Source organism: Salvelinus namaycush, chromosome 35 (assembly GCF_016432855.1).
Source record: "Salvelinus namaycush isolate Seneca chromosome 35, SaNama_1.0, whole genome shotgun sequence".
Classification (NCBI taxonomy): domain Eukaryota; kingdom Metazoa; phylum Chordata; class Actinopteri; order Salmoniformes; family Salmonidae; genus Salvelinus; species Salvelinus namaycush.
This window is the reverse complement of record NC_052341.1, coordinates 11,422,615-11,566,793: the sequence shown is the minus strand read 5'-3', so window position 1 is coordinate 11,566,793 and position 144,179 is coordinate 11,422,615.

Genomic DNA, 144,179 nt, shown 5'->3' with positions numbered 1-144,179 from the left:
ACCAAGGACAAATTATTTTTTACGCACTTCAGCTCTCGGCGGTCCCATTCTGTGAGCTTGTGTGGCCTACGACTTCACGGCTGAGCTGTTGTTGCTCCTAGACGTTTCCACTTCACAATAACAGCACTTACAGTTGACCGCCGCAGCTCTAGCAGGGCAGAAATTTGACGAACTCACTACTTTTACAATGTAAGTAATTTAACTTGACAACAGCCAGTGAAAGTGCAGGGCGCCAAATTCAAACAACAGAAATCTCAAAATTATAATTCCTCAAACATACAAGTATCTTATACCATTTTAAAGGTAATCTTGTTGTTAATCCCACCACAGTGTCCGATTTCAAAAAGGCTTTACAGCGAAAGCACCACAAACGATTATGTTAGGTCACCGCCAAGTCACAGAAAAACAGCCATTTTTCCAGCCAAAGACAGAAGTCACAAAAAGCAGAAATAGAGATAAAATTAATCACTAACCTTTGATGATCTTCATCAGATGACACTCATAGGACTTCATGTTACACAATACATATATGTTTTGTTCGGTAAAGTTCATTTATATCAAAAAACCACAGTATACATTGGCGCGTTATGTTCAGTAGTTCCAAAAACATCCGGTGATTTTGCAGAGAGCCACATCAATTTCCAGAAATACTCATAATAATCGTTGATCAAAGATACAAGTGTTATACATGGAATTTTAGATCCACTTCTCCTTAATGCAACCGCTGTGTCAGATTTCAAAAAAGCTTTACGGAAAAAGCAAACCATGCAATAATCTGAGGTCGGCACTCAGAGCCCAATCAAGACAAAAAGATATCCGCCATATTGTGCAGTCAACAGAAGTCAGAAATAACATTATAAATATTCACTTACCTTTGATGATCTTCATCAGAATGCACTCCCAGGAATCCCAGATCCACAATAATGTTTGATTTGTTCGATAATGTCCATCATTTATGTCCAAATATCTACTTTTGTTAGCGCGTTTGGTAAACAAATCAAAACTCACGAAGCGCGTTCACTAGTTGCAGACGAAATGTCAAAAAGTTCCGTTACAGTCCGTAGAAACATGTCAAACGATGTATAGAATCAATCTTTAGGATGTTTTTAACATAAATCTTCAATAATGTTCCTACCGGAGAATTCCTTTGTCTTCAGAAAAAGCAAATGGAACGGGAGCTACCTCTCATGTGAATGCGCATGACCAGGTCCTGGCACTCCGCCAGACTTCTGACTCAATCCCCTCTCATTCAGCCACCCTTTGCAGTAGAAGCCTCAAACAAGTTTCTAAAGACGGTTGACATCTAGTGGAAGCCTTGGGACGTGCAACATGACCAATATGCCACTGTATCTTCAATAGGGGCTGAGTTGAACATCGACCAACCTCAGATTTCCCACTTCCTGGTTGGATTTTTTCTCAGGTTTTTTCCTGCCATATGAGTTCTGTTATACTCACAGACATCATTCAAACAGTTTTAGAAACTTTAGAGTGTTTTTTATCCAAATATACTAATAATATGCATATATTAGCAACTGGGACTGAGGAGCTGGCAGTTTACTCTGGGAACCTTATTCATCCAAGCTACTCAATACTGCCCCCAGCCATAAGAAGTTAAAATAGTCTACTGAATTTAATTGAATTGAGAGAGAGACACAGAGAGAGTGTAACGGCAGCCTTCCCTCTCTTCACTATAAGAGAGGGTGAAACAGGGATCGGACCAACACGCAGCGTAGCCAGTGCTCAACATGTTTAATTAAACAAAAACAGTGAACACTTACAACGAACAAAATAACAAAATGTGGCAAACCGAAACAGTCCTATCTGGTGCAGAATACAAACACAGAGACAGGAAACAACCACCCACAATCCCCAACACAAAACAAGCCACCTATATATGATTCTCAATCAGGGACAACGATTGACAGCTGTCTCTGATTGAGAACCATATTAGGCTGGACACAGAAACAGACTAACTAGACACACAACATAGAATTCCCACCCAGCTCACGTCCTGACCAACACTAAACAAGCAAAACACATAAGAACTCTGGTCAGGACGTTACAGTACCCCCCTCCTGAGGTGCGGACTCCGAACGCACCCCTAAAACTCAAGAGGAGGGTCTGGGTGGGCATCTGTCCGCGGTGGCGGCTCCGGCGCAGGACGAGGACACCACTCCACCACTGTCTTTGTCCCCCTCCTTAGCGTCCTTTGAGTGGCGACCCTCGCCCACGACCTTGGCCTAAGAATCCTCCCCAAGGCCCCCACATGATTTAGGAGGTAGCTCAGGACAGAGAGGTAGCTCAGGACAGAGAGGTAGCTCAGGACAGAGAGGTAGCTCCGGACAGAGGGGCAACTCCGGACAGAGGGGCAACTCCGGACAGAGGGGCAACTCCGGACGAATGGCAGCTCCGGACTGAATGGCAGCTCCGGACTGAATGGCAGCTCCGGACTGAGTGGCAGCTCCGGACTGAGTGGCAGCTCCGGACTGAGTGGCAGCTCCGGACTGAGTGGCAGCTCCGGACTGTAGGGCAGCTCCGGACTGTAGGGCAGCTCATGACTGTAGGGCAGCTCATGACTGTAGGGCAGCTCACGACTGTAGGGCAGCTCACGACTGTAGGGCAGCTCACGACTGTAGGGCAGCTCACGACTGGAAGGCAGCTCACGACTGGAGGGCAGCTCACGACTGGAGGGCAGCTCACGACTGGAAGGCAGCTCACGACTGGAGGGCAGCTCACGACTGTAGGGCAGCTCACGACTGTAGGGCAGCTCACGACTGTAGGGCAGCTCACGACTGTAGGGCATCTCACGACTGGAAGGCATCTCATGACTGGAAGGCAGCTCATGACTGGAAGGCAGCTCATGACTGGAAGGCAGCTCATGACTGGAGGGCAGCTCTGGCAGCTCCTGACTGGCTGGCGGCTCTGGCAGCTCCTGACTGGCTGGCGGCTCTGGCAGCTCCTGACTGGCTGGCGGCTCTGGCAGCTCCTGACTGGCTGGCGGCTCTGGCAGCTCCTGACTGGCTGACGGCTCTGGCAGCTCCTGACTGGCTGGCGGCTCTGGCAGCTCCTGACTGGCTGGCGGCTCTGGCAGCTCCTGACTGACGGACGGCTCTAGCGGCTCCTGACTGACGGACGGCTCTAATGGCTCGGGACAGACGGGCGGCTCTGAAGGCTCGTGGCAGACGGATGGCTCAGATGGCGCTGGGCAGACGGATGGCTCAGATGGCGCTGGGCAGACGGATGGCTCAGATGGCGCTGGGCAGACGGATGGCTCAGATGGCGCTGGGCAGACAGATGGCTCAGATGGCGCTGGGCAGACGGATGGCTCAGATGGTGCTGGGCAGGCAGGCAGCTCAGACGGCGCTGGGCAGACGAGCAGTGCAGGCAGCTCAGACGGCGCTGGACAGACGAGCAGTGCAGGCGGCGTTGAGCAGGCAGGCAGTAGAGACGGTGCTGGGCAGACGAGCAGTGCAGGCGGCGTTAGGCAGACGGCCGACTCTGACCTGCTGAGGCGCACAGTAGGCCTGGTGCGTGGTGCCGGAACTGGTGGTACCGGACTGGAGACACGCACCTCAAGGCTAGTGCGGGGAACAGGAACAGGGCACACAGGACTCTCGAGGCGCACTATAGGCCTGGTGCGTGATACCGGAACTGGAGGTACTGGGCTGGAGACACGCACCATAGGGAGAGTGCGTGGAGGAGGAACAGGCCTCTGGAGACGCACTGGAAGCCTGGTGCGTGGTGTAGGCACTGGTGGTACTGGGCTGGGGCCACGCACCATAAGGCGAGTGCGGGGTGCTGGAACTGGAGGTACTGGGCTGGGGCAGGAAGGTGGCTCCGGATATACCGGACCGTGCAGGCGTACTGGCTCCCTTGAGCACCGAGCCTGCCCAACCTTACCTGGTTGAATGCTCCCCGTAGCCCGTCCAGTGCGGGGAGGTGGAATAACCCGCACTGGGCTGTGTTGGCGAACCGGGGACACCATGCGTAAGGTTGGTGCCATGTACACCGGCCCGAGGAGACGTACTGGAGGCCAGATATGTAGAGCCGGCTTCATGGCACTTGGCTCAATGCTCAATCTAGCCCGGCCAGTGCGGGGAGGTGGAATAACCCGCACCGGGCTATGCACACGTACAGGAGACACCGTGCGCTCTTCCGCATAACACGGTGTCTGCCCGTACTCCCGCTCTCCACGGTAAGCATGGGAAGTGGGCGCAGGTCTCCTACCTGACTTCGCCACACTATCCTTTAGCCCCCCCCCCCCCCCCCCCCAATACATTTTTGGGGTTTCTTCACGGGCTTCTTACCGCGTCGTCGTGCTAACCTCATTCGCCGGTATCCCTCTGCACATTGCTCCATCGAATCCCAGGCGGGCTCCGGCACTCTCCCTGGGTCAACCGACCACCTGTCTATTTCCTCCCAAGTGGTGTAACCCAGATCCGGCTCCTGCTGCCGAGCTAGCTCCTCGAAACGCCGCCTCTCTGCTTTTGCTGCCTCCAGCTCTGCTTTGGGGCGGCGAGACTCCTCTGGCTCTGCCCCGGGTCCTTTTCCGTCCAGCTCGTCCTCCCATGTCCATTTCTCCCTGTCCCGCTGCTGCTGCTGCTGCCGCTGCTGCCCGTTGCTACGCTGCTTGGTCCGAGTTTGGTGGGTGGTTCTGTAACGGCAGCCTTCCCTCTCTTCACTATAAGAGAGGGTGAAACAGGGATCGGACCAACACGCAGCGTAGCCAGTGCTCAACATGTTTAATTAAACAAAAACAGTGAACACTTACAACGAACAAAATAACAAAATGTGGCAAACCGAAACAGTCCTATCTGGTGCAGAATACAAACACAGAGACAGGAAACAACCACCCACAATCCCCAACACAAAACAAGCCACCTATATATGATTCTCAATCAGGGACAACGATTGACAGCTGTCTCTGATTGAGAACCATATTAGGCTGGACACAGAAACAGACTAACTAGACACACAACATAGAATTCCCACCCAGCTCACGTCCTGACCAACACTAAACAAGCAAAACACATAAGAACTCTGGTCAGGACGTTACAGTACCCCCCTCCTGAGGTGCGGACTCCGAACGCACCCCTAAAACTCAAGAGGAGGGTCTGGGTGGGCATCTGTCCGCGGTGGCGGCTCCGGCGCAGGACGAGGACACCACTCCACCACTGTCTTTGTCCCCCTCCTTAGCGTCCTTTGAGTGGCGACCCTCGCCCACGACCTTGGCCTAAGAATCCTCCCCAAGGCCCCCACATGATTTAGGAGGTAGCTCAGGACAGAGAGGTAGCTCAGGACAGAGAGGTAGCTCAGGACAGAGGGGCAACTCCGGACAGAGGGGCAACTCCGGACAGAGGGGCAACTCAGGACGAATGGCAGCTCCGGACTGAATGGCAGCTCCGGACTGAGTGGCAGCTCCGGACTGAGTGGCAGCTCCGGACTGAGTGGCAGCTCCGGACTGAGTGGCAGCTCCGGACTGAGTGGCAGCTCCGGACTGAGTGGCAGCTCATGACTGTAGGGCAGCTCATGACTGTAGGGCAGCTCACGACTGTAGGGCAGCTCACGACTGTAGGGCAGCTCACGACTGTAGGGCAGCTCACGACTGGAAGGCAGCTCACGACTGGAAGGCAGCTCACGACTGGAGGGCAGCTCACGACTGGAAGGCAGCTCACGACTGGAGGGCAGCTCACGACTGGAGGGCAGCTCACGACTGGAGGGCAGCTCACGACTGGAGGGCAGCTCACGACTGGAGGGCAGCTCACGACTGTAGGGCAGCTCACGACTGGAAGGCAGCTCATGACTGGAAGGCAGCTCATGACTGGAAGGCAGCTCATGACTGGAAGGCAGCTCATGACTGGAGGGCAGCTCATGACTGAAGGACAGCTCATGACTGGAGGGCAGCTCATGACTGAAGGACAGCTCATGACTGGAGGGCAGCTCCTGACTGGCTGGCGGCTCTGGCAGCTCCTGACTGGCTGGCGGCTCTGGCAGCTCCTGACTGGCTGGCGGCTCTGGCAGCTCCTGACTGGCTGGCGGCTCTGGCAGCTCCTGACTGGCTGCCGGCTCTGGCAGCTCCTGACTGGCTGGCGGCTCTGGCAGCTCCTGACTGACGGACGGCTCTAGCGGCTCCTGACTGACGGACGGCTCTAATGGCTCGGGACAGAAGGGCGGCTCTGAAGGCTCGTGGCAGACGGATGGCTCAGATGGCGCTGGGCAGACGGATGGCTCAGATGGCGCTTGGCAGACGGATGGCTCAGATGGCGCTGGGCAGACGGATGGCTCAGATGGCGCTGGGCAGACAGATGGCTCAGATGGCGCTGGGCAGACGGATGGCTCAGATGGTGCTGGGCAGGCAGGCAGCTCAGACGGCGCTGGGCAGACGAGCAGTGCAGGCAGCTCAGGCGGCGCTGGACAGACGAGCAGTGCAGGCGGCGTTGAGCAGGCAGGCAGTAGAGACGGTGCTGGGCAGACGAGCAGTGCAGGCGGCGTTAGGCAGACGGCCGACTCTGACCTGCTGAGGCGCACAGTAGGCCTGGTGCGTGGTGCCGGAACTGGTGGTACCGGACTGGAGACACGCACCTCAAGGCTAGTGCGGGGAACAGGAACAGGGCACACAGGACTCTCGAGGCGCACTATAGGCCTGGTGCGTGGTACCGGAACTGGAGGTACTGGGCTGGAGACACGCACCATAGGGAGAGTGCGTGGAGGAGGAACAGGCCTCTGGAGACGCACTGGAAGCCTGGTGCGTGGTGTAGGCACTGGTGATACTGGGCTGGGGCCATGCACCATAAGGCGAGTGCGGGGTGCTGGAACTGGAGGTACTGGGCTGGGGCAGGAAGGTGGCGCCGGATATACCGGACCGTGCAGGCGTACTGGCTCCCTTGAGCACCGAGCCTGCCCAACCTTACCTGGTTGAATGCTCCCCGTAGCCCGTCCAGTGCGGGGAGGTGGAATAACCCGCACTGGGCTGTGTTGGCGAACCGGGGACACCATGCGTAAGGTTGGTGCCATGTACACCGGCCCGAGGAGACGTACTGGAGGCCAGATATGTAGAGCCGGCTTCATGGCACTTGGCTCAATGCTCAATCTAGCCCGGCCAGTGCGGGGAGGTGGAATAACCCGCACCGGGCTATGCACACGTACAGGAGACACCGTGCGCTCTTCCGCATAACACGGTGTCTGCCCGTACTCCCGCTCTCCACGGTAAGCATGGGAAGTGGGCGCAGGTCTCCTACCTGACTTCGCCACACTATCCTTTAGCCCCCCCCCCCCCCCAATACATTTTTGGGGTTTCTTCACGGGCTTCTTACCGCGTCGTCGTGCTAACCTCATTCGCCGGTATCCCTCTGCACATTGCTCCATCGAATCCCAGGCGGGCTCCGGCACTCTCCCTGGGTCAACCGACCACCTGTCTATTTCCTCCCAAGTGGTGTAACCCAGATCCGGCTCCTGCTGCCGAGCTAGCTCCTCGAAACGCCGCCTCTCTGCTTTTGCTGCCTCCAGCTCTGCTTTGGGGCGGCGAGACTCCTCTGGCTCTGCCCCGGGTCCTTTTCCGTCCAGCTCGTCCTCCCATGTCCATTTCTCCCTGTCCCGCTGCTGCTGCTGCTGCCGCTGCTGCCCGTTGCTACGCTGCTTGGTCCGAGTTTGGTGGGTGGTTCTGTAACGGCAGCCTTCCCTCTCTTCACTATAAGAGAGGGTGAAACAGGGATCGGACCAACACGCAGCATAGCCAGTGCTCAACATGTTTAATTAAACAAAAACAGTGAACACTTACAACGAACAAAATAACAAAATGTGGCAAACCGAAACAGTCCTATCTGGTGCAGAATACAAACACAGAGACAGGAAACAACCACCCACAATCCCCAACACAAAACAAGCCACCTATATATGATTCTCAATCAGGGACAACGATTGACAGCTGTCTCTGATTGAGAACCATATTAGGCTGGACACAGAAACAGACTAACTAGACACACAACATAGAATTCCCACCCAGCTCACGTCCTGACCAACACTAAACAAGCAAAACACATAAGAACTCTGGTCAGGACGTTACAGAGAGAGACACACGGAGAGAGAGAGAAACCAACCTCATTCCCATTACAATGATAACACCTGCCATGCTGCACAGTTGGTATCAGCTTAATCTCTGTCGAGAGTTTAAGATGGTCCGCATCCCCTTTAATATAGCAGAGGCCGTTCTAATGGGATTGTTGGTGCTGATTAAAAGATGAGAGAGATGGGAAGAGAGTGAGGGGATAAATGAAGGGGAGATAGTGAAAGAGAGATGGGAGAGGGGCTGAGAGCAAGAGGGAGTGAAAGGCGAAGGAGAGAGAGAGAAAGAGAGGGAGAGGGAGCGAGGGGAAGTAGGAGAACGGAAAAGAGCAAGTTGTGTGGAACATCTGATCTAATTTACCTGAAAACGTCTGACAGCAAACATGGGGAGCAGGAGTCTCAGACTGAGAGCTCCCGGTTATGAGGGGAATAGAAAATCAGTTACAACGTGGCTAAGTGGCACAGCAGCACATTGGTAGTACACACACCTCAACCACTACATTTGACGCTGGAACACAGGCTTTTAAACCAAAGAAAATCCCTGTTGTTTTTCCTCGCTCCATCTCTTTACCTTTCTCTCTCCACTGGCATTCTATTTATTTTTTATACTTCCCCAGTGGCGAGGTGAAAACATGCATGTAAGCGTATGCGCACAGACACACACACAAATGCACACACACACGTTCTGTACTGTATGCTCACACAATCACACACACACACACACACACACACACACACACACACACACACACACACACACACACACACACACACACACACACACCTACTTTATTGGTTGGATGCACATCGTATACTGCAGGATCTGATACCAACCCCTGACCTAACCCTATGGCTACCAAGCTATACTGTACATTGTGTGAGTAAACTGATGGGAAATGTGTTGTCGTTTAATGCCATTCATCATACCATAGCAAAGGAATGGTGGGTAACACTACGGATTGAAGGACTGCACCATCAAACTGAAATTATTAATTACAGTTAATTAATTAAGAAAAAAGATGTAGTCGGTTTTATGATATGGCAAACTCCCTTTGCTTGCTCACACTAATACACACTAATACCTAATACCTACTAATACATGACTACCTCTCACTCCCATAATGATACATAATACCTCAACTAATATGGATTCCTGTGTACCCCATACAGTATATATCAGGAATTCTGCAAAACATTCAAAGTACACATTACATCACCCTGTTATCGATTGTGCTCTGCTAGCTGGCTGACTATTAGTCACCTTAAGCCTTGTAGCCTCCTAGCCTCAGACCTGTAGCCAACTCTCTTCTCCCCAGTCATCTATAGCTTGGATTGGGTTGTGATACCTGACTATTAGCTGTTAGCCTTGTAGCTAGACTCAGACCTAAAGCTAGACCCAGAAGTGCAGCCAACAGCCAACTCCATTCTCTCCAACTGTCCGTTGCTTGTATTGGCCTGTCAGGAGGATGTGAAAGAGTACTGCAGGGCCAGAGCAGCAATTATCCAACTGGCAGCTACTGATAGCAGCCAGCCACCAGACAAAACAGGGCCATATGATATTACCTTCCTGTGTAATCTATCATTCTCCTTTTACAGCCCCATGCTCCTTGCACCTTGTTGTCGTGTACTTGACATGTCCAATAGTGTTCAACTTCTAGTAAATGTTCCTAATATAATTACTATAATGTTACTATTACCTTCATGTGTGCTCCATGCTTCTCCCTGTAGAGCCTTATGCTCATTTCACCTTTTCTATCACATTGGGCACTATAGTCTTCAACTAGTTGTGCAAATAAATTTGCTTGTGAATGTTTGGTCACCATAATAGCTGTTAGGATTATCCTTCCGGGTAATCTATCCTTTTCCTTTTGCAGTTCTTTTCCCTTTGCGCGTATGTTAATAGAAGACGTGTCCAATTGTGGTCAACGAGTAACTTGTTCTTCAAATTACCCAGAATATGTTTGAATAACTCAATAGTTGTTACTAACAGCTGTTATGCCTACTAACGTCCCTAACTATTACTTTACATATGCCCCAACACATACACTTAAACAAGGACCTATATATGGCAGAAAACACACTGTATAGGACAATCATTGTCAAGCCATGCATATTTTTGAGTTTGGGACTATGAGGCTCTATCTGCATTTTTGTCAAAATGTTGTTATTGACGTAGCCTTGTTCTGTTCAATGTTCTCTACCTAGAAAGTAGTCCAAATTCCCCCAATTCATGTTGTTAAGTTCAAAATAATACACGATTAAAGTTGTTTTCACCATTCAAATCAATGAGGGTTTAGAAGTTTAAAGCCAATTATCTCAGAATCATTTTTTGCGAAAAGAACCCTATAGTCCAAAGCTCTCGAATTGTCTATCAAAATGGCAGTTTTTCAATTGTTATTTAGGATAATGTCCTGATACCCGTCAAGTCAATTTACATTTTGAGTGAAGTCTGAAACTCTGCCAATCAGAATGGTTGCTTCTCTCAGTGAAAGCAGAATAAGATAATTCTGCTATGGCTCACAGCTCTGTATCTGATTAGCGTGATGTGATCTAGCACTAACTTCCTTCCAGCTGCTCTCGAAAGTCCTTAATATTGATGTTATTAAATGATCAATGGCATGTCAAAATGACTAACAGAATTAGGCCAAGAAGTATAATATGCTAATTCCCATCAAAATGCCACTTTTGATTACTTTGCAAATACGCTGCTGGCTCTGTGCTAGGAAGGCAATCTCATTATAAGAATGTATCTCTAGCCTACACCTTGATATACTGTAGGTTTGTCTGTTGAATGTTAATGCCGTCGTCTGGGTATATATGATCTAATCTATGGAGATAGAAGTTATCTTTTCCATCAGTACTCTATCCTTCCTTCTGACTAACACTCGCGTCTTAGTTTCAACACAATAATGTATTTACCGGTATTAGACATGCATGTAACTCTTTCACCATAACTTGGAGTTATATATTTTGTAATAGATTACAGAATAAGTCAGTTCTGATTTATTTCTCTTTCTTTTGTGTACGCAACCAATAAACTTTGATTTGATATGTATTGCTCCATCTCACTTGTTTTGTCATCTGTCAAACAGTAGCTCACTTACCAACTGAAATTATATGATTCATTTAGGTCTCTTCTACTCCCAGCCCTGGGGTAGAAAGGGCAAATGTTATGACCGCTAGACCAGGGGTTCTCAAACTTTTTGGCGCCGGGGACCCCACTAATGTTTGAGTAAATGCATACAGTCATATTATAGAGATGTATAGTACCAGTCAAAAGTTTGGACACCTACTCATTCAAGGGTTTTTCTTCATTTTTTACCTTTTTCAACATTGTATAATAATAATGAAGACTTCAAAACTATGAAATAACACATATGGAATCATGTAGTAACCAAAAAAGTGTTAATAAACAAATCAAAATATATTTTATATTTGAGATTCTCCAAAGTAGCCTCCCTTTGCCTTGATGACAGCTTTACACACTCTTGGCATTCTCTCAACCAGCTTCATGCGGTAGTCACCTGGAATGCATTTCAATGAACAGGTGTGCCTTGTTAAAAGTTAATTTGTGGAATTTTTTCCTTCTTAATGCGTTTGAGCCAATCAGTTGTTTGTGACAAGGTAGGGGTGGTATACAGAAGATAGCCATATTTGGTAAAAGACCAAGTCCGGATCATGGCAAGAACAGCTCAAATAAGCAAAGAGAAATGACAGTCCATTATTATGGTACTTTAAGACATGAAGGTCAGTCAATCTGAAGCTCAACATCAAATGATAAGAGGAGACTCAGGCCTTCATGGTCAAATTACTGCAAAGAAACCACTACTAAAGGACACCAATAAGAAAATGAGACTTGCTTGGGCCAAGAAACACGACAATGGACATTAGACCGGTGGAAATCTGTTCTTTGGTCCAAATTTGAGATTTTTGCTTCCAACCGCTGTGTCTTTGGGAAACGCAGAGTAGACGAACGGATGATCTCCGCATGTGTGGTTCCCACCGTGAAGCATGGAGGAGGAGGTTTGATGTGTGGGGATGATTTGCTGGTGACACTGTCTGTGATTTATTTAGAATTCAAGGCACACTTAACCAGCATGGCTACCGCAGCATTCTGTAGCGATACGCCATCTCATCTTGTTTGCGCTTAGTGGGACTATCATTTGTTTATAAAACAGGACAATGACCCAACACACCTACAGGCTGTGTAAGGGCTATTTGACCAAGAAGGAGAGTGATGGAGTGCTGCATTAGATGACCTGGCCTCCATAATCACCCGACCTCAACCCAATTGCTCAGCTTATGTATGAACTCCTTGAAGACTGTTGGAAAAGCATTCCAGATGAAGCTGGTTGAGAGAATGCCAAGAGTGTGCAAAACTGTCATCAAGGCAAAGGGTGATTACTTTGAAGAATCTCAAAAAGAAAATATTTTTTGATTTGTTTAACACTTTTTTGGTTAGAAAAACCGTTGAATGAGTAGGCGTGTCCAAACGTTTGACTGGTACTGTATGTATGTACATGTGCAAGGCAAGGCCGTTTAATATACTATAATATATGCAATATATTTGATATAATACTATACTATACTCTGGACACAACTACAAATCACTTGAACACGCTTCTTCTCAATGGGAGAGACATGAATCATTGAGTGATTAGCTTAGATCGTATAGATTCCTGTTTATATGTTTATACTCTACCACAATATGTTTCACTGTATTCTACATACAACTTAGTGCCTTGAAAAGATTGATAATATCTTAGCCAAATACTCTTGTCAGTCAGCACAGTGTGCTTTCATTGTGGTTCCCTAGACTACAGTAAAAGTTATCACCTTTAAGAGTAAGCCTGTACTAACACCAGGCACCTTGATTAGCTGTTCCCTCTCTGCCTCAGGGCAATAAAAAAACAACATAAATGTTCCTGATCCACAGAGCCATTAGAATAGGTTTGATTACACCACAACCACCATTTTCCTCCCTGCTACACCATTTTTCCAGCCAGCACTACAAGGTGATGAAATATTCGATAAAGGAGAGAGGGAGAGATGGATTGAGGGAGAGAGGGAGCCAATTATATCTGGAGTGCTGGGGATGGGAGGGGGGAGTGAGGGAAGAAAGGAGGGGGAATATTCAAATGCACTGGTCTTCTCTCCTCTCTCCTTCCAGGAGTCAGGAATTATCAGCATTAGGTTAATATAGAGCCTTTGGGGAAGGATACAGGGCTTCGGCTAGTGCACAGGGATCTACGTCTGAACCCCTTAAATATCCCTCCTCTGGCATGAATATAACCCATACTTCTTCCATGGAGATAAATACCCTACATTTCCTCTGGTTGGAATATGAATACTAATGCCCAAAGGGATTGGGCAGCAGAGCAGTAGGTAAATTATAGTGCTAATAGTGTTGAATAGTCTAATAATGTGATATGAAGTGGACAATAGCCCAGGGCTTGTATTCACAAAGCATCTCAGAGTAGGAGTGCTGATCTAGGATCAGGTTCCATCTCTCGATGTAAGAAAAACGGACCCTACATGAGCTCCTGCTCTGAGACTCTTAAGGATATGCACCCAGGGTTGTTTGACTATGGGAAGACAATGTTCTAATATTGTATTGATTTGAATGAATCCCTATGGTTTAACTCCACAAGGCTCCCAGGTGTTCTAATAATGTATGCATTCCGATTTAGCTACTGATAGAAGAGACACAGATGTACCAATCTTCTCCTCAGCTGAAAAAAGTAATTGAAAACCAAAACACCACTTTTAAACATTGATTACATTTGCATTATATATTTCAGCAAGCAAACACTGTTTCTCATCTTGAAAACAAACAGTAATTTGCACCCACCATTTTCGTATTAGATGGAAAAGTGTCATGATAGTCTTGATATTGATAATTAGAATGTGAGGTGATGTTACAATAACTAAGATCTTTGCTGGCTAATATAGCAATCAATGTACGTATATGAGTCTAAGTAAGAATTTTTACCACTTTAATCTCATATTTTTACCACTTTAATCTCATACCTCTGTGCAGACAATTCTAAAATGACACTTGACTAACACATTGAGAGAAAATTATTGTAAATTTGCTAGTTTGTTTGGTAGTCTCAAGTATGAAACATTATACAGAATAGTAGCGTGGAGACGATACCAGTATTGCGATACTCGTTAGTATCGTGGCAAGGAAACAAAACACAAAGCGGATTTATCTTCTTTAGGGAAACAGACCTAATGTTGGAAACAAACATAATTTTGTTTTATCTAGAGTCACATTTATTTATTTTCCAAGCTATAGCACACAATATTTTACATACAGTAGTTTGTAAAGAACCAAAAAAGTTTGGTCTGCTTCTTGTTATAATTGTTGCTATGGAAAAAATATTACGATACCGGTATTGTCACAGCTCTGCAGAATGGAGTTTAAATTCAGCTAGTTAGCAACACAATTTACCTCAGTCAGTAGCCACTAACTATCTAGCATCATAATGTTCTCATTGGTGACCCTGGAGAGCAGCTTTTAGTCAACAGATATCCTCTGATGCCACCCTACATCATTATACTGTGTGTATTGTTTCGTGTGTGTGTGTGTGTGTGTGTGTGTGTGTGTGTGTGTGTGAGAGAGAGAGTGTATTGTGCTATGTTTATTTCCAGTTATGCTGATCCCTCAGCCATGTCAGCAATTTGACACTCTCACAGGAGGTGCATTCCAATGGTTACGACAGTTCCGCATCTGCTTATGTACTGTGTGTGTGTGTGTGTGTGTGTGTGTGTGTGTGTGTGTGTGTGTGTGTGTGTGTGTGTGTGTGTGTGTGTGTGTGTGTGTGTGTGTGCGTGCATGACTGTGCATGTGCATACGTGAGTACATTTGTGTGTGTGTGTGTGTGTGTGTGCGTTTACGCCTGTGGGTAGGTGTGTATTGGAGTTGGAGGCACAAAAATGAGAATCTAACAAACAACAAAAGCTGATAATGAGGCTCAGTATTGTCATTATTCACCCCCCTCCCCCCCACCGTACAGAATAAAGAGAATGTTAAAAAAGGAAGAAAAACCCTATTCTCTCTTTCCACAAGCTAAGAGCTCTGTTAATTCACACTCCCAGGATGAGAAATGGAGAGGAGAGGAGAGGAGAGGAGAGGAGAGGATGTTTAGAGAATCAGAGCACTAGCATGGTGTTGCAAAGTGTCAGACATTTTCAAAACCATTCACCACACGGCCTTTACCCCCCCCCCCCCCCCCCCCCCCACCCCCCCCCCCCCCACTCACCACACTGCTTTCATCCCCCCATCCCCACAGAAAATGAAAGCCTGCCAGGTGGACAGATGTAGCCCAGATTATACCTCTTCAAGAGTTGGCAGTCATCAATGAGCTCTTCAATCACCAGAGATCCTTGAGCTTCTCAGCCGCACAAGAGGGGAAGTATTGTGTCCACATAGTTTGGTGGTAGAGGGAAACTGTGGCTGCCCAAGCCCAGCTCTGAGGAACGGAACTGGGCAGCAGAGTGGGGAAGGTGTGGGATAGGTGGAGGATGTGGGGCCAAAGCCATGTGGCTAGCTAACAGATGGAGCTGTGTATACAGTCAGGTTCATAATTATTGTCACTCTTGATAAAGATGAGCAAATAATAATGTGTACAAAAAAATAATACCAATATTGAGCTATAATGTAAACTCAAAACATTTTGGGAAATGATATTATTTTATACTAATATAATTGCTCAGAGAAAGAGATTTTGTTTAACTAGTAATAAAAACATCTAAAAAAGATAGGGCATCCTGTTTTCACTGAGCCTTTTTCTATGAGATTGGAGAACACGTTGGGAGGGATCTTACACCAACCCTTCAGATCCTTGATATCCTTCGTCGTCTCTTATGGACTGCCCTCTTCATATCAAACCACAGGTTCAAGTCTGGAGACTGAGATGGCCATTGAAAAATGTTGATTTTGTGGTCAATTAAGCATTTCTTTGTGGGTTTTGATTAGTTCTTAGTGTTATTGTCTTGCTGGAACATCAACTTGTGGTCAAGTGTCAGCCACCTGGCAGAGGCCACCAGGTTTTTGGCAAAAATATCCTGCTACTGGGTAAAGTTCATGACACCTTTGACCTTAACAAGGGACCAAGAACCAGGGGAAGCAAAATAGCCCCAAAACATCAAAGATCCACCACCCTTTTCTATATATGCTCTGTTTTTCAATGCTAAACCCACTACTGGTGTGTGTGGTCAAAAAGCTTTATTTTTATGTCGCCTGACCGAGCACCGCCGGGAGTTTGGATTGGCAGGATTGGCACTTGGATTGGAATCGGTAGATTGAAACCGGTGCTATTGTAAGATAACAAGAAAATAGAGATCTTTGGCCAATCACACCAATTACAAAGAAGCTGGTTAAGATGGCGCCGATGGAGGGCGCCTCGTCTCGAGCTCCTACAAGACATTGCAGGTTTATACTTTTTCCAGTGTTTTTTTCTAGTGTTTAAAGAAAACGTCTTACTCAGTTTGCTTATTTCATTGCTTCATACACCCGGCAACTCCATTGCCTTAGACCGCATGGCGCTACATAGGGTGGTACGCTCAGCCGAACGCACCATTGGGTGCACACTGCCTGCCCTCCAGGGCCAAGAAGATAATCAGGGACCTCAGCCACCCGAGTCATGGCCTGTTCTCCCTGCTTCCCTGCTTCCCTGCTTCCATCTACCCCCAGACCATCAGGCTGCTGAAAATCCACCACTAGTCAGCTGCCTGCTCCCCCCCGGACAGTGTAATGAAACATTATGAATAAATTATAATGTTTCAAGAGGAAAAACAGCCATTTCAAGGGTTTAAACTGTATCTAGGAAATACTCAATGACACCATGGCAATAAGTGTAACATTTAAAAGAGGTGAATCAATGGCTTGATTTAATTAGCTATTTGGCATCAATCAGCCAGCTCTCATTAAACAGCCAACAAGGCAGGTTAAATCAATTTGTGAATGTCATAATGATTGGTAATGCCATTGAAGCCTGATGACTCAGGGGTAAAATGCAGCTAATCCCTATTTTCCCTTTAATTTTTCTCTGGAAAAAGGAATGCATCTATTTGTTTCTCCTACATAGAACTACACACACACACACACACACACACACACACACACACACACACACACACTAATGCCCCCCCCGCCCCCCCCCCCCCCCCCACAGCCCCCTACCCCCCCACACACACATTATATAGATTTGCTTTGCTATAGTGAGGCTAAGATGGATCCTGCCTGCTGTGCCTGTCTGCCTCATCCCGGGGTTACAACACATCCCATTTCATTTTCATTATTTCCTCATATATCCAGGTCCCATGGGGCATCACCCAGCATATCGCAGGGAGAGCTTAGGAGTTGGTTTTTATGGGTAATTAAGACAGCAATTCCAGCACACGGTGTCTTTTCACAAACAAACTAGAGAGATTAACTTCACTTTAACTTGCATCTTCTCTCTACCATTCAGGCTTTCTTCCCCTGTACAGGAACTGCTCATATAGTAGGCAATTGATTTCAAAGGGACACCAGGGAGAGAATGTATAGAACATAGGCACCTATACTGTTGGTACACTGCAATATGCATCTTCTTGCACCAGACGCTGCTATAGTTAAAAGCAATTTTCAAAGATATTGAATGTGCTATTCCAATGCTTAATGTCACAGCAGAATATTCTGTAATGTACACATTTAGAATTAGGCTTGTGCACCGACACAACTGTTAGATTTGTTTAATTACAACAATGGGAATTTCTTATTGGTCTGGAGAGGAGATGGAGATTCTGAATCATTACATCTCTCATACAACTCTCCAGGTGTTGAGCATCAATGCCAATCACATCATTATCCTACAGCTAGAAGTCAGAGTTGCCACTTAAATAGGCACCCAAACATAAGTGGAAGAGCAAATTCTGGTTTTACGCTCCTGTGTCTCTCTGCTGTGTATACGTTTGTGTTAGTGTTCACTACCACATAAACAAACCCATTCCTCTCACTTCTCTAAAGATACACAGCTTTTATATTTCATATATTTAGATTTGCCCTCAGGAGTCAAAGCGAAGGGAGAACAACATCTCCTTAGCTCTGCTCTGCACTCCTATAGCTCATAGCTTACAGCCTTATTTATCACTTTTGTAAATGTTAATTACCAATAAACATTAGGAAAATTTAAAAAAATCGCTCTCTTTCTCTCTCTCTCTATCTATCTCTCAGAGGGTCTAGCAGCCAATTAACCCATTCCCCTCAACATAGGAACGTTCATTACAAAGTGAGTTGCCTGATTTTCAACACAAGTGGCTATGTCATATTCAACATATTCCAAAGTGTCTCTCTCCTGTTCCCATCTGCCTCTGAGATGAGGCCATTACTGTTGTTATTATGGTAATGATGGCTGGCTTGGCTGTGTGTCTGTGCGTGTCTGTATGTGTGAGTGTGTGTGGGGGTGGGGGTGTTTTTTGTGTGTGTGTGTCTAATGGCTGCAGAGAACCCCAGGCCCAGTGAGAGTATACCTGTGGAGAGATATGGACATAATTGATGCTCTGTCATGATGAAATTGATCTGTTTACATTCTGTTCCCTTGATCAATATGCAGGAACAAAAAATATTTTGTTGGGTTTTTCCTCAAATTGGATACGTATGGATCGCACACAAAAACCAATATGCAGGGAAATACCTTTTGGGCCCTTGTGATTCAAAGTTTAGAAGGGTGTTGTGTGACTGCTCTGGTGGTATGCAATATACTGTATGTGCTGTTTTTACAGTGGCTTGCGAAAGTATTCACCCCCTTGACATTTTTCCTATTTTGTTTCCTTACAACCTGAAATTAAAATAGATTTTTGGGGGGTTTGTATCATTTGATTTACACAACATGCCTATCTCTATAAGCTTGGCACATCTAGCAAATTGGGATTTTTGTCCATTCTTCAAAGGCAAAACTGCTCCAACTCCTTCAAGTTGGATGTGTTCCGCTGGTGTACAGCAATCTTAAAATCATACCACAGATTCTCAATTGGATTGAGGTCTGGGCTTTGACTAGGCCATTCTAAGACATGTAAATGTTTCCCCTTAAACCACTCAAGTGTTGCTTCAGCAGTATGCTTAGGGTCATTGTCCTGTTGGATGGTGAACCTCCGTCCGAGTCTCAAAGACTGAAACAGGTTTCCTTCAAGAATTTCCCTGTATTTAGCGCCATCCATCATTCCTTCAATTCTGACCAGTTACACACAGCATGATGCTGCCACCACCATGCTTCACTGTGGGGATGATGTTCTCGGGGTGATGAGAGGTGTTGGGTTTGCGCCAGGCATAGTGTTTTCCTTGATGACCAAAAAGCTACATTTTTGTCTCATCTAACCAGAGTACCTTCTTTCATGTTTGGGGAGTCTCCCACATGCCTTTTGGTGAACACCAAACATGTTTGCTTATTTTTTCTTTAAGCAATGGCTTTTTTCTGGACACTATTCTGTATAGCCCAGCTCTGTGGAGTGTACAGCTTAAAGTGGTCCTATGGACAGATACTCCAATCTCCGCTGTGGCGCTTTACAGCTCCTTCAGGGTTATCTATGGTCTCTTTGTCGCCTCTCTGATTAATGCCCTCCTTGCCTGGTCCGTGAGTTTTGGTTTTGTTGTGTTGCCATATTCTTTCAATTTTTTTATAATGGATTTAATGGTGATCTGTGGGATGTTCAAAGGATATTTTTTTATAACCCAACCCTGATCTGTACTTCTCCACAACTTTGTCCCTGACTTGTTTGGAGAGCTCCTTGTTCTTCATGGTGCCGCTTGCTTGGTGGTGCCCCTTGCTTAGTGGTGTTGCAGACTCTGGGGCCTTTCAGGACAGGTGTATATATACTGAGATCATGTGACAGATCATGTGACACTTAGAATGCACACAGGTGGACTTTATTTAACTAGTTATGTGACTTCTGAAGGTAATTGGATGCACCAGATCTTATTTAGGGGCTTCATAGCAAAGGGGGTGAATACATATGCACACATCACTTTTCCATTTTTATTTTGTATTTATTTTTTGAAACACGTTATTTTTTGCATTTAACTTCATCAATTTGGCCTATTCTGTGTATGTCCATTACATGAAATCCAAATAAAAATATATTTAAATTACAGGTTGTCATGCAACAAAATAGGAAAAATGCCAAGGGGGGTCAATGCTTTTGCAAGGCAATGTATTATTCTTTGGGCAATGGGGACTGAGACTCCCAGGATAAATGATTCAGATCATTTAAAAAAAAACACTGGATACCTGGATCATGTATATTAACAAATTTTGCCGACAGAAATATGGAGTGATTTAGCAATTGCATGCTATTCAAATCAAATCAAATCAAATTGTATTTGTCACATACACATGGTTAGCAGATGTTAATGCGAGTGTAGCGAAATGCTTGTGCTTCTAGTTCCGACAACGCAGTAATAACCAACGAGTAATCTAACCTAACAATTCCACAACTACTACCTTATACACACAAGTGTAAAGGGATAAAGAATTTGTACATAAAGATATATGAATGAGTGATGGTACAGAACGGCATAGGCAAGATGCAGTAGATGGTAGGCCTGTCCTTGCCGTTCTGCCTAAGAGAGACCAAAAAATGCTGCTCCCGCAAAACCAGAATAGTCCCAGTAAGCAGTGACGTTGAAAAGACCCTTAAAATACATATTTTCCAGATATTGAAGTTAGGTTCAATTTAGGTTCTGAATGAAACGTGAACATATGTATTTTTGGTAAGTTTAAAATACATATTTTCCAGGATGTTGAAAAGGTATCTTTTCCAGACATTGAAAGTATGGTTCTGAATGAAAGTTTTAAAGACGTAATTTCTAGACGTCTATGTGTCACGTTCCTGACCTTATTTTCCTTTGTTTTACTTTGTTTAGTTGGTCAGGACGTGAGCTGGGTGGGTAGTCTATGTTATGTGTTTCTATGTTGGGTTAAATGTGTTGCCTGATATGGTTCTCAATTAGGGGCAGGTGTTTGACGTTTCCTCTAATTGAGAACCATATTAAGGTAGGCTGTTCTCACTGTTTGTTTGTGGGTGATTGTTCCTGTGTCTGTGTCTACCACACGGGACTGTTTCGTGTTTTCGTTCGTTTCTGTAGTCTGTACCTGTTCGTGCGTTCTTCGTGTATATGTAAGTTCTCAAGTTCAGGTCTGTCTACGTCGTTTGTTGTTTTGTAGTTTGTTTAAGAGTTTTACCGTCTTCGTCTGTCTGTAAATAAATTCATTATGTCTTCATTCAACGCTGCGTTTTGGTCCGACCCTTACTCCTCCTCCTCATCCGAGGAGGAGGCATTAGACAGCCGTTACACTATGTTTGGGCTAAATCAAGGCAGGTCCAGACCGGACCAAAAACCAATGTCCGTGGATGTGGAAATCAAGGCCCGGTCTGGACTGCACCAAAAAAAGACGTCCAAAAGGCGTCGGCGTCGGTCCTTGCTTCCTGAGGAGTAGCCTACAGTGTTGCCTGAATGTTATTTTATGAACCCCCATCTACAGTGGGGCAAAAAAGTATTTAGTCAGCCACCAATTGTGCAAGTTCTCCCACTTAAAAAGATGAGAGAGGCCTGTAATTTTCATCATAGGTACACTTCAACTATGACAGACAAAATGAGAAAAAAAATCCAGAAAATCACATTGTAGGATTTTTTATTAATTTATTTGCAAATTATGGTGGAAAATAAGTATTTGGTCACCTACAAACAAGCAAGATTTCTGGCTCTCACAGACCTGTAACTTCTTCTTTAAGAGGCTCCTCTGTCCTCCACTCGTTACCTGTATTAATGGCACCTGTTTGAACTTGTTATCAGTATAAAAGACACCTGTCCACAACCTCAAACAGTCACACTCCAAACTCCACTATGGCCAAGACCAAAGAGCTGTCAAAGGACACCAGAAACAAAACAAAATTGTAGACCTGCACCAGGCTGGGAAGACTGAATCTGCAATAGGTAAGCAGCTTGGTTTGAAGAAATCAACTGTGGGAGAAATTATTAGGAAATGGAAGACATACAAGACCACTGATAATCTCCCTCGATCTGGGGCTCCACGCAAGATCTCACCCCGTGGGGTCAATGATCACAAGAACGGTGAGCAAAAATCCCAGAACCAAATGATCACAAGAACGGTGAGAAAAAATCCCAGAACCACACGGGGGGATCTAGTGAATGACCTGCAGAGAGCTTGGACCAAAGTAACAAAGCCTACCATCAGTAACACACTACGCCGCCAGGGACTCAAATCCTGCAGTGCCAGACGTGTCCCCCTGCTTAACATGTCCAGGCCCGTCTGAAGTTTGCTAGAGAGCATTTGGATGATCCAGAAGAAGATTGGGAGAATGTCATATGGTCAGATGAAACCAAAATATAACTTTTTGGTAAAAACTCAACTCGTCGTGTTTGGAGGACAAAGAATGCTGAGTTGCATCCAAAGAACACCATACCTACTGTGAAGCATGGGGGTGGAAACATCATGCTTTGGGGCTGTTTTTCTGTAAAGGGACCAGGACGACTGATCCGTGTAAAGGAAAGAATGAATAGGGCCATGTATCGTGAGATTTTGAATGCCCTTCCATCAGCAAGGGCATTGAAGATGAAACGTGGCTGGGTCTTTCAGCATCACAATGATCCTGAACACACCACCCGGGCAACGAAGGAGTGGCCTTGTAAGAAGCATTTCAAGGTCCTGGAGTGGCCTAGCCAGTCTCCAGATCTCAACCCCATAGAAAATCTTTGGAGGGAGTTGAAAGTCCGTGTTGCCCAGCAACAGCCCCAAAACATCACTGCTCTAGAGGAGATCTGCATGGAGGAATGGGCCAAAATACCAGCAACAGTGTGTGAAAACCTTGTGAAGACTTACAGAAAACGTTTGACCTCTGTCATTGCCAACAAAGGGTATATAACAAAGTATTGAGATAAACTTTTGTTATTTGACCAAATACTTATTTTCCACCATAATTTGCAAATAAATTCATAAAAAATCCTACAATGTGATTTTCTGGAGAAAAAAAAAATCTGATTTTGTCTGTCATAGTTGAAGTGTACCTATGATGAAAATTACAGGCCTCTCTCATATTTTTAAGTGGGAGAACTTGCACAATTGGTGGCTGACTAAATACTTTTTTGCCCCACTGTATGTGTTAAGCCTACCATTTGTAAAACATCAAAAAAAGACATCCGCTCTGGACAAGACCAAAAAAAGACATCCAAAAGATGTTGGCTCGTGCTTACTGGGATGTTGCCGACCATGTCGGCACGCAAAGGGATTTTATGAATGCTCATCCATGTGATAGCCCCACCATTTGTAAAACAGGCCGTTGCATTGGCTTTATTAGTCCTGATTCCTGTGACTAATCAATTTGGCTATTTATGCTATGAATATCAGCTATCCAACTTTATCGTGAGCCTATTTGCAATGTGTTTACACAGTGGAAAATGCAGAAGTGTTTTCTTTTTCGCTATGATCAGCTTGTCAAGAATTGACAGATACAAACTAGAAACCACTGATCACGACAATGGGGTGAAACTCCTGGACAACAGCTGTGACTGTTCATTGCATATTGTCCATTTTACTTTGACCTGTCCTTTTTTAGGATATGTTGTTTGTTAACATGACAGGACATCTTTGGGGGATTGGGCACCATTTAGCTTAAGCTATTTGCTATTTGATTGGAGACTGCATGATGTAAAAAGTGTCCGTCACATTACATTGTCATCCATTTTATCTCCAGCCTGTAGGCTACCGAAAAGGCCACATACTCTTTCTACCATATCCTTTATTTACTACATGATTTATGTTAGATTCTTTTTTTGACGGAACGTTGGTGGAGCACCACATCTATGCGTCTCTCCAACAGCACCCCGCAGAGGAGCGCTGGGAATGGACAAGTGAAATATTTAGCGCCCCTGCCTTTGACAAAGTGGGCACTGCTTATCACAGGGCGGCATCAACGCTCACCTAGAAATGCAACTGGTAGAGAGACATTTTCATTGTTTTGGGGCATAATTATGTTGGGTTTTATGTGTTGTTGTTGGAAGTACGTCTTGGTCAGTTTAGCTCTTTGGCCTTGAGTTTTAGGTTATTGTCCTACTGAAAGATTAAGTCATCTTCCAGTATCTGGTGGAAAGCAGACTGAACCAGGTTTTCCTCTTGGATTTTGCCTGTGCTTAGCATACCCATAACATGATGCAGCCAGAACTATGCTTGAAAATATGGAGCGTGGTACTCAGTAATGTGTTGTATCAGATTTACCCCAAACAAAAAGTGAATTGCTTTGACACATTTTTTGCAGTATTACTTTAGTGTCTTGTTGGAAACAGGATGCATGTTTTGGAATATTGTTATTCTGTACAGGCTTCCTTCTTTTCCTTCTGTCAATTAAGTTAGTATCGTGGAGTAACTACAATGTTGTTGATCCATCCTCAGTTTTCTCCTATCACAGCCATCAAACTCTATAACTGTTTTAAAGTTATCATTGGCCTCATGGTGAAATCCCTGGGCGGTTTCCCTCCTCTCTGGTCTTTGTAGTTAAATCCGTGTTTGAAATGCACTTCTTACCTGAGGGACCATAAAGATAAGTGTATATGTGTGGTACAGAGATGAGATAGTCATTCAAAAAATAATGTTAATCACTATTATTGCACACAGTGAGTCCATGCAACCTATTACGTGACTCGTTCAGCACATTTGCTCTCCTGAGCTTATTTAGGCATGCCATAACTAAGGGGTTGAATACTTATTGACTCAGGACATTTCAGATATTTATTTTTTATTAATTTGTAAAAAAAAAAAAAAATGTATATTTCCTCTTGACATTATGTGGTATTGTGTGTAGACCAGTGACAGAAAAATAAACATTTATTAATAAATGTTTAATTAAGGCTATAACACAACAAAATGTGGAACAAGTCAAAGGGTGTGATGTGAATACTATCTAAAGGCACTTAGAGAGTTTTAGTGCAGGAGTGCTGATCTTGTCCATATCATCTCAACCATTATGCTTTATAAAGTAAGAAACGGATCCCAAATTAGCTCTACAACTGTGAGATGCTTTGTGAATTCAGTCAAAAGTGTTTTTAGGGTATTGTGGGTGTTGTTCAAGGTCATGTTTCAGTGGCAGCCATATGTAATTTGTTCGTTTAGGTAAAGAAGAAGATGGTTTATATTGAAGCAGAGAGGAAGCGGGGAAGAGAGAGGTTTCACTCAAAATATTTCCAAAATAATCATAAATATTTTGGACCTAAGCTTATCGCCTGCCTTCCCACCATTGGGACAACGTCTCCCATTGTTAGGGTGGAGACATGAGTATTTCGTCATTATATAGAGATCTCTGATTGAACTTCTTGGTTTGTCTCTCAGAGCGTCTTTGGTCTTTCACATCCGTCTTGATCAGGCCTTTCCTTCAGCCACTAAATTAATACAGTACACTACTGTGCTGCATGGACCAAGGACATGCAGCTCCCTTAAATATCCATGTGAAGCATAGAAAAGATAGTAAGTGAGAGGAGGCTATAGCAGTATCCCAAATGACCCTATTCCCTATATAGTGCACCACATTGTGACCAGGGCCATTAGGGATCTGGTCAAAACTATTGTCCTATGTAGGGAATAGGGTACCATTTGGGAGGCAGACTACAGTATATCGCCCAGTAGATGGAATTTTCCTTCTTATTTGCAATTTTTCTGACCTTGACACGCTGTCTCTATGACTAACAGTGCACTGTAGGATTATGGTAAAATCAAAACAAAAAATTCCCTCTCAATGACTTACTGCTTGTAGCCAGAGACATGTTTGGGTTGTGTGACAAGGGGAAATTGATTTTGATTGATTGCATAGATCAAATCGCCATATTCATAACATCTTCATTTTGCTTAGATGGCCTCCCGTATTAGCAGTATTTCTCTAGGGAATATAGGATAGTCTGTTCAACGAGGATAATAATACTAACACCTGTATTACATCTTATTATGCAACTTATCAACGTTTCATTTAGAGTGACGATTCATCATGATGCATTTTGTGATATTGCTTTAATGTCGACATTCTCTTCTGTTTGGGTGAAACACTGGTTTTCATCTTCAGGCACATTGCTTTCATCCTCATGTGGCATCATTAGCTAGATAGATTTCCCTGGTGATATACTGAGAGGAGAAAACCTTAACGCTGGTCTCAGATCTCTAGCACCAGGAGATTGATGATACCGCCCAACACAGCTCCCCCCTCTCTCACACACACACACACACACTCTCTATCTCTCTCCCCCTCTCTCCCCCTCTCTCCCTCTCTCTCTCTCTTGCTCTCCATTTGATTATACTATTTGATTTATCCCCAAACCTATAGAAAACCTTGCATCCTTTTTTGGTAACTATTTTTTGGAGGAGTGGGGGGTTGGGGGGGGTTGATTCATTCTGTTTATTAGCCTGGATCAATGTGTCTTCTGATGCTGCTGCTATTTGTTATTTGACACAGACCGCTCGCTCAATCTCCCCTTTCCCCTTTTCACACACCCCCACCCTCCTTCCCTTGCTTCCTCTCTCTCTCTTCTCCCCTCTGCTCTACCTCCCCCTCCGTTCTTCTTCCTTGTGATCTTTTCTGTTTATATCAGCACTCTGTCACTTTATTTGCTTTTCTGTTCAATTTCAATCTCCCCACTATTAGCATTGATGATCTGTTCATTTCTATGGGTAAATAGTGAATAAGCTATGATGGAATTCGGCATGAATTTAAAGTCCCTAGGTGGGTGGCTTTGGCTGTGTTCCCAAGACACCCTTTAGATTTGACACTGGTTAACATTCTCACCATTTTTTTGTCTTAAGCTGTTATGCATGTCTCCCTATGAATAGATAGAGGGAAATATAATTATCAAACTGAATATTACCTTTTAGAGAAGATGGCTGGAGAGACATTGCTGTTCCCTTTAGTCAACTTATTTTACAGTGCTTGAAGAGATACAGTTTATTCTCACTTAATATTTTTTGGATAAAAAAGGATAAAAATGGTTGACTGTCCCAATCTTTTCCAGATACAGTGGTGAATAAAATACAGAATAATTGATAAAACCAACTCACTAGCTTGCCATAATTGCAATGCAGACCTGTAGTTACATTGTAAAGGTTAATGACATCTACGTACCCTTGGTAAGTTAACATATTAGGGCCCTCTCCCTGTAAATGACTGAGTGATAAATTAGTTAAATGTCACAGAAGGATACATCCCATATGGTGCACTACTTTTAAACAGAGCCATATTGGCCCTGGTCAAAAGTAGTGCACTATATAGGGGATAGGAAGCCATTTTGAATGCAGACACAGGAATGCAAGTCATTATTTCAAATGAGATAAGGGCATCAGTGTAGGAAAATGACTATTCTAATACCATGGAAAGGTCATGTCTAAAATAAACATGAGATCATACCATGCAAGCATTGCTGGTGTTTTTGTCGATGGGGTGAAAAATGTAAATTAAATGAGACTGAAGTATTGTTTTCATATGGACTCGTTGTCACGCCCTGGCCTTAGTTATCTTTGTTTTCTGTATTATTTTAGTTAGGTCAGGGTGTGACATGGGGGATGTTTGTGTGTGTTTGTCTCGTCTTGGGTGGTTGTATTGTTTAGGGAGTTTTTGTAGAGTATATGGGGTTGTGTTCAGTGTAGGTGTTTAGGTAAGTCTATGGTTGCCTGGAATGGTTCTCAATCAGAGACAGCTGTCTATCGTTGTCTCTGATTGGGAGCCATATTTAATTGGGTAATTGTCTATGTTTGACGTTAGTAGCTTGTGTATGCACTTTCGTTTGTAGCTTCACGGTCGTTTGTTGTTTTTGTTTAGTTTTGTATTAGTGTTCGTGTTCATCTTCAAATAAAGAAGATGTATTTATATCACGCTGCGCCTTGGTCCTCTCTCTCACAATACGAAGACGATCGTGACACTCGTATTTCCTTCCATATCGCATTTACATTAATGGATAATTGGTCCAACAGTCTCGTATTCACATACTGTATTTATTCTACCAATATAAATGTAGCCTCAGGTGTAGACCCGCAAGATGGTGCCGACAGACACGCTCGTCCTGTTTATAGCTCCTAGTCAACTTTGTAGAATTTTTGTGTTATTTTTTTACAGTATTTGCTTAGAACGTTTGTTGTATTATTACCTACAGAAGAAAATAACTTTTGGATATTAGATCGCCGGTCACTCACCAGAAATTCAAGCAAAAATTTAACTTCCGTGACCAGTATCCTTTGTTTGAACATCCCGAGGCAGCTCTATTCATCACAGGGGCTGCACCAAAACGCAGACACTGGAGAAGAGGAAGAATAAGTAAGGCCCTAGTCAGACTCAAGCAGCGTGCATACCATCCACCGCTTCCGAGTATATTACTTTCTAAAATTCAGCATCTGGACAAAATCGTAGATGAGCTCAGGGCGAGGTTCTCCTTCCAGAGAGATATCAGGGACTGTAAAATAATCATAGCTCTCTCCGGATATATTGTCCCCGTCCATTCAGCCAGCGGTGTTCTCTGTCTATTGCACGGACAGGAAGAAAGAACTCATCAGGAAAAAGAATGGCGGAGGGGTTAGTGTAATTATTAACAATGCATGGTGTGATTGTGGTAACGTACAGGAACTCAAGTCTTTTTGTTCTCTCAGTCTGGAATACCTCACGATCAAATGCCAACCGCATTACATCTCAAATGTATTTTCTTCGGTCATCGTCATTACCATGTATATTCCCCACAAGCTTAAACTGCGACGGCTCTCAGGGAACTACACTGGACTATGTGCAAACTGGAAACCGTATATCCTGAGGCCACATTTATTGTCGCTGGGGACATTAATAAAGGAAATCTGGGGGGAAAACGCTACCAAAATCTATCAACACATCTCCTGTGCTACATGCGCATCACATACTCAGGATCATTGCTACTCTCCCTTCCAGGACGGCTAGGCCCTCCCCTGCCTTCGCTTATGCGAATCAGTTCACACCTCCATTTTGCTCTTCCCCATCTATAGGCAGAAACGTAAGCAGGAAGCACCTGTTCAATGTAGGTCTGACCAATCCGAATCTATGCATCAAGATCGTTTTGATCATGCCGACTGGGAAATGTTCCCGGGTTGCTTCTGAGAAAATGATTGACGTATACACTGACTCTGTGACTGTGTTCATCAGGAATGCATCAGGAGTGCATAGAGGAAGTTGTTCCGACAGACAATTACAACTTTTTGAATGATTGAGATGATTAGAAATCCAAATCATAAAATGTGGACAGATGGCAGTATTCTCACAAAACTGAAAGCGCGAACCACTGCATATAACTATGGCAAGCTGACTGGAAACATAGATGTATACAAACAGACTACTAGAGGCAAAATGACAGTACAGGGACAAAGTGGAGTCACAATTCAAAGGCTCAGACACGATACGTATGTGGCAGGGACGCCAGACAATCCCAGATTATAAAGGGAAAGCCAGCCACATCTCGGACACCTATGCCTCTCTCCTGGACAAGCTAAATAACTTCTTTGCTCGCTTCAAGGAAAACAATATTGAGCCGCCGCTCATGAGGACTGTGTGCTCTCGTTCTCTGTGGACAACCCCTCTTAAAAGTATGTGCAGACCAGATGGCTGGAGTGTTTACGGACATATTTAATCTCTCCCTATCCCAGTCTGTTGTCCCCACTTGCTTCAAGATGTCCAGCATGATCCCTGTTCCCAAAAAAAACAAAGTTAACTGACTATCACCCCGTAGCACTCACTTCAGTCATCATGAAGTGCTGGATGAAGTGCTGGATAAGGACTATATCACCTCCACCTTACCCAGCATAGACTACAATTTGCATACCGCCCCAACAGATCAATGGACAACGCAATCGCCATTGCACTGCACACTGCCCTATCCCACCAAGACAAGATAAATACCTATGTAAGAATGCTCTTCATCAACTACAACTCAGCCTTCAACACCATAATGCCCTCCAGGCGTATCACTAAGCTCAGGGCCCTGGGTCTGAACCCCTCTTTCTGTAAAACTGAGTCGTGGAGTTTCTGACGGGTAGACCCCAAGTGGTGAAGGTAGGCAACAACACCTCTGCCATGCTGATCCTCAACAAGGGGGCCCAACAGGGAAGCTTGCTCAGCCCCCTCCTGTACTCCCTGTTCACCCATGACTTTGTGGCCACTCACATCTCCAACTCAGTCATCAAGTTTGCTGATGAAAAAACAGTGGTAGGCATGATTACCAACAATGACGAGACAGCCTACAGGGAGGAGGCGAGAGCCCTGGCGCAGTTGTGCCAGGAAAATAACCTCTCCCTCAACGCCAACAAAATGAAGGAGATGATCGTGGACTACAGGAGACAGCAGGGAGAGCACGCCCTCATCGACATCAATGGGGCCACAGTGGAGAGGGTCAAAAGCTTTATGTTCTCAGCGTGCACATCACTGACGACCTGAAATGGTCCCTTCACACAGACAGTGGGGTGAAGGAGGAGCCTCTTCAAGTTCGGGTGGCTGAAGAGATTCGGTTTGGCGTCTAAGACCCTTACAAACTTCTGCAGATGCACCATTGAGAGCATTCTGTCGGGCTGTATCACCACCTGGTACGTAAATTGCACTGTCCGCAACTGCAGGGCTCTCTAGAGGGTGATGACACATCACTGCAGGCACACTGCCTGCCCTCCAGGACATCTACAGCTCCTGGTGTCACAGGAAGACCAAGAAAATCATCAAGGACCTTAGTTACCCAAGCCACAGCCTGTTCACCCTGCTACCATCTAGATGGCAGAGACCGCACGTGCAGCAAAGCTGGGACAGAGACTGAAAAACAGCTTCTATCGCCAGGTCATCAGACTGTTAAACAGTTTCCAGTAGCTGGCCTCCGCCCAGTACCCTGTCCTGAACCTGGGTCACAGTTACTTGCCGGCTACCATCCGGTACTCTACTGTACACCTTAGAGTCTGCTGCCCTATGTGCATAGAGATATTGAACAGTGGTCACTTTAACCTGTTTGGCGTGCACGCCCGACGTCGGTACACTTATGACAACAGCCAGCTCAAAGTGCAGGGCGCGAAATTCAAAGATATTTTTTTTTTATATTTAACTTTCACACATTAACAAGTCCAATACAGCATATGAAAGGTACACATCTTGTGAATCAAGCCAACATGTCCGATTTTTAAAATGTTTTACAGGGAAGACACACTATGTAAATCTATTAGCTAACCACGTTAGCAAAAGACACCACTTTTCTTACTCCATCAGTTTTTTACTCCATCAGTAGCTATCACAAATTCGACCAAATAAAGATATAAATAGCCACTAACCAATAAACAACTTCATCAGATGACAGTCTGATAACATATTTATTGTATAGCATATGTTTTGTTAGAAAAATGTGCATATTTCAGGTATAAATCATAGTTTACATTGCAGCTACAGTCAGAAATTGCACCGAAAGCAGACAGAAAAATTACAGACACCAACGCCAAATAACTAAATACTCATCATAAAACATTTCTGAAAAATACATAGTGTACAGCAATTGAAAGACAGGCATCTTGTGATTCCAGACAATATTTCCGATGTATCAAGTGTTTTACAGCGAAAACACAATATAGCGTTATATTAGCGTAGCCACAATAGCCAGAAACACTTGGGCGCCGACGACCAGTTCACATGCACGACAGATATTAGAAATAGCATCATAAAATGTTTCTTACTTTTGGTGATCTTCCGTCAGAATGTTGGACAAGGTGTCCTTTGTCCAGAACAGTCGTTGTTTGGATCTGGAACGGCAAATTTCCCTCTTGATTTAGCATGGGCACTTGCCAAGTGGCACGGATCTCTCCAACGTCAACAAAGTCAGAGAACGGAACACGGCAAAACTCCCGAAAAAATTTCAATAATCTGATTAAACTATATTGAAAAAACATACTTTACGATGATATGGTCACATGTATCAAATAAAATCTAAACCGGAGATGTTAGTCGTCCATAACGACAGCTAAACAGAAGGCAAATCCATGTCCCCTTTCGCGCGCTCCAGAAACAGGAAATGGACGGTCACGTCATACAAAGAGCTTTAATTCCACCTCAGACCAAGATAAACACGAAATTTCTTCTCTCACCGCCTCTTGACAACCAGGGGAAGGTGTATGAAGTGTACGTAGACTCTTACGTATCATGCCCATGTATAGGCAGGAAGTTGAACAGAGCATCGATTTCTGACATTCCACTTCCTGGTCAGGAAATGTGCTGCAGAATGAGTTCTGTTTCACTCAGAGAAATAATTCAAACGGTTTTAGAAACTAGAGAGTGTTTTCTATCCAATAGTAATAATAATATGCATATTGTACGAGCAAGAATTGAGTACGAGGCCGTTTGAAATGGGCACGATTTAACTGGCTACTCAATACTGCCCCTTGCAGCCATAAGAAGTTAATAATGGAACACTAGTCACTTTAACAATGTTTACATAATGTTTTGCCCACTTTATATGAATATACTGTATTCTAGTCATGGATTAGTCTATATAACTACTGCTATACACCTTTTCTATTCATATTCTGTAAATACACACCATCATACAATTGAAGTCGGAAGTTTACATACACTTAGGTTGGAGTCATTAAAACTGGTTTTTCAACCAATCCACAAATTTCTTGTTAACAAACTATAGTTTTGGCAAGTCGGTTAGGACATTACTGTGTGCATGACACAAGTAATTTTTCCCAAAATTGTTACAAACATTATTATTTCACTTATAAGTCTCTGTATCACAATTCCAGTAGGTCAGAAGTTTACATACATTAAGTTGACTGTGCTTTTAAATAACTTGGAAAATTCCAGAAAATGATATCATGGCTTTAGAAGCTTCTGATATGCCAATTGACATCATTTGAGTCAATTGGAGGTGTACCTGTGTATGTATTTCAAGGCCTGCCTTCAAACTCAGTGCCTCTTTGCTTGACATGATGGGAAAATCAAAAGAAATCAACCAATACCTCAGGAAAAAATTGTAGACCTCCACAAGTCTGGTTCCTCCTTGTGAGCAATTTCCAAATGCCTGAAGGTACCACATTCATCTGTACAAACAATAGTACGCAGGTATAAACACCATGGGACCACGCAGCCGTCATACCACTCAGGAAGGAGAGAAATGTCCTCTGGTCTGAGGAAACAAAAATAGAACTGTTTGGTCATGATGACCATCATTGTGCTTGAAGGAAAAAGGAGGAGGCTTGCAAGCCGAAGAACCCCATCCCAACCATGAAGCACGGGGGTGGCAGCATCATGTTGTGGGGGTGATTTGCTGCAGGAGGGACTGGTGCACTTCACAAACTAGATGGCATCATGAGGATGGAAAAGTATGTGGCTATATTGAAGTAACATCTCAAGACATCAGTCAGGAAGGCTTTGTCGCAAATGGGTCTTCCAAATGGACAATGACCCCAAGCATACTTCCAAAGCTGTGGAAAAATGGCTTAAGGAAAACAAAGGCAAGGTATGGGAGTTGTCACGTTCGTCGTTTGGATGAAGAGAGGACCAAGGCGCAGCGTGATAACAATACATCTTCTATTTATTATAACGAAGACAAAGAACACTTAAACAAACTATACAAAAACAACAAACGAACGTGAAGCTATAATTACAATAAGTGCAGACACAGGCAACTTACATATAGACAATCACCCACGAACTACCTAATGAATATGGCTGCCTAAATATGGTTCCCAATCAGAGACAACGATAGACAGCTGTCTCTAATTGAGAACCAATCTAGGCAACCATAGACATACATACACCTAGACTAGACACTGCCCCATAAACATACAAAACCCCAAGACAATAAAAAACACATACATCCCCCATGTCACACCCTGACCTAACTAAAATAATATAGAAAACAAAGATAACTAAGGCCAGGGCGTGACAGTACCCCCCCCCCCCCCCCCCCCCCCCCCCCCAAAGGTGCGGACTCCGGCCGCAAGACCTGACACAGAAGGGGAGGGTCCGGGTGGGCCTTCTTACGGCGGCGGCTCGGGTGCGGGACGTGGACCCCACTCCACCATAGTCAATACCCGCTCTGGTGGCGCCTCTGGAGCGGGGACCCTTACAGCGAGTCCCGGACTGAAGACCATCCTAGAGGGCTCCACTGGACTGAGGGGCAGCTCCGGACTGAGGGGCGGCTCCGGACTGAGGGGCGGCTCCGGACTGAGGGGCGGCTCCGGACTGAGGGGCGGCTCCGGACTGAGGGGCGGCTCCGGACTGAGGGGCGGCTCCGGACTGGCGGGCGCTCCTGACTGGCGGGCGCTCCTGACTGGCGGGCGCTCCTGACTGGTGGGCGGTTCTGGCAGCTCCTGACTGGCGGGCGGCTCTGGCAGCTCCTGACCGGCGGGCGGCTCTGGCAGCTTCTGACCGGCGGGCGGCTCTGGCAGCTCCTGACTGGCGGGCGGCTCTGGCGGCTCCTGACTAGCGGGCGGCTCTGGCGGCTCCTGACTGGCGGGCGGCTCTGGCGGCTCCTGACTGGCGGGCGGCTCTGGCGGCTTCTGACTGGCGGGCGGCTCTGGCGGCTCCTGACTGGCGGGCGGCTCTGGCGGCTCCTGACTGACTGACGGCTTTAGCGGCTCCTGACTGACGGACGGCTCTAGCGGCTTCGACGGCTCAGGATAGACGGGCGGCTCTGACAGCTCAGGACAGACGGGCGGCTCTGACGGCTCAAGACAGACGGGCGGCTCAGACGGCGCTGGGCAGACGGGCAGCGCATGTGGCGCTGGGCAGACGGACAGCTCAGACGGCGCTGGGCAGACGGGCAGCGCAGGCGGCGCTGGGCAGACGGCAGACTCTGGCCTGCTGAGGCGCGCAGTAGGCCTGGTGCGTGGTGCCGGAACTGGTGGTACCGGGCTAAGGACACGCACCTCAAGGCTAGTGCGGGGAGCAGGAACAGGGCATACTGGACCCTGGAGACGCACAGTAGGCTTGGTGCGTGGTGCCGGAACTGGTGGTACCGGGCTGGGGCGAGGCGGTGGCACCGGATAGACCGGACCGTGAAGGCGTACTGGAGCTCTTGAGCACCGAGCCTGCCCAACCTTACCTGGTTGAATGCTCCCCGTAGCCAGGCCAGTGCGGCGAGGTGGAATAGCCCGCACTGGGCTGTGCTGGCGAACCGGGAACACCATGCGTAAGGCTGGTGCCATGTACACCGGCCCGAGGAGACGCACTGGAGACCAGCTGCATTGAGCCGGCTTCATGACACCTGGCTCGATGCCCACTCTAGCCCGGCCGATACGAGTAGCTGGGATGTACCGCACCGGGCTATGCAAACGTACAGGAGACACCATGCGCTCTTCCGCATAACACGGTGTCTACCCGTACTCTCGCTCTCCATGGTAAGCACGGGGAGTTGGCGCAGGTCTCCTACCTGACTTCGCCACACTCCCCGAGAGCTCCCCCCCAAGAAATTTTTAGGGCTGCCTCTCGGGCTTCCTACCGCGCCGCTGTGCTGCCTCCATACGCCGGTATCCCTCCTCACACTGCTCCAGAGAATCCCAGGCGGGCTCCGGCACTCTCCCTGGGTCGATCGCCCACCTGTCTATCTCCTCCCAAGTAGTGTAGTCCAGATTCTGTTCCCATGTCCATAAATCCTGACTTCGCTGCTGCTGCTGCTGCCGCTGCTGCCCGTTACCTTTATATCGTCTCCGTTCCTCCCTTTCACGTTGCTTGGTCCTTGTTTGGTGGGTGATTCTGTCACGTTCGCCGTTTGGATGAAGAGAGGACCAAGGCGCAGCGTGATAACAATACATCTTCTATTTATTATAACGAAGATGAAGAACACTTAAACAAACTATACAAAAACAACAAACGAACGTGAAGCTATAATTACAATAAATGCAGACACAGGCAACTTACATATAGACAATCACCCACGAACTACCTAATGAATATGGCTGCCTAAATATGGTTCCCAATCAGAGACAACGATAGACAGCTGTCTCTAATTGAGAACCAATCTAGGCAACCATAGACATACATACACCTAGACTAGACACTGCCCCATAAACATACAAAACCCCAAGACAATAAAAAACACATACATCCCCCATGTCACACCCTGACCTAACTGAAATAATAAAGAAAACAAAGATAACTAAGGCCAGGGCGTGACAGAAGTGGCCATCACAAAGCCCTGACCTCAGTCCTATAGAAAATTTGTGGGCGGAACTGAAAAGCGTGTGCGAACAAGGAGGCCTACAACCCTGACTCAGTTACATCTTCTCTTCAGGAGGAATGGGCCAAAATTCACCCAATTTATTGTGAGAAGCTTGTGGAAGGCTACCCGAAATGTTTAACACAAGTTAAACACTTTAAAGGCAATGCTACCAAATACTAATTGAGTGCATGTAAACTTCTGACCCACTGGGAATGTAATGAAAGAAATAAAAGCTGAAATAAATCATTCTCTCTACTATTATTCTGACATTTCACATTCTTAAAATAAAGTGTTGATCCTAACTGACCTAAGACAGGACATTTTTACTAGGATTAAATGTCAGGAAATGTGAAAAACTGAGCTCAAATGTATTTGGTTAAGATGTATGTAAACTTCCGACTTAAACTGTATATATTTATATTCCGGCTCGTTCTGATATTTCTTTTTTGCATTTCATCTTGTTTGCATTATGTGTGTGTTGTTTTGTATTGCTTGGTATTATTGCACAGTTGGAGTTAGAAACACAATCATTTTGCTGCACCTGTGATAACATCTGCAAATCTGTGTACGCGACCAAAACACTTTGATTTGATGTCTGCCGACATACGTGTCTTTTCTCTCCAAACATTCAAGTACGTATTCTCTATGTTGCCCTCTTTCTCTTCCTCATTCTCTCTTTCTCTGGCTTCTGCTCTGCTTTCTGGCATTTATCAGAAAACACAGACACACGCACACATTTAGACATCGCACACACTCTTTCTCTCTCGCTCTCTCGCTCTTATCTGACGACAACTGAGATAAGAGAAGTTGTGAATGCACTAAGCAGAAGAGGAGCCAAAAAGAGCATTTACGTATAAACAATTGATTAGAAGCAACCCCTCTCATCTTTTCTCTCCCCCCCCATCGATTAGGGAATTAAATTTGTCCCACGGAATAACATTTAACACTTTATTGTTCCATTGACAAGTCTTCCTGGAATTTCCAACCATATCTGAGACCCAAATGGAACCCTATTCCCTGCGTAGTCTGCTACGTTTGACCAGCGATTTATGGGCCCTGGTCAAATTATATAGGGAACTCTCTCAGCTCTTTGTCATTATTTGGTGTAATTCATTCATCCCAATCATGATGTAATGATGTGGAAGATCTATAATAGACATAGGCTTGGCTCAATTTAACTGTTGTCATGGATAATCATGCTCCTTTAAAAAATGAAGGGTTAAAGGGAGATCAACTGCCTGGTACACTCCAGAATTATCAGAAGTCATTCATAAAAGAGATGATGCTTGGGTCAAGGCCAGGAACACAAGTCTGGGCCCAGATTGGCAAGCTTTTAACCTGTTGTGGCTGCAAGGGGCAGTATTGAGTAGCCAGTTAAATCGTGCCCATTTCAAACGGCCTCGTACTCAATTCTTGCTCGTACAATATGCATATTATTATTACTATTGGATAGAAAACACTCTCTAGTTTCTAAAACCGTTTGAATTATTTCTCTGAGTGAAACAGAACTCATTCTGCAGCACATTTCCTGACCAGGAAGTGGAATGTCAGAAATCAATGCTCTGTTCAACTTCATGCCTATACATGGGCTTGATACGTAAGAGTCTACGTACACTTCATACACCTTCCCCTGGTTGTCAAGAGGCGGTGAGAGAAGAAATTTCGTGTTTATCTTGGTCTGAGGTGGAATAAAAGCTCTTTGTTTGACGTGACCGTCCATATCCTGTTTCTGGAGCGCGCGGAAGAGGACATGGATTTGCCTTCTGTTTAGCTGTCGTTATGAACGACTAACATCTCCGGGATAGATTTTATTTGATACATGTGACCATATCATCGTAAAGTATGTTTTTTCAATATAGTTTCATCAGATTATTGAAAAATTTTCGGGAGTTTTGCCGTGTTCCGTTCTCTGACTTTGTTGACGTTGGAGAACTTTGTGTCACTTGGCAAGTGCGCTTCCTAAATCGAGAGGGAAAATGAAGGTTCTAAATCCAAACACCGACTGTTCTGGACAAAGGACACCTTGTCCAACATTCTGATGAAAGATCAGCAAAAGTAAGAAACATTTTATGATGCTATTTCATATATCTGTCGAACTGTGTACTAGTCGTGGGCGGCCAACGTTTTGGCTACTCTAAGCTATACCGAAGCTGCATAACGTAATGAAGTTATTTTTAGAATTCTAACACTGTGATTTCATTAATAACTAATGGATCTATCATTTCCTATACAACATGTATTTTTTAGTTATGTTTATGAATAGCTATTTGGTCAGAATATGTGTGTCAGAAAAAGTGTCAGTAAAATATCCGAACGTTGTAGGAAATAGTAGCTACGTTAGCATAATGGGTAACCACTGATTTCAGCTCTAAATATGCACATTTTTGAACAAAACATAAGTGTATGTATAACCTGATGTTATAGGACTGTCATCTGAGGAAGAAAATCAAGGTTAGTCAAATTATATATCTTTTGCCTGTTTGTCACGATCGCTTACTTTTGCTTCTGGGAAATTGCTTGTGTTTTTGGCTATTGTGGCTACGCTAATATAACGCTATATTGTGTTTTCGCTGTAAAACACTTAATAAATCGGAAATATTGTCTGGAATCACAAGATGCCTGTCTTTCAATTGCTGTACACTATGTATTTTTCAGAAATGTTTTATGATGAGTAATTAGGTATTTGACGTTGGTGTCTGTAAATATTATGGCTGCTTTCGGTGCAATTTCTGATTGTAGCTGAAATGTAAACAATGATTTATACCTGAAATATGCAAATTTTTTGAACAAAACATATGCTATACAATAAATATGTTATCAGACTGTCATCTGATGAAGTTGTTTCTTGGTTAGTGGCTATTTATATCTTTATTTGGTCGAATTTGTGATAGCTACTGATGGAGTAAAAACCTGATGGAGTAAGAAAAGTTGTGTCTTTTGCTAACGTGGTTAGCTAATAGATTTACATATTTTGTCTTCCCTGTAAAACATTTTAAAAATCGGACATGTTGGCTTGATTCACAAGATGTGTACCTTTCATATGCTGTATTGGACTTGTTAATGTGTGAAAGTTAAATATTTAAAAAAATATATCTTTTGAATTTCGCGCCCTGCACTTTGAGCTGGCTGTTGTCATAAGTGTACCGACGTCGGGCTTGCACGCCAAACAGGTTAACACCTATAACAAATAAAAACATGCCATTGTGATGTCTTCTTGCGCCAGGCGCACCGTTGAAAAGGACGGTACTTCCGTTCCACGGTCTTATATAGGGTCCCAGATTGCGCAATCCACTCCATTCAAATTCTCCCCGCTTACTGACATCTAGAGGAAGACGTATGCAGTGCATGTAGCCCGATGGCTTACATGGGGACTTATAAACTGACCTCAGAACAGGGACCTCGATTTCTGAAATCTCACTCCCTGACAGGAAATGTGCTGCAGAATGAGTTCTGTTTCACTCAGAGAAATAATTCAAACGGTTTTAGAAACTAGAGAGTGTTTTCTATCCAATAATAATAATAATATGCATATTGTACGAGCAAGAATTGAGTACGAGGCAGTTTAATTTGAGAACGATATTTTACAAAGTTGAAACAGCACCCCCTATATTGACAAGAGGTTTATCTTCTTGACGCTAGGGGCCAGATTTTTATTTTATTTTTAAATAACGTTCCCAAGGTTAACAGACTATTTCTCAGGCCCAGATCGTAGAATATGCATATAATTTACAGATTAGGATAGAAAACACTTCAAAGTTTCCAAAACTGTCAAAATATTGTCTGTGAGTATAGCAAAACTGATTTTGCAGGCGAAAACCTGAGGAAATCCAACCCGGAAGTGCATTTTTTTTTATCCCTGTTTCATTGCCTGCCCCTCTTCCATTTAAAGGAGTATCAACCAGATTCCTTTTCCAATGGCTTCCTCAGGCTGTGACCAGGCTTTAAACATAGTTTCAGGCTTTTATTTGAAAAATGAGCGAGATTTTTCAAAACGAGTCAGGTGTCCTTTGATTAGTTCCTGCGCGCGAGAGGGGTAGCTCGACATTTTCTTTCTCTCTTTTATTGAAGAGGTTACCGTCCGGTTGAAATATTATCGATTATGTATGTTAAAAACAACCTGAGGATTGATTATAAAAAACGTTTGACATGTTTCTACAAACATTACGGATACTTTTTGGAATTTTCGTCTGCCTTTCAGGACCGGAACGAGCATGTGGTTTTCTGAACATAACGCGCAACCCAAATGGCGTTTTTTTGTTATAAAACTAATATTTATCGAACAAAAAGAACATTTATTGTGTAACTGGGAGTCTCGCGAGTACAAACATCCAAAGATTATCAAAGGTAAGCGATTCATTTTATTGCTTTTCTGACTTTCGTGACCAAGCTAATTTAAGGCTAGCTGTTCTAGCATTGATTGATACACTCACAAACGCTTGGATTGCTTTCGCTGTAAAGCATATTTTCAAAATCTGACACGATAGGTGGATTAACAACAAGCTAAGCTGTGCTTTGGTATATTTCACTTGTGATTGCATGATTATAAATATTTTTAGTATTATTTTTGAATTTGGCGCTCTGCAATTCAGCGGTTGTTTAGGAAAATTACCCCGTAATCGGGATCTGTGCGCCAAGAAGTTAATAAGGATCGGTGTTCCGTCAACGGGACAGTTGTAAATCATATAGCGCGTTTTATCAAGATCGCATATTTTAGAGTAACAACAAATGTCGGTACATAGAAGTGTCTTATATCGTCTGAAAGCTTAAATTCTTGTTAATATAACTGCACTGTCCAATGTACAGTACCTATTACTGCGCAAAAATACAATACTATTGTTTGAGGAGAGCTCCTATCAACAAAACACCTTTTTCAACGCGATAGGTTTGATAAATTCACCTCTGAAGGTGAAATGTGTACTTACATTCTGATCCATATAGCACGCACAATCGATTTTGTATTTCCACTCGTTCAATTTGCAAAGAAAGGAATCTGTGGAAACCTCACCCAAAACGTTGTTTGAACGAGTCAAATCACATTCGTATCTATTCCTCAGAGATCCTAGAAGGTAACAAGACTTCACTATTTAATTGGGGTTGTAGTATATCCTATAGAACACCATATTTGGTCTGTATTTTTGTCAAATAAGCACCAATTGGGGTCAAACAAAGTGGAAACCATATATATGTCGTAAAATGTAGCTTCTAACCTTGTATGACAGCATGCCTTTTCATTTTGGACAAAAATTATCAGGATATTCAGAGTTATGAAGTTATGAAAACTGGTTGTTTTGCAAATGTTGAACTTATAATATGGTTACTAATACTTGGAAAGCTAAATCAAAGTCCAAGTATACAGATTTGACAATATTCTTGCAGAAAAATGGAATATGAATGCAAATGTCTCCTTCACGATTTGCCCAAATGTACCTAGGGACTTCACGCTAAAAGTCTTGAGGATCAGTCATACTCCAAGTTATCCATCGGAAACTTTGCATATACACTGCTGCCGTCTTGTGGACACTATCTGAATTAAAACCTGAGTGTTAGCTCTATCAGTGATCTTTCTCTTATATTTCAAAGATGGTTCCTGGTAGAGAGCCAGAGGTGATCCCCAGGATTGAACACAGGGGTCTCACTGTGGTGATGGTCTGCCTGCTCCTTCTAATGATGAACCGTGTGCTGGAGTCTCACATGCGCATTGTTCCACACCTCCTCCGCACATCGGAACCACTCATCTACCGCAGGAGCCTCGGTCTGGCCCGGGGTCCACGGGGCCAGGGCCGGCTGGAAACCCAACACACACTGGAAGGGGGTCAACCCAGTGAAGGAGTGACGTAGAGTTCTGGGCATACTCTACCCAAGGAAGGAAACGTGCCCCCTTCCAGTGTGTGTTGGGTTTCCAGCTGGCCCTGGCCCCGTTGACCCCGGGGCGGGCCGCGGCTCCAAGCCAGTTCCATCTGGACCTCCCCGTGCAGACCTCTTCTAAATAACGTGCTGAGCCCCGGCTCATTCCATCCACTGGAAACCATTACTGTCCGGAAGGTAAGAACACTCAGCAACCGTCTGATTCCCCTACTGGAGTTGAAGCAGACGCTCACCTCCCTCTCTGCCCTCCGCTGGATGATCGAAAATACATTTAAAGACATCATAAGGTAGTTAATTCAAACCGACTTATAGCAGTTTATAGCAGTTTATTGCGATTTTCCTGGATTTCTTTGTGATGCGCTTTCACGAGTTGGACACCACTCCAGTGGGTGGCTAACGTTAGCGGCTATTTCGACAGGACAAGAGGACATCTTTCAACCCAAAGGCGATTGTTCTGGAGAAAGGACACCTTGCCAAAGATTCTGATGGAAGCTCAGCTAATAGTAAGCAGTCTTTATGCTGTTAATTCGTACTTATGTTGACAAATGTCAAATAATAATTCCGCCATGAATTATGGTGCGGTCTCGCTTTGGCGCACGCTGTATTGCGCAGTAATGTTAATTTAAAAAGATCTAACACAGCGATTGCATTAAGAACTAATTTATCTTTCATTTGCTGTCCAACTTGTATTTTTTAGTCAAGTTTATGAATAGTTTTCGATTAGAATAGGTGCCTCTCCAAGATGGCGCCGGACAGATTGCTTGAATTTTTGGCCACTAATCACATTGTATAACCACGATAAATATGCACATTTTCGAACAAACTCTATATGCATTGTGTAATATGATGTTATAGGACTGTCATCTGAAGAATTCTGAGAAGGTTAGTGAAAAAAATAATATCTTTTTTCCAACCTAACTAACCAAGAACCAACCAAACTAACCAAGAAACAACTTCATCAGATGACAGTCTTATAGCATGTTATACAATAAATCTATGTTTTGTTCGAAAAAGTTGAATATTTTAGCTATAAATCAGTTTTACATTACTGCTACCATCTTAGCCACCATCATAGCTACAGTCAGAAATCGCACGGCAGTAGCCAGAGAAAACAGACACCAACGTCAACTACTAATTTCACATCAGAAAAGATTTCAGAAAAATATATGGTGGATAGCTAATGAAAGAGAAAGATCTTGTGAATACAGACAATATTTCCGATTTCTGAAGTGTTTTACAGCGAAAACACAATATATCGTTATATTAGCTTACTACAATAGCTAACACACAGCAGCATTGATTCTAGTCAAACGCTAGCGATAGCACAGTTCGACAGATATATGAAAAAGCATCCCAAATTGGGTCCTTATCTTTGTTGATTTTCCATCAGAATGTTCTCCAAAGGGTCCTTTGTTCAGAACCGTGTTCATTTGGACCTAGAACGAACGATGTCCCTCTTGAATTAGCATGACACACTGGCCATGCCGTGCTAACCTCTCCGTCTTGACAAAATTCTTGCGTCGCATCACGTCTAAAGTCCAGAATAAATTTCAATAATATAATTAAAGTATATTGAAAAAACATACTTTAGGATGATATTGTGACATGTATCAAAGAAAATCGAAGCTGGAGGTCATATTCACCTATAACGAGTGTTTTCCAGGAGCGCAGTCCAGTTCCTACTTCGCGCCCAGAAAAAAAAATTAAGTGCGCACTTATCACTCAAAGATGTTCTTTTCAGTCCCTGACAGAGATAATCAAGTCATTTTTTCTCTCACTTCCGCATGACAACCAGGGGAAGATGTGTGACGTGTTTCTACAGTCCTAAGTGCCAAGGCCTTTTATAGAGAGTATCTTGAAGAGAGACATAGCTTCTTGGAAATGTCACTTTTTACAGAAAATGGGCTGTAAAAAGAGTTATGTTTCACTTAGAGAAATAATTAAACCTGTTTTAGAAACTAGAAGGTGTTTTCTATCCAAAGGTAATAATAATATGCATATTGTACAAGCAAGAATTGAGTACGAGGCCGTTTGAAATGGCCACCTCTTTCCACTGCTGATACTCACTGCTGATTTTTGAGCCATAAGAGGTTAACGGATTCATCTGAACACGCCGCAACTGGTCTATAACTTAAAAAAGATATAGAAAAAAATTCTATCACCAATTGTACGATTTCTCTAGAATTACGATAGATACATGTCTGGTTCTTTTTTCCCTCACACCATAGGTTCATGTGCTTTGACATGAAGTGGTCAAATTAGGTCTATTACCGTTTTTGACTTTTAATCCCAGAAAATGGACCTGTTGAGGACAGAGGGCGCTGTTTTCACTTTGGGGGAAAATCGTGCCCAATTTAAATGGCCAGCGGAACTCCTCCCACATTCCACTGAAACTAGTGACACGTCATGCCAAGAGCTATTATGTGACCCCAGATCAAGTTACACACTCAATTTCTTCTCTCACTGCTTGTCGACATCTAGTGGAAGACGTATGAAGTGCATCTAAACTAATAAATATCAAGGACTTTAATAGGCAGCCCCTAGAAGAGAGCATCGATTTCAGATTTTCCACTTCCTGTCAGGAAGTTTGCTGCAAAATGAGTTCTGTTTTACTCACAGATATAATTCAAACGGTTTTAGAAACTAGAGAGTGTTTTCTATCCAATAGTAATAATAATATGCATATTGTACGAGCAAGAATTGAGTACGAGGCCGTTTGAAATGGGCACCTTGTATTTGGTGGTGAGCTAACATAAATATACGTGGTGTTTTCGCTGTAAAACATTTTAAAAATCGGACATGTTGGCTGGATTCACAAGATGTTTATCTTTCAAATGCTGTATTGGACTTGTTAATGTGTGAAAGTTAAATATTTCTAAAAAATATATTTTGAATTTCGCGCCCTGCACTTGAGCTGGCTGTTGTCATAAGTGTACCGACCTCGGGCTTGCAGCCAGAAGAAGTTTTAAGTGCAATAGAGATTGCATAATCTGTGGATCTGTTGGGGCGGTAGGCAAATTGGAGTGGGTCTTGGGTTTCTGGGATAATGGTGTTGATGTGAGCCATGACCAGACTTTTGAAGCACTTCATGGCTATAGACGTGAGTGCTATGTGTTGGTAGTCATTTAGGCAAGTTACCTTAGGGTTCTTGGGCACAGGGACTATGGTGGTCTGCTTGAAACAAGTTGGTATTACAGACTCGGACAGGGAAAGGTTGAAAATGTCAGTGAAGACACTTGCCAGTTGGTCAGTGCATGCTCGGAGTACACGTCCTGGTTATCAGTCTGGCCCTGCGGCCTTGTGAATGTTGACCTGTGTAAAGGTCTTACTCACATCGGCTACGGAGAGCGTGATCACACAGTCGCCCGGAACAGCTGATGCTCTCATGCATGTTTCAGTGTTACCTGCCTCAAAGCAAGCATAAAAGTAATTTAGCTAGTCTGGTTGGCTCGTGTCACTGGGCAGCTCGCGACTGTGCTTCCCTTTGTAGTCTGTGATAGTTTGCAAGCCCTGCCACATCCGCCGAGTGTGTAGCACGATTCAATCTTAGTCCTGTATTGATGCTTTGCCTGTTTGATGGTTTGTCGGCGGGCATAGCTGGATTTCTTATAAGCTTCCGGGTTTGAGTCCTGCTCCTTGAAAGCGGCAGCTATACCCTTTAGCTCAGTGCGGATGTTGCCTGTAATCCATGGCTTCCGGTTGGGGTATGTACGTACGGTCACTGTGGGGACGACGTCATCGATGCACTTAATGAAGAAGCCAGTGACTGATGTGGTGTACTCCTCAATGCCATCGTAAGAATCCCGGAACATATTCCACTCTGTGCTAGCAAACAGTCCTGTAGCTAAGCATCTGCTTCATCTGACCACTTTCTTATTGACTGAGTCCCTGGTGCTTCCTGCTTTAGTTTTTGCTTGTAAGCAGGAATCAGGAGGATAGAATGCTGGTCAGATTTGCCAAATGGAGTGCGAGGGACAGCTTTGTACGGTTCTCTGTGTGTGGAGTAAAGGTGGTCTAGAGTTTTTTCCCCTCTGGTTGCACATTTAACATGCTGGTAGAAATGAGGTAAAACGGATTTGAGTTTCCCTGCAATTACAGTCCCCGGGCCACTAGGAGCGCCGCCTCTGGATGAGCATTTTCCTGTTTGCTTATGGCCGTGTACAACTCATTGAGTGCGGTCTTAGTGCCAGCATCGGGTTTGTGGGGATATATAGACAGCTACGAAAAATACAGATGAAATCTCTCTTGGTAAATAGTGTGGTCTATAGCTTATCATGAGATACTCTAACTCAGGCGCGCAAAACCTCAAAACTTCCTTAGATTTCGTGCACCAGCTGTTGTTTACAAATATACCAAAAGCCGCTGTCTTACCCGAGGCCGCTGTTCTATCCTGCCGAAAAAGCTTAAAACCCAGCAGCTGTATGTCATTCATGTCGTCGTTCAGCCACGACTCGGTAAAACATAAGGTATTACAGTTTTAATGTCCCGTTGGTAGGATATACGTGATCGTAGTTGGCCCGGGATGAGGGCCTTGTCGGGCGTTTGAGGAAAATCCTTCCTGTCCAACTCGTTGAAGAAAAAGTATTCCTCCAGTATGGGGTGAGTAATCTCTGTCCTGATATCTAGAAGCTCTTTTCGGTCATAAAACACGGTGGCAGAAACATTGTGTACAAAATAAGTTACAAGTAATGAGAATAAATATACACAATAGCACAATTGGTTACGGGATCATAAAATTGTAGCCTTCTCCTTCGGCGCTATTACAGCACAAAAGGTATGGCAAATAAGTCTGGCAGTCCAACTGATTGGCAAACGTACTGCAAATTAAGAAACCATGTGACTACACTAAAGAAAAATAAAAAATAATATGAAACAAAGATAAATTATATAAAGAATGATAGTAAAAAGCTTTGGAGCACCTTAAATGACCTTTGGGAAAAAAGCCAACTCGGCTCCATCATTCATTGAATCAGATGGCTCATTCATCACAAAGCCCACTGATATTGCCAAATACTTTAATTACTTTTTCATTGGCAAGATAAGCAAACTTAGGGATGACATGCCAGCAACAATCGCTGAGACCACAAATCCAAGTATATTGTACCAAATTATGAAAGACAAGAATTGTACTTTTGAATTCCGTAAAGTCAATGTGGAAGAGGTGAAGAAATGATTGTTGTCTATCAACAATGACAAGCCACCAGGGTCTGACAATTTGGATGGAAAATTACTGAGAATAACAGCAGATGATATTGCCACTCCTATTTGCCACATCTTCAATTTAAGCCTTCTAGAAAGTGTGTGCCCTCAGGCCTGGAGGGAAGCTAAAGTCATTCCGCTACCCAAGAATAGTAAAGCCCCCTTTACTGGCTCAAATAGCCCGTAAAGGGGAGTAACACGGATTGTAAACTGCCATGGTCAAAACATATTGATACAACAGTAGCTGAGATGGGGAGAAGTATCTCCATAATAAAGTGCTGCTCTGCCTTCTTAACAGCACTATCAACAAGGCAGGGCCTATAGGCTCTAGTTTTGTAGCACCTTGACTACTGTTCGGTCGTGTGGTCAGGTGCCACAAAAAGGACTCAAGACATTGCATTTGGCTCAGAACAGGGCAGCACGGCTTGCCCTTGGATGTACACAGAGAGCTAATATTAATAATATGCATGTCAATCTCTCCTGGCTCAAAGGCGAGGAGAGATTGACTTCCTCACTACTTGTATTTATGAGAGGTATTGACATGTTGAATGCACCATCTGTCTGTCTGAACTACTGGCACACAGCTCGGACACCCATGCATACCCCACAAGACATGCCACAAGAGGTCTCTTCACAGTCCCCAAGTCCAGAACAGACTTCGGGAGGCACACAGTACTACATAGAGCCATGACTACATGGAACTGTATTCCACATCAAGTAACTGATGCAGTAAAATTTGATTTAAAAAACAGAAGAAAAAAACACCTTATGGAACATCGGGGACTGTGAAGCAACACAAACATAGGCACAGACACATGCACACACACACACACGGTAACATACACACTATACACATCGATTTCTTACTGTAGATATGTGGTAGTGGTGGAGTAGGGGCCTGAGGGCACACAGTGTGTTGTGGAATCTGTGAATGTATTGTAATGTTTTTTAAATTGTATGAACTGCCTTCATTTTGTTGGACCCCAGGAAGAGTAGCTGCTGCCTTGGCAACAGCTAATGGGGATCAATAATAAATACAAATACAATAAAAATGTCAGTGACCCAACTTTGCCAGGAGTTATCGGGAGCCTATTTGCAATGTGTTTAAACAGCGGGAATATTTTCTTTTTCGCAATGTTCAGCTTGTCAAAAATGGATGGTTACAAACTTGAAACCACTGATCATGACAATGGAGAGAACTTCTCACAGTTGTGATTGTCCATTCCATATTGTCAATTTCATGTTGAATTGTCCTGTTTTCAGGATATGTTGCTTTTTAACATGACAGCGCATTTTTTATTTGATTGGGTGCCATTTAGGTTAGTCTATTTGATTGGAGAAACCTGCATGATGTAAAAAGTGTCCGTCTCATTACATTGTCATACAATTTATCTCCAGCCTGTAGTCTATAGAAAAAGCAACAACCTCTCTGCCATATCCTTTCTCCATTACTTATGTTAGATAATTTTTGGGACGGAACGTTGGTAGAATGCCGCAGCAATGTGTCTCTCCAACAGCACCCTGGAGAGGCTAACTGGGAAGTGACAAGCAAATTATTTTGCGCCCCTGCCTTTGACAAAGTGGGCACTTTTTATCACAGGGCGTCATCAGCGCTCACCTAAAAAGCCCATATGCCACTGGTTGAGAGAAATTGTCATTGTTTTTGGGCAGAATTGTGGGAGGTTTTATGTGTTGTTGTTGGAAGTGTGTCTTGGGCAGTTTAGCTCAGAAAATGCCTCCCTTATCAATCTGCCGCCATAGACAGAAATTGGCAGATCGGCTGTACTGACTTCAGGCAAGTGATTGTGGGGGTCATAGAGCAACACAGAGAACACCATCGTGTTTGTGAGGCCAAACCATTCAGCTGCTACAGTTTTCATAAGAACACCGATTGTCAGGATGTCTGACAAACAACACTCTAGTTCTGCCACCTTTCATCGCAGATGCGGAAGGGCGACATCGGCGGATGCGTTGTATTGAGCCGCAGTCCATGCAAGAAAACTGATATTTCTACCTTAAATTGACAGGGATATTTTTATTATGCTATTTTGATTTATGTGGGGGTATGGACATTGACTCTAGGTGGTTAAGAACAAGTTCCTGGATTAGAACATGCAACCTTTGGCACCAGAGGCTGATGCCTATGCCCATCCACCAACCTCATCCACAATATCCTAGCAAAACCGAAACCTACTTGAAGGTAACAGCGCTCACTGTTGCACCTAGTGGCCGGTTTCCAAGTAAGCGTCTGACGTCCTCAGACATGGATGGACATTGAATACTGACTTATATCACGGGTGACCTGGCTGTTCATGGCTACAGCTGTGAGTGCTACAGGGCGAAAGTAATTTAGGCAGGTTACCTTCTCTTCCTTGGGCACAGGGACTATGGTGGTCTGCTTGAAACATGTAGGTATTACAGACTGGCTCAGGGAGAGGTTGAAAATCTCGGTGAAGACACTTGCCAGCTGGTCAGCACATGCACTGAGTACGCGTCCTGGTAATCCATCTGGCCCTGCGGCCTTGTGAATCAATTCCAGTTGTTTCATTTCGCTATGCTAAGATATCATATTTCATAACATCCCCAATATTTCACTAAGCAGACGCACCAAAATACGTTCCTCCTCGCTTTTCCTTCATTTGTTGTTGTCCTATAAATTGCCATGGCTACCTCTGGCCAACCTCTGAACCATGCAGACTATTAGTGGTAAATAGTCACTTTGGTGGAGCAGCGGGTTGAGTGATTGATGACAGCGATTGATGAGTGGCTTACTGGGTCCAAAGAGACACACACACCTGCATCCCAGGAAGTGTGTGTGTGAGTGGCTTAACTGGTCCCTGGATACACAGGGCTCTCTCAGGACCAAATAAAGATGAATGTCTGGCTAAGAGGGGGGAGATGCAGGTCAACCTGAACCATCCATTCCCTTCAGAAGGGATGCGTCCCAAATGACAACCTATTCCCTTTATAGTGCACTACTGTTGACCAGAGCCCTATTCGCCCTGGTCAAAAGTAGTGTACAACATAGAGAATAGGGTGACAAATTGGGATGCAGCCCAGGAGAAGCCTGATGCATGATGATGACCACCAACCAACCATTTAAACCCACAACACTGATCAATACATTCTCAGGGACATATAGATGAGATTAGGTTCACTACTTGGCTTCCACACACCTCTGGTTTCTGGTTTTCTTCTGGATTTCTCGTCCTATTACCTCACTCTTTGGAGGCAATGTTTTTGATTCCCGCCGTATTTTGTCTGTTGTTAAAAGGCGTTCTAGAAAACCATGTGGCCAAAAACTCACAATCTGCACCAAAAGTAGAATTTCCATGATCTCATAACTTACAGTTCCTTCAGAGAGTATTCATTCCCTTTGACCTTTTCCTCATTTTGCTGTGGTACAAAATGAGATTCAAACGGATTGAATTGTCTTTTTTTTTTTTTGTCAACAATCTACACAAAATACTGTGTAATGTCAAACTGGAAGAAAAGTTCTAACATTTGTGAAACAAATATGAAAATTAAACACTCATATATTTTGATTAGATAAGCATTCAACCCCCTAAGTAAATACATGTTAGAATCACCTTTTACAGCGATTATAACTGTGAGACTTTTTGGGTAAGTATTTAAGAGCTTTCCACACCTGGGTTGAACAACATATGTCCATTATTCTTTTCAAAATGATTTAAGCTCTGTCGAATTGGTTGTTGATCATTGCTAGTCAACCATTTTCAGGTCTTACCATAGACTTTCAAGCAGATTTAGGTCAAAACTGTAACTCTGCTACTCAGGAACATTCACTGTCTTGTTGGTAGCAACTCCAGTGTAGATTTGGCCTTGTGTTTAAGGCTATTGTTTTGCTGAAAGGTAAATTCATCTCCTAGTCTCTGGTGGAAATCAGACTGAATCAGGTTTTCCTCTAGGATTTTGCCTGTGCTTAGCTCCATTCCGTTTCTTTTTTATCCGGAAAAACTCCCCAATCCTTTACAATTACAGGCATACCCATAACATGATGCAACCACCACTATGCTTGAAAATATGGAGAGTGGTACTCAGTAATGTGTTGTATTGGATTTGCCCCAAACATAATATTTTGTATTCAGGAAAACAATTTAATTTCTTTGCCACATTCTTTACAGTTTTACTTTAGTGCCTTGTTGCAAACAGGATAAATGTTTTGGAATATTTTTATTCTGTACATACTTCCTGCTTTTCACTCTATCAATTAAGTTAGTATTGTGGAGTAACTACAATGTTGTTAAATCCATCCTCAGTTTTCTCCTATCACACCTATCAAACTCTGTAACTGTTTTGAAGTTACCATTGGCCTCATGGTGAAATCCCTGAGCGGTTTCCTTCCTCTCCGACAACTGAGTTAGGAAGGACGCCTGTATCTTTTCCAGTGAATGGGTGTATTGATACACCATCCAAAGTGTATTTAATAACTTCACCATGCTCAAAGGGATATCCAATGTCTGTTTTTTTTACCCATCTACCAATAGGTGCAGTTCTTTGTGAGTCGTTGGAAAACCACCCTGGTCTTTGTGGTTGAATCTGTGTTTGAAATGCACTTCGACTGAGGGACCTTACAGATAATTGTAATTGTGGGATACAGAGATGAGGTAGTCATTCAAAAATAATGTTAAACACTATTATTGCACACCGAGTGAGTCCAGGCAAATTATTATGTGACATGTTAAGCACATTTTTACACCTGAACTTATTTAGGCTTGCCATAACAAAGGGGGTTGAATAATTATTGACTTAAGACATTTAAACTTTTCCTTTTTCATTAATTAGTAAGAATTCACAAAAACATAATTCCAGTTTGACATGGTTTATTGTGTGTAGGCCAGTGACAAAAAAAAATCAAAATTTAATCAATTTTAAATTCAGGCTGTAACAGAACACATTTTTGAAAAAGTCAAGGGATGTAAATGCTTTCTGAAAGAGCTGTACATAATTTTCCTCTCTCCTCAATAAAGAAGCTACAGTAGATCAGTGACAGATGGCTGCACGTGTTTGTGTGGCTTAAGTATTTAGTGTCAGTGTGAGAGTGTGGTGGTGCTGTGAGAGAAGACAGACTTGTGGCAGTGGGTGCGACAGGTGGGAACAGTGGGTGAGGCGGATGAGGCACAGATTTTTATTGTGGGTAGCAGAACAATGTGGTTAATTAGTCATGTTCTGATGGTGAGAAAAATCTTATTAATAGATTTTTAGTCACTAAGGTTTCAACTGGAACTCATCCTCAAATTTTTAGATAGGCTGTTTGTAATAGGTAAATTACCCTATGTGTCTTACCAAAGATAATGCAAACTAAACGCTGAAATAGCAGTTTGGCTTAGAATACTGACAACTGGGAATGCGAATGAATGCGAACCGAACACAACAGCGTTACAAAGTATTAGGCCTACTAAACAAAATATCATATCGATAAAGGCATGACAAACCTATATTTGGGCTAGTTACATTAACAGTAAACAATCGCAGTAAACAAAAGGCGAATGCAGATCCAAATAACCAAAACATAGCCTACAGCCTACTGCAGTGAGATGCAGCCTACAGCCTACTGCAGTGAGATACAGCCTACAGCCTACTGCAGTGAGATACAGCCATGCACAGCTGTCTTGACAAATAAATAAGATTATTGGCCAGCTTCAAAACCATGTCGCTCTCTCATGAGTTCAGTAACTTAAAAACAGCCTATAACTAATTACAAAAACCCTATTCCTTGTGTTTCCATCTGTAGCATATGCAAAACAAATAGATACTTTTTTCATTGGTTTTTACTTTCCTTAAACAATAATTGTCTACCTCACGTTTCAGCTGTCGGAGATTTGAGCACGAAATGCAACAGGGCATTGCGTGAATAGGCCTATTGGCTTAGGCGTTCACTGTATTATGAATATATATATAAATATATATATAAACTGTTGCAACAAAGTTGGAAGCACAGAATCATCTAGAATGCCATTGTATGCTGTAGCATTAAGATTTCTCTTCACTGGAACTAAGGGACCTAGCCCACACCATGAAAAACAGCACCAGACCATTATTCCTCTTCCACCAAACTTTACAGTTGGCACTATGCATTCGAGCAGGTGGTGTTCTCCTGGAATCCACCAAACCCAGATTCATCTGTCAGACTGCCAGATGGGGAAGCGTGATTTATCACTCCAGAGAACGTGTTCCCACTGCTCCAGAGTCCAGTGGCGCTGAGCTTCACACCACTCCAGCCGATGCTTAGCATTGCTCATGGTGATTTTAGGCTTGTGTGTGGCTGCTTGACCATGGAAACCCATTTCATGAATCTCCCGACAGTTATTGCGCTGACGTTGCTTCCAGACGCAGTTTAGAACTCAGTAGTGAGTGTTACAACTGAGGACAGATGATTTTTACATGCTATACGCTTCAGCACTCAGTGGTCCCGTTCTGTGAGCTTGTGCGGCCTATCATTGTTGCTCCTAGACGTATCCACTTCACAATTACAGCACCTACAGTTGACCAGGACAGCTCTAGCAGGGCCGAAATGTGACGAACTGACTTATTGGAAAGGTGGCATCCTATGACGGTGCCACATTGAAAGTGACTAAGCTCTTCAATAATGCCATTCTACTGCCAAGGTTTGTCTATGGAGATTGCATGGCTGTGTGCTCGATTTTATACACCTGTCAGCAACAGGTGTGGCTGAAATAGCCAAATCCAGTAAATTGAAGGGGTGTCCACGTACATTGTATGTACTGTATAGTGTTTATAGGTGTACAAAAGGAGGCTAATTTGTTAATTTTCAATTATAATATTTTCTATCAAGGTAAGATTTATATTAGATTATAGGAGTACCTTTTGTAGGCCTTAAACATTCTTCCACACCTCAATTGGAACACCTGTGAGCACTGCCCGCATACCATAGGTGTCACGATCGTCGTAATGAGCGGACCGAGGCACAGCGTGATTGAAGTTCCACATCAATATTTCGATGAAACTTTAAACAAAAACAATAAACCAATAACGAAACGTGAAGAAGTGGTGCACATGCACAAACACAAAACAATATCCCACAAACACAGGTGGGAAAAATGGCTACTTAAATACGATCCCCAATTAGAGGCAATGATTACCAGCTGCCTCTAATTGGGAACCATACAAAACACCAACATAGAAAATTTAAACTAGAACACCCCCTAGTCACACCCTGACCTACTAAACCATAGAGAAACAAGGGCTCTCAATGGTCAGGGCGTGACAGTACCTCCCCGCAAATGGTGCGGACACCCCGGCTGCAAAACCTGAAACCAAATGGGGGGGTTAGGGGGGGGTGACTAGTGTCGGTGGCGGCTCCGGTGCGGGTCGTAACCCCCCCCAGACCCCGGATCCGACCATGGCGCCGGGCTGAACGCCGTGCCTGGACTGGGAACCGGCGCAGAGGAAGGTTGAGGCCATGGCGCTGGGCTGCCTGCTATGCCTGGACTGGGCACCGGCGCAAAGGAACCGGCGCTTGCTCTGAGACCTTGAAGTATTTGTTTCCTTTGCCCAGCAAGGGCTGTGGGTTTTGTGGAGCAATAGTTAATGATGCTTTGTGGGAAGCAGTTGATGTGTTCAGAGGGTCCCTGGTTCGAGCCCAAGTTTGGGCAAGGAGAGGGACGGAAGCATGACTGTTACACCTAATTCTATGTTAAAAATATATAGTTCTGCGCAGGTTATTAGCATACCTCCCTGTTCAATTGTCATTTTAATGAGCATGTCATTCTGACTGTTGGAAATCAAACATCTCAATATATGCCTAGGATATTACAACACAGTACATGGGATCATAACACACATCATCAATACAGGCACATATCATGGCATCATAATTAATACACAAATATAATGATATTATCATAAAGTGACAGATTACATTTAAACCAATAATTTTTTCTGCATGTCTAAGCATACCTCTTCAGCTGAGTTTAGTTATTAATTTAACATCTGACATTTTTTAAAACAGGACCAGTCTGAGGGAGCACGTGCCCTTGTGCCCGCTATGGGCATGACGCCACTGGTCTACTGTGCTTGAATGAATGTTCTCTATCATCAGTATAATTTAACATAGTGGATGTTCTTTGTGTGTGTGTGTGTGTGTGTGTGTGTGTGCGTGCGTGCGTGCGTGCGTGCGTGCGTGCGTGCGTGCGTGCGTATTTTTGTGTGTGCTTGTGTGTTCGCGTACGCTCGTCTGTGCGTGTGTAGGTGTGTTTGTGTGCCACTCCTTATGTTAGATGCAAAGGGTCCATCAAAGCCTGTTCTGTTCTATGAAAGCCTCCTGGGATGTGGAGTCATACAGGAGAACAGTACAGCAGCAGGGCCTTTGATGCCACACAAAATAAGGCACTGATGTTTGTCAGAAGGGAGGGAGGGAGTTCATCAATGCCCACCTGGGCAGACTGATCAGTTGACAGCGAAAGGACAGATGCCTCATCTCCACTGCACTTCTGAGTCTGAGTTCCACCCGTCCTCTGAAGTAGCAGGATCCAGCGGTAAACACACACCGCAGGATAGCATTGAGCTCATCCTCCCAGGCAGTACCTGATAATACACAGGTGGGATTGATTGACTTTGATTGCATGGCGGCACAATAGGTGGGTTGATCGTCCCTGCAGTGACACTGACTATTCATCATTGAGCTGTCCTTTAACATCACCTGATGGCACGGACTAAGACAGCAACTTCACAGCGACTTCCCACTTTTAAAAAAACGTTTCTTAATTTAGCCGAAGTCCTTGTATTCAAGCTCAAGTCGGCTATTCTAGATTTGGATGCGAGACAAATTTCCAAGAAAAAATTGGGGATTGTAAAAAAACGTTGAAAGGTTATGCATCTGCATTTAGATTATAGTCACTTTTAAAAAAACATGTTTTTGCATAAATGTGACAAATATTTAGTGACTAAAAACAGAATAGTTTCATATTGCGTGTGTTGCTGCAGGGAGTTTATGTTCAGAGGATCTTTCTTTCATCCCCTTCTCCCTCCCTTCTCCCTCTCCCTCCTCTCCTCCTTTTCTCTTATCTGATGGATCCGTTCCTCTGAGACTAATTATTAGGGTTCTCTCGTTATCCCCTGTAAAATTAGTAGTCTTCTCCTTAATTTACAGCCATGTGATATTTGGTGTAATTCATTCCTGTTTAGCTATATATTACTGGCCTCTCTCTCTCTCTCTTGCATAGAGTTGATACGGCAGTTGATTGTGTCCTGTGGAATGTTGTCCCACTCCTCTTGTGATTGTAATTTTTCTTACTCACTTGATTTGTTTGATATTAATAGTAAACTATTATAAATTTAACTAAGAGTAAGACTGGCCTGCTAAGGCTGAGTTTTATGGCGTCCATTCTAGCTTCCTGCAGCTAGTCTGGGCGTCGAGGACATGGGTTTTACTAGAGATAGCTTGAAGCTGACAATTGATTGATGTCTCGGTAATAAAAAACAAACAGCCACATTCCAGTAAATCATTAGTGGTGCATGTGAGACATATGTCTCTGGTCTAACTGGGCCTGCCTTCTATAGATGAGATTGTGTGTGTGACTCAAGATAAAGAAAGCCTGAAGGAATAGAACAAACATTTCAGTGCATCTGGGAAACTTAGCCTGGGGGAGTAGAATAATACCCCCTCCCGTGCAGATAAACGACAGGATGAACCCAGGGTGGGTTGTGGTGCCCAATCTGCAAAGGAGGAGGGTGGAGCCAGCCATGGTTGAAGCAGTTTGAGGTTTGTTATATAAAGACCCGGTATTCTCTGTATGATTCAAGCATTCGGTCCGACAGTCAAGACTGTTGGATTGACGGCTTCATTATTGCAATAATTAATCGATATTAAATAAAGATGATTGTTTGAAGAAATGACAAAGTCTCTCTCAGTACTGAATTTCCACAACACTCTCCAATGGCTGTGTGATGTTGCCGGTAATTAAGACATGGTGTCAATCACGTCAATCCTGAGCATCCAAAACATGCTCAATGTCTGGTGCTGCCAGGAATTGTGTACAGATCCGTGCGACATGGGGTCGTGCATTGGACTGCTGAAACATGAGGTGATGGCTGCTGATGAGTCGCACGACACTGGGCCTCAGGAACTCGTCATGGTATCTCTGTACATTCAAATTGCCATTGATAAAATGTAATTTTGTTCATTGTCCGCAGCTTATGCCGGCCCATAACATAACCCCATTGCCACTCTGTTCATAAAGTTGACATCAGCAAACACGACGCCATCTGCCATCTGCTCAGGCCTTTTATTGTCCCCAGGACAAAGTGCACCTGTGTAATGATCATGATGTTTGATCAGTTCTTGATATGCCACACCTGTCAGGTGGATGGATTGTCTTGGCAAAGGAGAATGTTCACTAACAGGGATGTAAACAAATTTGTGCACAACATTTCAGAGAAATAAACCTTTTGTGCGTATGGAAAATTTCAAGGATCTTTTGTTTCAGCTCATGAAACATGGGACCAACACTTTCCATGTTGTGTTTATCTTATTATTCAGTAAAATACAAATATTATAGAAGAAAAGAGCCAGTGGTGCACTTCAATACTTCATTACTGCAAAATAGCTACCTGTCACGTTCGTCATACGAAGGAGACCAAGGAGCAGCGTGATTATAATACATCTTCCTTTTTTAATAAAGAAAGAACACGAAGAACACGAAGAACACGAAGAACACGAAGAACACACTAACAAAAACGTGACTCTAATAATAACGAGTGCAGACATGCAACATCACATAGACAATAACCCACAAACCAAAATGGAAAATGGCAACCTAAATAGGATCCAACGATAACAACGATAAACAGCTGTCTCTGATTGGGAACTAATTCAGGCCACCATAGACCTACATATGCCTAGACTACACACACACCTAGACATACAAAAACCCTAGACAATACAAAACAATCATACCCACCCTCGTCACACCCTGACCTGACCAAAATAATACAGAAAACATAGAATACTAAGGTCAGGGCGTGACACTACCTCTCTTACAGTCTATATGAACGAAATGTGGTTGTTAGTGATGGAGGAAAAATCAGAACAGTTACAGTACCAATCAAATGTTTGGACACACCTACTTATTCCGGGGTTTTTATTTATTTTTACTATTTTCTACATTGTAGAATAATAGTGAAGACATCAAAACTATGAAATAACACATATGGAAACTTTTGACCGGTAGTGTATATCATAATATTATTTTGGGATGATATTATATCGACATTTGACTCAAAGTACCGATTTTATTATTATATATATTTTTTAAATTGCTATTATAGGTACCGTTAGCTAGCATTAGTCGGCTTTACCTGTGACAAAACTCCTATAGCTTGTTCTCCATCTTCTTTTTAAATAGTGAGCCAAAAATGTTTTCAGGACTTTTATTTCCCTGACTGATCAAAACTTATTTTCTCATGCTCTCTAATGTCTTTCTACTGCATACATATAGTGAGCAATATGTTTGGAACATCAAATCACAATAAAATTGCAGTATAGAATCGCAATACATATATATTCTTGAGAATCACAATACATATCGTATATGGTGATCATTTCGTATCGTGAGGTCTCTGGCAATTCCCAGCCCTATTGGTTGTATAGGTAGACTTTCCGTCTTAGTGCTTTTATCCTCAATGTCTGTTCTTGGCACTGCAACTCCTCAGATGCCAAATCTGATTTTATTTAACCAGATACATTCTTCAGTACAATGGTCCACTAACTGCCATCTGAAATTGCCTAGAGGCACCAATTCCTCCAATTTTAAAGTGCATTGGAGATTATTCCACACGTGAGGTGCAGAAAAACTCAAAGCAGATCTGCAGAACTCAGTGGAGATGGAAGGGCTCTCCAGAGTCAGCCATCCCTGAAACCAGGTCTGGTACCTCGTAAGTCTATCTCGTAACAATAAAGTAAGGTACAGCGGAAGTTTATGCAGGAGGGCTTTATAAACAAAAAAAGTGCAATACATCAATCTACGAGACTTAAGAGGACCAGCCTGCTTTCTGATACAGAATGCAGTGATGTGTACTGAACCTATCGCCTGCAATAAAGCGTAGTTACCTATGAAAAAATGGCCATCCATGATGTGAAAATTATAGTTTTGACCACGTTTCAGTATAGTGTTTTGTTTACATTTACTTTGTTTAAATAAGTAAAATAAACTCATATTTTGGGTTCTGATGGGGTACAGCAGTTCAACTCAGCTCATGAGGCATTTATAAGTTACATTTGTCCAGAATCAATAGGTACATATCATTCACTTAAAAGTCAAAAAATGGATGAAGCAACTGCAGATTGACAGGGTTTCCCAAACTCGGTCCTCGAGACCTCAAGGAGAGCAAATGTATGTTTTTGCCCTAGCACTACACAGCTGATGCACCCCTTGGGGTCCCGAGGGCCGAGTTTGGGAAACGCTGCTTTAAATGTACGTAAGACATTCAAACAGCCAATCAGGTTGTGTCAACATCAAATAAATATAAAATATTTTGGCGAAAAACTGAAATATTTTGGATATCATTTTGGAAAATGTGTAGTATGTTACAGTAATTAAAGGATAATAAATAAGCATGTACCAAAATGATTATTGACATAATATACTGTTTGTATTTACACTTCATCCCTGCATTGTATGTTACCTGTGTCACGCCCTGGCCTTAGTTATCTTTGTTTTCTTTATTATTTTAGTTAGGTCAGGGTGTGACATGGGGGATGTTTGTGTGTTTTTTGTCTAGTCTAGGGTGTTTGTATTGTATAGGGGGTTTTGTAGAGTTCATGGGGTTGTGTTCAGTGTAGGTGTTTATGTAAGTCTATGGTTGCCTGGATTGGTTCTCAATCAGAGACAGCTGTCTATCGTTGTCTCTGATTGGGAGCCATATTTAAGGCAGCCATAGGCATTAGGTAGGTTGTGGGTAATTGTCTATGTTTGACGTTAGTAGCTTGTGTCTGCACTTTCGTGTGTTAGCTTCACGTTTGTTGTTTAGTTTGTATTAGTTTCGTGTTGGTTTCATCTTCTCAAATAAAAGAAGATGTATCTATATCACGCTGCGCCTTAGTCCTCTCTTTCACTGAACAACGAGCGTGACAACCTGAATCACTAATATTCCCCTCCCCGTTGGTTTCTTCTATCCCATCCACAAGGCACAGCGAGGTGGTTGACTAATAACAGACTGAGAATAGTAGCTACTTCGACTGTTAACACTGTCATTACCTGCTGCGTTCTTCACTTCTGGCCATAATGATGTTAACTTTACCAGGTCTTTGCACACCACGTCATTTCAACGTGGATAATTAGATAATATTTGGTTGCGATTGTCACGGCCGTCAAATGAAGTGGACCAAGGTGCAGCGTGCTGAGCGTACATTTTCTCTTTATTAGAAACGACACCGACAAAACAATAAACAATACAAAACAAACCGTGAAGCATAGGGCTATGTGCCACAAACAAAGTCAACTTCCCACAAAAACAGGTGGGAAAAAGGGCTACCTAAGTATGGTTCTCAATCAGAGACAACGATAGACAGCTGTCCCTGATTGAGAACCCTACCCACCAAAACATAGAAATACAAATAATAGAATACACACCCTGATCAAACCAAAATAGAGACATAAACAGGATCTCTAAGGTCAGGGCGTGACAGCGATGTTGATCAATGAGATTTCAACCTATATATACTCACTCAAAAAGAGAGCCAAATGTTAGTTGAATTTCCAATGTGTTATCTTTCAACTCTAAAAGCACAACCAAATTCCAATGGAAAAACAATGTTAAATTGGTGGTTACATTGTTACCCAAATGTCTATCAGTGCGCTTTCAATCATTTAAAATCACAACGGAGTTCAAATGATAAGTTGTTTATTTATACAACAGATCACAGTGCTTCATCTAATAGCAAAACCAAATGTCCTGGATTGCAGTTGAGACTATATTAAAAGTGCATGGTGCTAATGATAGATGGCATTCGAGATTCTGCTCAGATTATTACAGCAATTTTGAAGATCTCCATAGACCTGCGACGACTTATGCATGCTTTCTTTAACATGCACACTTTACATGATTACATAAAAAAGAGCTGGATAGTTACAGTAACCTAAAAATGTGGCCATGGATGTGTAACTCCTTTTATTAAGGTTGAATGTTACATTATTTTCAAAGATACAGGTAGCCTTAACTTTAGCCTATTTACTGTATTACAAAAGTAATATTGAATTGTGTTTGGTTGACAACACAACTAAATATCAACATTGAAAGGGCATGGTACTACAGCTTGGATAGTTCCATTTGAGCTGGCTTAACTTTTATTTTTGGTTGAGTTGGAGACGTGAATCCAACATATCATTTGTAACTTATCGACAAACTGGAATTAAAGCCAGACTAAGTCAGTGGCACAGATGGAACTATCCAAGCAGAATATACATCTCTTTCAAATGTTGATATTTAGTTGTGTTTAACAACCAAACACAATTCAATATCACTAAATAGCATACCATTTCAAATCAACCAGCGCTTGAAACCCAAGGCTTACTGTATTGTCTATTTTTAGTTGAATTCTCAATTGAATTGAAACAATAGATGTTGACAAATATCATAGCTAAGCAGGGCTTGGTTAAAACCCTGGATGGGAGGCCAAGAGGTGGCTGTAGATAAAACACATTCTCCAGTAGGAGGTGCTGCCCAGCCTACTGTTTTTTTCTGATAGTGGATATAACGTTGAATATCTGACTTTGTTTTAAAGGTACAAATTACACATATTTTATACAAAGATTGTCTATTTTGGAATGTGGTTACCATTATGACATGATCCTGTGGGTGAAATACCCTGAGAACAAAAATTTACATGGATTACTTTTTTCTAAGTCCAATGTATTTTCCATGTAGATTGCACAATACAATACATTGAGAAATTATGTTGATTCAACCAGTTTGTGCCCAGTGGGTATTCTGTTGAAAAGCACATTGTCTTCTTTGACAGTAAACATCTGTACGACAGTTTACATAATGCCATTCTCAGTATAACAGAAATAGCCTGGATTTCTAGGAAATCGTCATATCGTGATGTGTCAGCATAACTCAAATAGCATCAATACTTGGAATTACTCACATTAGCTAGGTTTCCATCCAATTGGTAACAGATTTTCATGTGAATATTCTACAATCTGCAAGAAAACAATATGCGTATTTTCCCACCAAAGATGTTTCCATCACATTTACGTGTTGAGGATAAAAGGCTCTTCGTGATGACATAGCGCACATAAAAATACCTTTGTAGTTCAACTCAAATGTAATGTGAACAAAATACAAGTTAAATGGGTTTCCATCGCATTTTCAACTTTACTGATGGTTTTCTCAGAAAAAAAAGATGCTTTATATATCGAGTCTGCCCACTCTGGTGTTGGCACGTACACTCAAGCCAACAGCTCACAGATGCAGTGCGGGTATAGCCTACATGTATGATGAGAATATTATGGACAGAAGAGCAAGATTATTTGTATTTGTCAAATGGCAGCCAAGCATTGATGATCATGTCACCAGAATAGGACCCTCGACATATTTATTGGAAAGGAGCATCAAGCTCATCACCGTGCACTTTCACCACCCTTAGAAGTTCATCATAATTGATTTAATCTGTAGCCTAATAAACTGCATGGAGTCGTATTGGGAGGGTCACAAAACATGTCATTGCGTGACTGCAAGTTCACTTCAAATATTGATATTATATCAATATTTGCGCATAAAAGCATTTCCACCGACATTTCTCGCATAATTTATTTTACTGACACAAAAATGTTTCACCGACATTTAGAAAGTTTACTTACAAATGTTCTGTTTCCATCAGGCCTGTCGTGACTTTACTTGTATTAACATTTTGTATGGAAACCTGGTTACTGTACATAAGTCACTTATCTATACAGACCCACACCATGTCACTGTCCTTTACAAAACATCACAGGTTTATTACAGAGACAACCTATTGTCAGAGGAAGCAAATTAAAATGTCCTTTATTGTTATGGCAATGAGGATGCTCCAGAGAATGAACAACATTTAGAGACTCAAACACAGTTATGTTCTTAGTTCCTGATGTTGAGGCCTCTGTAGACCTTTGGTTTCGTCCCAAATTGCACCCTATTCCCTATATAAACTGTGTATACCAAACATTAGAAACGCCTTCCTAATATTGAGTTGCACTCCCATCCCCATTTTGCCCTCAGAACAGCCTCAGTTCATCGGGGCATGGACTCTACAATGTGTCGAAAGTGTTCCACAGGGATGCTGGCCCATGTTGATTCCAATGATTCCCATGGTTGTGTCAAGTTGGCTGACTGTCCTTTGTGTGGTGGACCATTCTTGATACACACAGGAAACTGTTGAGTGTGAAAAACCTAGCATCGTTTCAGTTCTTGTCACAAACTGGTGCGCCTGGCACCTACTACCATACCCTGTTCAAAGGCACTTAAATATTTTGTCTTGCCTATTCACCCTATGAATGACACACATACACAATCCATGTCTCAATTGTCTCAAGGATTAAAAACTCTTCTTTAACCCCTTCATTGACACTGATTGAAGTGGACGTAACAAGTGACATCAATAAGGGATCATAGGTTTCACCTGGATTCACCTGGTCAGTCTGTCATGGAAAGAGCAGGTGTTCCTAATGTTTTGTATACTCAGTGTAGCGCACTACTATTGACCAAAGCGATAAAAGCTATTAGGATGCAGTTATAATTCTGTTCTGTGAAGGCCTTTTGTCAAGACATTTCTAGAAACTATACATTTTTGACAGCAGTCTCTATACAACCCACCTTGAACAACTGACTAACTTTATTTGGAGTGATGCTTGAATGCTTGGCTGTAGCGTTGGAGGTTGGAATAGGGCATAAAACAAGAAAGAAAAGTAAGACCAATTTATGCTGTTGTTCAATATCATGACAAAGGGTTTTCTGCTGCTTAGCAGTGCAACTATGTGCGTAAACCTTCATAATTTTTAAAAACCTATCTTTATGCAGGAATTCCCATTGAGGTCAAATGACCTCTTTTATAAGGGAGAAACATCTTTTGACCAATGGGTTTATTGTTTATTGTGTAGATAATCCTTTAAGAAAACAAATTCTTCAATCATCATGTCTCTATCATAATCCGTTCAATGGAGGCCAAAGAAAAAAAAGTGCTAAAAAATCAGGAAAATTGCATTGCATCAGCTAGGCTAGATTCTGTGCAAGAATTGTAAATGAGAATGTGTTCTCAACCAATTTACCATATAACATCATAAATAATAAGGCCTACTGGCTACATGACAAGCTCACTGTCCCGTTGAACTCCGTATTTTTCTTCTTGAATCCGCTAGACATAAAACAATATATAGGTGAGATGGATATTGATTTTGAGACATGACATGTAGTATTTTCATAGTTGAGTATACGCTTTTCATTTTAATTTGAAATTCCTATTATTTTGTGAAGATTTCTCACAAAAACAAGCGTATCTCTCTGAAATGTCAACAGAGCACTGAGTATATACCAAGAGTTTATTTTCAAAGCCTTTTACATTTAATTCAGATGGTGTCATGTTCATCTAGCATTTTGCGACCCACAGAAACAACTTTGAAGACAATGACCACAGCAAGTCAAATCTTAATTTGCTTGCAGAATATCCTACTTTAAAAAATATTGCTTGTAAGGCAAGTACCGTCTGCATGTTATCACTGTTAAAGAGAAAACTAAAAAGAGAAAACATCAAATAACTAAACAAAACTTCAGAATATGAGATGCGTACAGTATTTACTCCCTTGAAGTATTACAGATGAGTCAAATCTGGCACTTTCCCTGAATCTCCATCCTATCCCCACACCATAATCAAGTCGTTTCAGTCAAACCAGATTGTTCTCTCTTTTGTTTTGATACAGACGCTTTGAAGTTCTGGGTTTTATCATTAGCAATGACCAAGACTGCGACTCAATTGTCACCCTATATGTACATAGGTCACTTCTTTTGATCAGAGCTCTATGGGCACTGATCAAAAGTAGTGCAATATATAGGGAATAGGGTACCATTTGCGACACAACCCAAGGCAGATTGAGCTGGTTTCCTTAAATTGCTGTCCTCCCTCTCTGTGATAATAACCTGCTTCCCTGTGGAGCTGGGTGCTTCCCAGTACAAGGATCTCCATTAAGCCCTGCTCTGTGTGTGTGTGTACGTGTGTGTGTGTGGGTATGGACATGTTAGTAAACAAACAAAAATTTGACCAACTGGGGACATTTTGTTAGTCCCCACGAGGTCTAATGCTATTTCTAGGGAGTTTAGGGTTAAGGTTAGAATTAGGTTTAGCGTTAGGTTTAGGAGCTAGGGTTAGTTTTAGGGTAAGGGTTAGGAGCTAGGTGTAACGGCGGTCCTCCTCCTCTTCATCTGAAGAGGAGGAGTATTGAGGGAACCAAGGCGCAGCGTAGTGAAAAGACATATTTTATTAACGAAACACGAACTTGATTAAACTAACAAAAACAACAAACGGTGTAGACAGACCTAGACGACGTACTTACATAAAACAAGAAAACGCACGAATAGGAACATAGGCTACACAAACCGAACAAACCGTAAACAGTCCCGCGTGGTGTACAAACACAGACACGGAAGACAATCACCCACAACGAACACTGTGACAACGCCTACCTAAATATGACTCTTAATTAGAGGAACGCCAAACACCTGCCTCTAATTAAGAGCCATACCAGGCAACCCAAAACCAACACAGAAACAGAAAACATAGAATGCCCACCCAACCTCACGTCCTGACCAACTAACACATACAACAAACTAACAGAACTAGGTCAGGAACGTGACATAACCCCCCCCATAAGGTGCGAACTCCGGGCGCACCAGCACAAAGTCTAGGGGAGGGTCTGGGTGGGCATCTGACCACGGTGGTGGCTCAGGCTCCGGGCGAGGTCCCCACCCCACCATAATCAATCCTAACCTCCCTCTCCCCCTAAAAATGTCCACCCTCAATTTACCCCCACAAAATCCTTTTAGTAACATCAATGACATGGACAGCACCGGGACAGAGAGATAAATCAACACAGAGGGATAGCACCAGACAGAGGGATAGATCAGAAAATAGAGGTAGATCAAGATAGAGAGGGAGATCACGATAGAGGGGCAACTCCGGACTGAAAGGCAGCTCCGGACAGAGAGACAGCTCTGGACTGAGGGGCAGTTCTGGGTATATAGCCGTTTCTGGCTGAAGGGCAGCTCATGGCTGACTGACGGCTCTCGACGCTCATGGCTGGCTGACGGCTCTCGACGCTCATGGCTGGCTGACGGCTCTCGACGCTCATGGCTGGCTGACGGCTCTCGACGCTCATGGCAGGCTGACGGCTCTCGACGCTCATGGCAGGCTGACGGCTCTCGACGCTCATGGCAGGCTGACGGCTCTCGACGCTCATGGCAGGCTGACGGCTCTCGACGCTCATGGCAGGCTGACGGCTCTCGACGCTCATGGCAGGCTGACGGCTCTCGACGCTCATGGCAGGCTGACGGCTCTCGACGCTCATGGCAGGCTGACGGCTCACGACGCTCATGGCAGGCTGACGGCTCTCGACGCTCATGGCAGGCTGACGGCTCTGGCAGATCCTGTCTGGTTGGCGGCTCTGGCAGATCCTGTCTGGTTGGCGGCTCTGGCAGATCCTGTCTAGTTGGCGGCTCTGGCAGATCCTGTCTAGTTGGCGGCTCTGGCAGATCCTGTCTGGTTGGCGGCTCTGGCAGATCCTGTCTGGTTGGCGGCTCTGGCAGATCCTGTCTGGCGGGCGGCTCTAGCGGCTCCTGTCTGGCGGACGGCTCTAGCGGCTCCTGTCTGGCGGACGGCTCTGTAGGCTCATGGCAGACGGGCGGCTTTGCAGGCTCATGGCAGACGGGCGGCTTTGCAGGCTCATGGCAGACGGGCGGCTTTGCAGGCTCATTGCAGACGGATGGCTCAGACGGCGCTGGGGAGACGGATGGCTCAGATGGCGCTGGGGAGACGGATGGCTCAGATGGCGCTGGTGAGACGGATGGCTCAGATGGCGCTGGTGAGACGGATGGCTCTGGCCGGATAAGGCGCACTGTAGACCTGGTGCGTGGTGCCGGAACTGGAGGCACCGGGCTAAGGACACGCACCTTCATACTAGTGCGGGGAGCAGGGACAGGGCACACTGTACTCTCAAAGCCCACTCTATACCTGGTGCGTGGTACCGGCACTGGTGACACCGGGCTGAGGACAAGCACATCAGGATTAGTAGGGGGAGAAGATACAGTGTGTACAGGGCTCTGGAGACGCACAGGAGGCTTAGTGCGTGGTGCCGGAACTGGAGGCACCGAACTGGATACACGCACTACAGGGAGAGTGCGTGGAGGAGGAACAGGGCTCAGGAGACGCACTGGTAGCCTAGTGCGTAGTGTAGGCACTGTAGGTACTAGGCTGGGGCGGGGAGGTGGCGCCGGAAATACCGGACCGTGGAGGCGTACTGGCACTCTTGAGCATTGAGCCTGCCCAACCTTACCTGGTTGAATGCTCCCGGTCGCCCGACCAGTGCGGGGAGGTGGAATAACCCGCACCGGCCTATGTAGGCGAACCGGGGAAACCATACGTAAGGCAGGTGCCATGTATGCCGGCCCGAGGAGACGCACTGGAGACCAGACGCGTTGAGCCGGCCTCATGACACCTGGCTCAATACCCAATCTAGCCCTACCAGTGCGGGGAGGTGGAATAACCCGCACTGGGCTATGCACTCGTACAGGAGACACCGTGCGCTCTACTGCGTAACACGGCGCCTGCCCGTACTCCCGCTCTCCACGGTAAGCCTGGGAAGTGGGCGCAGGTCTCCTACCTGCCCTTGGCCCACTACCTCTTAGCCCCCCCCCAAGAAATTTTTGGGTGTTACTCACGGGCTTTTTGGGCTTCCGTGCCAGACGCGTTCCCTCATAACTCCGGTTCCTCTCTCTCTTTTCCTCCACTCTCCGAGCTGCCTCCAGCTGTTCCCATGGACGGTGATTCACTTTAGCCCATGGTCCTTCTCCGTTAAATATTTGCTCCCAACTCCACAAGTCCTGTATACTTCCCCGTTGCTCCAAAATACGCTGCTTGGTTCTGGATTCTTGGTGGGTGATTCTGTAACGGCGGTCCTCCTCCTCTTCATCTGAAGAGGAGGAGTATTGAGGGAACCAAGGCGCAGCGTAGTGAAAAGACATATTTTATTAACGAAACACGAACTTGATTAAACTAACAAAAACAACAAACGGTGTAGACAGACCTAGACGACGTACTTACATAAAACAAGAAAACGCACGAATAGGAACATAGGCTACACAAACCGAACAAACCGTAAACAGTCCCGCGTGGTGTACAGACACGGAAGACAATCACCCACAACGAACACTGTGACAACGCCTACCTAAATATGACTCTTAATTAGAGGAACGCCAAACACCTGCCTCTAATTAAGAGCCATACCAGGCAACCCAAAACCAACACAGAAACAGAAAACATAGAATGCCCACCCAACCTCACGTCCTGACCAACTAACACATACAACAAACTAACAGAACTAGGTCAGGAACGTGACACTAGGGTTAGGTTTAGGGTTATGGTTTAATTTAGGGTTAGGGTAAGAGTACGGGTTAGGGTTAGGGAAAATATGATTTTGAATGGGACTGAATTGTGTGTCCTCACAAGGTTAGCTGTACAAGACTGTGTGATGTGCACAGAACAAAGCTAGTGTATTGGAGAGAGGGCCTGCCTGCACTGGCTGGCACTGTAAATCGTGGTTTAGATAATTTTCTTGTTTACGTCACAAAGCTTTTGTGGACACTCTATCTCTCTCTCTCTCACACACACACACACACACACACACACACACACACACACACACACACACACACACACACACACACACACACACACACACACACACACACACTGGCACAAACTCACAAACACTCATGATTGAGACCCTCTCGTTTTTCTTACAAAGTTATTCGAGTCAGAATCAGAAACAAGGCGAAAACAAGGGGATAGCGAGAGCAAGGCTACCTCAAGCGGTGCACCGATTCACTCTTTAAACATAAACTTTTATTGCTGGATGTCATCAAGCCTCATTTGCGGTAAATACTAAATACAATTAAACAAATGTAATATTATTAGGGGAAAGCCAAAGCCACAGACATATTATTGCATTTTGCAATTACAATGGGATAAGTAATGTTTAAATGTTAAATGCAATTATATTTCAATGTCGAATTCAATCAAGGTTTTTTTGTGGGGAGGAGAGGGGGGAGGCAGTTCCTCTGTTGATGACATAGCAGGTGAAATTGCGTTATCTAGTGTCTTGTATAACCGCCTATGAAAACATTGCCTTACATAAATCCTTGGGACAGTGTTTGCATCCCAAGGGCACCGTATTCCCTATGTAGTGCACTACTTTTGACCTATGGGCTCTGGTCAAAAGTAGTGCACTTTATAGGGAATAGGGTACTGTTTGGGACAAAACCAATATGGCCACTTTGCATCATCTGAAAATGAGCCAACTAAATCACCTTCTTTCTTCTTTCTCCAAACAAAATAAAAACTAATATTGAGATTCGTAGAAAAAAAATTGCTAAGGTACACAATAGTACATTTTGGTAGACAGAAGGTGGTAAAAGGGGTAAATTGGTCATCAAAAAGAAAGGAGGACCAAGCCACTCTTCATATAATTAATTAAAATGCCTGTATTTGTATGGCATGTTCAATGGAAACAAAGTTTAAAAAGTGTTAATATTGAGATTCACTGGGGTATGGAAGGATGGAATGGAAGAATAAGAATATGCTCTGTTTATTTTGTGCAGTGAAAACGCACATGGAGATGCAGATGAGGTTCATTACAGTACAGAGCAGAGCAGCTGGCATGAGCATCAGTTCATTATTAAAATGAATACTAAGACAATGTAGTGTAGCTCCTGGATCTGAAGCCTTAGGCTTTTCCCATTCATTTGGTCATGTTGGCCAAATAGTTCTTATTTTGTGTCAGCACAGTTTTTGAATTGTATTGTATACATAAAATAAAAAATATATTTATATATTTTTTATAGTGTCCACAACTGAGATCGAACAAACATCTTTCTGATCAAGAGTCATGGGATAACAGAGTCATGGGATTACAGAGTCATGGGATTACACACATCTGCCACCCCATGTACAAGACATCCTCAGGACCAATGTTACCTCAATGTTACAAATTTCAGGTCTGCTGAGTGTAAACTTGAACGTTGTGAAAATTCTGCCAAGCATTTACTGTGAACTCTGAGGTTCTACTCACTTTAAGTTCATTTTAACAGTGGTCAAGTATGCTGCTGTGGCTATTTAATCATAGTGTAAACTAACGGGGAAAACTCTAGAAAGCTGAGTGAAGTTCAATCTCGTGCTATATTTCTTCTGCAAGGCAGTCCCGGGGAGCTGGGTGGTTGCACACGCGCAGCTTAGAGGAAACATTGCTCAGGACATGGATATACTGTACGTCAATTTAGAAGTCACTCTTCAGCGATCTGCCTGCATCCCTACTCTCATAGCTGCAGGAAGATGTTTTGAGTTGGAGGTGCATTGCATGCATCTATGATTGCGTTTGCGTAGTGGCATACAGTTGAGCAGAGAAGATTTTAGTATTTCCACTAATGGGGTGTTTTTTGTTGTTGAAGGGTCTGGATTTGTTTTAGCCTTTTATAAGCACATTTTATGCAATTCTACATCATTTACATGAAAGAAAACATTGGCAGAACATTTTTTTATACCTCACAAATTATTGAACTTAGTGGCTTTTATGATAGTGATAAACTGAGACCAGTAAAAACAACCTGGTCTTGAATGCAAACAATAGCTCAGACCAATGAAGAGACACAAAGATTGTACACTATTAGGAGGAATATATATATATATATATATATATATATATATATATATATATATATATTATAGGCTACAGTAGGCTACTAAATAAACTTTCCAGTGGCACTGACTCACCCAGTGAATAAGACGAATCCTAGGCTGCTCACCGGTTATGGCAGATTCGCTTGTTCCAATAGCCTATCTCAAGATAAACTATGTTGAAAAACAGTGCTACTCGCTCAGAATCGCCCAAAGGTTGTTTGCTTTCCAAACTGTATGTTTTTCGAAAGGTAAACTGACATCTGCAACCAACCATAGAAATATAATCAATAGATGGCAGTTCCCATTCAACTCAGGACTGGCAGCCATTGCTAGTGTACTCATGAGTTTAACAGTCAAATTTCCAGGGTTAGATGTTCCAAAACCCTTTTATGGATTATACAGTTGAAGACGGAAGTTTACATACACCTTAGCCAAATACATTTAAACTCAGTTTTTCACAATTCCTGACATTTAATCCTAGTAAAAATTCCCTGTCTTAGGTCAGTTAGAATCACCACTTAATTTGAAGAATGTGAAATGTCAGGGAATGATTTATTTCAGCTTTTATTTATTTCATCACATTCCCAGTGGGTCAGAAGTTTACATACACTCAATTAGTATTTGGTATCATTGCCTTTAAATTGTTTAACTTGGGTAAAACGTTTTGGGTAGCCTTCCACAAGCTTCCCACAATAAGTTGGGTGAATTTTGGCCCATTCCTCCTGACAGAGCTGGTGAAACTGAGTCAGGTTTGTAGGCCTCCTTGCTCACACACGCTTTTTCAGTTCTGCCCACACATTTTCTATAGGATTGATCTCAGGGTTTTGTGATGGCAACTCCAATACTTTTACATTGTTGTCCTTATGCCATTTTGCCAAAACTTTGGAAGTATGCTTGGGGTCAGTGTCCATTTGGAAGACCCATTTGCGACCAAGCTTTAACATCCTGACTGATGTCTTGAGATGTTGCTTCAATGCATCCACATAATTTTCCTTCTCATGATGCCATCTATTTTGTGAAGTGCACCAGTCCCTCCTGCAGAAAAGCACCACCACAACATGATGCTGCCACCCCCGTGCTACACGATTGGGATGGTAGTCTTCGGCTTGCAAGCCTCCCCCTTTTTCCTCCAAACATAACGATGGTCATTATGGCCAAAAACAATTATATTTTTGTTTCATCAGACCAGAGGTCATTTCTCCAAAAAGTACGATCTTTGTCCCCATGTGCAGTTGCAAACTGTAGTATGGCTTTTTTATGGCGGTTTTGGAGCAGTGGCTTCTTCCTTGCTGAGCGGCCTTTCAGGTTATATCGATATAGGACTCATTTTACTGTGGATATAAATACTTTTGTACCTGTTTCCTCCAGCATCTTCACAAGGTCCTTTGCTGTTGTTCTGGGATTGATTTGCACTTTTCGCACCAAAGTACGTTCATCTCTAGATGACAGAACGCGTCTCCTTCCTGAGCAGTATGACGGCTGCGTGGTCCCATGGTGTTTATCCTTGCGTACTATTGTTTGTACAGATGAACTTGGTACCATCAGGCGTTTGGAAATTGCTCCCAAGAGTGAACCAGACTTGTGGAGGTCTACAATTTTTTTTATGAGGTCTTGGCTGATTTCTTTTGATTTTCCCACTGGAATTGTGATACAGTGAATTTTAAGTGAAATAATCTGTCTGTAACCAATTGCTGGAAAAATTACTTGTTTCATGCACAAAGTAGATGTCCTAACCGACTTGCCAAAAGTATAGTTTGTTAACAAGAAATTTGTCGAGTGGTTGAAAAGCGAGTTTTAATGATTCCAACCTAAGTGTATGTAAACTTCCGACAACAACTGTATGTCTATGGCCACAAAGCAACAAGCTGTTCTTTCCAACTGTAAGTGCTTGTGATCAAATTATTCATCCTCTTGGATACATTTTGCTCTCTGGTGTAGTATTTTGAATTATTTTATTTATGTCTGCAAGTGGATCTTCCAGCAAGACAATATCTCCAAGCACAAATCAAAATCCATAAAGAAGTAGTTTTAATTTACCACAAAATCAAAAATGTTCAATGGCCATCTGTCTCCGGACTTCAACCCCATTGAAAACCTGTGGTTTGAATTGAAGACGGCATTCCATAAGCACAAACAAAGTATATCAATGATCTGGAAAGAATCTGTATGGAGGAATGGTCAAGATCCTTCCCAATGTGTTCTCCAATCTCATAAAACATGATATAAAAAGGTTCAGTGTTGTTATCTGCCCTAGGGGAGGGTGCTGGAGTACTGAAAACGGAGGATCCAAAATGTTTTTAGCAATTGTATTAGTATAAAACAGGGGGTGGAACCGGTTTGAGGAACAGAACCAGAACAGAAAACAAAAGTGATCTATACTGTTCTGGAAAATAACCATTATTTTAAAAGCATGGGTACCGGTTAATAATGTTATTTTACGTTCCGGGCATTTTTTTCCAATCCCACAAACAAGTGCTTATGCAAAGCCCTGACTGTCACTCAGAAACTTATTCCAGTGTCTGCTTGCCTGCCTGCCAGCTGAAAATCTTCACATCATTCAGAAATTAGAAATTAGGGAGACCAATTTTTTATTAGAGAACAATGGATTAACTTTTTCAATCTTAGTTAAGGAGACTAAAGTTATCACATTTCAGATTGGATTTATTAACTGCAAAAAGGTAAGACGTGGTTTTATTTTAATTCTGGAGCCGCTCTACACACACAAGCTTGATAGCTAGCTAGTTTGTTAGCTCAAATCAAATCAAATTTTATTTGTCACATACACATGGTTAGCAGATGTTAATGCGAGTGTAGCGAAATGCTTGTGCTTCTAGTTCCGACAATGCAGTAATATGCAACGAGTAATCTAACCTAACAATTATCTTATACACACAAGTGTAAAGGAATGAATAATAATTTGTGCACAAAAAAATATATGAACGAGGGATGGTATAGAACGGCATAGGCAAGATGCAGTAGATGGTATAGAGTACAGTATATACATATGAGATGAGTAATGTAGGATATGTAAACATATAAAAGTGGCATTGTTTAAAGTGGCTAGTGATACATTACATCAAGATGGCAAGATGCAGTAGATGGTATAGAGTACAGTATATACATATGAGATGAGTAATGTAAGGTATGTAAACATATAAAAGTGGCATTGTTTAAAGTGGCTAGTGATACATTACATCAAGATGACAAGATGCAGTAGATGGTATAGAGTACAGTATATACATATGAGATGAGTAATGTAAGGTATGTAAACATTATATGAAGTGGCATTGTTTAAAGTGACTAGTGATACATTACATCAAGATGGCAAGATGCAGTAGATGGTATAGAGTACAGTATATACATATGAGATGAGTAATGTAGGGTATGTAAACATTATATGAAGTGGAATTGTTTAAAGTTGTCACGCCCTGGCCTTAGTTATCTTTGTTTTCTTTATTATTTTAGTTAGGTCAGGGTGTGACATGGGGGATGTATGTGTTTTGTATTGCCTAGGGTTTTTTGTATGTTTATGGGGCAATGTTTAGTCTAGGTGTATGTATGTCTATGGTTGCCTAGATTGGTTCCGAATTAGAGACAGCTGTCTATCGTTGTCTCTGATTGGGAGCCATATTTAGGCAAACATAGTCATTAGGTAGTTTGTGGGTGATTGTCTATGTCTATGTGTAAGTTGCCTGTGTCTGCACTTTTCACTATATAGCTTCATGTTCGTCGGTTTGTTGTTTTGTTTAGTTTGTAAGTGTTCTTCGTCTTCGTTGATTAAATATGTGTTCATTTCACGCTGCGCCTTGGTCCTCCTCTCTTTCACGTAACGACGATCGTGACAAAAGTGGCTAGTGATACATTTATTACATACATTTTTCCATTATTAAAGTGGCTGGAGTTGAGTCAGTATGTTGGCAGCAGCCACTCAATGTTAGTGATGGCTGTTTATTAACAGTCTGATGGCCTTGAGATAGAAGCTGTTTTTCAGTCTCTCAGTCCCTGCTTTGATGCAACTGTACTGACCTCGCCTTCTGGATGATAACTGGGTGAACAGGCAGTGGCTCGGGTGGTTGATGTCCTTGATGATCTTTTTGGCCTTCCTGTGACATTGGGTGGTGTAGGTGTCCTGGAGGGCAGGTAGTTTGCCCCCGGTGATGCGTTGTGCAGACCTCACTACCCTCTGGAGAGCCTTACGGTTGTGGGCGGAGCAGTTGCCGTACCAGGCGGTGATACAGCCCGACAGGATGCTCTCGATTGTGCATCTGTAAAAGTTTGTGAGTGTTTTTGGTGACAAGACGAATTTCTTCAGCCTCCTGAGGTTGAAGAGGCACTGCTGCGCCTTCTTCACCACGCTGTCTGTGTGGTTGGACCATTTCAGTTTGTCCGTGATGTGTATGCCGAGGAACTTTAATACCTGTTTGGGATAGGGGGCAGCATTTTCACTTTGGATGAATCGCGTGCCCATAGTGAACTGCCTCCTACTCTGTCCCAGATGCTAATATATGCATATTATTATTACTATTGGATAGAAAACACTCTGAAGTTTCTAAAACTGTTTGAATTATGTCTGTGAGTATAACAGAACTCATATGGCAGGCAAACTTCCAAACAGGAAGTGAGAATTCTGAGAAGGGTCGATGTTAAAGTCATCGCCTATTCAATTCCCTGTAATATATGGATCTGTTTGCACTCCCTACGCCTTCCACTAGATGTCAACAGTCTGTAGAACGTGGAATGAAGCCTCTAGTGTGATGTGGGGCCAGATGGCAGCTATTTGAGTCAGTGGTCTGGCAGAATGCTAGTTCCTGGTCATGCGCGCTAGTTATGAAATGGCCATGTGTTCCATTACTTATACAGACATGAAGAAATGCTCCGGTTGGAACGTTATTGGATATATATGATAACAACATCCTGAAGATTGATTCTCTACTTAATTTGACCAGTTTATTCGACCTGGAATATAACTTTTAAGTTTTCGTCCGAGTTCGCCTGGCCTAGCGCCAGAGTTTGGACATGTGAACTAAAAGTGCTAGCAAAAGTTGCTAATTGGACACTAGTAATGGACATTATCGAACAAAACAACGATTTATTGTGGAACTAGGATTCCTGGCACTGCATTCTGATGAAAGATCATCAAAGGTAAGGGAATATTTATGATATATTTCTGTTGACTCCAACATGGCGGAGAAATGTTGTGTATTTCTGAGCGCCGTCTCAGATTATTGCATGGTAGGCCTTTTCCTAAAGTTTTTAAAGAATCTGACACAGAGGTTGCAGTGTATCTTTAATTAGATGTAAAACATGTATCTTTCATCAAAGTTTATGATGAGTATTTCTGTTATTTGACGTGGCTCTGTAATTACTCCGGATATTTTGGAGGCATTTCTGAACATGGTGCCAATGTAAACCGAGATTTGTGGATATAAATATGCACATTATCGAACAAAACATAAATGTATTGTGTAACATGATGTCCTATGAGTGTCATCTGTTGAAGATTATCAAAGGTTAGTGATTAATTTTCTCTCTATTTCTGCTTTAGTGTGACTATCTTTGGCTGGGAAAAATGGCTGTGTTTTTTTGGATTTGGTGGTGATCTAACATAAATATATGTTGTGTTTTATCTGTAAAACATTTTAAAAATCGGACATGATGGGTAGATTAACAAGATGTTTATCTTTCATTTGCTGTATTGGACTTGTTAATGTGTGAAAGTTACATGTTTCTAAAAAATATTTTTGAATTTCGCCCGCTGCCTTTTCAGCGGAATGTTGTGGGTGTTACGCTAGCGGAACCCCTGGGCTAGAAAGGTTAAACTTTCTACCTTCTCCACTACTGTCCCATCGATGTGGATAGGGGTTGCTCCCTCTGCTGTTTCCTGAAGTCCACGATCATAGCTAGCTCTGGTCTAGCTCTCGACAACTCTAGGTGGCATTATGTGTAATGTAATGGAATTGGGAGTCATGATCAAGGGCTAGCTCTGGTCCCACATTAGTTAAGCCAACTCTCTGAAGTTCAAAGACATTCAAAGTTTCTTCTATAGCTCCTCCATCAGTATAACTCTGTGGGCCTAATTCAGATAATGCATGTCATAACAACAAGATGCCCAGCGCTTTATGCCCACACTGTCCAAAGCATATACATAGCTTTCCCACTCCATAGCAAGCTGCTCTATCCATTTGTGAAGTAATTTCATGTAAAAAAAAAAATTGGATATCAGAAATTTAAAAAGGAACTGAAATAATTGATATAAACCGTTACTTTTTGGTGTTCAAACCGGTTCAAAACTTTATTTTGCAGTTCGGAAAAGTGGAATGGATTAAACAAAGTATGTTTCTGTTCTGTTCAAAATGATTTTGGTTCCAACCCCTGGTATGAAATAATATACTATTTTTTCAATTTCTTGGAGCATACAATATAGCTGTAACGGTTGCTTTCCTCCTCTTCGTCTGAAGAGGAGGAGTAGGGATCGGACCAAAACGCAGCGTTGTATGAAGACATAAATGAATTTATTAAACAAGACGAACACTGACACGAAATACACTTGAATAACTACAAAACAACAAAACGACGTAGACAGACCTGAACATGTGAACTTACAATATAACACGAAGAACGCACGAACAGGAACAGACTAAACAAACGAAACAGTCCCGTGTGGTGCGACATACACAGACACAGGAACAATCACCCACAAACAAACAGTGAGAACAGCCTACCTTAATATGGTTCTCAATCAGAGGAAACGTCAAACACCTGCCCCTAATTGAGAACCATATCAGGCAACACATTTTACCCAACATAGAAACACATAACATAGAATGCCCACCCAAACTCACGCCCTGACCAACTAAACAAATACAGAAACAAGGAAAACAGGTCAGGAACGTGACAATAGCTGAGTATTTGTCAAAAAAAATTACGGTCTTTTTTGCTCACTTTTATCAAGAGATCTAATTATTCCGGACCCCACTGTAAATGTTAAGAGTCAGGTCCATATGAGTACGTGGAGAGAATGCAAAGAGCACGATGCAGTTCTAGGAATTTTTTGTGGAATTGTGTTCCATGTTGGCTTTGTTTTACTGTAATGCTATTGAAGATGATAAGGACATTTCTAGACAATGGATGGCATTTGGTTGCATCATGTTTAGTGGTAGTCTGTTTTGTCATTCTGGTCAGAATCGGCGGATTCCATGATTTCTTTCTCTGACAGAGACGGAGAGATGTGAGGGATGCGTTTTATCCATCTGGGGGTAGGAGTTCCTCGCATTCCCCTTAAGCTGGGTTCCCTGTCAGTGGGTAGACGGTTAGAGGGTTGGAGGGGTGGAGGGGTGGGGGATAAAGGAGGAGCTGACACCAGCACGATCACAGCCGTCACTCACATGGACCACTAGAGCATGACGCTTAGGCTTCTGGGACGACACCAGCAGAACCCTCTGAGGGAGAGAGAGAGAGAGAGAGAGAGAGAGAGAGAAGGATAGAGGGAGGAGAAGAGAGAGAGAAAAAGGAAAAAGAGACAACCCCCCCCCCCCCCCCGAAATTATTTGTGCATTTTTACAATACAGTGCCTTGCAAAAGTATTCATCCCACTTGGTGTTTTTCCTATTTTGTTACATTACAACCTGTAATTTAAATTGATTTTTATTTGGATTTCGTGTAATGGACATATACAAAATAGTCCAAATTGGTGAAGTGAAATGAAAAAAATCACTTGTTTCAAAATATTATAAAAAAAGTAAAAACGGAAAGTGGTGCGTGCATATGTATTCACCCCCTTTGCTATGAAGCCCCTAAATAAGATCTGGTGCAACCAATTACCTTCAGAAGTCACATAATTAGTTAAATAAAGTCTACCTGTGTGCAATCTAAGTGTCACATGATCTGTCACATGATCTCAATATATATACACCTGTTCTGAAAGGCCCCAGAGTCTGCAACACCACTAAGCAAGGGGCACCACCAAGCAAGCGACACCATGAAGACCACATTACCTGCTCTCCAAACAGGTCAGGGACAAAGTTGTGGAGAAGTACAGGTCAGGGTTGGGTTATAAACAAATATCTGAAACTTTGAACATCCCACGGAACACCATTAAATCCATTATTAAAAAATTGAAAGAATATGGCACCACGACAAACCCACCAAAACTCAGGGACCAGGCAAGGAGGGCATTAATCAGAGAGGCAACAAAGAGACCAAAGATAACCCTGAAGGAGCTGCAAAGCTCCACAGCGGAGATTGGAGTATCTCTCCATAGGAGCACTTTAAGCCATACACTCCACAGAGCTGGGCTTTATGGAAGAGTGGCCTGAAAAAAGCCATTGCTTAAAGAAAAAAATAAGCTGACGCGTTTGGTGTTCGCCGAAAGGCATGTGGGAGACTCCCCAAACATATGGAAGAAGGTACTCTGGTCAGATGAGACAAAAATTGAGCTTTTTGGCCATCAAGGAAAACTCTGTCTGGCGTAAACCCAACACCTCTCATCATCCTGAGAACAAAATCCCACAGTGAAGCATGGTGGTGGCAGCATCATGCTGTGGGGATGTTTTTCATCGGCAGGGACTGGGAAACTGGTCAGAACTGAAGGAATGATGGATGGCGCTAAATACAGGGAAAATCTTGAGAGAAACCTGTTTCAGTCTTCCAGAGATTTGAGACTGGATAAGCCATTTCCCAATGTTATCCTCCAAAACATTTACAGTAGTACTAAAACTGTAAATTAGGCCATTTCCCTATGTTACCTCCAAAGCATTTAGATTAATACTAAAACTGTCAATAATATATTTCTACCAGTGTGACTACATCCCGAAAAATACATGCCATTTTCACAATGTTGCAGAAAGTTAGTCAGGACATTACCTTCTGACAACATTATCACAAAGGTTTTTGGCAAGTTGTGAGGAAAGTTGCCATGATATTACCTTGTGACAACATTGTTACGACAATGTCTATATTAGGACAGCCTCTGCTAAGACTGCAGAAGTTGTTGAGACTGAAGCTGTCCGAATAGGGACACCGTATTACAAGCAATTTTGTTTAGTAGGGATTACGTCTACCTTCATCCACCTACAGTACTGTCACCTTCTCCAGAGAAGATTGTATCTAAGTGACCTATGATAACATTATGATATGACATTGTCACAGCGTTGCAGATAGGTTGTGAGATTGTTGTCATGACAATACATTGTGACAACCAATTTGTGTCTAGTAGGGATTACTTAAAAAAAATATTTATTTTATTTTATTTAAGTAGGCAAGTCAGTTTAGAACAAATTCTTATTTTCAATGACAGCCTAGGAACAGTGGGTTAACTGCCTTGTTCAGGGGCAGAACAACAGGTTTTAACCTTGTCGGCTCGAAGATTCGATCATGCAAACTTTCGATTACTAGTCCAACGCTCTAACCACTAGGCTACCTGCCACCTTAGCTACTGTAGCCTGTCCAGGGAAGATCCTGTCTAAGTGTCTCTTGATAACAGTAATCTGATAGACACTTTATCCAGCTAGGATGTTCACGATTGTGTCTAACCCAGATGGGCCTCTCCATGCTCTCCACTTCATTTGCACACGTCAGTGTAGTCTTTTGGTTGCGTCCAAAATAGCACCCTATTTCCTACTAAGTGCACTATTTTTGACCAAAGCGCATAGGACTATGGTGAAAAGTAGTGCACTACATAGTATTTCGGGTCCCATTAGGGATGTAAATTCTCTCATACTGTTTATAGCGCTCCTACTGAGTATTAAGAGGAAAAAAGAAGAAGCAATGTTCCCAATTAACCAGACAGTGTCAGACATGCCCTTTTCAGTGTCAAAGCGTGTCTTCACATTTGGGTAGACTGCTTCAGAGGACATATACAGGGTCCTTGAGATTATTTGATTAATTTAGTTGTTTAGGACCTGAGTGGAAGACAAAATGTTTGGTTATGATACTGTGTCCTTTTCTCATGGTCAGAACAGCAGAACGCCATACCTTAGACAATGTGTAGATTTCCTAGCTACTGTATGCTGACACGTAAATGTATCTAGTTTTTTCTGCAAGCACCAGACATGCATTCAACAAGATTTTTATTTTATTGATAGCGATTGTTCACCATCGTTCAGTAACGATCAGTCTTGTTGAAGCCCAATTTACCTGGGTCAAGGACACTGTCCATGTCTTTACAGTCTTACACTAGTTCCAGATGCAGTCTGCACAATCATATTGGTAATGGCTCAGTTGGTAAGAGCATGGTTAGTTCTATCCAGGATCATTGGGGTGTTCCTACCGTATACACTAAACCTAACCTTAACCCCTAGCCTTAATCATAAACCTTACATAACCTTAACTTCTTTGGGACAGGGGGGGCAGTATTGAGTAGCTTGGATAAAAAGGTGCCCAGAGTAAACTGCCTGCTACTCTGTCCTAAAAGCTAGAATATGCATGTCATTAGTAGATCTGGATAGAAAACACTCTGAAGTTTCTAAAACTGTTTAAATGATGTCTATGAGTATAACAGAACTCATATGGCAGGCAAAAACCTGAGAAATAATCCAACCAGGAAGTGGGAAATCTGAGGTTTGTAGTGTTTCAACTCTTTGCCTATCCAAGATACAGTGGAAACGGGGTCATGTTGCACTTCCTAAGGCTTCCACTAGATGTCAACAGTCTATAGAACCTTGTTTGATGCTTCTACTATAAAGGAGGGGGGAATGAGAGGGGATTGAGTCAGAGGTCTGGCAGGGTGCCACGAGCTGGTCACGCGCATTCACATGAGAGGTAGCTTGCGTTCCATTGCATTTCTGAAGACAAAGGAATTCTCCGGTTGGAACATTATTGAAGATTTATGATAAAAACATCCTAAAGATTGATTCTATACTTAGTTTGACATGTTTCTACGGACTGTAATATGACTTTGTCTGAACTTTCGCCTGGACCTGCCAGCGCGTCGTCAGTTTGGCTTGTGTACTAAATGCGCAAACAAAAGGAGGTGTTTGGACATAAATGATGGACTTTATCGAACAAATCAAACATTTATTGTGGAACTGGGATTCCTGGGAGTGCATTCTGATGAAGATCGTCAAAGGTAAGTAAATATTTATAATGCTATTTCTGACTTTGTTGACTCCACAACATGGCGGATATCTCTTTGGCTTGCTGGGCTCTGAGCGCTGTACTCAGATTATTGCATGGTGTGTTTTTTCCGGTAAAGCTTTTTTGAAATCTGACACAGCGGTTGCATTAAGGAGAAGTTTATCTAAAGTTATAATTTATAATAACTTTATAATTTATAAAGTTATCTAATTTATAATGAGTATTTCTGTAAATTGATGTGGCTCTCTGCAAAATCACTGGATGTTTTGGAAGCAAAACATTACTGAACGTAACACGCCAATGTAAACTGAGATTTTTGGATATAAATATGAACTTTATCGAACAAAACATACATGTATTGTGTAACATGAAGTCCTATGAGTGTCATCTGATGAAGATCATCAAAGGTTAGTGATGCATTTTATCTCTATTTATGCTTTTTGTGACTCCTCTCTTTGGCTGGAAAAATGGCTGTGTTTTTCTGTGGCTATGTACTGACCTAACATAATCGTTTGGTGTGCTTTTGTCCTAAAGCCTTTTTGAAATCTGACACTGAGGCTGGATTCACAACAAGTGTAGCTTAAATTTGGTGTATTGCATGTGTGATTTCATGAAAGTTAAATTTTTATAGTAAATTATTTGAATTTGGCGCTCTGCATTTTCACTGGATGTTGGCCTGCGGGACGCTTTCGTCCCACATATCCCAGAGAGGTTAACCCTTACCTTAACCGTTTTACATTTCATCTTCAATGGGGTAGGGACATCCCAAGGATCCCAGATAGCATGGACTATAAGCGCATTGCGCTATTGCCAATGTCCAAGATGGCGTAGCAGTCAGACGTCTTTGTCTTTGTCCTGTCGTGTCCCTTGTATATATCTTTTTATATATTTTTCTTCGCCTATCTTTTAAAATTATTTTCCTAAACCTCAACTTCTAAATACTCTCCTGCAACCCGCCTCACCCAATGTGGCGTGGATCTGTTTTATTTTTCTAAAGTATTTCTATTTACTTCGGATCAGGAATCCCTCAACTGAAGCTAGCTAGCTAACTACCTACCAGCTATCAGTCAGGAAACCATTGCTAGCGGTCATCAGCTAACCTTTAGCTCGGAAAGCTCTCGCCAGTTCGTACAACGTGACTCAAACCAGAGCATAACGGACCTATTTTTTTCTCTCCATATCCCCGGATTCCTACCGCAAACTCTGAACATTTTCATCTGGATCTTCGCAACTAGCAAGCACCAATTAGCCTGAAGCTAGCCTGGCTAGGGCTCCTGGGCTACCACCGAAGCCCACTCCTGGGCTACAATATCCGGACCCCTTCTACTGCCGGTACGGGGCACGGAACCCTGCCGATCCTCTACGACTGGAATACCGTCATAATCTGCCCGAGGATTCCAACAGGCCCCTCAGGCGCGACGTCCGCTGAAGGCCCATTCTGCTAACCGCGGCCTGCTAGCTACCTAGAGCTACTTGGAACCCTACTAATCCACGACTGGTCTATCGACGTCACCGCACGAAGAAGCAAAAACAGACTTACCTCCATCGCGACGTCCCCCAAAGGCCCTTCTGCTAACTTGCTAGCCCTGGTCTACTAACTGCTAGCTTGCTAGCCCCGGTCTGCTAACTGCTAGCTTGATTGCCCCGGTCTGCTAACTGCTAGCTTGCTTGCCCCGGTCTGCTAACTGCTAGCTTGCTAGCCCCGGTTTGCTAAATGCTAGCTTGCTTGCCCCGGTCTGCTAACTGCTTGCTTGCTAACCCGGTCTGCTAACTGCTAGCTTGCTAGCCCCATTCTGCTAACTGCTAGCTTGCTTGCCCCGGTCTGCTAACTGCTTGCTTGCTAACCCGGTCTGCTAACTGCTTGCTTGCTAGCCCCGGTTTGCTAACTGCTAGCTTGCTTGCCCAGGTTTGCTAACTGCTTGCTTGCTAACCCGGTCTGCTAACTGCTAGCTTGTTAGCCCCGGCCTACTAACCGCTAGCTTGTTAGCACCGGCCTGCTAACTGTCTGAATCGCCGTGTCCCCAGCCAGCCCAACCACTCACTGGACCCATATGTTCACTTGGCTACGCATGCCTCTCTCTAATATCAATATGCCTCATCCATTACTGTCCTGGTTAGTGATTACTGTCTTATTTCACTGTAGAGCCTCTAGCCCTGCTCAATATGCCTAAACCAACCATGTTGTTCCACCTCCTACATATGAGATGACATCACCTGGTTTAAACGTCTCTAGAGACTATATCTCTCTCATCATTACTCAATGCCTAGGTTTACCTCCAATGTACTCACATCCTACCTTACCTTTGTCTGTACACTATGCCTTGAATCTATGCTATCGTTCCCAGAAACCTGCTCCTTTCACTCTCTGTTCCGAACCTGCTAGACGGCCAGTTCGTATAGCCTTTAGCCGTACCCTTATCCTACTTCTCCTCTGTTCCTCTGGTGATGTAGAGGTTAATCCAGGTCCTGCAGTGCCTAGCTCCACTCCCACTCCCCAGGTGCTCTCATTTGTTGACTTCTGTAACCGTAAAAGCCTTGGTTTCATGCATGTTAACATTAGAAGCCTCCTCCCTAAGTTTGTTTTACTCACTGCTTTAGCACACTCTGCCAACCCGGATGTCTTAGCCGTGTCTGAATCATGGCTTAGGAAAACCACCAAAAACCCTGAAATCTCCATCCCTAACTATAACATTTTCTGCCAAGATAGAACTGCCAAAGGGGGCGGAGTTGCAATCTACTGCAGAGATAGCCTGCAGAGTTCTGCCATACTTTCCAAGTCTATGCCCAAACAGTTCAAGCTTCTAATTTAAAAAATGTATCTATCCATGAATAAAGTCTCTCACTGTTGCCGCCTGTTACTGCAAAGATAGCCTGCAAAGTTCTGTCTTACTATCCAGGTCTGTACGCAAACAATTCGAGCTTTGTTACGAATCCCTTTGGCCCTGCAGTCTAGGGGGGGATGGAAACGAGACCCGTAACATAACTCATGCAAATCAGAATAGTGAAAAAGTAACAGTGAAAACGAAAAACCACAGACAACTTAAAAACTTCTTCTTAACCTGTTGAGGACAGAGGGCGCTGTTTTCACTTTGGGGGAAAATCGTGCCCAATTTAAACGGCCTCGTACTAAATTCTTGCTCGTACAATATGTATATTATTATTACTATTGGATAGAAAACACTCTCTAGTTTCTAAAACCGTTTGAATTATATCTGTGAGTAAAACAGAACTCATTTGGCAGCAAACTTCCTGACCAGGAAGTGGAAAGTCTGAAAACGATGCTCTGTTTTAGGGCCTGCCTATAAATGGGCATGATACGTATTAGTATACATGCACGTCATACACCTTCCACTAGATGTCAAGAGGCAGTGAGAGAAGAAATTGAGTGTTTATCTTGGTCTGAGGTCGAATATAAGCTCTTGGCATGACATGACCCCAGAATTCCTCTGTCCAGGAAGCGCATAGAGGTCACCGGTAATGGCTTCCGAAAAGCAATCGTTATAGACGTGTTATATCTCCGGCTTTGATTTTATTTGATAAATGTGATCATATCATCGTAAAGTATGTTTTTTCAATATAGTTTCATCAGATTATTGAAATATTTTTGGGAGTTTAGGCGTTTTGCGTTCTCTGGGTATGGTGAAGATGGAGAGCTACGCGCCACTTGGCTAGTTAGCTTGCTAATTCGAGAGGGAAGAAGGCTGTTCTAAAACCAAACAACGATTGTTCTGGACAAAGGACACCCTTGTACAACATTCTGATGGAAGATCACCAAAAGTAGGACCCATTTTATGATGATATTTCATATATCTGTCGGAATATGTTGACAATTATTTTGCGCCCAGATTTGGGCTCTCTCTCGTTATAACGTAAGCTGGATGTGGTAATGAAGTTATTTTTAGAATTCTAACACGGCGATTTCATTAAGAACTAATGTATCTATCATTTCCTATACAACATGTATTTTTTAGTAATGTTTATGAATAGTTATTTGGTCAGAATATGTGGGTGTCAGAAAAATATCCGGACGTTGTGGGAAAAAGATGCTACTTTAGCACAATGTATAACCACTGATTTCAGCTCTAAATATGCACATTTTCGAACAAAACATAAGTGTATGTATAACCTGATGTTATAGGACTGTCATCTGATGAAGCTTATCAAGGTTAGTCAAAAATTATCTATCTTTTGCTGGTTTATTCGCTATGCTAACGTGCCTATTGCTATCGCTAACGTGCCTTGATGAATGAATGCGGTAGTGTGGTAGGCTATTGTAGTAAGCTAATATAATGCTATATTGTGTTTTCGCTGTAAAACACTTAAAAAATCGGAAATATTGGCTGGATTCACAAGATGTTTGTCTTTAATTTGCTGTACACCATCGATTTTTCAGAAATGTTTTATGATGAGTATTTAGGTATTTGACGTTGGTGTCTGTAATTACTCTGGCTGCTTCGGTCCTATTAGTGACGGTAGCTGTGATGGTAGCTGCAATGTAAAACTGATTTATACCTCAAATATGCACATTTTTCGAACAAAACATAGATTTATTGTATAACATGTTATAAGACTGTCATCTGATGAAGTTGTTTCTTGGTTAGTTTGGTTGGTTCTTGGTTAGTTAGGTTGGCTTTGTGCATGCTACCTGTGCTGTGAAAAATGTCTGTCCTTTTTTGTATTTGGTGGTGAGCTAACATAAATATATGTGGTGTTTTCGCTGTAAAACATTTTAAAAATCGGACATGTTGACTGGATTCACAAGATGTGTATCTTTCATTTGCTGTATTGGACTTGTTAATGTGTGAAAGTTAAATATTTCTAAAAAAGATCTTTTGAATTTCGCGCTCTGCCTTTTCAGTGGAATGTGGGAGGAGTTCCACTAGCGGAACGCCAGAGCCAGACAGGTTAAGAACCAGTGTATCTTTCATTTGCTGTACAACATATATTTTTTAGCAAAGTTTATGATGAGTTTCTTGGTTAGATTACGTGACTGTCCAAAATTTCTCCGGACAATTTGGTGCATTTTGGCGCCGTATCCACAATGTAAAACCACGATTTGTAGCTATAAATATGCACATTTTCGAACAAAACATAAATGTATTGTATAACATGATGTTATAAGACTGTCATCTGATGAAGTTGTTCAAAGGTTAGTGATTAATTTTATCTCTATTTGTGGGTTTTGTGAAAGCTATGTTAGCGGTGAAAAAATGGCGTTGTGTGTTTGGCTATTGTGGTGAGCTAACATAAATATATATTGTGTTTTCGCTGTAAAACACTTAAAAAATCGGAAATATTGGCTGGATTCACAAGATGTTTATCTTTCATTTGCTGTACAACATGTATTTTTCATAAATGTTTTATGATGAGTATTTATGTATTTCACGTTGCTCTCTGTAATTATTCTGGCTGATTTGGTGCCATTTATGATCATGGCACCAATGTAAAACCAGGATTTGTAGCTATAAATATGCACATTTTCGAACAAAACATAAATGTATTGTATAACATGATGTTATAAGACTGTCATCTGATGAAGTTGTTCAAAGGTTAGTGATTAATTTTATCTCTATTTGTGGGTTTTGTGAAAGCTATGTTTGCAGTGAAAAATTGGCGTTGTGTGTTTGGCTATTGTGGTGAGCTAACATAAATATATATTGTGTTTTCGCTGTAAAACATTTTAAAAATCGGAAATGTTGGCTGGATTCACAAGATGTTTATCTTTCATTTGCTGTATTGGACTTGTGATTTCATGAAATTATATTATATGATATCCCTGTGGCGCTAGGCTAGGCTATGCTAGTCAGCTTTTTTGATGAGGATGATCCCGGATCCGGGATGAGGGGTCCATAGAGGTTAAATCTACCGTCAAACACTCATGGTTTATTTGGTAAACACACGGTAAAGGGGGGAGGGAAAAGGGGCTGAGCTGGACCCAAGGAAAGAAACAAATATCCAAAAACACCCCTAAACTAGACTATCCTACTTCAATACAGCTAACTAACTAACCAAAAATAGAGCGGGTGGTCCGCCAGTTCTAACTAGTGTTCTTTAGACAATATTTACCTACGGGTAGTGTATGCCCATGGGCGACTTGTCTTGGTACCCCCTTTTCCCACCATCAAACAAACAGTCAAACAACATAACAAAACAATACTCACAGGATAACGGATGAAGTGACATGTAGTTGCAAAGAGAGGGAGAGAGAGCGTGAGAGAGATTGAGAGAGTGGGAGAGAGTGACTGCGAGAGTCTGAGGGTTTTAGAGAGACTTTGAGAAAACAACTGAATGGGTTTATAAACCAAGGGAAAGGGGATGTGATTGGCTAATGGAAACAGGAGGAGGTGTGTCTTCAGATTGATGACTGATTGGGGAATGATGATTGACACCTTTTGAAGGGAGAAGGAAAGAAAAGAAATACACACACACAGGATACACACTCAGGACACCTGTATCCGTAACAAGCGAAAAATGCACCTTTCCAGAAACAAGTCTCTCACTGTTGCCGCTTGCTATAGACCACCCTGTGCCCCCAGTTGTGCCCTCGACACCATATGTGAACTGATTGCCCCCCATCTATCTTCTGAGCTCGTGCTAATAGGTGACCTAAATGCATGCTATTCAATCGATCACTGCCCGCACCTGCCCGCCCGTCCAGCATCACTACTCTGGATGGCTCTGACTTAGAATACGTGGACAACTACAAATACCTAGGTGTCTGGTTAGACTGTAAACTCTAAGTCTAGAATCGGCTTCCTATATCGCAACAAAGCATCCTTCACTCACGCTGCCAAACATACCCTCGTAAAACTGACCATCCTACCGATCCTTGACTTCGGCGATGTCATCTATAAAATAGCCTCCAACACCCTACTCAACAAATTGGATGCAGTCTATCACAGTGCCATCCGTTTTGTCACCAAAGCCCCATACACTACCCACCACTGCGACCTGTACGCTCTCGTTGGTTGGCCCTCGCTTCATACTCGTCGCCAAACCCACTGGCTACAGGTTATCTACAAGTCTCTGCTAGGTAAAGACCCCACTTATCTCAGCTCACTGGTCACCATAGCAGCACCCACTCGTAGCACGCGCTCCAGCAGGTATATCTCACTGGTCACCCCCCAAAGCAAATTCCTCATTTGGTCGCCTTTCCTTCCCGTTCTCTGCTGCCAATGACTGGAACGAACTGCAAAAATCACTGAAGCTGGAGACTCATATCTCCCTCACTAGCTTTAACCACCAGCTGTCAGAGCAGCTCACAGATCACTGCACCTGTACATAGCCCATCTGTAAACAGCCCATCTATCTCCCTCATCCCCATACTGTATTTATTTATTTATCTTGCTCCTTTGCACCCCAGTATCTCTACTTGCACATTCATCTTCTGCACATCTACCATTCCAGTGTTTAATTGCTATATTGCAATTACTTCGCAACCATGGCCTATTTATTGCTTTAACTCCCTTATCTTACCTCATTTGCACTCACTGTATATAGACTATTTTTGTTTTCTTTTTTTCTACTGTATTATTAACTGTATGTTTTGTTTATTCCATGTGTAACTATGTGTTGTTGCAAATGAGAACTTGTTCTCAACTAGCCTACCTGGCTAAATAAAGGTGAAATATATATTTATATTTTTTTAAATGTCATGTTTTCACAAACTGAAAATAGATACACTGACTGGACTATAAGTCACCCAGGAGTGTTCATAATGTTTTGTACCATCAGTGTATATTATTCTGTTATATATTGTCTAATTCCTTACCTAATTTAACAAAGCTTCTGCTCACAATTTTGCCTTATCAATCCTCGGAAACCCCATAAATGTCAAATCAAATCGAATATTATTTGTCACATGCTTCGTAAACAACAGGTGTAGAATAAAAGCCAATTTATGCTTGATCCGGAAATGTGGTTGGAGGGGCCGTGTGGATGGTGTAACGCAATTTGCGGAGCCTCCAGAGGCATGCAGAGACCAACATTTGCTCTGTACCGCTTTGCCGTGCGGCGCCAACATTTGAAACAATGCGGAGGGCTCCGAATTGCTCCGCATTGACATAATTGGTTGTCGGCAGGTGGGGGCGGGAGGTCCAGTATAAACACAAATTCACTTCCTTGCCAACTTCCTTTACAACACCACTGCTATGCTCCATGAAGTATGAATGCCCTTACTTCTGCAGAAACCTTATCACCCTAAATGCTACCGAAGAATTTCTGCACAAACTGTCAGAAAGCGTCTCAGGGAAGCTCATCTGCATGCTCGTTGTCCTTACCAGGGTCATGACCTGACTGCAGGTTGGCATCATAACTAACTTCGTGGGCAAATGCTCACTCACCTTCGATGGCCACTGGCACGCTGGAGAAGTGTGCTATTCACAGATAATTCCTGGTTTCAACTGTACCGACCAGATGGCAGTCATTTGTGCGAGCGGTTTGCTGATGTCACCGTTGTGAACAGAGTGCCCCATGGTGGCGGTGGGATTATGGTATTAGCAGGCATAAGCTATGGACGATGAACACAATTGTATTTTATCGATGGCAATTTGAATGCACAGAGATCCTGAGGCCCATTGTCATGCCATTCATCCACCACCATCACTTCATGTTTCAGCATGATAATATACGGCCCCATGTCGCAAGGATCTGTACACAATTTCTGGAAGCTGAAAAGGTCCCAGTTCTTCCAGACATGTCACCCGTTGACTATGTTTGAGATGCTCTGGGTCGACGTGTACGACAGCGTATTCCAGTTCCGCCAATATCCAGCAACTTCACGCAGCCATTGAAGAGAAGTGGGACAACATTCCATAGATTAAGGCCTATGAAATTTATTTCAATTGACTGATTTCCTTATACAAACTGAAATTGTTGCAAGTTGCGTTTGTATATTTGTTCAGTGGTATCTATAGATACCTGTCTGAAGCAGAACTTGTGCTTCAGAAGTGGAGGATGAATAACTAAGCTACAACCTCAGAGTACAGTTAAGGAAAGAGGGATGAAAGAGTAAGGAGTGATGAAAAAACATAACGATAAGGGGATCATCTACCCAAATTCCTTCCTTGTATACCTGTTTTCTATCCTTTTATACCTGTCTACATGAGCAGCAGGGCATTTTGTGAAGTTGCTAAATGTTTCATGAAGTGTGTGTGTGTGTGTTGTTGTTTAAAGTCTTGCCAGATCCCTCTATCTCATCTTTTCCTCTAGTATTTCTTCTGTGCTTCCCCATGCCTCTGTGGTGTGTATAACTTGCATCATAATTCAATTAAATTGGGAATAGTGTTTCTGCTGAATATAAAGCCAGTACAGTCTTATCAGGGCCACCTCTAGTGTTTTGGCGGCTCCAAAGAGAGATGTATTAGACTACAGAAAGGCTGATATGAGCTGCTAAATCAGCTGTTTACTTGTATACCATTCTGCTCAGATCCTCTACCCAAGCCATCCTCAGCAGGCGGAAGCTGTCCTCATCCGGACCCAGAACGGAGTCAATACAAAAATAAAATACAGAAATTATATAAGAAACTCAGTCGGGCTTTCAACTTACTGTTGAAAGTTGTAATAGTAGAATGCACAAACTGCAATTTCAAAATGTGGTAATGCATCAGCAGTTTCTCTTGTTATGTCAGTCACTGCAGACTTCAGAGAGTTATTTTTCTGACATTTGATCAACTAGCCCATGTCAGCTAACATTTTTTAGGTACAGTTTTTTGTCCGTAGATTTTGTTTTATTGTTTGAGTCACTCAGATATCACACGAATACACATAAGACATGTCAAAATGCTGTGCAAGAAATGAGCTTGAAAACTACAAATTTTTGCGAGGTGGGGGTTTGTTCCTACACCGATAAATGACAATGTAATGCAGCAAAATATTTTCCATGTCTGTATACAGTATATATGATAGTATAAATACCTCACATGTGACTTGTAATAAGACTAAGCAATTAGCCAATAAAATGTTTATCTGACTCCATAAAGATGATTTAGCAATATGCAAGAACACTATACTGTAGTTGGGTTATAGTAGTAGGCAATCAATACATGTCTGAGAATGGAATTCGTTACAAGTGTATTATTGAATTACTTTCAAAAATGAATGGATTCACATACAAGGCATAAATCTTAAGTTGCAAAGCATTACAAGGCATTATTCTAAGCATGATCAGAGAGAGAAAGAGAGAGACAAAGAAACCATGCTTTGTGCCATGGCCCATAGCTAATGGGAGAGAGAAAGAGAGAGAAAGACTGTAGGTATCTCATCACAGCAAGTCAGGGATATAATTGAAAGAACAATGAATCTAGGAGTCTTTTATAAGCATCTGAGTTGTTTGGATTCAAAATCTGAATTTTTTACCAATAGTATTACTATATAGTTAACCTTCAATCAGACATCAGGCCTACAGGATGTTGTCACGTTCTGACCTTTATTTCCTTTGTTTTATCTTTATTTAGTAGGGTCAGGGCGTGAGTTGGGGTGGGTTGTCTATGTGTGTTTTTCTATGTTGGGGTTTTGTGTTCGGCCTGGTATGATTCTCAATCAGAGGCAGCTGTCAATCGTTGTCCCTGATTGAGAATCATACTTAGGCAGCCTGGGTTTCACGTTTGGTTTGTGGGTGTTTGTTTCCTGTGTCAGTGTTTGGGCCACACGGGACTGTTACGGTTAGTTCTTTTGTTATTTTGTATTGTATCTTGTTTTCGTGGATATTAAAATCATGGAAACTTACTACTCTGCATATTGGTCCTCTGATCCTTCTCACCTCTCCTCGTCCGAAGAGGAGGAAGAGATAGACTGCCGTTACAGAAACACCCACCACCAAAGGACCAAGCAGAGTGGTAAAGGACAGCAGCAGCAGCGGCAGAAGACACAGGACTCATGGACTTGGGAGGAGATTCTGGACGGCAAGGGACCCTGGGCTCAGCCAGGGGAATATCGCCGTCCCAAAGCAGAGTTGGAGGCAGCGAAGGCAGAGAGGCGCTGGTATGAGGAGGCAGCGCGGTGACGCGGTTGGAAGCCCGAGAGTCAGAACCAAACATTTCTTGAGGGGAGGCACACGGGGAGTGTGGCTAAGCCAGGTAGGAGACCTGAGCCAACTCCCCGTGCTTACCGTGGAGTGAGAGGGCGTCGTACTGGTCAGGCACCGTGTTATGCGGTGGAGCGCACGGTGTCCCCAGTACGCATGCTTAGCCCAGTGCGGGCTATTCCACCTCGCCGCACTGGCCGGGCTAGGTTGGGCATCGAGCCGGGTGCCATGGAGCCGGCTCAACGCATCTGGTCTCCAGTGCGTCTCCTCGGGCCGGCGTACATGGCACCAGCCTTACAAATGGTGTCCCCGGTTGGCCAGCACAGCCCAGTGCGGGCTATTCCACCTCGCCGCACTGGCAGGGCTACGGGGACCATTCAACCTGGTAAGGTTGGGCAGGCTCGGTGCTCTAGAGCTCTTGTACTCCTTCACGGTCCGGTATATCCGGTGCCACCTCCACGTACCAGTCCTGCGGTGGCAGCCCCCCGCACCAGGCTGTCTCTCCGTCTCCTCCGTACAGGTGTACCCGTCTGCCCAGCGCTGCCTGAGCTGCCTGCCTGCCCAGCGCTGCCTGAGCTGCCTGCCTGCCCAGTGCTGTCTGAACTGCCTGCCTGCCCAGCGCTGTCTGAACTGCCTGCCTGCCCAGCGCTGTCTGAACTGCCTGCCTGCCCAGCGCTGTCTGAGCTGCCTGCCTGCCCAGCGCTGTCTGAGCTGCCTGCCTGCCCAGCGTCATCTGAGCCGCCCGTCTGTCCCGAGCCGTCAGAGCTGCCCGTCTGTCCCGAGCCGTCAGAGCTGTCCGTCTGTCCCGAGCCGTCAGAGCTGCCCGTCTGTCCCGAGCCGTCAGAGCTGCCCGTCTGTCCCAAGCCGCTAGAGCCGTCCGCCAGACAGGAGCAGGCAGAGCCGTCCGCCAGACAGGAGCAGCCAGAGCCGTCCGCCAGACAGGAGCAGCCAGAGCCGTACGCCAGACAGGAGCAGCCAGAGCCGTCCGCCAGACAGGAGCAGCCAGAGCCGTCCGCCAGACAGGAGCAGCTAGAGCCGTCCGCCAGACAGGAGCAGCCAGAGCCGTCCGCCAGACAGGAGCAGCCAGAGCCGTCCGCCAGACAGGACCTGCCAGTGCCGTCCGCCAGCCAGGACCTGCCAGTGCCGTCCAGCCAGGATCTGCCAGAGCCAGCCAGCCAGGAGCTGCCAGAGCCAGTCAGCCAGGAGCTGCCAGAGCCAGTCAGCCAGGAGCTGCCAGAGCCAGCCAGCCAGGAGCTGCCAGAGCCAGCCAGCCAGGAGCTGCCAGAGCCGCCAGTCAGCCAGGTTCTGCCAGAGCCGCCCGCCAGCCAGGACCTGCCAGAACCGTCCGCCAGCCAGGATCTGCCCCTCAGTCCGGTGCTGCCCCTCAGTCCGGTCCTGCCCCTCAGTCCGGTGCTGCCCCTCAGTCCGGTGCTGCCCCTTAGTCCGGTGCTGCCCCTTGGTCCAGTGGGGTTGATATGGAGGGTGGTTGTTAGGAGGAGGCCACGGGGGTGATTAAGGAGGCGGACAAAGACATTGTTAAAGTGGGGTCCACGTCCCGCGCCAGAGCCGCCACCGCGGACAGACGCCCACCCAGACCCTCCCCTAGAGTTTTAAGTGGTGCGCCCGGAGTTCGCACCTTGGGGGGGGGGGGGGTTCTGTCACGTTCCTGACCTGTTTTCCCTTGTTTTGTATTTATTTAGTTGGTCAGGGCGTGAGTTGGGTGGGTTGTCTATGTGTGATTTTCTATGTTGGGATTTTGTGTTCGGCCTGGTATGATTCTCAATCAGAGGCAGCTGTCAATCGTTGTCCCTGATTGAGAATCATACTTAGGCAGCCTGGGTTTCACGTGTGTTTTGTGGGTGTTTGTTTTCCGTGTCAGTAGTTGTGCCACACGGGACTGTTTGTCGATTAGATTCTCTTTTGTTATTTTGTTTCGTGTTCAGTTTATTTGATAATAAAACATGGACACTTTCCACTCTGCATCTTGGTCCGATCCCTACACCTCCTCTTCAGACGAAGAGGAGGAAATCAGCCGTAACAATGTGATCAAGGGAGGATTATGTAGGACAGTCCTCGAAGTGACTCTTCTTATCAACTGTTTGCAAGAATTTTCTCAGTGTTGTATAAGGAATTCAACATTCTCTGTGTTGGTCTTGCAACCCCCATTGTCTCACCTCTGAAACGAAGAGGTTACATCTGTAACGGCAGTCTATCTCTTCCTCCTCTTCGGACGAGGAGAGGCGAGAAGGATCGGAGGACCAATATGCAGAGTGGTAAGTTTCCATGATTTTAATATCCACGAAAACAAGATACAATACAAAATAACAAAAGAACTAACCGTAACAGTCCCGTGTGGCCCAAACACTGACACAGGAAACAAACACCCACAAACCAAACGTGAAACCCAGGCTGCCTAAGTATGATTCTCAATCAGGGACAACGATTGACAGCTGCCTCTGATTGAGAATCATAATCAACACATCTGATTCTGCATCAGGCAGAAGTGTTCAAAACTGGACGGGCAGCACTGTGGTCACTGTAAACAAACTTCAGACCAGCAGTTCATGGTCCTATCATCATCACTTCAGGAGTGTCTTTTTGGCAGATAGCATTGTCTTCTTTAGACATTCAAATTTCCTGCAAGCAAGCTTAAAAGGAATGCTCAATTCTTCTTTATGAGAGCAAACACATACTGTAACTGAAGGTACATCACAGATTAATACACATTCCAATTAACATAAAATTATCTGTTTATCTGATTGGATTAGTCAATAGCATCTTCAGATGTAGTTTTATAAAATCAGTCAGATGAATATAAAAGATGATCAAAGATCACTGCATCATAAAAACAGTATTATTGAAATTAAACATCTCAAAGTCTTCTCCCTTTGAGAGAAAATAGATGATCTTTGAATATGAGAAAATAAACAAAGAAACAGAATTTTGAAATAATCCAGAACAATTATTAAAATAAATCAAAACAATGTTCAAGCAACTGAAAATGTGAATCTAGCACGTTTGAGGTCTAGCCAATGTGTGAGAATTACAACGTAGGTTCAGTGGTTTCACAAGCAATATCGAAAATTACATTTATTAGCATCTCAGTTTACAGCACCCAACATTAGCATACCAATGGTGAAAGATCTAAGGCCATGTTGTTATGAAACAAGGCAATTACGTTTCCTAGCACACACACATCTATACATTCAGCTGGACTTATGCAGTACGCATTGTAAAACAAACGATTATTTGTGACTTAATAGGAGCCATTACATTTTGTCTAGCACTCTGTATACATCAAAGAAAGCACATTCACAAAAGTAACCTATATAGCCATCACAAATGGATATAGAAATTATTGAGTTGCAAAGGAAGAATTTATTAAAACATCATCGTCATATAATCAACATCCTAAGTTTTAGGAGAAAGCTCAAAATCGACCCTATGCTGCAGGTAGAATCGAGACTGTCTGCCCCTCCCTAAATCCCAACATCTCTGCATCATATGACTGCTTCTGTGACAAGAGTTGCAAAACCTAACTGAATAGTTGGTTCTACTCTGTGGGCCGGTAGGCTGCCTAAAGTGTGCAGGAGGATTTCCTCTGCCTAGGTTCCAACAGTGCCTGACCATATGCCCTTCCTTTTACAGAAATCACAACAAAGCTTTGTGGGCTGTTTGGGATTAGCCTCCATACCTGTCCCAATAGCTGCAATGGGAGCTATTATTTCAGTAGTTTGGCCAGCTCGCACACTAGAGAGCAGTTTGGACGTGCACACCACACCCATAAATTGGACTGACTGTGCGTCCATCCCGCTATCTGTATCCGAGTCAGACAAATCACTCTGGAGCCTATTTTTGTTAGAACAAATCTCATGTAGAAACAACCTAGCCACATCATGCTATTTTTGTTCTAAGAAATCTCATGTAGAAATGACCTAGCCACATCATGCTATATTTGTTCTAAGAAATCTCATGTAGAAATGACCTAGCCACATCATGCTATATTTGTTCTAAGAAATCTCATGTAGAAATGACCTAGCCACATCATGCTATATTTGTTCTAAGAAATCTCATGTAGAAATGACCTAGCCACATCATGCTATATTTGTTCAAAGAAATCTCATGTAGAAATGACCTAGCCACATCATGCTATATTTCGCATGCTTTAAAGTCTGATTGCAACTGCTCTATGTTGTGCTCTGATGTGCTGTGGGACTTCACAGTGGTATCAAGCATGTTCATATCTAGTTCGCTGTGTCGCAATTCAAAAACACAACAAGCTCTATAAATAACATCTTCATACATGTTTTCTTATACATGCCAATATATTGCCAGTAATGAAGAATTTCATCAATAGTCGAATCAAATACGAGGTGATTACCATAACTCAAAATATCTGTAGCTTGCACCTTATCCATTGCGTAGACTCCATGTTCGTTATATGTCAGGAAATGTCATGGAATAAATAATCAAAACTTCCTATGGACCCACAGGTGCAACACTGAAGGATAGGACAATCCTCTAAATAAACTCACCCGAGCTGGACCTTCAAAGTAATCAATAATACTTCATATTATCCAGTTGGCATTCACTGTACTGTAATTATTAATATAATCCACAAGTTCCTAAGGATCTATCGCTAGAGGGCACCATTTAGTAATATATTTGACATGTACATACAGTAAATATGATATTATAAATACCTCACAAGCAACTCCTAAGTAATTAGCCTATTAGTTAAAATGTTTATCTGACTCCATAAAGATTATTTAGCAATATGCAAGAACACTATACTGTAGTTGAGTTACAGTAATTGGCAATCAATTCATGTCTGAGAATGGAATTCTAAATACAAGTGTATTATTGAATTACCTTGTAAAATGAATGGATTCACATACAAGGCATAAAGCTTAAATTGCAAAGCATTACAAGGCATTATTCTAAGCATGATCAGAGAGAGAAGGAGACAAAGAAACCATGGTTTGTGCCATGGCCCAGAGCTAATGGGAGAGAGAGAGAAAGAGTGTAGGTATATCACCACAGCAAGTCAGGAACATAATAGAAAGAACAATGTATTTAAGACCGTTTTATAAGCATCTGAGTTGTTTGGATTCAAAATCTGAGTGGTTGACCAATAGTATTACGGTAAAGTTAACATCCAATCAGACATCGGGCCTACAGGATGTAACCTCTGCTTCTCAGAGGTGAGACAATTGGGGTTGGCAAGACCATTGAATCAGATGGCTCATTCATCACAAAACACATTGATATTGCCAACTACTTTAATGGCTTTTTCACTGGCAAGATATGCAAACTTAGGAATGACATGCCAGCAACAATCGTTGACACTACATATCCAAGTATATCTGACCAAATTATGAAAGACAAGCATTGCACTTTTCAATTTCCATAAAATGAGTGTGGAAGAGGTGAAAAAAGTATTGTTGTCTATCAACAATGACAAGCCACCGGGGTCTGACAATCTGGAGATAAAATTACTGAGGATAATAGCGAACAATATTGCCACTCCTATTTGCAATATCTTAAATGTAAGCCTACCAGAAAGTGTGTGCCCTCAGGCCTGGAGGGAAGCAAAAGTAATTCCGCTACCCAAGAACAGTAAAGCCCCCTTTACTGGCTCAAATAGCCGACCAATCAGCCTGTTACCAACCCTTAGTAAACTTCTGGAAAAAATTGTGTTTGACCAGATACAATGCTATTTTACAGTAAACAAATTAACAACACACTCTCAGCATGCTTATAGGGAAGAACATTCAACAAGCACAGCACTTACACAAATGACTGATGGAGAAATGGATGATGAGAAATGGATGATTATGGGGGCTGTTTTGTTAGACTTCAGTGCGGCTTTTGACATTATCGATCATAGTCTGCTGATGGAAAAACATATATGTTATTGCTTTACACTCCCTGCTATATCGTAGATAAAAAGTTACTTGTCTAACAGAACACAGAGGGTGTTTTTTAATGGAAGCTTCTCCAACATAATCCAGGTAGAATCAGGAATTCCCCAGGGTATCTGTTAAGGCCCCTTACTTTTTCTTTACTAAGGACATGCCACTGGCTTTGAATAACACCATTGAGCCTATGTATGCGGATGACGCAACACTATACAAGCATTTCGCTACACCCGCAATAACATCTGCTAAACACGTGTATGTGACCAATAAAATTTGATTTATACACGTCAGCTACTACAGCAACTGAAATGACTGCAACACTTATCAAAGAGCTGCAGTTAGTTTCAGAATGCGTGGCAAGGAATAAGTTAGTTCTAAATATTTATAAAACTAAAAGCATTGTATTTGGGACAAATTATTCACTGAACCCTAAACCTCAACTACATCTTGTAATGAATAATGTGGGAATTGAGCAAGTTGAGGTGACTAAACTGCTTGGAGTAACGCTGCATTTTAAACTGTCATGGTCAAAACATATTGATACAACAGTAGCTGAGATGGTGAGATATCTGTCCATAATAAAGGGCTGTTTTGCCTTCTTTTTGACTCTATCAACAAGGCAGGTCCTACAGGCCCTAGTTTTGCCACACCTGGACTACTGTTCAGTAGTTTGGTTAGGTGCCACAAAGAGGGACTTAGTAAAATTGCTGTTGGCTCAGAACAGGGCAGCACGGCTGGCCTTTAAAAGTACACGGAGAGTTAACATTAATGATATGCATGTCAATCTCTCATGGCTCAAAGTGGAGGAGAGATTGAAGTCATCATTACTTATTTTTGTAGGAAGTATTGACAGGCTGAATGTACCGACACCCATGCATACCCCGCAAGACTTGCCACCAGTGGTCTCTTCACAGTCCCCAAGTCCAGAACAGACTATGGGAGGCGCACAGTACTACATAGAGCAATGACTAGATGGAACTCTATTCCACATCAGGTAACTGATGTAAGCAGTAGAGTCAGATTTTTAAAAAACTCGTAAAAATACACCTCCCAGTGGGGACTGTGAAGAGACATACACAAAGGTACAGACACACGCATACGCATATGTTGTAATATTGTTGTATGGTGGTATTATACCGTACCAGTTTTGACACACCTACTCATTCAAGGGTTTTTCTTTATTTTAATATTTTCTACATTGTATAATAATAATGAAGACTTCCAAACTAGGAAATTGTAAGGGGTGCGTACTGGTGGCAGAGAAGTCAGGCGCAGGAGAGCAAAAACTGTGTTACAACGGAGCAGTTTAATAATAAAACCCACCGGAATCAGAACAAACAATCAATGGGTACAAAACCCGTCGCACACCAGATAAACGTGCACATACACTTACAATAAACAATTCCGGACAAGGACATGGGGGGAACAGAGGGTTAAATACACAACATGTAATGATGGTATTGAAACCAGGTGTGTGGGAAAACAAGACAAAACAAATGGAAAATGAAAAGCGGATCGATGATGGCTAGAAGAACGGCGACGCCGACTGCCGAATGCCGCCCGAACAAGGAGAGGAACCAACTTCGGCGGAAGTCGTGACAGAAATAACACATATGGAATCATGTAGTAACCAAAAAAGTGTTAAACAAATCAAAATATATTTTAGATTTTAGATTCTTCAAAGTATTCACCCTTTGCCTTGATGACAGCTTTGCACGCTCTTGGCATTCTCTCAACCAGCTTCATGTGGTAGTGACCTGGAATACATTTCAATTGACAAGTGTGCCTTGTTAATATGTGTAATGTATTTATTTCTTAATTACATTTACATTTAAGTCATTTAGCAGACGCTCTTATCCAGAGCGACTTACAAGTTGGTGCATTCACCTTATGATATCCAGTGGAACAACCACTTTACAATAGTGCATCTAACTCTTTTAAGGGGGGGGGGGGGGTTAGAAGGATTACTTTATCCTATCCTAGGTATTCCTTAAAGAGGTGGTGTTTCAGGTGTTTCCGGAAGGTGGTGATTGACTCCGTTGACCTGGCGTCGTGGGGGAGTTTGTTCCACCATTGGGGCGCCAGAGCAGCGAACAGTTTTGACTGGGCTGAGCGGGAGCTGTACTTCCTCAGAGGTAGGGAGGCGAGCAGGCCAGAGGTGGATGAACGCAGTGCCCTTGTTTGGGTGTAGGGCCTGATCAGAGCCTGAAGGTACGGAGGTGCCGTTCCCCTCACAGCTCCGTAGGCAAGCACCATGGTCTTGTAGCGGATGCGAGCTTCAACTGGAAGCCAGTGGAGAGAGCGGAGGAGCGGGGTGACGTGGGAGAACTTGGGAAGGTTGAACACCAGACGGGCTGCGGCGTTCTGGATGAGTTGTAGGGGTTTAATGGCACAGGCAGGGAGCCCAGCCAACAGCGAGTTGCAGTAGTCCAGACGGGAGATGACAAGTGCCTGGATTAGGACCTGCGCCGCTTCCTGTGTGAGGCAGGGTCGTACTCTGCGAATGTTGTAGAGCATGAACCTACAGGAACGGGTCACCGCCTTGATGTTAGTTGAGAACGACAGCGTGTTGTCCAGGATCACGCCAAGGTTCTTAGCACTCTGGGAGGAGGACACAATGGAGTTGTCAACCGTGATGGCGAGATCATGGAACGGGCAGTCCTTCCCCGGGAGGAAGAGCAGCTCCGTCTTGCCGAGGTTCAGCTTGAGGTGGTGATCCGTCATCCACACTGATATGTCTGCCAGACATGCAGAGATGCGATTCGCCACCTGGTTATCAGAAGGGGGAAAGGAGAAGATTAATTGTGTGTCGTCTGCATAGCAATGATAGGAGAGACCATGTGAGGATATGACAGAGCCAAGTGACTTGGTGTATAGCGAGAATAGGAGAGGGCCTAGAACAGAGCCCTGGGGGACACCAGTGGTGAGAGCACGTGGTGCGGAGACAGATTCTCGCCACGCCACCTGGTAGGAGCGACCTGTCAGGTAGGACGCAATCCAAGCGTGGGCCGCGCCGGAGATGCCCAACTCGGAGAGGGTGGAGAGGAGGATCTGATGGTTCACTGTATCAAAGGCAGCCGATAGGTCTAGAAGGATGAGAGCAGAGGAGAGAGAGTTAGCTTTAGCAGTGCGGAGCGCCTCCGTGACACAGAGAAGAGCAGTCTCAGTTGAATGACTAGTCTTGAAACCTGACTGATTTGGATCAAGAAGGTCATTCTGAGAGAGATAGCAGGAGAGCTGGCCAAGGACGGCACGTTCAAGAGTTTTGGAGAGAAAAGAAAGAAGGGATACTGGTCTGTAGTTGTTGACATCGGAGGGATCGAGTGTAGGTTTTTTCAGCAGGGGTGCAACTCTCGCTCTCTTGAAGGCGGAAGGGACGTAGCCAGCGGTCAAGGATGAGTTGATGAGCGAGGTGAGGTAAGGGAGAAGGTCTCCGGAAATGGCCTGGAGAAGAGAGGAGGGGATAGGGTCAAGCGGGCAGGTTGTTGGGCGGCCGGCCGTCACAAGACGCGAGATTTCATCTGGAGAGAGAGGGGAGAAAGAGGTCAAAGCACAGGGTAGGGCAGTGTGAGCAGAACCAGCGGTGTCGTTTGACTTAGCAAACGAGGATCGGATGTTGTCGACCTTCTTTTCAAAATGGTTGACGAAGTCATCCGCAGAGAGGGAGGAGGAGGGGGGAGGGGGAGGAGGATTCAGGAGGGAGGAGAAGGTGGCAAAGAGCTTCCTAGGGTTAGAGGCAGATGCTTGGAATTTAGAGTGGTAGAAAGTGGCTTTAGCAGCAGAGACAGAAGACGAGAATGTAGAGAGGAGGGAGTGAAAGGATGCCAGGTCCGCAGGGAGGCGAGTTTTCCTCCATTTCCGCTCGGCTGCCCGGAGCCCTGTTCTGTGAGCTCGCAATGAGTCGTCGAGCCACGGAGCAGGAGGGGAGGACCGAGCCGGCCTGGAGGATAGGGGACATAGAGAGTTAAAGGATGCAGAAAGGGAGGAGAGGAGGGTTGAGGAGGCAGAATCAGGAGATAGGTTGGAGAAGGTTTGAGCAGAGGGAAGAGATGATAGGATGGAAGAGGAGAGAGTAGCGGGGGAGAGAGAGCGAAGGTTGGGACGGCGCGATACCATCCGAGTAGGGGCAGTGTGGGAAGTGTTGGATGAGAGCGAGAGGGAAAAGGATACAAGGTAGTGGTCGGAGACTTGGAGGGGAGTTGCAATGAGATTAGTGGAAGAACAGCATCTAGTAAAGATGAGGTCAAGCGTATTGCCTGCCTTGTGAGTAGGGGGGGAAGGTGAGAGGGTGAGGTCAAAAGAGGAGAGGAGTGGAAAGAAGGAGGCAGAGAGGAATGAGTCAAAGGTAGACGTGGGGAGGTTAAAGTCACCCAGTACTGTGAGAGGCGAGCCATCCTCAGGAAAGGAACTTATCAAGGCGTCAAGCTCATTGATGAACTCTCCAAGGGAACCTGGGGGGCGATAAATGATAAGGATGTTAAGCTTGAAAGGGCTGGTAACTGTGACAGCATGGAATTCAAAGGAGGCGATAGACAGATGGGTCAGGGGAGAAAGAGAGAATGTCCACTTGGGAGAGATGAGGATCCCAGTGCCACCACCCCGCTGACCAGAAGCTCTCGGGGTGTGCGAGAACACGTGGGCAGACGAGGAGAGAGCAGTAGGAGTAGCAGTGTTATCTGTGGTAATCCATGTTTCCGTCAGTGCCAAGAAGTCGATGGACTGGAGGGAAGCATAGGCTGAGATGAATCAAATGTATTTATAGGCTGAGATGAACATTAATGTGTTGGACCGCAGCTGATCGGGATCCCTAATAAATACAAATACAAAAACAGAGAATGTTGATTTCCTAATAAAGTCGATAAGAAGAGTCACTTGTCCATCCGGACCGTTGCCACCTAGGTAATTTCTGTGACCGGACCTTCTCAAATAGTATTGGAGTACCCCTGCTCTACCCTTCCATCTTCCTCCGACTATTCTATTCATTCCCATCCACATGTTTTAATCTGCATCCCTCCATACCTACAGCCACTATAACTTAATTAACCCTATAGTCCCAAAACTCCAGTAAAAAATGTATTTTCATTTATCTGACTTTCATTTATCTGAATGTCCAGCCCGTATATTTAGCATCACAATGAAGTGTTTTAAAAATGTCCTTTCAGGACAACCAGCACTACAATTTGACACAAACAGTTGCATTGATGAGTTTTATTGACGAATAAGGTCAGCCAAAGCAAAAACCTGATAAAAATGAATTGATATTAATTCTGTAAGTATAGAAATGGTTTGCTCATTGGGAAATGAGTATCCAACTAGTTAGTGACAACTGTGTGGAGTTTTGAGTTTGTGACAGCAACTATGTGTGCTTCTACATCTATATTGCTGTTTTTTGGAGGTTTTAGGCTTGGTTTCTGTACTAACATTTTGTGACATATGCTGATGTAAAAAGGGCTTTATAAATACATTTGATTGATTGATTGTAGACACTATGTCCTGGGATTTCTATGATCTTTTATGTAGAAGAACCCCTTACCTTCTAACGACTCTTGTGTAGCTTTGAACGTTATAGCTTTTAATAGTTTGTAGCTCAAACCATTTGGACGTTTATGTAAAAAGACCCAGCCCTGGGCCGCTTCGGGATCCGCCCTTGTCTCACAAACACCGCTCTAGCTCAGCTCCTGTTAATCACACAGACTAATGGTGCAGAAGAAATAGACTAATTTAATGGTACAACCCAGAAGTCTGCAGCTCAAACACACGGGGCTAGGAGTGCAGAACGCTCCAGCGTTACAGTGGGACTCGTTAAGTTATCTGTCATAATTAATTTCCTCTCTGCTCAATAAGATGAATCACACAATGTTGATAACAAATTATTATTTATTTTTATGTCCTAATAACACATAGTTAGACTGGTATGATATGAATCCATGGAGAAAGATGACCTAGCTAAATGTATTTTCGCACATTCAAAGAAACAGCACCAAATAACAGTGCACTTATAAAATGACATTTTTCAGCCTCTTCAGGACTTTTTTTGGCATTTCATTGGACAGGTTGCCGGGGTTGCGTACCCTTCCACTCAGCAGCAATATTATTTCTGACTGTGTTGGGTTATGGGTTGCATGCTTCCAAGCAGCAGTAAAGCACTATGAATAACCCTAACCCATATTTAAATTATCCTATTACATCACCCTGTGAGAAGTGCAAAGGGGGCATTGCTGGGATGTTTATCGTTTAAAAGCAGAGAAAGTATAACTCTTAATGAACCAATAAGCAGGTCATGACCCCCCCTGAAGGCCCAGGATGCTGTGTACTGTAGATAATGGTGCAACGAGCCAAACACACTGTGATGTAGCAAATGTGCTCTGTGGGAATTTTTGTCCCCTGTAAACTCTGTGGCGGCAGAGGCAACATCCTAGCCAATCCTCTGCTTACCTCAGAGATGTGCAGGCTCTAAGGAAATCTTCCTGGACAATAGAAAGAACGTGATTTTATTTGATTTAACCTTTAGTTTGACAGGGAGTCATGCTGAGACCAAGGTGTATTTTACAGATGAACCTTTGCTGTCATTACAAAAATATACACATCAATACAATATGAAAAGCAAAACAGAGATACAAAACACAGTCATAAAAAACACATTAAAAAGGTCTGCAAACAGCCGTCTGAAATGCCCTAGAGGAGATATGGGCAACTCCAGTCCTGGAGTGGTGTCACACTTTTCCCCATCCCCAGCAAACACAGCTGATTAAACTAATGCATTCAAGTGAAGATCATGATTAGTTGATTATTGAAGTCAAGTGTGTAAGCTGTGGCTGGGGCAAAAGTGTGACACAAATCAGGCCCCCGAGGACTGGAGTTACCCATCCCTGCCCTACAGGCACCAATTCATCACATTTTTTTGATTATTCTAGTAAGGTGCAAAACTTTTTTTAAAGCTGATTCACCTAATCCTATAGAGACTGAAGGAATCTCCAGAGTTAGCCATCCCTGAGACCAGGTATGGTAACTTGTACGTCTATCGCTGAGACCAGGTATGGTAACTTGTACGTCTATCCCTGAGACTGGGTATGGTAACTTGTACGTCTATCCCTGAGACCGGGTATGGTAACTTGTACGTCTATCCCTGAGACCGGGTATGGTAACTTGTACGTCTAAATGTTATTAATGATATTAGGTTCAGCGGTCCAGCTTTAAATGACGTTCAGCTTATAGGCTTCATAAAGCCTTCATAATGTCTTCATAAGCACAACATAAATATGTTACAAAGCATCTATAACTATTTGTCATGCTTTATAAAGGTTTGATAAATGTGGCATAACTGTGTGATATAATCACCAATGTCAAATGAGATATAACCCACTATGTCGAATATGATATAAACATGTGCTTTATAAAGGGTGTCATGGTGTGCTGAAGGATGGCATACACTCTAAAGTGATGCCATGTTAGTCACATTACACCCAATCTCATTCCCAGACACTTTTGCCCAAATGCGTGGAAGGTCTGGTGGACCAACGCATTCCAACGTAGCCTTCCTTAGTTAGGGTTAGGTATAAAATAATATTTTAAGAAGATAAATTGTGGAAATGGGCAGGATTTGGGCATAATTATGAGTTTTTGACTGTTTTAAGTAGTAAAGATGTCAAATAATTTACTCAGTAAGTTCACTCCTATAGAATTCTATGGTCACCCCCACTAAGGCCAACTTTGAATGATTGATATTCAAGGCTTATTTGTGCTGTGTGTGCAATAGCCTGGGGACGACGTTACTCAAAGAGACACTTACCTTGATGAAAGCTCCCAACATAAAGAAATTGAAAGTGTCTTTCTTCTGGAACCAAGTTACATGTTCCTCAGTACACAAACACGCATACAACAAAAACAAGCCTTACTGTGCGGGGCTGGGCCCAGTCAGGTCTTTGAGGCATTCACCCACTCCCCAGCTGAAAGATCAGCCACAAAATGTTGGCACCATTGTAAAAATGTGTATTCAAGCCATGGTCTCCAGTGTGGGAACAGAAGAGGAATACCTGGTGCAGTAGTCTCAGATTGGACTACTCCAAATCATCTTGGTTCTGACACACACACACACACACACACACACACACACACACACACACACACACACACACACACACACACACACACACACACACACACACACAAACGCAAGGTTTTCAGGTCCATCAACCCATTTAAATACCTCTCACACCCTACAGTAGCCTGTGGATCATGAGAGAACCTTCATAAATCAGCAGAACGTTAATAACCTATTTACTGACACTTCATGTAGTGTCCTGTAATACTTAGTTTGAAGTGAGATAGTCATAAATAACACATCCATAAAGACTCTCATGAAGCTGTACTTAATTTAAAGTCAGACCCCTGTGGCTATTTATAATACATTTATAAATGCCTTGTATCCTATGATGCTGTACTTACTATAAAGTCAGACACTTTTGGTGGCTTATTGATGTAAACACAAATGTATTAACACTTAGGAAATTATCATTAACAGCTAAAACAAATAAACATTAAAGACATGTTGAAACCATTTATTTAAAACAATACAAATTCATGAAGTTTCAAACAATCCAGCAATGCAATTACATTGAGCATTACACAGGGCTTTGAATATTGTAGCTTGTCCCTGAGCTGGCAGACACATGCGACTCACCACCTGGATTCGGTATTATGTAGCAAAATTAGAATTTCAGTTTTTTACATTGGATAAAAGTAGAGACACAGCTACAAAATGGCATATTATACACTGCATTTGAGGAAACAATGGGAAAGTAATTCTGCTTTGAAAGTTGATCAACTTGTAAACTCACTTTGAGAAAACCGTCTTTCAATGTTTTGGTACTACTATTGGAGAGCCCTGCTTTGTCTACACCCATTCAGCATTGTTCACACCCTCTTAAGCCTTAGCGCCACCCATCTCTTTAAGGGTTGATCCGAGCGTTCTGTACTAACTTGCCAGCTACTTCCAGACATTTGAGAGAGAACAGCTCACTGAACATTACTCGCCCTAGCAGGTTAGGCTGGTTAGGCTGTTATGTTATCCAGAGCGTTGGTGACTGCAACTGTGCTGTCAGATTGACCGTTTGTAAATTCAGAGTGTTTTGCGTTCAGAGCGCATACGGAACGCTCTGGCCAATAAGTAGTTTTGATACGAATGCTCTGACCTCACAACGACAGTCAAGCACCCAAGCTAACTGGCTAACGTTGGTTAGCTACTTCCAGACTAAGTGAGAGAACACCCCACTCTGACCATTTTACTTACCCTAGCAGAACTGGTTTGTAACGGCAGCCTTCCTCCTCTTCACGAGAAGAGAGGGTGTAACAAGGATCGGACCAACACGCAGCGTAGCCAGTGCTCAATATGTTTAATAAAACGAAACAGTGAACACTTACAACGATACAAAATAACAAAATGTGAAATTTTGGGGGTTTCTTCTCGGGCTTCCTGGCCAGCCGTGTTCCCTCATAACACCGGTTCCCCTTCGCGGCTGCTTCCGCTCTCCTAGCTGCCTCCACCTGCTCCCATGGAAGGCGATCCTTACCAGCCAGGATCTCCTCCCATGTGTAGCAACCCTTTCCGTCCAACACCTCTTCCCAAGTCCATTCCTCCTGGTACCGCTGCTGCTGCTGCTGCCGCTGCTGCCCGTTGCTACGCTGCTTGGTCCGAGATTGGTGGGTGGTTCTGTAACGGCAGCCTTCCTCCTCTTCACTATAAGAGAGGGTGTAACAGGGATCGGACCAACACGCAGCGTAGCCAGTGCTCAACATGTTTAATAAAACGAAAGAGTGAACACTTACAACTATACAAAATAACAAAATGTGGAAAACCGATACAGCCCTATCTGGTGCAGAGAAAACACAAAGACAGGAAACAACCACCCACAAACCCCAACACAAAACAAGCCACCTATATATGATTCCCAATCAGAGACAACACAAAACACCTGCCTCTGATTGAGAACCATATTAGGCCAAACATAACTAGACACACAACATAGAATGCCCACCCAGCTCACGTCCTGACCAACACTAAAACAAGCAAAACACACAAGAACTATGGTCAGAACGTGACATGGTTAGGCTGTTTTCATGTCATCCAGAGCGTTGGTGACTGTAACTGTGCTGTTGGCAACAATTTGCCGACGTTTACTGAGCGTTCAAAAATTTATCAGTTATTTTGAGCTCTGGCACAAGAAAACAAGTATTTTGTTAAGAAATATAGCTAAATAGCTAGCTAGGTAAACAATGAATCCCAATGCATGACGTAATGTTAGTTAGCGAGCCAGTTAACGTTAGCTAGCTAGCTAACAGTACACTAACTTGAAATTAAAACATTTTGTCAAAATAAGAAATGCGTAATATCTGAAAAGGTAGCTAAAATGTGAAATCGGAGTAGCTAGCCAGAGCGAATTTACCACCCCATTCCGTACAAATGTGCGCAACCGCGACATTCAAAAGAGGCTGCAAAGAAAACTAATGAGACTGTAGCGACTGTGTTGACTTCAAATTCTGGGGTGTGAACTACGTTTCTATTCAAGCGTTGATCGACATGGTAATGGCTCTATAGTATTGGAGAAAAGTTGAAAAAACTGACCCTCCGTTACATCGTGACGTGTCATGCCGTAACGTACAGCACGCATAAAGCAACTATTTCTGTCTTACAATCTCTCTCCACCAGGTGTAGCACTTCTCTCATCGTTTAAAACCAAGAAATGGACAGTGACAGGGGTAAGGGGGGGTACCTAGTCATCGTTTGCGTCATCACTGTAAGCGATCGTCACTCTCAAAGCCGCTGTTTACTTCTGAAGATCACTTTAGCACCGCCCTAAAAACCCGATTCAAATTCGACACAAACCTTCAAATAGGTATGTAATGACACATTATATAAACTCTTTATAGTGTTTTATTTACATTTTAGAGGCGATAAGGTGATAAGTTGGACAAAAAGGCGTTTTCCCACACATCTCCTCTCCTTCTCACTACCACCCATTTGTTTCGCTTCCCCACCCGCCATTTTTTAAAAGACCCGAAGGAGCTCATTGCCTTCTTCAATCATGCAGAAATGGGCAGCGTGGAGGTCTCAGCATGATTTCTGTTGGAAAGGGGAGAAATTGTGCTTTACAATGCTATTGACATTACAGTTGATCTGGAAGGATTACGTTTTTTGGGCGCTAAAATAAGGTCAATTAAACGGACCAAGGCGATGTACAAAAGTGAGTGAGTTTACGTTAGTACATCTATCAACAGTTGCAGTGACATTCTATTGAAATGGATACTTGCATAGTTCTATGGCTATAACTAGTCAAGCAAATGTGTCTGAGATACGCAGAATAAGATCATACACATAACGTTAGCTAGCGACACAGCCAGCTATTGTTAGCTAGCTAACAGTACACTTGAAATGAAACCACTTTCTGTCAAAATTAGAAATGTGTAATATTGGAAAATGTAGCTAGCTAGACTATCTTACCCATACACATCATGGTTGGGTGCCCCTCTTTTCTTATGCCATGCATGGTTTCCCTTAGTTTGAAGATGTAATCCAGACTGGTGTTTTCTCCATCTCCTTAGCTATCATACTCGAATTCCACTGATTTCAAAACTCTGTCCTCCAGAAAGTGGAGAGCATACACATAATGTTAGCTAGCGAGCCAACCAGCTAACATTAGCTAGCTAACAGTACACTTTAACTTGACATTAGGTTTATGCAGTTTTACTACACAATACATTTTTTAAAAGCCGCGTTTGACATGATTACCTAAACATACTGACCAGCTCCAATAGACAGACGTTTGCTATATGGCAGACCAATCCAAACTCATCTCTTGGCATGTCCAGCCCATTCAATATCTCAGCCAATCATGGCTAGCGGGAAGGTTGTTCGCTTTTTCTTTGGCTAAACCAACTAGGCTCGTAATTTAACAATTTTATTAATATTAACAGATGGCATACAAGTTTGATATTATAGCACATGAAAGTTCACGCATTTTGATAAAAAAAACTTTTTTTACGTTCAAACGGCTCTACTGTGAAGTCGTGACTAGTCGTGACATACGCCTGAATCAGGTCACAAATGGTTATTGCTCTCTTCCTGCTGGAGTACTACATGTTGGTTCCAACCTTAAAAGTAACAACAAAGAAAATTAGCAGGTCTGTTAAGAAATGCATTTGTCACACCATCTGGATAAGGGCATTTCTGTGCAGCGCTAGAAATTCTAAATGGGAAGATGTGAAACTCCATTCAATTCGTATTATTATATTCCTCTTTAATTTACGAATCTCATTATGTGACTGAGACGTGGCTGTATGTAGGGGGATTTGTATTTAGCTGAGCCTGCTAGCTAGCAACATTTTGGCCAGCTAGCAATTGCTGTGAAGTCACTGAAATTATTTGAAATAACAATTGATTTTGATTTGATTGGGGTAGGTACTCAATACTTAACTACTACAAACTCCTTTAAATTACAATAAATAAAGGTTAACTTGCATCAGAGATCACATGATCTCATCAGCAACACTAAAAAAGTACTTCATGGAATTTCAAACATTTTATAAAAAAAGTCCCCCAAATAATAATAGAAAAGTGTCAATAACCATTCCTAATATTTGAAAAATAATTGTCTAAACATTAACGATTATTCATGTTTGATCATATTTAAGTGACATTTGCATTACATTTGGGTTCCAAAACATGTTCCTTGGAATACATATTGGCTTAGAGCAAGAACTATTCTGGGTGTAGCAGTAAAAGTATTGTAGGGAATTCTGCGTAGGGTCTGTAGAATGTACAATGCTTTTGGGAAGTATTCAGACCCCTTGACTTTTCCCCAAAAAAATGTACATTACAGCCTTATTCTAAAATTGATTAAATAGTTTTTTCGAGTCTCATAGCAAAGGGTCTGAATACTTATGTAAATAAGGTATTTCTGTTTTTTTATTTACAATAAATTTGCAAACATTTCTAAAAACCTGTTTTTTGCTTTTTCATTATGGGCTATTGTGTGTAGATTGATGAGGGAAAAAACGTTTTTGTTATTTTTAATTCTGCGTTGTTGGAAAAGGACCTGTAAGTAAGCATTTCACTGTTATTCTACACCTGTTGTTTACCAAGCATGTAATAAATACAATTTGACATGATTTGAACCTGTTTGAACCTGTTGCCCATAATAAAGCATCAAGCGCTGTCATAAACTGCATCCAATGGTTTCAGGGTATTGGCAGCTGCATTCATATAGATGATGTCACTGTAATCTAGGACCGGTAGGAACGTTGACTAAATGATCTGCTTTCTACTATTAAGTGAGAGGCATGAACTATTTCAATAGAAGAAGCCCATTTTTGTTTTCAGGTTCTTAGTTAAGTCATCAGTGTGTGTGCTTTTAAGTAACACACAAAGGTACAGCCATGCATATGCACACATTGTGGTATTGAACATTTTGTGTTGTGGATACATTTACATTTACATTTAAGTCATTTAGCAGACGCTCTTATCCAGAGCGACTTACAAGTTGGTGCATTCACCTTATGATATCCAGTGGAACAACCACTTTACAATAGTGCATCTAACTCTTTTAAGGGGGGGGGGGGGTTAGAAGGATTACTTTATCCTATCCTAGGTATTCCTTAAAGAGGTGGTGTTTCAGGTGTTTCCGGAAGGTGGTGATTGACTCCGCTGACCTGGCGTCGTGGGGGAGTTTGTTCCACCATTGGGGTGCCAGAGCAGCGAACAGTTTTGACTGGGCTGAGCGGGAGCTGTACTTCCTCAGAGGTAGGGAGGCGAGCAGGCCAGAGGTGGATGAACGCAGTGCCCTTGTTTGGGTGTAGGGCCTGATCAGAGCCTGAAGGTACGGAGGTGCCGTTCCCCTCACAGCTCCGTAGGCAAGCACCATGGTCTTGTAGCGGATGCGAGCTTCAACTGGAAGCCAGTGGAGAGAGCGGAGGAGCGGGGTGACGTGAGAGAACTTGGGAAGGTTGAACACCAGACGGGCTGCGGCGTTCTGGATGAGTTGTAGGGGTTTAATGGCACAGGCAGGGAGCCCAGCCAACAGCGAGTTGCAGTAGTCCAGACGGGAGATGACAAGTGCCTGGATTAGGACCTGCGCCGCTTCCTGTGTGAGGCAGGGTCGTACTCTGCGAATGTTGTAGAGCATGAACCTACAGGAACGGGTCACCGCCTTGATGTTAGTTGAGAACGACAGCGTGTTGTCCAGGATCACGCCAAGGTTCTTAGCACTCTGGGAGGAGGACACAATGGAGTTGTCGTATATATGTGGTATATTACTGTTTAATATTTAGCTAATTCAGTACAAACATAGTTCACTGTTTTATCTTTTGTTTTATATGTAATGTGGGTGCTTTGGTGTGTTTGGACCCCAGGAAGAGTAGCTGCTGCCTTGGCAGGAGCTAATGGGGATCCCTAATAAATACAAATACAAAACTCGTTGTCTACCCAGATGCCCAGATATTTATAAGCAGGGACACGGTCATTGTGGGTGCTATCCAAGGTATAGATACTTAAGTTATTTGAGTCATTGTTGTGTAATGCACTGTAGTTAGAGAAATACAGGTAACTGCCAAAATAAAGGAAACACCAACATAAAGTGTCTTAATAGGGCGTTGGGCCTCCACGAGCCAAAACAGATTCAATTCACCTTTGCATAGATTCTACAAGTGTCTGGAAATCTATTGTAGGGATGCAAAACTCCTTCTTCCACAAGAAATTACATAATTTTGTGTTTTGTTGATGGTGGTGGAAAACACTGTCTCAGGTGCCGCTACAGAATCTCCCATAAGTGTTCAGTTAGTCAAAATAATGGCCTGCCCAGCATTTTTATACATCACCTTAGCATGATGGGATGTTATTTGCATAATTAACTCAGGAACCACACCTGTGTAGAAGCACCTGCTTTCAATATACTTTGTATCTCTCATTGACTCAAGTGTTTCCATTATTTTGGCAGTTACCTGTATATGCTGTGTAAGAGATCTTGTGCAACTGTGATGCAAGAGATGTTGTCCGAGCAGTGCAACTCTGGGATGCTTTTCATTAGTAGTGCCATAGGTTCTATGGAGAGTTTGCTGCAGTGGAGATACTTTTCTGTACATAGACAGGATATTTTGGTGTTAAATTAAACCCTGGTTTGGGAGAAAAAAGAATTAAAAAAAAAATAATAATAATTTAACCAGTGTATCGCAGTTATAATCACTATTATATGATTATATGTGAGTTCAAGCATTTTCAAATGTCCATGGTCAATATGTATTATTTGGATTGTGATGTCAGTATTCTGAGAACAAACTATGCACACAGGCATTAGGGGACATTGCACTGTTTTAAATTTGCAACAGCAATAGCCATAGCAACAGCATAAGCATTTTGGAGATGCAACTGCCTGCCTGTGTACTATTTTCTCTTTAATTGTACCAGCCTGCAATTGAATGTGACAAACCATCCTGGAAAAGGATGCTATTTCCATAGGAATATGAGTCACAATATAATTATCTTGCATCCCTGGCACAAAAAAAAATGGTTTCCCCGAGAACAAATGTAAAACTATTCTCGGAAAAACTCTCATAGTTCTAACTTTCACAGCTATTAACAGCCCCCCACACCCGTGTGTGTGTGTGTGTGTGTGTGTGTGTGTGTGTGTGTGTGTGTGTGTGTGTGTGTGTGTGTGTGTGTGTGTGTGTGTGTGTGTGTGTGTGTGTGTGTGTGTGTGTGTGTGTGTGTGTGTGTGTGTGTGTGTGTGTGTGCATATACACATGCATTTATATTTAACCTTCTCATATGCATCATAAGCTACTACGTTCTCCATAGCATGGTGCCACACAAAGTAAAGACAGCTCAAGAAAAGAAACAGGAACCTGGAATTCCTTTGAGATGTGTGTTTTCTGAGGGCTGTAGGTCTGCTGGCGACAGTTAGCTAAACTTCTCAAAACTTCCAGAGCTCAAACTGAGGTCATTAAAAAGTGTTACCTTTGCTCTCAGACTCCAAGCCATGAATGCACTGAAAACAACTTGGTATGTGGGAGGCAGGCATGTAAACATGATTCATATTCATTTTCAATGAAGCCAAGGTCCATAGTAACACTATGGAAACATTGTCTCTCTCTCAATTGTCCTCCCCCCCAAAAAAGATGTCCTCTTCTCGCCTATTCACTTTCAAAGAACTGACCGGGTAAAGGCCAGGCTTATGATGAGCTTCCACCATCTTGTTTTCACATGTCTTTCCCATTCAGTACAGTTGAAGAGGAAGAGACGAGGACAGATTGTAAAGCAATTCAGATGGGACATTGAGACATACAAGGTTCCTGTTGCTCCTTTTTCCCAGGGAATTGGCTTGTAAACAATACCCTGATAATCACATCCACGTCTCTTTACAACCTATATGCTGTTGCCACAATTCCATGAACAACCCATGTAAACATGCCACATAGCAACATCTCAATAAACTATTCTAATAAAACCTTGTCTGCCACTGATGGGGATGTACACGTTTATCTACGCAGGTCAATGAAAAATAACGCTAGTCATCATTAATCATTGTACCTCAGGGCTTACATGAGGTGTCACAGCCAATATAATGGAGGTTTGAATCTTCCTTTATTCATTTAGATGGAGTAGGGGTAGATTTATCTAGCTTAACACAGAGGAAATGGCCAGAAATGATTATTGTCAAAGGGAAATGGTGTTTGCAGGGTGTTTATGATCGTTACAAGATGTTAATGACGCGGTAGATACTGCTGCGAGGTGAATAAGATAGCAAAATGGTGGCAGTAAAGTGATAGGAGAGCAGCAACAAAACAGATAGCTCTCATGGCACATATACTGGGTATTCACAGAGTGTAAAAACATTAAGAACACATTCCTACTGTTGAGTTGAACTCCCCCCCTCCTTTTACCCTCATAACATCCTCAATTCGTCCGGGCATGGACTACAAGGTGTAAAAAGCGTTCCACAGGGATGCTGGCCCATGTTGACTACAAATGATTCCCACAGTTGTGTCAAGTTGGCTGGATGTCCTTTGGGTGTTGGACTAGTCTTGATACACACAGGAAAATGTTGAGTGTGAAAAACCCAGCAGCATTGCAGTTCTTGACACAAACCGGTGCGACTGGCACATACTAGCATACTCCGTTCAAAGGCACTTCAATCTTTTGTCTTGGCCATTCACCCTTTGAATGGCACACATACACAATCCATGTCTAAATTGTCTCATGGCATAAAAATCCTTCTTTAACCTGACTCCTCCCCTTCATCTACACTGATTGAATTAGATTTAACAAGTGACATCAATAAGGGATCATAGCTTTCACCTGGTCAGTCTGTGTCATGGAAAGATCAGGTGTTCTTAAAAACCTCTTTATGTTTTGTACACTCAGTGTATATCTAATGCCACTTTATTAGTGATGCAGACCCAGTATACTGTTTATTGAACTCAACTGATAGCATAGGTGTTCTGCTATGAATAAACCATTATTCAACAATCGTAAACATGTTATTATTCAATAATGTATGATGATTACTTGGATCTGTCCATTGGTACTGAATTTATTTTGTTTACATATGTGTTACACCTCAGACAGTTATTGAAACAGTCCAGGTTCTGAATCAACCAATTATCTGTAAATAAATACATGCTCTGAGAATCAAACTTAACCTATCACTAGCTATAGTATAGATACAATACCTTTACTGTCTGTGGTATAGATTCAATCTTTCTTTCTAACCGAGCTATCTCCCGGCAGGCAGCCTCTAAGGAATTTGAGAATTGCCATTTGCAGTTGCAGGAGAAGAAGGAGGAGGTCGTGTTTTGTTGATATAGAACATCATATGTCCTGTTTTCCTCCTGGAGGCATCGGTGGCTGATGACTCATTAATCTAGGAGATTAGAACAGTCAGAACATTCTGGTTCCATGTCCCTCTCCCTCTCCTACTCTTCCTCCTTATAGCAGTTACTTTGATAGAACAGCCTCTCCCTCCCTCTCTCTCTCTCTTCTCCCTCTCCAAACTCTCTCTCTGTCTCCCACTCCCTATCCCTCTCCCCCTCTTCCATATAGCAGAAAGTTACTTTGATAGAACAAACCCTGCCACAGTTTAATTCATTAATACCTTTCAAGGCTATATTACATGTCACAAGCTATGCTGTCGGACTTCTGTCAAGTCTAGTAACCAGACTATAGCAAGACAGCATACAGGAAGTGAACTATGGACACATTGCTTAAAGCTAGAATCCTTAGTTGAACAATAACACAGCGGACACTCCGCCTCTGTTCTGGTAAAAAGTTGATGGATTGGCTTGGAGAAATCTTACCACTCACAAATTCATAAACAGAGCTATGGATTGAAGGACTGACCATCCATTATATCAACATTATATGTTTTGAGGCTATGCAGTGTTTGTTTACATTTACAGTACATTGTTTACAAACACTGGAGTACATTTCACACATGGAAAATCACTTGACTTCATATGTGAAATTTCTGCATTTCATAAAGTGTCTTAATAGAGAGTTGGGCCAGAACAGATTCAATTCAACTTTGCATAGAGAAGTGTCTGGAACTCTATTGTAAGGATGCAAATCTCTTCTTCCTTGAGAAATTCCATAATTTAGTGTTTTGTTGATGGTGGTGGAAAACACTGTCTCATGCGCCACTCCAGAATCTCCCATAAGTGTTCAATTGGGTTGAGATCTGTTGACTGAGACAGCCATGGCATGTGGTTTATGCTCATCAAACCATTCAGTGACCATTCATGCCCTGTGGATGGGAACATTGTAATCCTATGGAGGCATAGCCATGGTAGTCAAAATAATGGCCTGCCCAGCATTTTTATACATGTCACACCCTGGCCTTAGTTATCTTTGTTTTCATTATTATTTTAGTTAGGTCAGGGTGTGACATGGTGAAGTATGTGTTTTTGTATTGTCTAGGGTGTTGTTTGGTTTAGGGGGTTAAGTAGAGTAGATGGTTTAGTGTTCAGTGTAGGTGTCTAGGAAAGTCTATGGTTGCCTGAATTGGTTCTCAATTAGAGACAGCTGGTTATTGTTGTCTCTGATTGGGAGCCATATTTAAGGCAGCCATAGGCTTTAGCTGGTTGTGGGTAATTGTCTATGTCAGTGTGTAGTGGTCAGTGTCAGCACCATTTTGTTTATATAGCTTCACGGTCGTCAGTTTGTTGTTTTGTTTCATTCGTTGCTCTTCTAAAATAAAAGAAGAATGTATTTCTCACACGCTGCGTTTTGGTCCTCTCTACAAAGTCAAGACGATCGTGACAATACATCACTTTAGCATGATGGGATGTTATTTGCATAATTAACTCAGGAACCACACCTGTGTAGAAGCACCTGCTTTCAATATACTTTGTATCTCTCATTGACTCAAGTGTTTCCATTATTTTGGCAGTTACCTGTATATGCTGTGTAAGAGATTTTGTGCAACTGTGATGCAAGAGATGTTGTCCTAGCAGATGCTTTTCATTGTTTTTTTTACCTCAGAATAGGGCCAGAGGCTCTATAGAGTTTGCTGGACAGTAAAGATAACTTTTCTGTGAATTAATAAGGTAAATGATAAATGAGGTGCATAATGGACTAGACCTCACTGCATTTGATGTTAATGTATAGTTTATTCTTGTTAAATCCTCAAAAGCATATACAGTATGTTCCCTTATGGAAAAACCACATGGTTTCACATATGCAATTTCCACGTTTCGCACATGTACAATTATATTTCACATGTGGTTTTGGAACACATCAGATTTCACAGGTGATACCATACAAACGAGTTGTTCGGATGTCCCCAGAACTTACATATTTGAAACACTTTTACATTCACGATTACATTGTGTATGTTTATTTATGCATTCAACATGTCCTCAACTCACAACTTCTTGGTTCACGGTATTCCCATCTTCCTGCTACGCCATCATTTCTGTGTTAATAACTGATTTAACATGAGTTCTTACACTTTGGACTTCAAAGTAAATCTCAGTTTTGAAATAAGTAAATTAAATCAATGATGAGATCGTAGTCAGATTAACTGATAACTAAAACAGCAGTGCAGGTGGCACTGTTTTCATAAGTACAGAGATGTACTGTACTGTATTAGAATTAATGAATCTGTAGAGGACTTCTGATAATGCTACAGCAGAAACATCAGCATACCCCAAATCCAGAGGTTCCTCATCCCCCAAAAATCCCCCAAATCCAGAGGTTCCTCATCCCCCAAAAATACCCCAAATCCATTCCCAGGTGAGGTCCTATTAAAAAGTCAACACTAAGTGATCATGTCAAATGTAGTCGTATTTTAGCTGAACAGTGTACCACTTACCTTAAAACCCCCCAACACAGCAGCCTTATCTCAAAATAAATGCATCAGAAAAGACATAGAAGAGATTGGGAAATGTATCCTTCTGAATAAGGTTTCCAGATGTTCACTTTACAACAGTCTTCATTCTAAGAATGAATCAGGAAAGACAAAGTACTATTGTAAAGCAATGTCATGAATTGTCTTTGAAAGTGTTTTTTATACTAAGTGTGTATTGGCCAGGTGGATGGTCATTCACTACTCGTTCTGCCTTGTGACTGATATATCTTTTAAAATCAACTGTTGCAGTCGAGGTCACTTGACTTTGTGAAATAGAAAGTACTACAGACTCATCTTGTGGAAGTTCCCCCGGCCGTTTCCATGCTGTTGTTGCTCAGTGTCCCTATAAATAAGGAATAAGTGCAAGTTAAAGATTTTTCACAGCACCACAGACTCTGCCTCACAAATAAATCATTAACTAATTTCACAGGCAGCAAAAACAGATTCCCATATTCGCAGAGAGGGGCGGTTTATCTATCCTAACGTGATAGAGAAGAATAACGGGCGAGTCTGCCAGAGTGACAGGCTAGTCTTCATCTAGGATCACTGGCCTTATCCTGGCTGCTGCCATCTCATTCATTTATAAATACCACCATTTATAGCAACAGTATGCTACTTGTATTCAGCATGAACCTGCTCAGAAAAACCTGTTTAGTGGGCCTTGAGCCTTCACTCCGCTAATCTTAGACTAGTTGAAGGTTGAATTAGAGATCCGATCAGACAGCAATGTAAAGTTAAAATAAGAGGTGTAATAGTTTTGTTGAATGATATTTATGAATACATGAAATCAGTTGCCCTAATGGCTCATTTAAGTATGTGGTTTACAGGTATCTGGCCTTTATATATGCCAAATTAATACACCAACACCAACATATCTCTCACATAGCCACTGAATTGTTTTGATAGTAGTGATGATGTTATGTGAGATACTCTGACATGGGAGAGAAGAGATTGGCGTCTACCATCTGACAGGTGAATCAGTAGCCCCGTTTATACCTGGTGGTAACATGCGTCCTTTATCCTTATCATGTCTACATTCTGATTGTACTCACATTTCTAGACAGGTGTAGACAATTAAAAGACGCATTGTGATCTAATTGTGGTCAGATCTTACTGAAACCACATCCGGAGGTAGTCAGGGTAAACAGATCTGGATGGTCAAACCATTTAAATAATGGTAGCACCATTGACTTAGGGCATCAATAATTGTCTTAAAATAACAAAATATTATTTTGAAATATATATATATTTATATTGTCACTCCCTCTCCGGCCTCTAGGTCAACAGGCTGCTCGTTATGGCGCACACCTGTCACCATCGTTACACGCATCAGCGCATAATGACACTCACCTGGACTCAATCACCTCCCTGATTACCTTCCCTATATATGTCACTCCCTTTGGTTCCTTCCCCAGGCATCATTGTTTCAGTTTCCTGTCTGTGCGTTTTTCTTGTTTTGTTCATGTTCATTTGTTTATTAAATTATGCACTCCCTGAACATGCTTCCCGACTCCCAGCGCACATGTTACACATATATATAATTTGACATATATACACATCTGTCAAATGATTTGCATACAGGGACGCACCAGGAAATCTGGTCAAAATGTGGACACAGTGGACCGATAAGAGAGAGACATTTTAATGCCATGTGTAGATGCGACCAACATTGATCATATTCAGAAACAATGTCCTCAATGAGGCAATGTATTGATCAGACAGTGGTTGGATCTTCTTGATCAGATCACCAAACCCACATGGTAGCGCAAGGTGCAAACAAGGGTCCGTGGGCTTAGGACTGATCCCCTCCCTTCGCCGTTTTTTTTTTGTTACTCTGTCTTTTTTTGACCTTATTCATCATTTATCTTCCATCTGTCTGTGGATAGACGACAATTCCATTATGCCAGAGAGAGACACACTAATGGTACTAGGGTATGATGGATAATCTACTGTGATGAGAAAGGTGAGAGATACTAAAAGTATATTAGCACTTTGTCCTGCAGTGTTTACTCAGTGGGGTTGAGGTTAACGTTTATATTCTCAGTGTCAAGGAATGACGTTGTATTGATCTTCCCTGCCCCATATCCCAACTATCTATTTCACTATAATGAGTCACTGCAATAACAAGATCTTGCTTTTCATTTTTTAATAATCCACTTCTTTTGAATCTACACATGCTGGGATAGATAACTATCTTTCTTACTACGCTCTCCTTGTCTTCCACCTCTCTTTACTGGAAATGCGTGTGTCTAACTCCTGTGTTTTCGGAGTGTTGCTGTAATGCAATAGCATCAGGAATAGGTTGATAGTTGTTTTTCTGGTGCACCATTTTGGGAAGTAGGGAGAAATGTCATGTGTCCCAAATGAGTTGCTGTGACAGAGTGGCTCAGCATGTTTAGCCTGGGCATCAACTAAACTGACAGACAGAGAGGAGAGACCAATCCTCTACTCTGTGATCCCCTGGCAGACAGAGACAGAGACAGCAAGAAAAAGAGAGAGAGAGACAGAAAGACAGAGGAGGGGGGGTGTTTGCGAGCAACAAAGGACAGGGTGTGGTGTTTGAAAAACATAAACCATAGCTGGATACTATCCTCCTGCAGCAATAGTAATCACGCTAATGCCCATATACAGTGCCTTGCAAAAGTATTCACCCCCTTGGCGTTTTTCCTATTTTGTTGCATGACATCCTGTAATTTAAATAGATTTTTATTTGGATTTCATGTAATGGGCATACACAAAATAGTCCAAATTGGTGAAGTGAACAAAATATATATACTTGTTTCAAACAATTCAAAAAAATAACAATCAGAAAAGTTGCGCGTGCATATGTACTCACCCCCTTTGCTATGAAGCCCCTAAATAACATCTGGTGCAAACAATTACCTTCATAAATCACATAATTAGTTAAATAAAGTCCACCTGTGTGCAATCTAAGTGTCACATGATCTGTCACATGATCTCAGTATATATACACCTGTTCTGAAAGGCCCCAGAGTCTGCAACACCACTAAGCAAGGGGCACCACCAAGCAAGCGGCAACATGAAGACCAAGGAGCTCTCCAAACAGGTCAGGGAGAAAGTTGTGGAGAAGTACAGATCAGGGTTGGGTTATAAAAATAAAAAACTGAAACTTTGAACATCCCACGGAGCACCATTAAATCCAAAGAATATGGCACCACAACAAACCTGCCAAGAGAGGGCCGCCCACCAAAACAAGGAGGGCATTAATCAGAGAGGCAAAAAAGAGACCAAAGATAGTATCTGTCCATAGGACCACTTTAGGCCGTACACTCCACAGAGCTATGCTTTACAGAAGAGTGGGCAGAAGAAAAAAACATTGCTTAAAGAAGAAAATAAGAAAACATGTTTGGTGTTCCCCAAAAGGCATGTGGGAGACTCCTCAAACATATGGAAGAAGGTACTCCTGTCAAATGAGACAAAAATTGAGCTTTTTGGCCATCAAGGAAAACGTTATGTCTGGCTCAAACCCAACACCTCTCATCAACCCGAGAACACCATCACCATGTTTTTCCATCGGCAGGGACTGGGAAACTGGTCAGAACTGAAGGAATGATGGATGGCGCTAAATACAGGGAAATTCTTGAGGGAAACCTGTTTGTCTTCCAGAGATTTGAGACTGCGACATAGGTTCACCTTCCAGCAGGACAATAACCCAAAGCATATTGCTAATGCAACACTCAGGTGGTTTAAGGGGAAACATTTAAATGTCTTGGAATGGCCTAGTCAAAGCCCAGACCTCAATCCAATCTGTGGTATGACTTAAAGATTTCTGTACACCAGCAGAACACATTCAACTTGAAGGAGCTGGAGCAGTATTGCCTTGAAGAATGGGCAAAAATCCCAGTGGCTAGATGTACCAAGCGTATAGGGACATACCCCAAGAGACTTGCAGCTGTAATTGCTGCAAAAGGTGACTCTACAAAGTATTGACTTTGGGGGGGGAGTGAATAGTTATGTACACTCAAGTTTCCCTTTTGTAATTTTTCTCGTTTGTTTCACAATAAAAAATATTTTGCATCTTCAAAGTGTTGTGTAAATCAAATGATACAAACCCCCCAAAAATCTATTTTAATTCCAGGTTGTAAGGCAACAAAATAGGAAAAATGCCAAGTGAGGGTGAATACTTTCGCAAGCCACTGTAGGTTCTATATAGCCAATGAAGCCAGCTGTTAGTTTGTGGGGCACAAAAAGAGTAATTACACATTGTCCTTGATGCTGATATAATGCCTGAATTGTCATGGAAACATACCAGTTGACCTAGACTGATGCGTTCCGATCCATTCATTGTATTTGTTTTTTCACCACTGCATCACTAATGGTATTCTCTGATGTTTTTGGCTGTTGTTGTTGTTGTTTTGTACAGTAGTAGAGGTGGTGGGTTTTTCATTCTATTCAAACCATTCTACCTTTTCATTGCTGTCTCTATTTCTTTCATGATTTCCCTCTCGCTCTCTGTCTCTCTCTGTCTCCCCTCTCTCTGTGTCTCTCAATTCAATTCAAGGGGCTTTATTGGCATGGGAAACAAATAACACTGCCAAAGCAGGTCTCTCTCTCTCTCTGCCTCTGTCTCCTCTTTATCTCTCTCTGTCATCTCTGTCTCCCCTCTCTCTCTCTGCCTCCTCTCTCTCTCTCTCTGCCTCCTCTATCTCTCTCTGCCTCCTCTCTCTCTCTGTCTATATGTTCCCTCTCGGTGTCTCTCTTTCTCTGTATCTGTCTCCCCTCTCTCTATGTTCCCTCTCTGTGTCTCTTTCTCTGTCTCTCTCTCTTTCTCTGTATCTCTCTCTCTCTTTCTCTGTCTCCCCTCTCTCTCTCGCTGTGTCTGTCTCCCCTCTGTGTGTTTCTCTGTCTCTGTCTGTCTCCCCTCTTTTGCTCTGTATCTCTTTTTCTCTGTATCTCTCACTCTCTGTATCTCTCTCTCTTTCTCTGTCTCTCTCTCTCCCCTCTCTGTGTGTCTGTATCTCTCTTTCTCTGTATCTCTCTCTCTGTATCTCTCTCTTTCTCTGTATCTCTCTCTTTCTCTGTATCTTTCTCTGTCTCTGTATCTTTCTCTGTCTCTGTATCTTTCTCTGTCTCTCTTTCTCTGTCTCTCTGTGTCTCTCTGTGTCTCTCTGTGTCTCTCTGTCTCTGTTTCTGTCTCCCCTCTCTCTCTGTCAATGAACTTGAAATGGGTCTCCTAAAGGACAGGCTTACCTAAAGAAGTTCTACATTTTTAAGCTACCACAAGGAAAAAAGAAGACAGAGAGAGAAAGAGAGAGAAGATGGAGAGCCAAGAAACATCACTCTCACCCAAAGATGAAAGGACCCATGAATACAAAAAAAAGAAGCAAAGAAGAGGAGAGGAGACAGAAGGGGTTATGTTGAGGAGAGAAGAGAAAGGAGAAAATCCTGGGAGTTAAGAGCCCACAGGAGTAGACAGAGCTGAGGCTGGCAGTGTACGAGAGAGAGAGAGAGAGAGAGAGAGAGATGGAGTGAAAGAGAGAAATGGAGAGTGAAAGAGAGAGATGGAGAGTGAAAGAGAGATGGAGAGTGAAAGAGAGATGACTGGGGAAAGAGAGGGAGGGGTAGCTTGGCTGGTGGTAAGAGAGACAGAGAGAGAGAAAGAACACACTCTAGCAGAGATAACAACAGATTACTAGGCTCCAGTCCGGGCCCAGCCACTGATGAGACAGACCTGCAGAGACCCACCAACCCTGGCCTCTGGATCCAGTCTCTCTGGCCCCCTTGGTTCTCCACCGCTAATGCCAGAAGGATGAGTATGTGTGAGAGTGTGTGTGTGTGTGTGTGTGTTTGTGTGTGTGTGTGTGTGTGTGTGTGTGTGTGTGTGTGTGTGTGTGTGTGTGTGTGTGTGTGTGTGTGTGTGTGTGTGTGTGTGTGTGTGTGTGTGTGTGTGTTTATGATATCAAGCCACAATGAGGCCCCCTGCCACTTAGCAGCCCTTTAAACCAGATTACCAGATTATTATAGTCTTCATCTGAGAAAAGGCCTGGACCCCTAGTCCTGCTGTGCTACTGTAGATACACACACACACACACACTCTCTCTCTCTCCCGATCTTGCTGCTCTGTCCCTGTTCTGTCCTGTTATCATATGAAAGCGGAGGGATGAAATGAATCAATGGAGCTCAAAAGCCCATGACAGATTACAAAGACCCGTGTTACGTCCCAAATTGCATCCTATTTCATACATAGTGCACTACTTTTGACCAGATCCCTCCTCCCTGGATAAAAAAAATGGTGCACTATCTAGGAAATAGGGTGCCATTTGGGACGCACCCTAAATATGTGATTACACAAAAGGGATTTTGTGATGCCTTGAAATAGCATCTCATTACCTGCGAGATATTTGTCACATAATACCCTTTTTGATTACAGCAGTTTCAGGTGCCAGTTGTTTTGATTCAGCGCTACTGAAAGGTGGACAATTTGGTACCGCTTTATTATGAAGGGGACCTACAGTATATACGGACATCATAAAACATTCATGAACATTCATAACCCATACATAGCGTAATCAAAAACAGCACATGAGCATAAAACAAGAAAAGCTTATGTCAAAATATGGTGGTTATGTAATTGATTACATCCAAGTGAGAGTCCAAGTAAATATTATGCAAATCAGGAGGGAGACTTATCCTTCTTTTATACTTGAAACACTCAAAACTCTGACAATGTTTCTTATCACATACTTTATGGAAACTGTAGTTGAGATCAAGGCAATCAATGTTGTGTTTTTAAGATCAAACTATGATTCAGTATCGATGTGCCAACTACACTTCAAAAGAATAACAGATGGTTTCAGAGTCATATGAGGGTAAAAAATAATATTTGGGGAATACAAATGTATCTTCGTAGGGAACTGATGAGAGCAAAAGTGATATTGATGCCGGGGTCAAAACAGTAAATTCTTGCACTGCATTGGCATCTGCACCCTTTCTGCATGCATGCACACACCAAGACCCACCCCCCCCCCACACACACACACACACACCAAGACCCCCCCACACACACACACACCAAGACCCCCCCCACACACACACACACCAAGACACCCACACACACCAAGACCCCCCCCCCACACACACACCCACCAAGACCCCCCAACTCACCCACACACACACCAAGACCCCCCCCCACCCACACACGCACAGACACCAAGACCCCCTACCCACACACACACACACCAAGACCCCCCCACCTACACACACACCAAGACCCCCACCCCCCCACACACTGAGACACTTAACTGACTGCCCTTCCTTGCTATGGGACACAGTCCAGCAGTATTTTTCCACCATGGATTTAAAAGCCTACTCTGCCTCTCTGAAACGGGCACCAACCACACCAAAGTCCTTGGCTAAAGGTCTCCACTAGGCGGAAGTCAATAATAAATACAAACAAAAAGTCTAACAAAATCCATAGAAGTACAACTGGTCAGGTGGCTACGCAACAGAAGGTAACACTTTCTTTGATGGGCTGTGTCATTCTGATTGTATCTGCAACGTTATATTCCATTTTTGTTAGACGTGAGCGTTACTTTCCATGTGCGAGCTTGCGTGTGCTTTCTTGTTCCCATTGTGGTGAAACCTGTGCATGCTCGCATACGGAAAAGTAGTGCTTGAGTCCAACAAAATAGAATATAACGTTGCAGATCATGTTTTATCTGTGCCCCTGCAACTGCAGAACGAGCGTGAGGAAGTCTATCGGTGGTTTCTCAAAACCAAGTGACATCAATTTACATTCAATTGAGATTTGGTCAAAAAAAGTGAACTTGTCCTGTTGTTTTTTGTTTTTTAAAGAATTTGTCTGTGTTCTCACTCCCCTAAACGTGCTGCTATCGGCAGCCGCACATTGAATGCACTCCTTCAATAGGATGATTTTTAATGGTAGTATTCCATTTAAAGAGCTTTCTTTGTAGATACCTAGTTGAAATTAAAATGAACACCTTCCGTGTTTGGCAATACGGATACCTTTTCACGTTCAAGGAGGATAAGGGAAAAATGTACAGTTGTGGCAAAAATATGTCGCAAATATCTTCACATGCAAATTACTTTTGTGGCAAAATATTGCGGTTCATTTGCGGCAAGCTCATATTTTCACATGCAAATTAGTTTGTAACCGAAAGGTTGCAAGTTCGAATCCCCGAGCTGACAAGGTATAAATCTGTCGTTCTGCCCCTGAACAAGGCAGTTAACCCACTGTTCCTAGGCCGTCATTGAAAATAAAAATGTGTTCTTAACTGACATACCTAGTTAAATAAAGGTTTAAAAAAATATATATTTACTACATTTAATGTAAAAAAAAAAATAATAAGCAACATGTACTCAATGTTTTAACAGAAGATACATCCAATAACACTTGAAATCATCAGCATGGTAATGAAGAAAAGAGGAAAGACTGGATAATTCCCAAATCTCAGGATGTTTAAAGGGTGTCGTGGAAAATGTCATAATTAGTCATGCTATCCAATGTTTTACTGCTTAAAGAATAGTCTATTGTTACTGTATATGCTGTGTTTTTTCTAACCTGATACAAACTTGTCTTGATGTGACTTAGTCATAAGACTGGGCTTACAGCTAAGAGATGTTTGGGTGCGACCGCAGCATGTGAAATCCCGTGGGTTTACTATCTACAGAAAGTTACATGTATGGAACCTTGCAGAAAAGAGTACAATATAGTGTTTGTTGTTGTGAATGCAGTTAGACGGTTGAGCCCTCGGGCTATCAACCTTGTTCTATCTTAAGTTTACACAGACAACGAGTTACATTTTACACACTATCTGTTGACTGCCACGTATACAGAAAGCGGTTGTATGTATTTTCTCTATAAAAGCATTGATCCGGCACTGTTCGTTGAGCTTTTCAACTATGCACTGTTGAGTGGGTAGTTGATTCTCCATTTTTGAAAATCTTATGATAAAGTGTTGTTTGAAATAATCTGCAGTCTCTCTTCCCTTTGATTAGATATTCCATGACAAGGGGCAACTACAGAATTATTTACATGAGCCAAGTGATAACTGAGCAATAGATTTCAACCAATGGAAGTTTAAAAGATAATTAATCAAATGTAAATAATTAAAACAAAAATGAAAATAAACCCAGTGCATTACTATTGCAGATTGAGTGAACTTTGGAGATGTCGGCGCAGTTTGGAAGTCCTACGTCCAAAGCTTGATGAATGCTTGCACTGAAACGATCAGAAAGCACACCAAACAATTAGGATACTGAAAATAATTACTGAAGACTTTGAATTTTGGCATCTTAAAAAGGTAGGGATTAAGTTATGCTTAATTTGGCAATTCATATTATTTTTCCTAAATTAATTACTGTTACACCAATTTGGGTCATTTCGACAACCCAGCGGTGGGTCAATATTGGACAGACACGGCATTGGGTTAATTCAACCCAGTGGTGTTGGGTTGTGACATAAACCCAGCACATTGGTTTGGGGTATTGACCCAGCAGATGGGTCTTTTTTTAAATGTAATCCTTTGGTTATTTTCAGTGTAATCCTAATTTCAATGTTGCTTATATATTTTTGATCTGATAAAAACAAAGCATGCATATATGTGACACTCTCTGTCTTCAGTAGTATTAACACAGATCATGTCTATCAGACAGTGCCAAAGCAAATCAACAGATATTCACATTCACAGTTACAGACACACTTCAGCTATTTTAGGCTATCTTATGTGACAGCACACACACACACATCATGTTGTTTTGACATACAATAATGTTTGGGTTGAGTCAAAACATTGTTACACAGAAAAGTGTAAAATGTTACGTTTGAAGGTTACTCTACTAAAGACATGGACAAATGACTGTCATTACTTAATTAATAATTGTATTTTTTTCATTAAGCACTTTTCACAATTCCCAAAATGTAACATTTGTATTTCAAATAAATTGTTGTGATAGATTGAAAGCGTAACGCGCTTCAGCCCAGCTAAACAAAAAATTGCATTATACAGTATATTAACCATACAAATATCGAAAGATTTATGTGCAACAGTAGTTGAACTAAAGGCAAAACAGCACATACCATACAGTAAGCAAAAAGCAGGCACAAATGCATTAAAACAAACTGAAAGTCAATTTAACAGAGCTATAAATACTGCTTTAATTAAGATCATATTGGCGTTGTAATATGAAGGGGGAAGGGGATACCTAGTTTGTTGCACAACTGAATGCATTCAACTGAAATGTGTCTTCCGCATTTAACCCCTCTGAATCAGAAAGGTGCAAGGGGACTGCCTTAATCGACATCCACGTCTTTGGTGCCTGGGGAGCAGTTGTTGTTGGGGGTTAACTGCCTTGCTCAAGGGCAGAACGGCAGATTCTTCCATCTTGTTTGCTTGGGGATTTGAGACAGCGACCTTTTGGTTACTGGCCCATCGCTCTTAACCGCTAGGCTTAACTGCTAAGGGGGAGATTTTAAGGGATAGTTTCCCCCACATTTCTAATTACATACTTTGCGGGGGATGGGTTGATAAGACCGGTCAAATGGTTGAACAAAGGCAAGGGAGTTATTGGTTCGAACCCCTAGCTACCTGAGGGATTAATCCGGCAGCCAAAGTGTTACCAGCTACAATATCTCTGTATACTACCTACTGATGTTGTACCCTTGAGCAAGGCACTTGTGCCAAGAGCTGCACCCAGCCTGTGATGTGTGCTGTATGTCAACGTGGTCACTGTGACAGAATATATGAGCAAATGACCAATAAAGCAAGTATGGTAAAATGAAGGCCAGACTATTTATGGTAGCTGTGCATGTAATGTATCTAGTCCCAAAGTGGATGCATGGTTCTAAGGCTCTGGTGAAGTTAGATCTTTCAAGTTTCCATTAAGGTTGTACTATTGGTTATCGATGACAATGTGGAAAACGTAAATGCTGTTTTACACAGAGTCAATTAAAATAAATGTTTTTCCCACCCCCAAAGCTTTGTCCCTTCACTCTCAAAAAGGAATTTCTCAGTTTTACTTACACTAAAACTTTGGAATCAGAGGCCAGGTTCTACTCATTCAGCATATCCTTTACAAAGCTGTCCATTGGCCTTGACCTCTGCATTTAAGTACAGAAATAAATACATGTTAGAAACATAGCTAGCTACAGTAGCTATACTAACTTGGCTACATCAAATTTAAGGTAAATTCTAACGTTAGCTAGCTGAAAGAATGTGCATCCATCCTCCTGACTGTCAGAAAACATTGAAAACCAGTACAGTAACGCCAGCTAATGCTAGCTAACTCAATTTTATCACCATGCAAGCATGAGATAAGCATGACAAATATTTTCGTTAAATTAACCAAGGAGAATAAGTCAAATCTAGCTATGGTAATTTAGCTAGCCAGTTAATTTAGCTAACGTTAGCTAACGAGGGAAACAGTGTCCGACATAGTCCAGAAGAAAGGTCAAGCTTAGCTAGCTAAGGTAAGTAGCTAGCTCACTTTAGCTGGCTACCGTTACAGACACTGACATAGTTAGCTAGCTAGCCAAACATCTACAAAAACTGTACATTTAGCTATATTCCGCAAGCTAGCATTTAGCTATACTCCAGTAAGCTAGTGTGGCGAGCATAGTCACAAGGCTAACGTTAGCTAGCTACCTAACATTACCACAGCCAGAGATATATTAGCACAGAAAATGGCTAGCTAGCTAACGGTTGTAAGATAACATTAGCTAGCTACCTAATTATGATAAGACAACCTATTTAACCTGAATGACCATCAAATGCATTATTTGTAACGTTTGTTACTTATCGTTTTTAACGGTTTTCAGTTAGCCAAAACACATTTAGTTTTTCAAAATAATCTCACTCAGTCAGACATTAAGTCGTACTAGAAGACTTTCAAGTTGCCATGCCTTGACACTTGCTCACGTTCTGATAGATTTCACACACTGGTGGTGGATGTTTTTACATAAAACAACCCAACTATTGACCCAATGCCTGCAACCCAGTAATTGGGTCATGCAAACAAACCAGCATTCTTTTGTGTGTAACCTGCATATCAAAACCATGCATGCAAGAAGCCTTGACCTATCTGGTGCACACAGATTTGTCTGTCCTCGGTGTGATTGAAGGACTCAATCAGATTTTTTTACTTGTAACTGATTGGTTCTAGAAAGACAGAAGGAACAACCTGATCAAGATGAGCTAGCGTAGCTTAAAGCTAGCTTAAAGCTTAAACCTAGCTTAAAGCAATGAAAGATCTAATTGTTGCAAATAATGACTGTATGGGCTACATTTATGAGAATAATACATGAATTTGCTTACCTTATCAATCTTGAAGATGATACACATAGAATGTGCTATGTGATTGCACAATAAATATATTTGCAGGGTGTTGATCCATCCTCCTCCAACACCACGGGTAGGGGAAGGGTATCCATCTGCAAAAGTAAAGTTTTGCTTAGATGTCAAATCAACTCATATTGTTGCTAACATGCTACTGAATTGTGACACTAGTGAATTTACATGCATATGGTATTAAAATACAGCAGCATATTCACCCGAAAATATGTGTTTAGGCAAATCATTAGTTAGCTAGCTACCTGTCACATGAATTTGCGAAAATATTATAGCTAACTTTAGCTAGCTAAGCGCTAGCCAGTCAGTGGTGCTGACAGATTGAAACTGTTATCAACAAAAAAAAAATCACTGTATCCCATGAAACATGATATTGTTAACTGGGCATAATTTAGCTTATAAACTGTTCAAGTGTATTAGGAAGTTTAATTAATAAGTTAAACACTCACCGGACAACTTTGGTAGGTAGCTAGCTAGATAGCTTGGTTTCCATTTTCCAACAGATTTTTCTAATCCCCCTGATTGATCATCAGTGGTTACTGGTCTTAAAAATCATATGGCTTCTGGTAAACTGTTTGCCATTAGTGGCAATACATATTGTTGCCACAGGTTTGCCACAGATTCACTACTAGTGGCAAACATTTGCAAACTTCTGGCAACATTTTCTGGCACACCATTTAGTTTGCAGCAAATCTGCCTCAACTTGTTGGAAGTTTGCTGCAACAAATACATTTTTGTAAGGGTATGCTATGTAAGCTATGCTTGCCAAAACTGAACTACTTATCAACTTCAAAGGACTGCACGTCCAATCTGAAGAAAAATAAACACTTGGCAGTGAGTTTGCATGTATCCAATGAAGTTATCAAAACGTTAATGTTATTAGGTAGCTAGTATTGGCTTGCATGTGGCCAGCCATCTAACTCCAGCAGAGATTTTCATAAAAGTAAACTAAATGTTATTTGGCCCACTTGCTGCTGTATTTGAATAGCTGGCTGGCTAGTTGTTTTGGTACAATTTGACACGGACCAACACATGCTTACAGAAACTTTAGCTTGCTAGCTAGCTAGATAACTCTAGTTATCTGGATCCTGAGCTTGACTGCTGTTTGTTGTCAAATATATCAAATCAAATGTTATTGGTCACATACACATGCTTAGCAGATGTTAATGCGAGTGTAGCGAAGTGCTTCTAGTTCCGACCGTGCAGTAATATCTAACAAGTAATCTAACAATTTCACAACAACTACCTTATACACACAAGTGTAAAGGAATGAATAAGAATATGTACATATAAATATATGGATGAGCGATGGCCGTGCGGCATAGGCAAGATGCAGTAGATGGTATAGAGTACAGTATGTACATATGAGTAATGTAGGGTATGTAAACATTATATAAAGTGGCATTGTTTAAAGTGACTAGTGATACATTTATTACATCCCATTTTTAAAGTGTCTAGAAATTTGAGTGAGAACGTTGACAGCAGCCACTCAATGTTAGTGATGGCTGTTTTAACAGTCTGATGGCCTTGAGATAGAAGCTGTTTTTCAGTCTCTCGGTCCCAGCTTTGAAGCACCTGTACTGACCTCGCCTTCTGGATGATAGCAGGGTGAAGAGGCAGTGGCTCGGGTGGTTGTTGTCCTTGATGATCTTTTTGGCCTTCCTGTGACATCGGGTGGTGTAGGTGTCCTGGAGGGCAGGTAGTTTTTCCCCAGTGATGTGTTGTGCAGACCTCAGTACCCTCTGGAGAGCATTACGGTTCGGAGCAGTGGGCGGAGCAGTTGCCATACCAGGCGGTGATACAGCCCGACAGGATGCTCTCGATTGTGCATCTGTAAAAGTTTGTGAGTGTTGTCGGTGACAAACCAAATTTCTTCAGCCTCCTGAGGATGAAGAGGCGCTGTTGGGCCTTCTTCACCACGCTGTCTGTGTGGTTGGACCATTTTAGTTTGTCTGTGATGTTTACGCCAAGGAACTAAAAACTTTCCACCTTCTCCACTACTGTCCCGTCGATGTGGGGTGCTCCCTCTGCTGTTTCCTGAAGTCCACGATCATCTCCTTTGTTTTGTTGACGTTGAGTGTGAGGTTATTTTCCTGACACCACACTCCGAGGGCCCTCACCTCCTCCCTGTAGGCCGTCTCGACATTGTTGGTAAACAAGCCTACCACTGTAGTGTTGTCTGCAAACTTGATGATTGAGTTGGAGGCGTGCATGGCCACACAGTCATTGGTGAACAGGGAGTACAGGAGAGGACTGAGAACGCACCCTTGTGGGGCCCCAGTGTTCAGGATCAGAGGTGTGGAGATGTTGTTTCCAACCCTCACCACCTGGGGGCGGTCCGGCAGAAAGTCCAGGACCCAGTTGCACAGGGCGGGGTCGCGACCCAGGGTCTCGAGCTTAATGACGAGTTTGGAGGGTACTACGGTGTTAAATGCTGAGCTGTAATCGATGAACAGCATTCTTACATAGGTATTCCTCTTGTCCAGATGGGTTAGGGCAGTGTGATTGCGATTGTGTCGTCTGTGGACCTATTGGAGCGGTAAGCAAATTGGAGTGGATCTAGGGTGTCAGGTAGGGTGGAGGTGATTTGATCCTTGACTAGTCTCTCAAAGCACTTCATGATGACGGAAGTGAGTGCTACAGGGCAATAGTAATTTAGCTCAGTTACCTTAGCTTTCTTGGGAACAGGAACAATTATGGCACTCTTGAAGCATGTGGGAACAGCAGACATTGACAGGAATTGATTGAATATGTCTGTAAACACACCAGCCAGCTGGTCTGCGCATGCTCTGAGGACGCAGCTAGGGATGCCATCTGGGCTGGCAGCCTTGCGAGAGTTACCACTTTTTAATGTTTTACTCACGTTGGCTGCGGTGAAGGAGAGCCGGCAGGTTTTGGTAGCGGGCTGTGTCAGTGGCACTGTATTGTCCTCAAAGCAAGCAAAAAAGTTGTTTAGTTTCTCTGGGAGCAAGACGGCGGTGTCCGCGACGGGGCTGGTTTTCTTTTTGTAATCTGTGATTGACTGTAGACCCTGCAACATACGTGTCGTGTCTGAGCCGTTGAATAGCAACTCTACTTTGTCTCTATACTGACACTTAGCTTGTTTGATTGCCTTGCGGAGGGAATAGCTACACTGTTTGTTATCGGTCATGTTTCCGGTCGCCTTGCCATGATTAAAAGCAGTGGTTCGCGCTTTCAGTTTTGCGCGAATGCTGCCATCAATCCACGGTTTCTGGTTGGGGAAGGTTTTAATAGTCGCCGTGGGTACAACATCACCGATGCACTTGCTAATAAACTCGCTCACCGGATCAGTGTATACATCAATGTTGTTGTCTGAGGCTATCCGGAACATATCCCAGTCCACGTGATCGAAGCAATCTTGAAGCGTGGAATCAGATTGGTCGGACCAGCATTGAACAGACCTGAGCATGGGCGTTTCCTGTTTTAGTTTCTGTCTATATGCTGCGAGCAACAAAATGGAGTCGTGGTCAGATTTGCCGAAAGGAGGGCGAGGAAGGGCGTTGTATGCGTCGCGGAAGTATGACTAGCAATGATCCAGAATGCTGTCTGCCCGGGTCGCGCATTCGATATGCTGATAAAATTTAGGGAGCCTTGTTTTCAGATTAGCTTAGTTAAAATCCCCAGCTACAATAAATGCAGCCTCAGGATATGTGGTTTCCAGTTTACATAGTGTCACATCTGCTCCCACTACGCCCTCTGGTGTCCATCCGGTGTCGTCCTAACTTGCAGTTCTCCCCCTGTATACTCTCTCTCTCTCTCTTGGTGTGATTGTGTGGTTGGAGACAGGTGTGCTGGAGTCAGAGCAGATCCCTACCAGCTGCAAATCGTCCCACAAATCAAGACCTCTCATATACTCTTTCCTGCCACCTCCACGCTGCCAGTTCGTAATCTCTGCTCAGTCAGTATCAGTCTAGCCTTTTGTCTATTCTCAAGATCCTGTTGCTCTGCTTTGCTCGTTTTCTTGCCTTTAACCATTTTCGTCCTCTCCTTGCAGTTACCGCTCTGTCTCTGGCTCCTGTCTCCTGTTCCACATCTCACCACCAACCACCTTGCTCTGGATATCACTCACCACCATTCCCTTGGATTCCCCTCAGGACCTGTTCCCCTGTTCTACTCAGCCAACTCCAACCTCACTCTACACTCCTGGTTTTTGCAACTCATCTGAGCTACCCCGGTTCTGCACTCCCCATTTCTCTGTGATCAATAAACCTTTTTGTGCATTCATCCCGGCTTCCTCCTTCTGAGTCCGCTCTTGGGTTCCCCCCTTCGCTCATCGTAACACAGAGTCCAATGAAGTTCTTTTAGGGCCGTCGAGGTGTCTGCTTGGGGCGGATATACACGGCTGTGATTATAATCAAAGAGAATTCTCTTGGTAGATAATGTGGTCAGCATTTGATTGTAAGGAATTCTAGGTCAGGTGAACAAAAGGACTTGAGTTCCTGTATGTTATGATCACACCACAACTCGTTAATCATAAGGCATACACCCCCGCCCTTCTTCTTACCAGAGAGATGTTTGTTTCTGTCGGCGCGATGCGTGAAGAAACTAGATGGCTGTACCAACTCTGATAACATATCCTGAGTGAGCCATGTTTCCGTGAAACAGAACATTTTACAATCTCTGTCTCTCTGGAAGGCAACCCTTGCTCGAATTTCGTCTACCTTGTTGTCAAGAGACTGGACATTGGCGAGTAGTATACCCGGGAGCAGTGAGCGATGTGGCCGTCTACGGAGCCCGACCAGAAGACCGCTCCGTCTGCCCCTTCTGCGGCGCCGTTGTTTTCGGTCGCCTACTGAGATCCGATCCATTGTCCTGGTTGGTGGTCCAAAAAGAGGATCCGCTTCCGGAAAGTCGTATTCCTGGTCGCAATGTTGGTAAGTTAATGTTGCTCTTATATCCAGTAGTTCTTCCCGGCTCTATGTAATAAGACTTAAGATTTCCTGGGGTAACAGTGTAAGAAATAATACATAAAAAACGAAATACTGCATAGTTTCCTAAGAACGCAAAGCAAAGCGAGGCGACCATCTCTGTTGGTTCCACCCATTAATCTGTGTTGTTAGCTATTTGGCTCTGTTTGGTACCAGCAGGCTACAAGCTAGTCAGGCCACAACAATGGGTTCACAAGCTAACTAGCTAGCCAACTAAAATTAGCGAAATGATTAAATTAGCTGACGTAAGCTTGCTATAGCTAGCTGGCTGTGTTTTTGTTTGATAGCCAGCTAGCTAGGCAGCCTACAATCTAGATGGGCACGTTACAACAGGAAACAAGCTCAATTGCCTACTAGTGAGCTAGATAACAATCTAATGTTCACTCCCTGTTTTCTAGCAGGACCATGTCTGCTAGCTAACATTACGCTAGACATTACCCTGGAAAATCGGATCCATCGTACATCTCAGTCGAACATGGACCAATTGGTCTTCCATTCCTTTGAGGAAGATGTCCAAGAATTTTCTAAATTCGACCAGCCTGCATTCAAGAAGCTGGTGGAGGGCTTACGTGGAGGGAAGAATCCCATATGATGAAATGCATGTTTGACTAGAAGACTCCAAAATGAATGAGAACCTTATGGCAAAGCTTGATAAAGAAGAGTCGTTTGCACGACAGCTGATGTACACTGAGTATACAAAACATTAAGAACACCTGCACTTTTCCTGACATAGACTGAACAGGTGAATCCAAGTGAAAGCTATGATCCCTTATTGATGTCACTTGTTAAATCCACTTCAATCAGTGTAGATGAAGGGGAGGAGACATGTTAAAGAAGGATTTTTAAGCCTTGAGACAATTGAAACAAGGATTGTGTATGTGTGCCATAAAGGGTGAATGGGCAAGGGTGAATGGGGTGAATGGGCAAGATAAAAGAGTACCTTTGAACAGAGTATGGTAATAGGTGCCAGGCGCCCAGGTCATATTAAATCAAATAAAATGTCATTGGTCTCATACACATATTTAGCAGATGTTTATGTAAAGAACAAATATTTAGCAGACAGTTTGTGTCAAGAACTGCAACACTGCTGGGTTTTTCACTCTCCACAGTTTCCCGTGTGTATAAAGAATGGTCCACCACCCAAATTATATTTAGCCAACTTGACACAACTGTGAGAAGCATTGGAGTCAACGTGGGCCAAAAACCCTTTGGAAGACTTTTGATACCTTGTAGAGTCCATGCCCTGACAAAAGGGGGGGCTGCAACAAGGGCTGTTGATGTGACCGTATAACCGCCACCCCGGCAGTCACGAATCATGAAGGCAGTCAAATTCCACGTGACCGCTTAGTCACGGTAATTAGGCATCTCCAAGCTCTGATGCGGCTCATTAGTAGCCTACCAAACTTGCTAACTGTCTGGTACTCAGCACTCTATTTTCCCTCTGAAATCAATGCAAATGTAATCAAAAATCCAATCAAACACTTCATGAGAGCCCATGAGCTCATGTTGTGCAACATTTCTATAGGGTATGCAATTTCGTGAGAAAACAGAGTGATGGCCTCTTTTAAAAAGAGGAGGGTCCCATCAGCTTTCTATAGGCTAAGCCTACTACAGTATATTTATTTCTCAACTTTCCTAATATTAAGCACATTGCTTACCTTTACAACAGGAGTATAGCCTAACTGGCTGGCATGGAAAGGAATCACAGGAAAAGCATCCTCCATACGCTATTTAAGTGCATAGATGACATGTATTTTTTCCCTGCCCCTGTTTCGAGACAGGTGCATGATAATGGTCCATTCTAAATCAAAACAAATTTCACACATATATTATTTAGTATATGTAAAGACCAAATTAAATCAAGAATAATCTGACGTTTGACAATATTATCCCACTGTATCACTTGTGAATTATATACTGTCACTTGTGAATGATGCCCAGCATAAGAAACAGCCTATTTTTCATTCCCGCTTATAGCCTACTGCCATGTGCACATTGCTGCGCTTATAATGTGAAGAAATAGCCTAATAGTTTATCAACATTTTAATTAAGCTAAACGTTCTAATCTGTGTGTAAAAAAAGTTGCAGCCCGCAACTCAATATTAGGAAGGTGTTCATAATGTTTGGTGTACTCAGTGTATGGACACAATTGAACAGCACATCATAGAAGCTTTTTCAGCAACTCAGAAAATGGAATGCTCCAGATGAGTATACTGAAAGTGAGTAGCATACAAATGTGGTGTGTGGCAGCGAACCTAATCCTGTTCATGTTAAGTTGCCTAGATTTGTATTGTTTGCTGTTATTATTTTTATTGATCATGTAAAAACAAATATGCTAATTAGTAACACAGGACTGAGAATCATTTTTCAATTTACCTTTATTGTTTTCTGTTCTATACCTAGAAAAAACATATTTCATCATTGAAGCCTACACAAAGATTAAGAATTTTTTTTTAAATGAAAGGTCAAAGGCTATGCTCTCTCCTTGTGTTCTTATAGACACGGCATTTATGATCTCATAGCAGAAACGATTCAGGAGATTCATGTGATCTACAATATTCAACATAAAGTAACAGCTACAGTCATAGACTACTTGTGTATTTATTTCTCGTTATTCTTCTTCTATTCTTTCACTTTTACTCTCTGCATTGCTGGGAAAGGCCTGAAAGTAAGCAGTTCACTGTTAGTCTGAACCTGTTGTTTACGAAGCATGTGACAAATCACATTTTATTTGATTTGAGATAATGGCAGCAACTTTGTGAAGGCGTTCAAAGAATTTTCGGTAAGACTTTATTTGGATAGTCTATCTGTAGATGCTCTGCAGACTATCTACTATCCTTATCCCTAACCGTAACCCTTATCCTAACCCTAAACTTAATCCTTACCATAACCTTAACCCTAACACTTACCCTAACCCTTATTCTAAACCTAACCCTAACCGTAACCTTAGCAAACAGTCAACAGACAGTTTGTTGATAGTATGATCATCTGTCAATTATCTACATGGACTATCTGAACTATACCCAAAAAGTGTGACCAAATGTTCTAAAGACAAAGATGATGAACATGAAGACTATGCATTTGAGGATGTGGCAGCCATACTTGATGACACATGTAGGTTCAATACCAGGGGGCCAGGGTTCCAGTCTGGAAGAACCCTTTCCACTGTGCTCAGAGGGCACTTTCGGTACTGCAGTTTAGCTGAAGCTGAGCCCAAAAGGAAAATTCCCAAAGATGGCCTCCCCAGTTCTTTAACACCTCAATCGTTTATACTTGCAAAGTTTACGTGTAAACTTTTTCTCCATCTCAAAATGTGCATCAGCCAATTAAAATCGTTGATGTAGTTGCACATGATACAACGCTGGATCTATAGCTGTTCCCACAAGATAACCTGGCACATTTAGCCCTATGCTAACCTGACCAGATGGCAGGTGATTATTTCCTGTAGCAAAGACTGGAGTATCTGTCCATAGGACCACTTTAAGCCGTACACTCCACAGAGGTGGGCTTTACGGAAGAGTGGCCAGAAAAAAAGCTATTGCTTAAAGAAAAAAGAAGCAAACACGTATTGTGGGGAGACTCCCCAAACATATGGAAGAAAGCATCCTCTTGACATCCAACTTTTAGCAACAAATCGCAGGATTTAATATAGAAGGGAATGGCGAGATCATGGTTGGGTGGAGGCTCTGCTTTGAAATGTTTTCTTTTAATGTTGGCAAGCGAGATAGCTAAGTTTTGCTACAATTGCTACTAACTTAAGCTAACTAGACTTGCCCTTGACATCTAACTTCGAGCTGCAAACCACAAAATGTCTAGTGAAGGGAATGGTGAGAGTGTGAACAAGCAGTATGAGCACTTCAGGTATTTAGTGTGACTTAATACAGCAGTCACGCTGAAGCTCTTTGACATACTTCTGACTTACAGTAGCTGGGTTTCGATCATTGTCAGAAATCAAACTGCATTAGTATACAAACATTATGATATTTTTAAACAAACAATCTGACTTTATTGTAGCCAGGCCTATAGGGTCCCGCAACTGTAATTTCAGCATTGTATTTGACTGCAATTAATGTTTGGTAAACGCTTATTGTTATTCAAGTTCAGTCTTCTGTCAGAGTCAACATCTACAGTAAACATGTTCTCTCAGAGTAATAGTAGAGAGAAAGATTTATTTCAGCTTTTATTTCTTTCATCACATTCCCAGTGGGTCAGAAGTTTACATACACATAATTAGTATTTGGTAGCTTTGCCTTTAAATTGTTTAACTTGGGTCAAACATTTCGGGTAGCCTTCCACAAGCATCCCACAATAAGTTGGGTGAATATTGGCCCATTCCTCCTGACAGAGTTAATGTAACTGAGTCAGATTTGTAGGCCTCCTTGCTTGCACATGCTTTTTCAGTTCTGCACACAAATTTTCTATAGGATTGAGGTCAGGGCTTTGTGATTGCCACTCCAATAACTTGACTTTGTTGTCCATAAGCCATTTTGCCACAACTTTGGAAGTATGCTTGGGGTCATTGTCCATTTGGAAGACAATTTGGAAGCTTTAACTTCCTGACTGATGTCTTGAGATGTTGCTTCAATATATCCACATAATTGTCTTGCCTCATGATACCATCTATTTTGTGAAGTGCACCAGTCCCTCCTGCAGCAAAGCACCGCCACAACATGATGCTGCCACCCCCGTGCTTCACAGTTGGGATGGTGTTCTTTGGCTTGCAAGCCTCCCCCTTTTTCCTCCAAACATAACGATGGTCATTATTGCCAAACAGTTCTATTTTTGTTTCATCAGACCAGAGGACTTTTCTCCAAAAAGTACGACCTTTGTCCCCATGTGCAGTTGCAAACCGTAGTCTGGCTTTTTTATTGCAGTATTGGAGCAGTGGCTTCTTCCTTGCTGAGCGGCGTTTCAGGTTATGTCTATATAAGACTCATTTTACCGTGGATATAGATACTTTTGTACCTGTTTCCTCCAGCATCTTCACAAGGTCCTTTGCTGTTGTTCTGGGATTGATTTGCACTTTTCGCACCAAAGTACGTTCATCTCTAGAAGACAGAATGCGTCTCCTTCCTGAGCTGTATGACGGCTGCGTGGTCCCATGGTGTTTATCCTTGCGTACTATTGTTTGTACAGATGAACGTGGTACCTTCAGGCATTTGGAAAATGCTCCCCTGGATAAACCAGACTTGTTCTACAATTTTTTTTCTGAGGTCTTGGCTGATTTCTGTTGATTTTCCCATGATTTCAAGGTAGGTCCTGAAATACATCCACAGGTACACCTCCAAATTATGTCAATTAGCCTATCAGAAGTTTCTAAAGCCATGACATCATTTTCTAGAATTTTCCAAGCTGTTTAAAGGCACAGTCAACTTAGTGTATGTAAACTTCTGACACACTGGAATTGTGATACAGTGAATTATAAGTGAAATAATCTGTCTGTAAACAATTGCTGGAAAAATTACTCGTGTCACGCTTAAGGTAGATGTCCTAACCGACTTGCCAAAACTATAGTTTGTTAACAAGAAATTTGTGGAGTGGTTGAAAAAAAGAGTTTTAATGACTCCAACCTAAGTGTATGTAAACTTCCGATTTCAACTGTACATTTAGTCATTTAGTAATTTTGCAGACACTTTTTTCCAGAGCAACTAATAATAAAAGCATTCATCTTCGGATAGCTAGATGGGACAACCACATTTGTCAGTCATAGTAAGTAAATTTTTCTTCAATAAGGTATATATCAGCAAAGTCAGAGCTAGTAGGGGGAAAAAGTAAAGGGCGAGTGTTCGTTTTTGTGGGGAGGGGGTGTGCTGTGGGATGTTTTAAGATACTCTTTGAAGAGTTAGGGTTTCAGATGTTTTTGGGAAGATGCGCAGGGACTCTGCTATAGTAGCTTCAGGTGGGAGCTGGTTCCACCATTGGGGTGCGAGGACAGAGAAGAGCTTTGACTGAGCTGAGCGGAAGCTGCCCTCCCATAGAGGTAAGAGGGCCAAGTGATCAGAGTTAGCAGAACGGAGTACTCGTTTTGGGGTGTAGGGTTTAAGCATAGCCTGAAGGTATGGAGGGGCAGTTCCTCTTGCTGCAGGCAAGTACCATGGTCTTGTAGTGGATGCAAGCTTCGACTGGAAGCCAGTCGTTGTGCGGAGGAGTGGGGTAACATGGGAGAACTTGTGAAGGTTTAACATCAGGCGGGCTGCAGCGTTCTGGATGAGTTGCAGGGGTTTAATGGCACAAGAGGAGAGCCCAGCCAACAGTGATTTGCAGTAGTCAGGACTGGAGATGACAAGTGCCTGGATTAGGAATTGTGCCGCTTCCTGTGTGAGGTAGGGTCGTACTCTACGGATGTTGTAGAGCATGAACCTGCAGGAGCGAGTCATTGCTTTGATGTTTGCAAAGAACGACAGAGTGTTGTCCAGGATCACACCAAGGTTCTTTGCACTCTGGGAAGAGGACACCATGGAGTTGTCAACCATTATGGAGAGGTCTTGGAGTGGGCGGGCCTTCACTAGGAGGAAGAGCAGCTCCGTCTTGTCGAGGTTGAGCTTGTGGTCCGACATCCAAGCTAAGATAACTGCCAGGCAAGCAGGGATGCGTGTCGCCACATGGGTGTCAGAAGGGGGGAACGAGAAATGTAGTTGAGTGTCATCTGCATAGCAATGACAGGAAAAACCATGTGAGGATATGATGGAGCCTAATGACTTGGTATATAGAGAGAAGAGGAGAGGGCTTGAACAGAGCCCCAGGGGACACCAGTAGTGAGAAAACGTAGTGCAGACACAGATCCTCTCCACATCAAGAGTGTGCAGCGCGCAGCCCTGAGAGGGTGGAGAGGAGGACCTGATGGTTCACGTGTCGAAGGCAGTGGATAGATTTAGGAGGATGAAAACAGAGGAGAGAGAGTCAGCGTTGGCAGTGCGGAGAGCCTCCGTGACACAGAGAAGAGCAGTCTCGGTTGAGTGACCCTTCTTGAAGCCTGACTGGTTAGGGTCAAGAAAATCATTCTGAGAGAGATAGCGAGAGAGTTGGCCTCAGACAGCACGCTTAAGTGTTTCGGAAAGAAAATACGTTTTTGTCGCCAAAGGGTTCGAGAGTTCTTCTTGCCATCCGCAGAGATTGAGGGGGAGGGCACATATGTTTTATACATCTACCACTTTGTTTCCAATTACATGTTTTCGCTCTGTA